The sequence below is a fragment of the Dromiciops gliroides genome, chromosome 2, assembly GCF_019393635.1.
Source record: "Dromiciops gliroides isolate mDroGli1 chromosome 2, mDroGli1.pri, whole genome shotgun sequence".
NCBI classification, from domain to species: Eukaryota; Metazoa; Chordata; class Mammalia; order Microbiotheria; family Microbiotheriidae; genus Dromiciops; species Dromiciops gliroides.
Genome location: NC_057862.1, coordinates 175,320,986 through 175,429,318, shown reverse-complemented (window position 1 = coordinate 175,429,318; position 108,333 = coordinate 175,320,986). Strand labels below are relative to the sequence as shown.

The window sequence follows — 108,333 nt, the reverse complement described above, 5'->3', positions numbered from 1 at the left end:
TTTTGCAATTCTCTGGCTTCTGTCTGGGGTGCACAGGATGAGCCAAGGCAAACCTTAATGTTCTAGCAGCCCTATCATCCTGATGGGCTGCCCCAGGATGTAGTCTGCCATGGCCAACGGCAACTTTCCCCTTCTCTGGGGACTCCAAAGTGCTAGATCTGCCCCCTGCTACCCCTTTCTCTGTTTCTCAATTACTTCCCACTCACTTTCCCTCTCCAGCTTCCAAAAGACTATGGGACTGGAAGAAGAAAACCTTTCCAGTTAGTGGATTGGTCACCAGGCAATCTGAGACTGCTCTACAAGACCCTCTTCCATATTTCTCCTGACCCCTTCTGCTCAATGGAACCCAGTCCCCATTAGGGTCAGGCGAGCAGTCTGCCTCTCTCCTTCCTGCTCCCAAGAGTCCCCTTCAGAGCCTGTCTACTCCTTCCTGGAGACTCCAGCAAGTTGAAGTCAAGTAAAGGAAAAATTAGCTAGACACTTTTCCCCCTTCGACTCCACTGTTTACTTTGTTTTCTCTGAATCTGCTGATAACACATGAACATGGGGCTCTGGTTAGTATGAGCAAGGAAGACAAAAAAAAGTTTAAATCTTAAAAGGCTGTACTTCTGATCACCAGTCCTTAAACTCTATCCCCAGCCCTTCATGACAAAATGCAGGGATAGGGGAACAAGTCCCACTTGGAAAGATGCTTTTTTTGGCCAAGAAGACAAGACTGAAAAGGATATTCTGTAGATTGGCTAACATGACATAAAAGGAAAACAACAATTGGTGGAAAAGATATGGAAAAATATGGACACTAAAGCACTGTTAATGGAGTTGTGAACTAGTCCAACCATTTTAGAAAACAATTTGGAACTCTGACCAAAGGGCTATGAACCTGTGTATACCCTCTAAGCCAACAAAGCACCACTAGGTTGATGTCCCAAAGAGATAAAAGGAAAAGGATCCATCCATACAAAAAATATTTACGACAGTTCTTTCTGTGGTGGGAAAGAATTGGAAACTGAGGGGATGCCCATTAATTGGCGAATAGCTAAGCGAGTCATGGCATTTGATTGTGATGGGATACTATTGTTCTATAAGAAATGATGAGGGAAGGGGCTGCTAGGTGGCGCAGTGGATAAAGCACCAGCCCTGGATTCAGGAGTACCTGAGTTCAAATCTGGCCTCAGATACTTGACACTTACTAGTTGTGTGACCCTGGGCAAGTCACTTTACCCCCATTGCCCTGCAAAAAAGAAGAAGGAAGAGGAAGAGGAGGAGGAGGAGGAGGAGGAGGAGGAGGAGGAGGAGGAGAAGGAGAAGGAGGAGAAGGAGAAGAAGGAGAAGAAGAAATGATGAGGGGGTGGTTTTAGAAAGACCGGGGAAGACTTAGATGAGTCAATGTAAAATGAATTCAACAGAACTAAGAGTATGTTATGAACAGTAACAGCAATATTATAAACATAATCACCTGAGAAAGCCTTAGCTACTCTAACCAATGCAATGCCAAAAGACTCATGATGAAAAAAGCTATCCACCTCCAGAGAGAGAACTGATAAAGTCTGAGTGCAGATTGAAGCATTTTTTTCACTTTCTTTTTCTTGGTTTTATTTTTTTCTCAAACATGGCTAATATAGAAATGCTTTGTATGACTTAATATGCACAATGGGTATCATATTTCTTGCCCTCTCAATGGGTGGGGGAAGGGAAAAATTTGGAACTGAAATTCGATTATGTAAATAGATTAATAAATAAAAAGGATTATTCTAAAAGAAACCCTTCACAAAATTTGTATTTTCTGAGTAAAGTTTAGTTCTGAATTTTTAAAAGTTTAATTAAGTTTTAGTTTCTTTAGTCTGTACCACCCAGCTGGCTCAAAGCAGTCCCTAAATGGAAGTGGCTATTGCCTACTATCCCCTGGAGATAGCCTAGCTTGATGAATAGAACATTACATTTGGAACAGAGAAGATCAAGTCAAATCTTGCATCAAACACTTACCTGTTGGTACCCAGGCAAATCGCAACTCAAAATGTATATGACCTCAGGTAACTTCCTTAGATTAATCCACTAAGTCACAGATGAGAATACTGCTGGTGGAAATTCCCATCAGAAACTAAGTCACAGAATTTAAATATGTATCCCTTAGTAAGCAGCTACCAGCAGCAGATAATATGGAAAAGCATTGTAAGCAAATGTTGGATAATAAGAAGGAAATTGCCTGGGATGAAAGATCATCAGAAATAATCCCCAAAAGGAATAATCCACCCAGATAATTAAGAGAAGAAACCAATTTGATTAAGGAGTAAAGGCAAAAAGGGATTCTCCCATTTCTCCCCTCCCCCATTACTCTTTTCTGCTTAAGCAGAAAAGCAGACTCCCTGGTGTTTCTCAAGAGAAATGTTGATGGGCAGCAAATATTAACCCTGCTCAGACACTGTGGGGCCATCTGATGTTGGTCAGAAATCTTTGCTGCATTTAGTATAGCTAAAGAATGGGGGAGGTATATATTATGTACTCTGACATGACCTGTGAGTTGGGTTGAATTCTGATCTTTTTGAAGTGATGAGATTATTAACCATATTTGCCATATTTGCCATATTTTCTATTTCCTTCTTTCCCCCTTGGTTAAGGAGGGGAAGAATCAAAGTATTGTGAAAGGATTACACCCAATTGACTAAAAGACAGACTAGAATTGGAATCAAAAAATCAGTCATGGGAGTGTTCTGAGAAGGAAACCAGCCTCCTCTCTCTAAGTCTATCAAGTATGTGCTTTCTGGCCTAACCCTGAGGAACTTTAATTAGGAATTATGATTAAATAAGAAAATTGAGTTGCCATTCAGTCTGGGACTAGTTAGAATTATTTTACACAGATTTCTAATAAATAACTTTACCTTGTCATATCAGTCATGAATTTGTATATTCTCTTTACACTTGTGAACAGCCTCTTAAAATGCACTCTTATGGTCTGGAGCATGTGGAGACAGAGTAGAAAGGGAAAAAAGAAACTGAGGGCTAGGACTAAGCCCTCTGATTTACTCAAGGCAACAGAGGAAATAATTGGAGATGTACAATAAAGAGCAAATGAAATGCCAGAGTGGCAGATCTGTAACCTTTCCCCTGAGAGAGGCCAAGTATGCTCTGGTGTCACAAATTGGGATTCTCTTTGGGTAGGTACAGAGAAACCATTGCCAGTTGGAGATGCCAACAGTCCAAGGTTAGGTCCTCAATCTTCTCAGTGTACTTCTTGTCTTCCTCCAGGCCTCCCGCTACCTCAACTTCAGGGAATAAGATATCTTACCTACATCTCTTGCTCCTGAGTCTGACAGTACATCTCTGAAGATGATATTGAAGTGGGGGAATTGGGGAGTATTGGGAAAAATTAAATATGACCATTATCTTTTTTCCCACTGAGCCAAGGCCCCTCCTCCCAAGCGCCCTGAGACACTTACTTCCCCCTAATCTCTCACCGACTTTCCTCTCTCACGAATAGCAGCAACACCCCCCCACACACACACCCCTTATTAGGATAGGGAGGACTGGGAGATGTTCCCAATAATACATTAACTCTGGACCTGAAGGAACAGAAGTACTGCTCCACCCAGGCCTTCGATGTGAATAATTCATGGACCTCCTCCTATAGAGTCCCAGTCTGGGAGTCAGTTTTCCTGTGACATGGAAGAAGTCACCCTTACCCTTCTGCCACATATCTTAGAAATAGGTTGGGGCAGGGGGGCAACCAGGTATCACAGTGGATAAAGCACCAGCCCTGGATTCAGAAAGACCTGAGTTCAAATCTGACCTCAGACACTTGACACTAGCTGTGTGACCTTGGGCAAGTCACTTAACCCTCATTGCCCCGTGCAAAAAAAAAGAAAGAAAGTAATAGGTTAAGGGTCCAAGGTCAAAGGAGGGGAGCAGCCATAGCTACTGAAGTGAGGAAGAGTAACATTCATTTAATACTATTTTTAAATATATAATTTGCTACACCGCCCCCCCCCCCGCCCCAGGTTCCCAACAGGTCCTCCTGAGTCTTTTTTTCAGCTAATGTTTGTTAGGAAGGATGACTACCATCAGTTAAAAACGTGAAGATGGTTTATTATTGACCAAAGACTCTTTACTAGGGTACCAAAAGCAATTGAATTCTCACAACATCCAATAAGGAAGAGAATCTCAGCCCTACTTTGTGGAAACTGAACAGATTACAGGAGGTAATTTTACAGATAAGGAAAGTGTCACGGGGAAAATAGGGTAGGGGGTTTGGGATAGGGGTAGGGGTTTGAGGTCCTTAGGAATTCCTCTTTAAAGAATTACACCCTCTTGCACACAAATCCAATAGATTAAGATAGTAGTTTATTTAGGGACTAGGGAAGAGAAACCAAGAGAGAAATCTTTGGACTTCTTTTCATGGGGAGAAAGGCATGGCACAGAGTGTGGCTCTGAGATACCAATCTCCTCAAGCAGGAGACAGGCAGATACTTTTATAGAGTGGTGGTCTGATGAGATCTGACTGTGGAAAGTTCCCCTATTGAGGGAGGACCATCCCCCACTGGTGGTGGCTGGGGGAATTGGGTGAGGGGTGGCTACAGATCTCTCAAGCCACCTCTCTCTCCTCCTCTTCCTGCCACAAAGGCAGCAGCCACACCTAATCTTATCTCCCCAGGGGTGGGGGAGACTGGAATGAAGGGTGGTGGTCCAGGAGCTAGCTCTGTCGTGATCTGGTTCCACTTCTTTAGGTGTGTCTGTCCTTTGGCTTAGTTTCTCAAGGAGAAGGTTCTTTGATATATCCCAGAGAACTTCTGGGGTGCTCTGGGCCGATAACAAAAGTATCCAAGGGTCAGTCACTGGGTGAGTCAGGATAAGAACCTTAGTCAAATGGCAACCCCCCCCCACCTCTACTTTTTGGACTCCTAAGTTCATGTCACCTTCTACATGAAAGCTTTTTCCATTCCTCCTTCCCCTACTCTATGACCCCCAGCACCTTTTAATGCTCCCTTTGCCCTTTGAATACTTCCTATATATTACCAATAGAATATAAGCTCCTTGAGAGCAAGAATTGTTCCATTTGGGGTTTTCTAACTCCAGTGCCTAGCACAATGCCTGGCCCATAGACCTAAGTTAATAAATGTTAATTGAATTGAATTTAACTGAATGGTGAATTGAAGGAATCATTAGGATTCCCACATACTGGAGTTCAACCTGGTTACTGGTTCTAGAGTCGATTTCCCTTCTATCAAAGGGGGGGTGTGGGTGGCCCGGGATGTATGCTTGGGTAAAGGCGTGGATCGTGGCTCAGGTGTGCCAGCCAGGGCAAACACTGACATTGGGTCATCCCTCACTTGGCTTTAGAAATCATTTCGTTCAGTTCTGTCATGTTACAGAAAGGAAAAGCTCCTAAGCCTTTGACCTGTCCAAGGGCACTTTTACCGATAGCAAAGTGCCAGTGCTAAAGCTCTTCCCAGGGTGTTCAGGTACACCTGGCCCCTTACTCTGTGCACATCTGTGGGTGGATTGCTGTGAGAGTACATGAGGTCCTGGCCAGAGCTTCTGAGGGCAGGTGCTAGAGAGAAATAAGGGCTTATGATTCAGTACTTTCGTTCTTATGCACTGGTTACCATGGCAACAGGGCTACATCCCCTCCAGCTGCCTGTGAGGATAAGTGGAGACATGAGCAAGGGAGCAAAAAAGTCAGGGAAACAGGGCATGCCGGGCCTCAGCACAATCTGCTACTCCAAACGCTTTTTCTCTCCTCCTCAAAAAAACAAGCCCGGGGTTCCTCCCACCCTCACTTGTGATGAATAGTCCGTAGGCACGGCGCTTTGCGGGGGCTCCCAAGCCTCACCTCAGAAGGACATCTAGGGAAATTTGCCCAGGTCCTCTCTTTTGATTTGATTAACACAGACACATGTTATTTGAAATATATCAGTGTCAAACGCCTTTACCTAACTAAAACTGTCATCTTGTCATCCCAAGCAACAAAATAAATTCCTTGTCTTCCCCCCGCCCCTTGCCAAAGTACCAGTCACTCAAATGCCCTGGGAATTCTGAATTTGACATGCTCGCAATGAGGGCATGTGGGGTTCTCCTCAGAAAGACACGAGAGTATGTGATTTAGTACACCTGCATTGGGGCAGGTAGTCCTTCATCCCTCAGAATACACTAGTTCCTAATCTTCCGTCAGGACTCAGGTTGGATGCCTCCCCCTCTGTGTAACATCCTTCCATGATCCCTCTTTCCTACATATAGTGTCCTCTCCCACCTCAAAACTTTCCTAAAGAATTTTGTTTTGATCCCTCCCTTACTCCCATCACTTATTCCACCTCCAACCCCAGTAGAATGTAAACTCCTTGAAGACAAAAATACCTTTTTTTTTTCTTTCTATCCTCAGTACCTGGTACCTAGTAGGCCCTTAATAAATGCTTTTTGAAAAAAATTAATTAGATTGGATTGGAATGGATGTAGAAGTGCCTGCTGCGGAGCAAAGCTATGAACTGAGTGAATCTGTAGACTGTGGGGGAGAGGGCAGGGCCCAGGGAAGGGCTTCCTTCCAGCCAAGAGTTACTAAGAGCCCAGCTAGGTTTGCAGTGTGTCAGCAGAGGGAGCCCATGGCCCACTCCATTCCCACACTACTTCCGGGGGAGTACCACCTCCCCTCCCCCCTCCAATACTACTCTGACACTTTAACTTTGAAGCCTAGGAAGTGGGGGAGGGGCCCAAAGCAAAGTAGTCCAGCCCAGCTAGGGCTGGGAGGCTGGTATTTTTATACCTTTGCAGGGTGAGAGTGTTATCCGGAAATGCTTAGAGCCCGTTTGCACACTAGCTTCTTTCAGAACTTGAAATCCGCCAACATGAGCTACAAGGCTGCCGCAACTTCCAAAAGCAATCAGCGGCTGTTACAGGACAAAGTAGCTCTGGTGACCGCTTCCACTGATGGGTGAGTGAGTGTCTTCCCAGGAAGTCCGGGGAAACCAAGGACCGGAAGAGCTATAGCCTCCTGCTACGGGATAGCCTGCGGATGCTGGTCTTTAAACTGGGGTTTAAAGAAGGGTGTAGTGTATTTGGGGTGTACCAGGCAGGAGGGGGAACGTTATTAAATGAATGAAGTAACAATAGTTAACTTGCCCATGGTCACAGCTAGGGGTAGGATTGGAACTCAAGTCTTCCCGAGTCTAGGTGCAATTCTGGTTCCTCTGTGCCCCTGCACAACCTGCCTTGCAGAGACGTTAGTAGTTCTGAGCTCCCCCTCAGACTCTCCTGCCCTTTTACCTAGTAACTGTCACTCACCTTCAGTGACCTAAAGATCTCCTGACAGAGAGTTCCGGTTTTCACACACTTTGCTACTAGAAGGTAAGCTCTTTGAGGGCAGGTGCTGCCTCACTTTCCTCTTGGCATGCTCAGCAACCAGCAGACTGTAGGGATTTAATAAATGTCAACTCCTTGATAATTACCCCTTTCTTGATAATTAACATACACACACACTCCTGCAAGCCCTATGAACCAAATCCTATCCCTGGACTCAATTTCTCATGCTACCTCTTTTCATTACAATCATTTGGCAGCCCAAAGGTAATAGAGTTGAGTGCTGAACTTGAAATCAGGAAAACCTGAGTTCAAAAACTTCCTGGAGTATGTGACCCTGGATAAGTCATGTAGTTTCTGTCATTCTCAGTTTCCTTATTTATAAAATGGGTTTAATACTACCTACCTTACAGGGCAGTTGTGAGGAGATATCATATAAGACTATTAACAAACCTCAAAATGCTATATAAATGCTAATTATTATTTTATTATTAGAGCCCCTCTACATCGGCTCTTTATTGCCAATGGTATAAGTAAATTATTTGTTTTCCTAAAATAGCTAAATAGTGCCAACACTGCCTTAATAAAGTGCTCCTGTGCCACTGCAACAGAGCCAAGACAAGGAATTGAAACACCCCTAGGCAAGATTTGAAAATTGTACACCCCTAGAAACAATAGGCCTTCACTGTAACAACATATTTAAAATATGTGCATATGGAAAAAGTAATATTAAAAACCATCCCACATTGCAATATGGAAAGTCACCTACCTTGCCAACTCCTAGTATCTGATACTCACTTTCCTTTGCCACTCTCCCCCTTCCAGTCCAGAAAGTTCCCCATTGTAACACCCCACTTAGTGGCCGTCTGCTCCCTTCCCTTCCACACCCCTCGTTCCCAAACTATCATATGCTACTTCTCCCCTCCTAGGGCTGTGGATAACATCAGAGTTCAGCTGAAGGCTGATTACATCTAAATTTGGGGATTTAATGGATAAAGTAAGCACAATGAAATTATTGAAGAAAGGCCAAGAAAACAGTGAAGATATACAGTCTGACTGGCCAGCCTCTGATGCTGTTTGTTGATCAATGCACGGGACTGTGAAATGACAAGTAGAGCTCCCATAAGCAGTGACTTATCTGTGATAGTCCAGACCTTCCATTTTCCTTCTGTGTCTTATTATGTGTGGCTCCTTGCTACCAACCCACTGCGAGAGGGACCCAGGGTCCCTTGTGAATGGGATGTTTCCCAGGTATCTGTGTAGGTCTTCCTTCAAGTCCTGAGCATTCCCAGAGCCTATCTAAAAAAAGAATCTAGACAGTGATGATAGGTGTCACAGATTTAACCTGAAAGCTGTATACCTGACCTTCAACTACGGAGCTCAGTCCTCCATTCCCTTTCCCGACACAGCAGGCACCCTGCAGCAAAAATAGGGAGATGACATATTAAAGCTGAATACTGTATAGAATAAGGGTTCTTACCATTTCTTTTTGTATCATGGATCCCTTTGGCAGTCTGACAAAGTCCATGAACCCCTTGTCAAAATAATGTTTTTCAAATAATTAAGAGAAATGCTTAATTTTAAATCTAGGTTAGTAGAAACAAAGGTATACTTTCTCCATTTTTTCTCTCTTTTTTTTTTCAGTAGGTTCACAGACCTCCTGAAATCTATGTATAGATGCTTTAGGAAGTCCATGGACCCTGGTGTAGAGGAAAGGGTATTCCTGAAGGGCAGGGCTTAACCCCAACAAATGAATGGTATTTCAGGCTGGCTCAGAGAATATTTGGGAGGAAAGGGAGGTCTGTGTGTCATCTCATCAAATCACACAAAATCTCATCATTAGAATATGCCCTACCCTCAGTTTACTGCCTCTCTCCTCATTCCTCACAACCTCCTATAGTTTATGGAGTCCACTCTGTGCAGGATCCAATGAAATACAATTCCAGTTCTTATCTCAAACTGAGCTTGGGATAAAACCAAGGGATTTGGCTAGGTTGGCTTGGGACTACAGCAGCATCTTCCTATCTCTACCCCCAGGATCGGCTTTGCCATTGCTCAGCGTCTGGCCAGTGATGGGGCCCACGTGATTGTGAGCAGCCGAAAGCAGCAGAATGTGGATCGAGCTGTGGCAGCACTCCAGAAGGAGGGGCTGAGTGTGACGGGCACTGTGTGCCATGTAGGAAAGGCAGAGGATCGCAAACGTCTGGTAGCCACGGTGAGCAGCAGGGACACAAGGCCAAGGGAGGGGCAAAGAATCCCCTTTCCTTTCTTAAATCCAACTGGCATCACTGTCCTATTTATTACAGAAAGAGCTAATGATTAGCCTAAACACCTTCCCCACCCTCAACCTTGTAAAAGAGTGCTCATTTGCATGTTGTTTTTCGTCAGTCAATCAAAAAGCATTCAAAGGCCCCATATTCCTAGTTCCTTTCCCATAGGTTAGTAGATAATTAGAACTTATTGGGGGCTTAGAGATCATCTCATTTAATAGTGTCAAATTCACTAAACTGTGCATAAGGATCCCTGTGAGCTGCACATTGATTTAGTTCTAAAATGTAATTTTTCTATGTTTATTGTAATTTTATTCATTTTGTTAAATATTTCCCAATTACATTTTACTCTCCTTCAGGCCACACCCAGGAGTATCACTGGCCACAGGTTTGACACTTCTGATCTAGTCCAACTCCCTTATTTTACAGATTAGGACCCAGAGAAGTTAAATGATTTGTCTAAGGGCTCATAGTGAGTGGAAGAGTTAGGGGATGGAACACAGGTGTTCTGACTCCCAAGTCTACTATATTGCCATTCAGTCTTGTCCTCATGGACCATATTGTCCATGTGGTTTTCTTAGCAAAGATACTGGAATGGTTTGCCATTTCCTGCTCTGTTAGATTAAGGCGAACAGAGGTTAACTGACTTGGCCAGGGTTACACAACTAGTAAGTGTCTGAGGCCAGATTTGAACTCAGGTCTTCTTGACTCCAAAGAATTTTCCCTTTTATAGAACAGATTAGGCATATAAACTTACTCTCGGTATAAATCTGGACACACAAATACTCTAACAATACACTTTTTGTTTTATTACATATTTAAAAGGAATAACAAGTTTTATATAATAGATTTGCCATTTCAGATACAGTCATCTTTCTTTTTATTCTACTGTTATGGAAATGCTTGTTTTATTTCAGAAATTAAAATGAAATAAACCTTTTTTAAAGAACCATAAAAAGAGACTTTCCAACTTACAAATTGGAGCCCCTGCTCATGGAGAACTGAAAAGGGAAGTTCCTCTTCCTCTCACCCCCCACAACGAAGATTTCTTTTCCAAGGTAGAGAATGCCCCTGGCACCTTGCCTACTTACATTCTGCCAGAACATATTATGTTAGGAAAGGGGTAGACCCCCGTCTTCCCCCCCCCACCCCATGTAATGCTGGTCTACTTTGGGCCAATGGAGTGAGGTGTCTAAGCCAGTGTCAAACTTGGTATTTGGCATTCAATAAGTGGTTCCCATTTAGTAGAACCCTAAGGGGTTCATGACTATGATCTATGGGGTTTGTGCTAAAATTCTTTAACAAAGCCGAAAGCAGCAAATAATTTCAGAATATTTTGAATAGTATATTAAAATGCCCTGGGGGTTCACAACATATTCTGTTGTTGTTATTATTAAAAGGGGTTTGCAGAACAAAAAACAAACAAAAAAAACCCACTGTTTCCAACCACAGTTGGATACTACTGCCTTAGCCATCTAGATATGGGACAGAATATGGTGGATGTGGCAGGAGTGCCTGCTTTTACCTCTCCTTTCAGGGAGATGCTACTGCAAAACTGGATCTGGAAATATTCCTCTATTAAGGAATTACTCACACATATTTTCTAATCAGAATTTCTTTCTTTTCTTTTTTTGTGAGGCAGTTGAGGTTAAGTGACTTGCCCAGGGTCACATAGCTAGTAAGTGTTAAGTGTTTGTATACTGCTTTACTCACTATCACAATTTAGAGAGATCTCCCAGGACCTACTCCCTTCACTCCAAAGACCTTTGCCTACAGAAAACATCTTATGGGTTCTGCCTGATAATCTTTTTGTTCTGTTTTGTTTGTTTGTTTGTTTGTTTTTATTCTGAATAGAATTTTATTTTCCAAAATATATGTAAAAACAAAATTTTAACATCAATTTTTAAAAAACTTTGTGTTCCAACTTCTCTTCCCCCCTCCATTCCCACCCCCCACCCACAAGAACTCAATCAATTCAAAATAAGTTATACATGAAGTTTTGGGTTTTCCTCTCACAACTAGCTAATATGGGAATTTTTCCATGACTATTCATGTATAACTGCCTGATAATCTTAACCTTATATGTAGTCCTTGCATAGATCAATCAACAAACATTTGTTAAGTACTTTACTGTATTCTGGGGATACAAAGAAAAAGCAAAAACAGTTTCTTCCCTCAAGGAGCTTACATTTTAATGCAGAAGACAAGAAGTCCATAAAGAGGTATATATTATGGGGAAAGGTAACTTCAGAAGAAAAGGGCTGTTAGGATAAGGATAGGATTCAAAGGCTTCCTGCTGAAGTTGGCATTTGAGCTGACTCAAAGGAAATCAGAGATTCTAAGAGGAAAAGGTGAGGAAGTATCTAAGGCTGAATCTGAACTCAAGACTTCATGACTTCAGGTCCAGTGCTCTATTCATTGTGCTACCTAGCTGTTAATAATAAGAAGAAATAAAAATATTGTATATGCACAATAACATGCTATCTAATATATAATATAATACAGTATATATTACCTATAATATATAATAATTATACATAAGCATAATACTATAAGTGGTAGTAATTGACATTTATATGATACTTTAAGGTTTACAAAATATGTACATTGCCTTATTTGAACTTTGCCATAACCCTGAGGTATATATTAATAATGGATTATTATACCCATTTTAAAGATAAGGGAACTGAGGCTCTCAGATCAGTTAAGTGATTTCCCTATAGTCATGGAGCTAAATCATAATTGTTAGAAGAGGGGTTTGAACCAAGATTTATTCCAAGTTCAGCATGCTGTCTGCTCTACCTGATTGCCCCTCTCCCTATTCTGTGCCTAGCACTATTTCAGGCACTTTTGGAGGCAGCTAGGCAGTGCAGTGGATAGAGCATTGGGCCTACAATCAGGAAGACCTGATCTTCTTATCTGGCTTCAGACATCACTAGCTGTGTGACCTGGAAGAGTCACTTAACCTCTGTTTGCCTCAGTTTCCTGAATTGTAAAATGGGTATAATAACAGCACCTACCTTGCAGGGTTGTTGTGAGAATCAAATGAGATAATATTTGTAAAGTGCTTAGCACAGTGCCTAGCACATAGTAGCGACTATATAAATATAAATATATATAAATGCTTATTTCCTTCCCTTCTCCCCCATAGCCCCTAGGCACTATTGAGCAATACCGAAGCATACATGGCCCCACTTGGATGGATGAGACTACTCTAAAATAATTGCAAAGACTACAACACATTATATAATTAATTGCTAAATTTGGGGGTATAGCCTACAAGAGCTGTAATTGTTCAAAGGAAAAGATGAAGAAAAGTGTGCCTTTTGTGACATTTGCTGTCACTTTATAATTGTGTGTTCTCAAGACTAGTCCCCTAGCAGTTTTTATTTTTCTGTGTAGTATCCTTAAGTAACTGCCAATGGGTGACTGACTAGTGGTAAACTATCCAAAAAGTTAAATTTCCCATCTGAATGGTTGACTGAGAATAAATAAGCATGCTTTGCCATAAAACATAAATCTTTAGAAAAATCAGAAAATAAAAGTAATTAATTACTATAAAATGTTACATGATTTTGACCTGATATAAGTCTAATAAGGATAATAAATTTAGATCTGGAAAGGACTTTAAAGACCATCAGGAGCAGCCTTTTATTTTTCAAATCAGGAAACTGAGGCACAAAGAGGTTAAGTGAATTGCCAGAGGTCATACAGCTAAAAAATATCTATGGTGAGATTTGAACCTAGGTCTTCCTGCTGCCAGCCCAGTGCCCTATCTTGTACTGCCTTAGTCTCTAGGGGAAATAGGGTCTAGCTCAATTTCCATTCAGCTTTGGTCCCTCCAAGATCTTGTCCAAAGGTGAGTCTTCTGTCAGCTACTACAGGGCTGAGTTCCCAAAGGCCACTCCTTGGGTAATCAATGTTCCACTGAACACCCAAACACCCTCTGGACTCTAGTATGCTGTGATGCTAAGTCACTCTCTGGATCTTTAGAAACTTGCAAGCTCACAGAGACTCCAACTTTCTTCACATAGAATGAGAAAGAACAAACAGAGCTCAAGAACTAACACCCTCTCACACAGCCATATTGTCTGAGGGGAGAGGACCCAATAGCTTCTCCCATCTCAGCAGTTTTTCACCAGAGGAATCACTAAAAAAGAGCCTCCTCTTTACCACCCAGTTAACTGACCAAAACCAATTCCAGAATGCTTACAAATGTCCCACTGTCTGTCCAAGGTATTTCACTTACACATGATCATGACTCTAAGAAGCAAGCTACAATAGGATTTAACCTATACTTCAAAAGCTAATCAGGAAAATTAGTATAGTGACTTTGTGCCTTGTGTTTGTGTACCTCAAGGTGTGTGTGTGTGTGTGTGTGTGTGTGTGTGTGCTTTCCTTCATACAATCTTTATGTGACAATACAACGCCACTTTGCACAGTGTTCTTTGAAGTTAATGTTGTGAAACCTGTTTAGAAAGACTGGCTAATATTCCCTACAACAGTGGCTGCCTTGACAAGTTGACCTTGGCATAGAGTATTGTTAATAGGCCCAAGATGCACCAGTGGGTGAATGACATGGATTGTAGAACTATTTCTCTACATACACATTCCTGGACAGGTTTTACTGCAATCACTTTTTAAAATTCTTTTTGGTGGATAGGGGAGGAAGGGAGTGTGATTGAATGGATTTCTTACATTTGAATTTGATTAATGTGTATGTGGCTTTGTATAATTGTGAATATTTTTTGGAATAAAATATTGACTTGGAAAAGTGACATCACCTGAGCAAGTTGATGGGGTCTGCATATGCATGAAATCCAGGTTACATATGAAACCTAGAAGATGTTAAAGAGGCAAAGGAGGAGCTAAAAATGTGATAATTGTGAACTCTCTATTAATATAGTTTAACAAAGTGATTTTGTGTAATTTCACAAAAACCAAGGAAAGAGTGTTAAGAGCAAGCTGCTATTGTTACAGTGGACAGAGGACTGGCCTTGGAGTTAGGAAGACCTACGTTCCAATCCTGTCTCTGACACATACTGGCTGTGTGCCAATGGAAAAGTCATGTAACCTCTGGTTATCACAGATAACTCACTAATACAATAATAATTGGATAATGAGTAGGTGATCTCCAGTGGTGAATGGAGTTTCCAATTGAACATCCCTAACTTTACCCTAATCATTGGCTCTGACCATATTCCTTTTCCCAGGCTATAGACCGCCACGGAGGTATTGACATTCTGGTCTCCAATGCTGCTGTCAACCCCTTCTTTGGTAAGCTGGTGGATGCCAGCGAAGAGATATGGGACAAGGTAAGAGAGGGTTAAAGCACCAAAGAGGTGAGCCTTGAAAATGGTCTGTTTTACTGAAGAAAAGTTTAATTCTCTTCAGAACAACATCTAAAGATCAGGAGACCAAATGTTACCCTGGAAGAGGGCACTACCCCTTTGTGTTGTTCTCATCTTTCATATTACTCCTCAGTTTCTTCCCTTTCCATTTGTCTGTCCCTGACTTCCTGTGCCTAATTCTCCCAATTTGACCTCAACATCCTTCTGTAGACAAACCATCTGGTCTACACCTATCAGAGACATACATGAGAGAAACTACAAATAAAGGAACTTCGCATTTCATCTGAATAGGAGATTCCCTATGTAGGGAACCCTTCCACAAATGCAGGGTTGACATAGCAGCTAAGTCCTAAGGAGGTACCTGAGAGACAGGCTAAGGGACTTGTCCTGGATCACATAGGCAGTAAGTATCAGAAGGTAGATGTGAAGCCCGATGCTCCAAGCTCCAAGCACAAAATTCTATGCAATACTCTAAATGCCTCATTTGGAAGATCATAATGTAATGACAATGTATAATAGACCATTCAACTAAGAGACCCACAGTTCTCCTCTTCATTTGCCAGAAATGAACATACTTTTTGATAACTTCTGAAACAACTATCATTTTTGGTAAGATGATCCAAATTGTATCACTTTAGAATATTATGCCATTTGTAAAAATAAAAAACAGACAGATGGATGGATGGATGGATGGATGGATGGATGGATGGATGGATGGATGGATGGATGGATGGATGGGTGGGTGGATGGGTGGGTGGGTGGATGAGTGGGTGGGTGGGTGGATGGGTAGGTGGATGGATGGATAGGTGGGTGGATGGATGGATAGATGAAGAAAAAAAGAAAGAAACTTCTTCTTTTGCACTCAGGAAGGTTAGTACAATTCAAGGAAAGCACAGGCATATATGTCTAACATACTGTGCCAGCAATATTTGCATATTATACTAATTAATGCATATAATTTCAATAATATTTCTGTGATAAATTCCACATGCCTACTTTTTTGCAATTAGAAGGTTCTTAATTAAAATATTTCTGTTTGTTTAATAGAATTATCATTCCCACCAGAATTGGGAATGCTAAATTGTTCATAATCTCCCTGCAGTTTTGCTTCTTGCTCTGGCTGTCAGTGATTCCCTCACACTGTAGCTGAGGTAAACTAAAAGAAAACACTGGTGTTTCATAAGTATGAAATTTTGTGTTTTCAGTGACTTAGTTCCTGAACTTGGTTATAATCTTTAAGATAAGGAGACTAATTTCATATGCAATACCTATTCAAAACTGTTTTGAAATCAGTTTGGGAGCCAATTCATTGTACTGGGTTTTCATACGGTCATAAATATAGAGCCAGGGGAAGCTAGGTGGCGTAGTGGATAGAGCACCAGCCCTGGAGTCAGGAGGACCTGAGTTCAAATCTGGCCTCAGACACTTGACACTTCCTAGCTGTGTGACCCTGGGCAAGTCACTTAACCCCAATTGCCTCACCAAAAAAAAAAAAAGAAAAGAAAAAGAAAAGAAAGAAAGAATATAGAGCCAGATAGGAACTTTGAAGGTCATCTAATCCAACCCCTTCATTTTACAGATAGACTGAGGTTTAGAGAAGTTTTAGTAACTTGCTCAAGGTTGCTCCAGTAGTAAATGGGAAAGCTGGGATTTGATCCTAGGACCTCTGACTCCAAATTCTACATTTCAACATCCATCCTGCCTGCTGCATATTTTGTTTCCAATTAAATGAATAGAGGTATTTGCCAGGACCCATCATCCCAATTACTCTCACTATGTTTCCCCCTCATAATCCCACCTTCCAGAAAATGTGGCCAGAAAAACACAAGAGTATCTCACTTCCCATTCATGAAGGCCATATAGGTGCTAGAATAACTTCAGACATATGTTCAAGGTTGGACTGAGACATCCCTGAGAAGTTCAGTTTTCCTTTATGGAATAGCCCCAGGGGGACTCAATTCAATTAATTCATTCTTGTAGCATGGTGCAATGGAAAGAATTCTGAATTTGGAGTCAGAGGTCCTGGGTTCAAGTCCCAGTTCTTTTGCTTACTACCTAGGTTACATTGGGCAAGTCACTTAAATTCTCTTCTTTGTCTCTAAAATGGAGGGTCTGGACTAAATGGCTTCTGGAATCCCCTCTAGTCAAGTCAATAAACCTATGAATAAGCATCTATTAAGTGTGTATTACGTGCAAGGCACCATGATAGACACTGGGGATAGACAACAACAAAAAGAAAGAATTCCTTCCCCCTCGAGATGCTTACATTCTAATAATTACATGACATCCCCAGTCAAAAGGCCCCCCAGAGATGCCAAGTAAATTCCAAGGTAGTCTTGGACATTCAGGTCTATTCTGGTCAAAACAAGACCATCAGAGTAGGTTCAGCCTTGACCTTGTCTCCAGAGACAGGGAGAACAGCGCTATATGCTTGTTTAGCTGGCCCTAACCCTAATCCAGTGACCTATCACTCTGTCTTTCTTCACACTGTCTTCCCAATAATTGATTTTCCTACTCTTGATTTCAGGTTCTGGATGTTAACGTAAAGGCTACAGCCCTGCTAATGAATTTGGTGGTGCCAGAGATGGAAAAACGGGGGTACGGGAGTCAAAGGGGACTTGGGTGGTAGTAGGGAGTTAGAGTAGGAAAGAGTGAAGGACACCCCTCATGCATTTGAGAGGAAAGGAAAATGAGGTTGGGGGGGAGGGGGGAGGTCTTTAATGTGAGAGTGAAACAACAGTGTCATTGTCTATTCCAGAGGTGGCTCCGTGGTGATTGTGTCCTCAGTTGCTGCCTATACACCCTTCCAAGTAAGTTACTCCTCTCTTCAGTATCTGTTCTCCCTTTCTCAATACCCAACTTTCCACAGACCCAAGAAACTCTTGTTCCTTTCTAGAATCAGATGCCTATATTCTTTCTTCCAGAAGAAATAACTTAACCTAGCTAACCTGAACCCTAACTGAAGAGAGACAAGATCCAGGAGGGGGTCTCTTTTCTTCCTAAGCATCAATATGAGTGCCTCCTCCCTGGTCTATGATTCTCATTCCTTATTATCCTATTAATTAACATATCCTTCTTAAAATGTTGTATCCAGGATTCCAGATATGATCTGACCAGGTCCCTAGTCCCTCCTTAACCCAATGGTACTTTTTTTAAAACAGGACCTGCAGTTTCATCAATATTAGAAAGCTTCCTTCTACCAAGGCAGAGCAGCATCTACTCTGAAACTAATTGTCTAAAGGGGCCACTAGGTGATGCAGTGGAATCCCTCAAGTCAGGAGGACCTGAGTTCAATTGAAATCCAACCTTGGGGCAGCTAGGTGGCAGTGGATAGATAAAGCACTGGCCCTGGATTCAGGAGGACCTGGGTTCAAAGCCAGCCTCAGACACTTGACACTTACTAGCTGTGTGACCCTGGGCAAGTCACTTAACCCCAATTGCCTCACAAAAAAAAAAAAAACAAAAACAAAAACAAAAAAACAAATCTACCTTTATGTCACATTTTTTTAGACTAGGGGTATCAAACACATGGCTTGTGGGCCCCATGCAGGCCACAACACTTCTGAGTGCAGCCTGAATCAGATTAAAATATAATTGAGAAATATTTAACAAAATAAATAATAGTACTCTAAAACATAGATAAGATTACATTTTAAAACTAAGTCGATATATTGCAGATGGAATCTTTATGTACAGATTAGTGACCTGGGTTATATTTGAGTTTGACACCACTGGTGTAGCCCCCTTCTCTATCTTGCCTATAAGAATTGTTCAAGTTATCCTGTCAAATGCTTTTTTAAAACTTTATTAACGGGGCAGCTAGGTGGCGCAGTGGATAGAGCGCCGGCCCTGGAGTCAGGAGTACCTGGGTTCAAGTCCGGCCTCAGACACTTGACACTTACTGGCTGTGTGACCCTGGGCAAGTCACTTAACCCCAATTGCCTCACTAAAAAAAAAAAAAAACAAAAAAAAAAACTTTATTAAACTATACCTACAGCATTCCCCTGATCTACCAATCTAGTAACCCTATCTGAAAAGTAGGGAAGGGGGAATATCTCAGTCTTACAGATGAGGAAACAGGCAGGCAACAGCTAAGGGACTTGCCCAGGGTCACATAGCTTGTAAGTGTCTGACACTGCATTTGACCTCAGGCCTTCTTGATGCTAGGCCCAATGCTAAATCCAGTATGTCACCTGGATGCCTAGAAAAGGAAAGTAGATTAGTCTGGCTTGACTTGTTCTTAGTGATACCATCTTCTTTGTGACCTATACTTCCTATTCTAGATGCTAACCATTCCTTTAATAATATGTTCTAGCATTTACTAGCTGTGTGACCTTGGGCAAGTCACTTACCCCTCATTGCCCCCACACACACAAAAATATGTTCTAGAAATTTCCAGTTATCAAAGTCAAGTCCACTGTCCTATATTTTGCAGACTCCTCTCTCTTCTCTTTTTGGAAAATTTGTACAATATTTGCCTTTTTGAGTCATATAATGGCTCTCCTGTTTTCCATGGCCTTTCTTTTTTGTTGTTAGCTTTTATTGACTTCTGCTTATTACATCATCATAGTTATCAAAAGTATTCTTCTCAAAAAAATTTAAATTAAAAAAAACAAACTAAAATCAATAAATTTTCTTCTCTAACCTCCTCCAAGATAGACATCCCATTAAAAAAATAGTGGTGGCCTTTTTTTGAGAAGAAAAAAGTCAGTATAATTGATCAATACATTGAAAAAGTATGAAAATCTGTGCAATGTTCAACACTTTTGGACATCCCACGAAGGGGTGAGTTGGTGGTATCTCCTAATATCTCTTCATTCAAGTCCTGCTTGATCATTATAATTTTATTACATTCACTTTTTTAGTAGGTAGTTCTTTCTATTTATTGTGTATATTGTTTTCTTGGCTCTGCTTACTTCACTCTGTATTAGTTCATAAAGATTATTGCATGCTTTCATATGTTTATCACAAACCATTTATTAGAACACAGTATTATTCCATTGCATTTATATACCATAATTTATTTAGCTGTTCCAAAATTGATGGAAATCTACTTTGTTTCTAATTCTTAGCTATCACAAGAAATGCTCCTATAAATATTTTGAACTATATAAGAATTTTCTTCTTATCAGTGCCTTCCTTGGTGTATATCCCCATAATGGAGTTTCTGGCTCAGAGGGTATAGACATTTTAGTCACTTTATTTGCATAATTCCAAATTACTTTCCAAAATGTTTGTACCATTTCATAGCTTCATCAATGATGTATTAGTGTACACATCATTCCATAACCCCTTCACTGAGTCTTGCCATTTTTGGTCATTTTTGCCAATTTGTAAGGTATGAAGTAAAACCTCAGGGTTGATTTTCATTCCATACTACTTTTTGGTGTTTTATCATAATTATATAGAAATGGTGTTGATTTTTGAGGATTTAGTTTGTAACCTACAACTTTCTGACACTATTAATTGTCTTAGTTAGTCTCTTTGCTGATTCCCTAGGATTTTCTATGTTATTATCATATCTTCAGCAAGTAAGGGTATTTGTATCTCCTCTTACCTATATTTATACCTCTGATTTTTTCCTCTTGTTATTGCTATTGCCAGCATTTCCAGAACTATATCAAATACTAGTGGGGAGAGTGAACATCCTTGCTTCACTCCTATGTTGATTGAGAAAGGTGTTAGTATATCCCTTTTACATATGATGCTTGCTTTTGGTTTTACTTCAGCTGAAGCATAATAGATTATGCTCTAACCTCTCATCTTAACTCTATGTGTATCTTTCTGTTTCAAATATGTTTTTTATATTTAGAATTTTATTTTTTCCCAAATTACATGTAAAAACAAATTTTAACATCAATTTTTAGAACTTTGTGTTCCAAACTCTTCCTCCCTCCCTCCCCACCCCCCCTTAAGAACTCAAGCAATTTAATATAAGTTATACGTGTGTAGTCATGCAAAACATTTCCACATTAGTCAGGATGTAAAAGAAAGCAAACAAAAAAAACTTTAGAAAAAGGAACTAGCAAAAAATTTATGCTTCAGTCTATATTCAGATACCATCAGTTCTTTATCTGTAGATGGATTGCATTTTTCATAAGTGCTTCAGAGTTGTCTTGGATCATTGCATTGCTGAAAATAACCAAGTCATTCACAGCAGATCATCTCACAATATTGCTGTCATTTTGTATACAGTACATTTCACTTTGCATCAGCTGATGTAAGTCTTTCCAGGTTTTCCTGATAGCATCCTGCTCATCATTTCTTATAGCACAATAGTGTTCCATCATAATATCATCCCACAATTTGTTCAGCCATTCCCCAATTAATGAGCATCTCCCCAGTCTCAAATTCAACTTTTTTAAAAATCTTTTTTTTGGATTCCAACCTGGTAGTGGTATTACTATGTCAAAGAGTATGCATGGTTCTATAGCCCTTTGGCCATAGCTCCAAATTGCTGTACAGAATGTTTGAATCAGTTTACAACTTTACCAAGAGTATATTAAATGGGGGCAGCTAGGTAGCGCAGTAGATAGAGCACCGACCCTGGAGTCAGGAGTACCTGAGTTCAAATTTGGCCTCAGACACTTAACACTTACTAGCTGTGTGACCCTGGGCAAGTCACTTAACCCCAATTACCTCACTTTTTAAAAAAGAGTACATTCATGTCTCATTTCCCCCATATCCTCTACAACATTTGTCATTTTCCTCTGCTGTCCTATTATCCAATCCGGTAGGTATGAGGTAGTACCCAGAATTGTTTTGACCTGAATCACTGCAATTAATTGTGAGTTAGAGCACATTTCAAATATGTTTCTTGTAAGTAATGTTGGATTCTAATTTCTAACCCAGTCTACTATCCTCATCCATTTTATGGGTGAGTTTATCCCATTAATATTTATAGTTATAATTGCTAACTGTGCATTTCTCTCCATTCTATTTTCTTATACTTATCCTTCTCTTTTTTAAGTTGTAAAAAAGTCTCCTCAAGAGTCTGTTTTGCTTCTGACCACTGCCTCTATTAATATACTCTCCTTTATCCCCTTCTCTTAATCCCTTTCCCTCCTATTTCCCTTTTGGCTAAGATGAACTTCTATACCTAGCTGTGTGTATATTTTTATCCTTCCCTACTTAAACCAGTTCAGATGAGAGTGAAGTTCAAGTGTTGCCCACTCCCTACCCCACCCCTATGGACCTTAACATTGTATAAACTCTCTGTTATGTACCTCATTCCTGTGAGATAATTTTCCCCATTCTTCCTCTTCCTTCCCCACTTCTCCCAGTGTATTCCTCTTCCCCAGCCTTTCATTATTCTTTTGAGATCATCCCAAAGTAATAGAATCACACCCAGGCCCTCAGTATAATTAGACTCCTTCTAAGAGCCCTAGTGATAATAAAGTTCTGAGGGGTTTGCATGGATCCTCTCCCCATATAAGAATGTAAACAGTTTAACCTTCTTTATTCCCTTATTATTTCTCCTGCATGTTTACCTTTTTATTCTTCTTTTAATGCCTCTATTTCAATGTCAAATTTTCTACTCAGGTTTGGTCTTTTTATCCAGAATGCTTTAAAATCTTCTGTTTCTTTAAATGTCTTTTTTCCCATAGGATTATACTCAGTTTTCCTGGATAAGCTATTCTCGGCAGTAATACTAGATCCTTTGCTTTCTGGAATATCATATTCTAAGCCCTCCGTTTTTTAAGTGATGGCTGATACTGATTGTGGTTCCTTGGTATTTGAATTCTTTCTTTCTGGTTTCAACTGTTCCTCTCCATCCTGCAACGGAATAATGGGCAACAGAGCTGCCACTTAGTACCTGTTCCTGTTCACAGAGGTGGTTCAGTGTTCTCCTAGAATCTCTTTCTGCTCTGGTGCTTCCAATCCTGGTGTTCAGTCTTATCCCCCTTATTATTCCTAGCCTTTAGAATGCTCTCCACCACTGCAGCCACTTCATCCATCTTTCTAAAATGGGGTGGGGTTCAAGTTATGATTTTTTTTCCCCTCAGTCTCAGAATATTTCAGCCTCCTCCTATACTAGACAATTTACAATTCACCAGCCTCGGTCTATGTTCAAAGTGAATTTTGAGTGGATAGTATTGGCCCCATTTGCTGAGTACTTTCCTTCAGGCTTAGTGGAATGCTGCACAGCATTCCCCATCACTACCTCCCCCCTACACACACACACACACACACACACACACACACAATGTCTTGTCCTCTGTTCCTCAGTTTTCATGATGTTGCTACAGAGTTGACTGACCCAGAACTTGAGCAGTTCAGAGCTGGTACTATATGGTTGTCTTCTGAAACACTAACTGTTTGGCATAGTGCAGAACAATTTTGCTCTTGAAGGCTTCCTGTGGCATTCACTGGCTGTTGTAGCACTGGTTGTCAGAATAAACTTCCATACCCTTGGAGCCGGGGTCCCCTAGGCACTGCAAAGAGGGAGGGAGAAAGGAGACCCCAGAGTGTGGAGTTGGATTTTGTTAACAGCCTGTGCATTGGGTATTGGGTCTGCTAGTATACCCTTTCTGTCACTAGTGTGGGGGATAGGTGAGGAGTGAGCATATGTTCATGGTTTGTTTGTATTAACCTTATTTTGGATTCTGGGTGTTCTAGATCATGGAGATAGCTGAAGTTGGGTTTTTTTTGTTTTTGTCGTTTTATTATTATTATTATTATTTTGAAGTTGTTTTATCTTTAAAGCATAATCTCTGTTTTTGGAGAAGTTTGAGAGGTCAAAGTTGATTAGAGAACATGTCTAGTCCACCATCTTATTTCTCACATAACCCAAACAACTCTCTTCTTGGCCTTTCAAAGCTTATTGACTTTGCTCAGCAGATACATATTCTCATTCCTTCAATTCGGCTAGGCCTGATGACTTTGCTTTTTTTTTTTCATCCCCAGCATTTAATAAGCACTGAATACATGTTTGTTGATTGATTAATTGATCCAAGACAGCAAGGTAATTTCTTCCAGTGTTCACACTTATCTTGGGCTTCATTTTATCTTGGACATCAACTCCCTATTAGCTGTTTCTGTTCTGCATTTCTTAACCCAAAGGCTATTTGATATTCTTTTTTTAAGGAGCTGTCAGGGGCTAAAATTCTAGCTAGTCTGTCTAAAATATCTAATGAGTGGTCGCCAATAAATTATAAGCTTTAGCAAGAGTTAGACTTTTAAGCATTTATTAAGGAGAATAAGAATTTGAAGAAGAGAGAGAGAAAGAGACCTAGATTCATCTATCTAAGGGAGAGCACATTTTAGTTTCACTCTCCATGGGAGTCCTCACGAAAGAGAGTGAGCCACATCTCCTTCCTCCCACATCCCATCCACTCACACACACATCTCCAAGCTAATTGGCTGGTAGCCTTGATTGACAGTACCTACAAGCAACCGTCACTTCCTGATGCCAAGGAAAGCCGCATGGCTTGCCCTCAGACGCCTTCTCCTCATGGCAGAGCTTTCCTACAGTAACTCTCCAGAAGGTGGTGTCATTCCAATTGTTACAGAGCTAAATTAAAAATTGAGCAGCTCTACCTTCTCTCCAACTGTTATCATCTCCCTTCTTTTCCCCGATGTAATTGTTAAAAAACTGTTTTCTTTGTTCTTAGTGTTTCTCATCAGCCTTAGTTCACATTGTTCTTTAGTGGTCCTAGCACTATGAATGTCCCATTCAAAGTTATAATTACTATTTGTGAATTTTCCTCCACCTTACAATTTTCTTTCTCAACCTCTTTTTACTATCCCTATTACCTTATCTTCTCCCCCCACCCTCTCACCCTGCCTCTTCACCCATCCCTCTAAAAGTCTCCTCATCTCTTCCCCCTGCCCTCCCAAACCCCAATCCACACACCCCTCTAAAAGTCCCTCCCCAACCCTGTTCCCAGTTTTGTCACCTCTCTACATGTTCAGAAGATTTCTATACCCTTCCAGATGTACATGTGGTTTCCTCTTCAACCCAAATGAGAGTAAGTTTCCAACATTACCAGCCCTCCACCCCCACCTGATTCCTCTGTATCAGTTCTTCCTTTCACACTCCATTTTATTATTATTAATTTTTTTTTTTTAGTGAGGCAATTGGGGTTAAGTGACTTGCCCAGAGTCACACAGCTAGTAAGTGTTAAGTGTCTGAGGCCAGATTTGAACTCAGGTACTCCTGACTCCAGGGCCGGTGCTCTATCCACTGTGCCACCTAGCTGCCCCTTCACACTCCATTTTAATAATGTAATTGCTTTTTACCTTTTCTTACCCAGTTTTGTTTTATAGAATCACCCATCATATATAACTCATTCCCATTCTTTCAAACTACCTTAGCAATGATGGTAGTTTTAAGAATACTAATAACATTTTCATATATATAGTAAGTAAACAGTTTGACCTTAATGAGTGCCTTATAATTAATCTTTAATTTTTTTCTTCTATTATTTTTGGATCTTTTATATAAAATTTTCCTTTGAGTTCTGGTCTTTTTGTTACAAATACCTGAAAGTCTTTCAGTTCGTCAAATGTCCTTTTCTTTTATTCAGGATCATCAACATTGCTTGGTAAGTTATTCTTGCACGCAACCCCAGCTCCTTTGCTCTTCAAAATATAATGTTCCGGGGCAGCTAGGTGGCGCAGTGGATAAAGCACAAGCCCTGGATTCAGGAGGACCTGAGTTCAAATCTGACCTCAGACACTTAACACTTCCTAGCTGTGTGACCCTGGGCAAGTCACTTAACCCCAATTGCCTCACAAAAAAAATAAAAAAAAAATATGTAATGTTCCAATACAGTCTTTTAATGTACAGGGTAGGTCAAAAGTCACAAAGGGGTCCGATGTTTTTAAAACTTTTAAAAAATTATTTTTCGGGTCAGCTAGGTGGTGCAGTGGATAGAGCACTGGCCCTGGAGTCAGGAGTACCTGAGTTCAAATCTGGCCTCAGACACATAACACTTACTAGCTGTGTGACCCTGGGCAAGTCACTTAATCCCAATTGCCTCACTAAAAAAAAAAATTATTTTTCTTTATTTTTCACCATTTACAAGATTTGATTTTTCACACATAATGTAAATTCATTACCTATGTATACTGTATATGAGGCTATGATACTGTAAATGAAAAAAGAATAAAGGTGTTATTAAATATTCATGATTTTTAACTCACCCTGTAGAAGCTGCTAGGTCTTATGAAATCATGATTGTATCTCTGCAGTATTTAATTGTTTTCTCTTGTTTCTTGAAATACTTAACCTGGGAGTTTTGAAATGCAGCTATGACATTCCTGTAAGGTTTCCTCCTTGGATCTCTTTCAGATGGCAAATGGTAGATTTTTTTTCTATTTCTACATCACCCTTTTGTTCTAGAACTTCAGGGCAATTTTCCATAATGATTTCTTGTAATATTGTATCCAGATTCCTTTTTTGATCATAACTTTCAGGTAGTCTGATGATTCTTATATTGTCTCTCTTCGATCTGTTCTCCAGATCAGTTGTTTTTCTATTGATATGTTTCAGGTTCTATTCTATTTTTTCTAGTTTTGTTATGTCTTGGTATCTTGTAACTTCATTCCATTCCCCTTACCCAATTCTAGTTTTCAAGGACTTATTGTCTTCCTTTAAGATTTTGGACCTCTTTTTCAAATCAGTTAACTTTTTATAATTTTGTTGTATTGCTTTTATTTTTTTCCTAATTTTCTTTGATCTCTCTTATTTGATTTTTCAATTCCTTTTTAAGTTCTTCTAAGAACTCTTTTTGGGCTTGTGACCATTTAACGTTACTCTTTGGGATAGGAGTGGCTTTTTTCCCCTCACTATCTTCCTGTAAATGTGAACCCAGATCTTCTTTTATACCAAAATAGCTATCTATAGTTGGGTTCTTTTTCCTTTGCTTACTTATTTTTATGTTTTAAAATTTTATTTTATTTTTAGCAATTTACTATTATAATCAAGTTTTAATCCTGAGTTGTGGGTAATGTTGCCCTGAGTGAAGTAAAAGTTGAAATGAAATTTCCTGAGGCCTAGTCAGATTTCCTTCAGAGCTGCCCTCAGGGCCTACTGTTTGTTGATTCAATGAAGTTGGCCAAACCTCAGCCCCTGGAGGTCTTGTTTTTTCTGAGGTCCTCTCAAGTTATCTTAGGACAACCACTTTACCCCTTTATTTTTTGCTGCTCTATATGTTCATTTCATGATGATTTTATGTCTATTTGTAGAGGAAATCTGAAGAGTCTAGAAATTTCTGACCTCCATCATCTTCCCAGAATAGCACCCCCATATCTTCTTAATATTCAATACTACTTCACCACTACCTTTTGCCTGTCCTGGGCCTTTTAAATAAGATAAGACCTACCAGAGCCATATTTCTGTCATAAGTCCTATCCCAGCAAGTCTCAATGATTTTATATTGTTTTAAAAGAGGGTATAAGGATCCCATCCATCCCTTCATTTAGAAGACTCAGAAATGAATAGAGATTGAAGAAAAAAACCAAAACATATCTTTCCTTTCTGCCCTTCTAGGCCCTGGGCCCCTATAATGTCAGTAAAACAGCCCTACTGGCACTCACCAAAAACTTTGCTTCTGAGGTAGAACCAATGGGCATTAGGGTGAACTGCCTGGCACCAGGCCTCATCAAGACTAACTTCAGCTCTGTGGTAAGGATGGGTAATATGGAAGGGGAAGGGAGGTTCATGTTCCAACCACTGGGAGTCCCTACTGAAGTTCTTCCTCCTTTCCAGAGATATGGCTATCTTCTTGGAGGGGCTCAGGGGAAGAGAGACAATCTGTTTCTTAACTTCCCCAATTTATTATCTAAAAGTTTGCCCATTCCAATACATCCTTGCCATATCACCCCTCCCCCACCTCTCTTTTGTGATATATGGGTTGAAAACAAGGATCAAAGCCTCCATTCCCATCTCTTTTTTGTCCCCTTCAGGGATGACATGTGTAATCCTTCTTGTCTCCAATGAAGTGACTTGCTAGAAAGTGATCAAAAGAGAGGAATATAAAATAGAGAGCAGAAGAAGCCTGCGGGAATAAGTAGAAAAGGGGAGGGAAAGGATGAGGTGATTTACACCTGGTTTATAATCCTAAATCAGTTTGGTAAAAACCAAAGCCAGAGGGGCAGCTAGATGGTGCAGTGGATAGAGCACTGACCCTGGAGTCAGTACCTGAGTTCAAATCTGGCCTCAGACATTTGACACTTACTAGCTGTGTGACCCTAAGCAAGTCACTTAACCCCAATTGCCTCAAAAAAAAAAAAAAAAAAAAACAAAGCCAGTCCCTTTCCCTCAGTGTCCCTCAGTTTCCTCCTCTTGGGCAAAAGCAATATCATGCTAGTGTCTCCCTTTTTCCCAACAGTTATGGAAAATGGAGGCTAATGAGACCAGCATTAAAAATCTACTGAAGATAAGCAGGTAAGGATCTTCATTTGGTGAGTAGACTTGTGAGGAAGAAGTACTGGGCAGCTAGGTGGCGCAGTGGATAAAGCACTGGCCTTGGATTCAGGAGGACCTGAGTTCAAATGTGACCTTAGACACTTGATACTTACTAGCTGTGTGACCCTAGGCAAGTAAATTAACCCTCATTGCCCTACAAAAAAAAAAAAAAAGTGTGAGGAAGGAGAAGTACTTCAAGGGGCTAGTCACCCAGACAATTCAGATGTATCACAGAGTATCAAGAAGGCAGTGGCACCATCCCCCATAGCAGACCACAAGTCACTGATGTTAGTATACACAAACATTTAAAGGATTTTAGGTCATTTCAAAAAGGCATGGAATAGGTGTTTTAATAAATGTTTGTTGAACGAATATTTTATGCTCCTTTTATGCCATGATCTATCCTAATTTTTATTGTATTTAACTATGTATATGTCATATTCTCTCCTTCTGACTAAATTGTAAACTCCTTAAAGGTAAGAATCATGTCTTGTGTATCTTTGACTCTTTCCCTTGCCTTCTAACACATAATACATACTTATGAAATGTTTGTTGAATGAATATTGAATGAAACCTATTCAGGAAGTAGATAAACATATAGTAATGATGGTAATTATTGGTGTATCTAACTCTAAACAATAAGTGAATTTTCCCCCCCAAAAAAAAAACAACTGCCTATAAACTAATATGAGCCAAATCAAAACACATTTTGAGAGTACTAGGGAATGTTGCTATTTAAAAGAAGCTCTCTGGGGCAGCTAGGTGGCGCAGTGGATAGAGCACCGGCCCTGGAGTCAGCAGAACCTGAGTTCAAATCCGGCCTCAGACACTTAACACTTACTAGCTGTGTGACCCTGGGCAAGTCACTTAACCCCAATTGCCTCACTAAAAAAAAAAAAAAAAAAACAAATAAAAGAAGCTCTCTGAGTGGTCTTTAATGAAGGGAAGGAGCTTTTGTACTACAAATAATTACCACCACCCCTAATTTATGGGCCAGCTAGGTGGCACAGTAGATAGAGTACTGGGCCTGAAGTTAGGAAGACTCATTTTCAATAAGTTCAAATCTGGCCTCAGACACTTACTAGCTGTGTGACTCTGAGCAAATCACTTAATCCTGTTTGACTCAGTTACCTCATCTGTAAAATGAGCTGGACAAGAGGGGGCAGCTAGGTGGTGCAGTGGATAAAGCACCAGCCCTGGAGTCAGGAGGACCTGAGTTCAAATCCAGCCTCAGACACTTGACACTTACTAGCTGTGTGACCATGGGCAAGTCACTTAACCCACATTACCCAACCAAAAAAAATTATTTTTTTAAATGAGCTGGACAAGAAAATGAAAACTCCAGTATCTTTGCCAAGAAAACCTCAAATGGGGTTTTGAAGAGTCAGAAATGACTGAAAAATTACTAAAGAACAACAAAACTTTAGGGTTTTTATATTGAGTTTTCTTAAAGCAGGGTATGCTTGTAATTTGTCATCATTTTATAGCAGCAAAGCAGTGTAATTTTAAAGTAAAATGTCAGCCTTAGAGTCAAGAAAATATGGGTTCAAATGCCACCTCTTTCCCATATTCACTCCCTTGCCTCTGAGCAAGAAATTAAACCTTTCAATTCCCCAAGCAATTCTCTAAGTGTATAAGTTGCAGAGTCTTTGCTAATCTGCATTGGTGAAGGGGATTCCCTTACTTTGGAGTTCTGTACATCAATTAACCCACAAGACTGATCTGAACAAAATCCAAATTCTTTTATTATGATATTTCTCCTATAATTCTTCAACAGCTTATGATTTCATCACTGTGGGTTTACCCTCCATTGATGCCTATTGCAATTCCTCTGTGACATAGTAGGTGGTCTTTGAGAGTTGCTGTGACCAAAATATTCTTCACTTTTAGGCCAATCTGTTGATGAGCCGGAATTTGGCTAGGCTAGATCTCAGAGGACAGATGTACCGTCTGTCACCTAGTCTGTACTTGAATTCTATTCCAGCTTGGTAAGACCTCCTGGAGTTTGTATTCCTTTTAAAGAACACAGGGTCATCAGGATGAGAAATCTACTTTAGTAGAATTATTATTACATAAACATGTGAAAGATCCATGATTTCATCAATATAGGAGAATTCCTGATTTGGGGACCTCACTCCACCAAAGAAGATAGCCACCTGTCCATATAACCTAGTATATAAGTCCCAGGGAGTTGCTAGAAGCATAGAGAGATTATGATTTGGTCAATGTCAAGGGTCAGAGGTTGGTTTTGAACCTAGTCTTCCAAACTACAAATCTACATACATCATACTGCCTTCAATAGTAGTAGTAGTAGTAGTAGTAGTAGTAGTAGTAGTAGTAGTAGTAGTAGTAGTAGTAGTAGTAGTAGTAGTAGTAGTAGTAGTAGTAGTAGTAGTAGTAGTAGTAGCAGTGTATTTCTTAAAACCATTTATTTACAAAACCCTTTCAAATACAGATTACCAGTACAGAGCAGGGTGGTACCTAGAAGTATATTTGCTACCTGTTAACAAACAACTGTTATTTGCTTTGGGCAGTTGACTAGAAATAGGTGGGTCAAGGAACCCAAGCCACTTGATATCCCCTATTTCTCCTTTTCCCTCTGAGGACGATTGTGAGTCTCCAGTGAGATTGTGTAAGGTGCTAATATGTGAACTGTAACTATTCTTAATCTCATTATGATCGTGATTGTTTCCCAGGCTGGGTGAGCCTCATGAATGTGCCGGCATCGTGTCTTTCCTGTGTTCACCGGATGCTAGCTACATTACAGGAGAAACCATAGTAGTGGCTGGAGGGGCCCATTCCCGTCTTTGATCAGCCTGGGAAGCCCACTCGGATATTCTAGCAGCTATCTATAATGAAGAAAAGGCTCAAGATTGGACCTCAACTTCTAAATTCAGAGACTCATCTCCTTCCCTAACCTTGCCCATCCCACTGACTTCCCTGGATTTAAAAAAAAAAAATGCCGCGGGTAAATATGCAGCTAGGGATCCTTCTGTTTGCCATGTATAGGAGTAAAAGCCGTCCATGAGGAAATCTGTCCTGTACAAAACTCTTTGTGAGATAGGAAGATAGAGCTAAACTACACGTTTTTCTAGACCAGATCGACCCATCTACTTTTTACAAAACTAAACGCAGCTGACGGGAAGAGGGGATGAGGAGATGAGGACTGAGACTAGGACAAGGCCAGGGAAGAGAAAAGAGACTTAGAAACACTGGAGGTAGGAGGGAACAGACCGGGAAAATACTGGGGAAAGGGGCACATCTTTTATTTTTGTGCCATTAAAAATAAATTAACTTGCAAATAACATGCAAATGATCCTGTCGATTTTTTTAGCTGGTCGATTCGTCATTTGGGGAATAAAGGAAAAGAACGGCAGCTTTTTTTTTCCTCTTGGGCAAGGCAGAGTCCAAGAATATACGGGACTCAAGGGAGCCTCCCAATGGCTGTATGTTACACCTCCTTGCTCGGGGCTCCCTCCCAGGCAAGTGGAGTTACTAAAGAGGTGGAGGTGCCAAGCTTTGAGCCAGGGAAGACGAAGGTGCCACGGGAATTTCCTGAGGCGCTACTTAGCAGGCACACACAAGTGGGGATATGTCAGATCAGACTGAGAGGGAAGAAGGGAAGATGGAAACCCCCTCCCATTGATCCCACTCTCCTGTCCCCAGTGAAGACAGAGAGCTTTGAAGGTTCAAGCTGAAACCTGAGCCTAGCCCGGCCTTAAGGCCCCCATATGGGTCACGGTGGGGTGAGATGGAAGGGTGGCCCACCCGTGGCGTCAGTCTGGGGGGGAGGGGCACAGGAAGGAAAATGACCTGAGAAGAAATTGAGACAGTCCAGGCCGGGAGAACAAAAGAAAGAAAACTGTTGAGCTTGCAGCCCTGAAGAGGGGGGTTAGGACAGAGGCTAACAGCAGACGGTAGGCGGTGCAAGTTCGAAGGTCTACAGCCGACCCCCAAGCACTGTGAGCTCTTGAGTATTGTATTAAAGAGCCCCGCGGAAGCGAGGCACGCGCCGGGACTAGGGGCTGCTAGCTCGGCGAAGACCCTGTGCGCATGCTCTATCCGGCTCCTCGTGGGGCTGGGAGGGAGACCCGGCATCGGGGGAGGGGGGAGAGGGAGGAGGACCGTTCTGCTCGCGCAGCCGCCCCTGACTGTGAGCGAGGCTCAGCGGCTTGCTGCAGCGCTAGCTGCCGGGGCCCTGCCGGAGCCGAATCTAGCATGTGCCGCGGCTCCTGGGCAGTGGCGGCGGCGGCGGCGGTGGCGGTGGCGGCGGCGGCAGCGGCAGCGGCAGCGGCGGCTCCTCTGCAGCAGCAGCAGCCGCCATGGCCAAGCCCAGCGCGGAGCTCACCCGCGAGCTGCAAGGTACGAGGGCGGGCGCTGCGGGCTCAGGAAAAGCCCCGTCCTGGAGCATCCAGGTCCCGGTGCATTTCTCTCCCCAGTACATCCCAGTCCGGGGTACATTCCCTTCCCGCGTGCATCCCTCTCTTCCATGCATCCCAGTTCTGGTGCAACCCGCTGCTTCATGCATCGCGCTCCTCCATGCATTGCAACCCCAGTGCATTGCTGTCTTTAGTGCATCCTGCCTCCTCCTCCCCCCTCATCTTCCCTCCACCCCTCCCGACCGACCGGTGTTTCACCCCAGTCTGTACCTCCTTGTCCCCGGGCCGCCCCGCCCCGCCCCTCCGTGACAGGTGCAGCTCCTTTCGTCCCCCTATTGAGCCCATCCAGAGCTCCCTTGGTCCATCCCCGGGGTTTTCTAGCTTTAAGATTCCCCCTTTTCTCGGCTGCCCCGGGCCTGGTCCGCCCAGGCAGACATAGGGAGCTGCCCCTGGTCCTGACTGCTGCGTCTGCTTATACATCCTTTACCCTGCCCCACCCCGGACTCCAGTAGAGCCCCTGGGACCCGATGGGTGGGGGCAGTGCCGGGGCAGAGCCGGGGCAGAGCGGGTCATAGAAGGGAAAGCAGAGAAGAGACGCGGTTCTGGAGTTAAATTCTACTTCCTCGGTGCCTACAGTGCCCACCTCCAATTTCCTGTTCCCCTGCCCTTCCCCCCACCTAAAGCCCTTGTTAATATGCGTTCCTAGATTGCACCCAAAGTGAAGAGTAATCTTCAGACCCATCCCTCAGCCCTCTGGATCACTAGCTCAAGGATAGAACATGTGCTAGGAGATCCAGCCAGGGTCACATATAACCATTGGCAAAACATTGAAGGATAAGTGAAACAGGAAGGCATATAGACACACTGTACACACACACTCCCACCTACACACATACGCTATATATTTTTGAAAACTGAAAGGCATGGGACTTGAATGCACACTCACATGGGCACTACTTTATTCCATATCTTCCTATGTGGAATAACTCAAACTGATTTCCTGATTTTTATGTCTCCATAATATTTCCCTAGCACATATTCATACCCACCACCCACTGTCAAGCAGTCACACTGACACCTTCAGTTAACATACACTGGCGTTAACACAAATGTGAAGCAATGGCTATATCCTCATACCAAACCAGTCCTAGGGACACACTACGCCCTCATACACACAGAGTAACATTGACTCATTGTTGTATGCAACGAATACTATTTAACACAGGTTGGGGAAAGCTTCACACCCTCAGAAATGCACAGACACACACACCCACACACAGTGACATAGTCTCACAATATCTCTCTCTCTCTCTCTCTCTCTCTCTCTCTCTCTCTCTCTCTCTCTCTCACACACACACACACACACACACACACACACACACATATCTCTGGGATATCCAGTTAACCAGTTTGCTGTGAAGTATAGACCCATCTTGATGATACCAAAGAGTTAGCCCAGGGAAGAAGTAGTGCCTTTGCCCCTCTTTGTCTCTTGGGTTTCCTGTCTCATTCCCTCTTTATATCTTTCCTTCTTACCTTCCCCTGTCTTTGTCTTTGTTTCTCTCTTTTCTGAGAGCATGGGGGGGGGGGCTTCACTAAGGGTAAGGGGTGTACTCTGAGCAGTACTCACACCCTGTCACACTACTACCACTACTACCACAGAAAGCATCCGGCGATGCCTGAGCCGAGGGGCTGTGCACCAACAGCATCGGGTGAAACTGGAGACCAAGCCCAAGAAGTATGAAGACCGAGTGTTGGTGAGGGTGCAGGGATGACAGGAGAGGGGCCAGGGTGGGTGAGAAAGGAACAGGGACAGGACCAAGGGCAGGAAGACCAAAATTTCATTTAATAACAAGAATCTACATCATCCTCTTTACTACTGGTTTGTCCTGAGGATGCTTTCTGTAAGCCTACAGAAAATGAACCTATATCCCGATACTTTTATTTAGTTACAAAAAGTAGTTATTTTATCCATTTATTCAAGATTCCACAGAACATTAAACACGAAATAATAGCAACATATCAACTTGCCCAGGAGTGTTTCTATCTTGGCCAAAAATTTAAAGAAAACAATCAAAATAATAAGAATAAGAATAATAAAGAATAATAATGATGTAAACGAGAGGAGCTATAGGGAGTGAGGGAGACCAGGACTGGGGGAGGGGGAAGACTGTAAATGTAGCTTCCTTCAACAAGCTAACCCTCTCTTCTCTCCACTCTAGGCTCTAACTGCCTGGCGACTCCATCTCTTCCCTCTGAAAGTTCCAGCTAAGGTGAGTTGGGGAGAGTAGGGTCAAACCCCAAAGCTCTCTTTCTAGACCAGTCCATTCTCTTTGGCCTGAACTGAGCTGCATCCATCCTTCCCCCTTGCCCCAGGTGGAGAGCTCTTTCAATGTCTTAGAGATACGAACCTTCAGCACTCTCAACCAGAACCAGGTAAGAGCAGGGAATCTAAGCTCCCTGGGGCTATGGGGCTGTGGAAGTATAAGGGTTTATTGGTTGCCTTCAGTATTCAGTAAGGCAATAAGCATTTACTAAGCACCTACTATCAGGCACTGTGCTAAGCCCTGGGAACACACAGAAAGGCAAAAACACAGTTTCTGTCCTTGAAGCGCCCACAGTTTAATGGAGGAGAAGACAACGTGCAAACCACCATATGTACATGCAAAATGTATGTCATCTCAGAGGGAGGGCACTGTCAGTGGGAGATACTGGGAGAGTCACCTTACAAAAGATGGAATTTGACCTGAGCCTTGAAGGAAGCCAGGGAAGAGGACAGCATCACCTGTGTGGGGGCCAGCCAGTGAAAAGGAATCAGAAGTGTTGGGTTTGTTCCGTATGTTGAAGGGAGTAAGGTATAAAAAGACTGGCCAGGAATTGGCCAGGTTGTGAAGGGCTTTAAAATCCAAACTGTGGCATTTTTGTTTGGTGTTTGAGGTTTCGAGGTGAAAGGCGGGGTGACCAAGGTTGGAATTTTATTTGAGGGCCTTACGTGTCTCTCTCCCCAGATCCTGGTAGAGACAGAACGTGGTACTGTGAGCATGAGATTGCCTTCGGCGGAGAGTGTCGAGCAGGTGACTAGGCACGTGAGCACAGCACTGGCCAAGGTCTGCCCAGGCCCTGGGTGAGTCACAGCTTCAAGAAGGCCCCTGTGCTCTCAGGACAAAGCTGAGGGATTTGGACCCCAGGGACAGGTGGGAAATGGGAGACTTTTTCCTTCCCAGGGCATTGCATCCACCTGTTGTCTGGAAGGGATTCAGGAGCTGGGGTTTGGAAGGAATGAAAGAAACCTCATTCAATCTCATTCTGGGCTGGGCACATCATTTCTCTAGGTGCCTGATCCGGCGTGGAAACCCTGAGACCCCTGAGGGGCCCCGGGACACGTCCCCCAACTCCGAGACCTCCACATCCACCACCCACAGTGTCTGTGGTGAGAATGAGACGAACTTTCCTTCCTCATCCCCACCCCTCCCCCCATTCAAGGAGACACTGACCCTAAACCCAGCTCTGTCCCTGATCTCACCCATCCCAGCCTGTCCCTGGCAGTAGTCATCCGTATGACTGCTGCTATCTGCTACATGCAGAACACTGTGCAGGGCACAAAAAGGAAGAAACCTGATCACTTACCCTTGAGGGAGTGGCAATTTATAATTATAGCTCATTATTATGGAGTATTTTACAAAATCATTTTCTTACAACAAGCAGCCTGTTATAGAACTCAATTAACAAGCATTTAAGTGCCTACACTGTGCTAAGTGCTGGGGATAAAAAGACCAAAAAAAAAAATCAAATAGTACCTGCCTTCAAGGAGCTTACATTTTATTAATGTAATGGAAAAGAATGTTGGACTTAAGGTGAGGAGAGACTTGGGTTAGATTTCTAACTCTGACATGTATTGGTGGTGAGACAATAGGCAAATCACTTAGCCTATATAAGCCTCAGTTTCTTCATCCAAAATATTAGAACCATAGTAACTGTAGTACCTACCTCATGAAAAGCATTGTGTCAAAGTGGATGGAGTCGTTCTTAATTTCAAGGAGACCTGGGTTTAACTCTAGCTTCAGAGAAAAACTGGATATATAATCATGGAAAAGTCACTCGGTCTCTCAGTTTCCCAGATGACTCTAAGACGATGTGTCATTCAGTTAACAAGCATTTTTAAGCACAAAGCACTGTACTAAGCATTGAGGTTACAAAGAAAGGCAGAAGACAACTCTTGGCCTTGAGGAGCTCACAATGTAATGGGGGAGACAACAAATAAATACATCTAAAAAGTCATATGCCGGATAAATAGAAAATAGTTAATAAGGAAGGCACTAGAATTAAGAGAAATCTGGAAAGGCCTTCTGTAGAAGGTGAGATTTTAGCTGGAAATTGAAAGAAGCCAGGGAGGTTAGGAGGCAAAATGAGGAGGGGTTCCAGATGTGAACACGACTGGTGACAATGCTTGGACTAAGGAGATAAACTTTCTTGCTTGAGGAATGTCAAGGAGGCCAATGTCACTGGATTGAAGAGTACATGGTAGGGTATAAGGTTTAAGAAGACTGGAAAGAGGCAGCTAGGTGATCCAGTGGATAGAGCACTGGCCCTGGATTCAGGAGGACCTGAGTTCAAATCCGGTCTCAGACACTTGACACTTACTAACTGTGTGACCCTAGGCAAGTCACTTAACCCCAATTGCCTCACCAAAAAAAAAAACAAAACTGAAAAAGGGGCAGGGTATGAATGTCAAACAGGATTTTGTGTCTGATCCTGGAAGTGATAAGGAGCCACTGGAATTTATTGAATTGAAGAAATGGGGAGGAGCGGGGAGGGGGGGAATTGGTGTGACATGCAGACCTGCTCTTTAGGAAAATCACTTTGACAGCTGAATGGAGGACAGACTGAAGAGAGGAGAGACTTGTGGCAGGAACACTAACCAAGGAGGCTATTGCAATATTACAGGTTTGGGATGATGGGAGCCTGTATTAGGGCAGCAGCAGTATCAGAAAAAAAGAATGGGGTGTATTTGAGAGATGTTGCAAAGGTGAAATTGGCAGGCCTTTACAACAGATCGAATATTGGGGGGGATGAGAGATAGTGAGGAGTTGAGGATGATATCCAGCTCATGAGCCTTAGGGACTGAGAAAATGGCAGCACCTTCAATAGTAACAGGGAAGTTTGGAAGAGGGGAAGGCTTAAGGATAAGGATAAAGAGTTCAGCTTTGGACATGTTGTGTTTAAGATGGACATAAAGTTTGAGATATTTAATAGGCAGTTGGAAATTTGAGACTGCAGGTCAGCAGAGAGCTTAGGGCTGGATTGGTAGATTTGAGAATCATCAGCATAGAGATAATAAATCCATTGGAGCTAATGAGATCACCAAATAAAATAGTAAGGCGGAAAAAGGCCCGGTACAGAGCCCTATGGGACACCCACATTTAGTGGGCATGACTTGGATGAGGAGCCAACAAAGGAGACTGAGAAGAAGTGGTCAGAAAGCTAGCAAGAGAACCAGGAGAGAGCAGTGTCCCAAAAACCCAGAGTGAAAAGTATTAAGGAGAAGAGGGTGGTAAATAGTGTCAAAGGCTACAGAAAGGTCAAGAAGAATGAAGATTGAGGAAAGGTCATTGTGTCCTTCATTGTCGAAGAGGACCAGTGACATCACAGGAATGATGTCTTGTCTTTTGAGTGAATTGGATTTAAGTGAGGCAGAGCTGGGCAAAGTCACCAACCTCACTCTTTCCTCCAGAGTCATCAGAGTCCAGTAGCAAGACATGGGTCAGAATGACTGGTGATGGCCCAGGATGCAATCTTTGGTGATTAGGAGATAATCAGTAACCTTGGAGAGAACTGTTTTGGTTGAATTATGAGGTCTGAAGCCACACATTAGGGAATTAAGAAGAGAGTGAGACGAGGGGGAGTGGAGGCACCTATTGTAGACAAGCGTTCCCAAGGAGTTGCAGAATAGTTATCACTACTAGGAACTGCCTACACCAATGAAACTACTGATCTATACAAAAGCAAACTAGCTGCCATGAGGATGATAATATATGTAGAGAGGGGGCAGCTAGGTGGTGCAGTGGACAGAGCACTGGCCCTGGAGCCAGGAGTACCTGAGTTCAAATCCGGCCTCAGACACTTAACACTTACTAGCTGTGTGACCCTGGGCAAGTCACTTAACCCCAATTGCCTCACTAAATAATAATAATAATAATAATAATAATAATAATAATATATGTAGAGTGCTTGACAGGTAGTACACATTTTAATATTTAATAATAATATTCAACACAATATTAAATAGTATGTTATCAATATTGTTTTATATGAATTTTCAATATTTTATATTTAAATTATTTCTAAAATATATCTATTAATATTACCATATATTATTATATATTGTAAATATTATATTAATGACAAACTAAGGCTTGTCAAGATTAAGTAAATTGCCCAAGGTCACCAGTTGGAGAGAAGCATAGACATAAAAGTCCTGACCTTTCAAAGAATTTTAGAACTGTCCTTAGAAGTTCTCTAATCTAGCCACCACATTTTAGAGGTGAGAGGACTGAGCCCTGGGCATGTAGAATAGATTAGTCAATTTCCTACCTAGATCATAGGCAGAAGATAGAGACTGAACCTACCCTTTCCCCAGGGTAGGAGCAGGATCAAAGGAGAGTTCTGGGTAAAGAGCTTCCTCTGTCTGCATTTTTCCTGGAATTTAGAGACTCTCAGAGTTACCTTGAGCTCACCCAGCCAGGATGTGTCAGAGGAAGCACTGGCACCTAGGTCTTTCTAGCTTTGAGACCAGTTAGTTGTCTGTTTTCAAATCTGGGTGTTCCAAGCTCATCACTCTTTCCATCACAACACACTGCTTCCATCCTCGACCCTCACCCCTCCCACCCACTTCTCCCCTGGAACCAACAAATCTCCCCACTCCGTGAAGGTGGCTTCTCTGAGACCTACGCTGCTCTGTGTGACTACAATGGACTGCACTGCCGGGAAGAGGTGCAATGGGTAGGTTGGGCTGCGCTGGTTTCCAAATGTAAGAAGGAGGGTTGGTGTATTTATGGAACGGAGGAGTAGAGGAGGAAAGGGGAAGGGAACCAGGGGAGAGTCTGAGATAGGGGTCAAGAGAGAGTCAGGGTTCATCTCCTTTAGGATGTGGACACAATCTACCATGCAGAGGACAACCGTGAGTTCAATCTTTTGGACTTCAGCCACTTGGAGAGCCGGTAAGCAGGTGGGGCAGCAGGGGGCGAGAATGGCCAGCCCCCATCTCTACACCCACCCCCACTTTCCTCCTTGAGCTTGGCTACTCCTCCCATTGTGTCATCTTTCTAGAAACTCAAAACCTGACTCCACCTTGACTCCCACATTTCTGCCTACCGCCTGCCATCCCATCCGGGCTTCTTGCATTTCCCTCATTCCCCGACCAACTTCCCCTGCCACTTTCCCCAGCCTGTCCATCCGTCTCCCCTCTAGGGACCTGGCTTTGATGGTGGCAGCCCTAGCTTACAACCAGTGGTTTACCAAACTCCACTGCAAGGATCTGCGCCTGGTAGGTACCAGAATGGGCTGTCGCATGCATGGGGAAAGGGGAAAGAGTGTCCTTCCCAGGCCCTTACCTCAGTGCCCCCCTCTTTCAGGGCTCAGAGGTTCTGGAACAGGTGCTACACACCCTGAGCAAGTCGGGGAGCCTAGAAGAGCTGGTGCTGGACAATGCTGGCCTCAAGACGTGAGTCCAGCTTCTTTCAAGCCAGAGCACTCTCAGAGCTCTAGCTGTAAAATCACAGTGTTAGAGCTGGAAGGGACTGAGAGTTCATCTGGCACAGCACCCCACCCATTTCACAGATAAGGAAACTAAACCCAAGGAGGTTAAGTGACTTACAACTAGCCACTGGTGGGGGGGGGCAGCTAGATAGCACAGTGGATAAAGCACCGGCCCTGGATTCAGGAGTACCTGAGTTCAAATCCGGCCTCAGACACTTGATACTTACTAGCTGTGTGACCCTGGGCAAGTCACTTAATCCCCATTGCCCCGCAAAAACAAAACAAAAACAAAAAACAACTAGCCACTGGGACTCAGATCTTTTGATTCCCAGTCCAATGCTGTTTAACTGTTCAGTTGCATGTGATTTGCGTGTATTTAAGGCCAAATTGAGTGTCCCAGCATAGCTCCATTATGCCCAACTTTTATTGTGTCTGATTGCTCTATTCCCTGCTTTAAAATTTCTGGTTGGGTTTGATACTGGTATGTGAAGTTTGAACCACAGCCCTGCAGGGGACTCTACCCAGGCGGGTCTCCCTGCTCCTTCCTGGACACCTAGATTCTCTAAGAAAGTCCCTTCCTGGGAACCCCTCATCCACATGAGGCAAGATCAGTGATTCAGACCCAGAGGCAGCAAAGTCACGGGGAAGGTTAGGAGACGGGACCAGGTTGATGACAAAGGATTAGGATGGGAGCAGAACAAGACAAAACCTTTCCTCTTGTTTTTTCCCCTGAAGGGACTTTGCCCAGAAACTAGCTGGGGTGTTCGGGGAGAATGGAAGCTGTGTGCTACATGCCCTGACTCTATCCCACAATCCCATTGAGGACAAAGGTGAGAGTTCCCAAGCTGAATCCCCTTTGAAATCACCAAATCAGCCCGCAGTCCTGGCCCAGATCCCAAGTCTAACTCCAGCAAGCCCTGATCCCAGTGCCAACAACCATATCCTTGACCCTAGCCCTAAATCCAAACCTGGCTCCACCCCACTCCCTGTTTTATCTCTCCATTACTCAAAGGGGTCCTTTTTCCCCTCTCTTAGGTCTTCTGAGTCTAAGCCAGCAGCTCCTCTGCTTCCCCACAGGCCTCACCAAACTGTGCCTGTCCAAGACTGCCATCTCCCCTCGAGGTACTGACTCTCTGGGAATTACTACAGGGCTGGGGGTGGGGAGTCCTTGTGGTACTGAGAACCCAGGACTTTTAGGAGACTAACTCACACCCAACTCACCCCTGCTTCTTGGAGTTCATTCCTTTGTCCTTCATTCTCAATGAGGACCATGACATCAGGAAGGTGATGTCATGACTTGCAAGAGCGCTAAATCCCCAGTGCCTCCTGAAAGGTTGAGAAGAAAACATGGCCACATTGCCATGCCAGGGCCAGGGAGATAGCATATGGATAGCACCCCTTTGGGGAGGATAGAGAGGAAGAGGAAAGGGGAAGGGGAGGGAAAAGGGACAAATGTGCCCGTTGTGGGTGGCAACCCAGCCTACTGCTCAATGTGCCCAGGGCTCCTAGCGCTGGGTCAGACCTTCGGTGCCAACCCAGCCTTTGCCAGTTCCCTGCGCTACCTGGACCTGAGCAAGAACCCAGGGCTGCTCGCTACTGATGAAGCCAATGTGAGTTAAGGTCCAGCCACCCTCCCCAAATCCTTCCCCATTTTAATGATAATCATTCGCATTGACATAGCACTTTTTAGGTTTGCAAAAGTGCCTTCCTTATAACAATTCTGTCAGGTGGGTAGTACAAGTAGTCATTATACCCATTTCACAGATGAAGACACTAAGGCCCAGCAAGGGTAATTGGCTTGCTCAAAATCTCGCAGCTAGGAAGTGTCAGAGCTAGAACTTGAACTTCTTCTAACTCTAAGACTATCATTCTTTCCACTATACCCAGAATCCTCTGGGAAAAGCCTAAAGTGTCTTCCCTGCCTACCTAGAGATCAACCCCTGACCAAAGCTGATCAGATTGCAAAGACCGACCCTTACTCTATGCTGTGGTCCCTGGGAAAGGGGGACCCTGTATTTCCCACACCAACACCCCTTCCTGCCACCTTCCCTCCTTTGCTGTTGCCCCAGGTCCTGTACAGTTTCCTGGCTCAGCCTAATGCCCTGGTCCACGTGGATCTGTCTGGGACTGACTGCATCATTGACTTGGTGAGAAGGACCACCAAAGAAGGGTAGGGGAAAGAGGGAGAGCCAGGACTAAAGATGGAACCAGGGAAGGGAACATAGTTGGGGGAAGGGAGATCAGGGCACCAGGGCCAGGACATGTTACCCTCAGGGAATGAGAGGGTCAGGGGAGGACGTGAGATAAGGTGTGATGAATTGCAGGGGAAGATTGGAATTGATAAGGGCCCAATTGGAGGGATGAGGTAGAGATAAAAAGTACAGTGGAAAGTATGCTATAGATGGCCCAGTCCCAGGTCTGACACCTGCTACCTGTGTGACGTTAGGCAAGTCAGTTTAACCTCACTAGCGCTCAATTTCCTTGTCTGTAAAAAGAGGGACTCGAACTAGTTGAGCTTGAAGCTCCCTTCTGTATCTAAATCTATCTTATGTTTGAAGTGGGACCTGTAGCGTGTGAGACAGTAGATTCAGCGAGGTTTGGGGATATGGGAAAGTAGTGGTTTGAAGCTAGGTTCATTTCAATGGACACATGCTCTCCCAAGCTAAAATGAGAGGTCAAGGGAACATGGTGATTTGGGGGGAAAGAGGTGAAGGTGTGTTGGGGACATTGAAAACAAAACCAGGTGCCGTTATGTATTGTACCCCTCTCCTGGTTTCTCTCTCATAGCTGCTGGGTGCCCTTCTCCATGGCTGCTGCTCTCACTTAACCTACCTCAACCTGGCGCGAAACAGCTGCTCCCACAGGTGTCATAGGGAACAAGGCAGGGTGAAGTTGTGGGGGTCTAACAGATGGAAATGGTTCTTTGGGGAGTAGGCTAGGAAGAATGTGGGTTTAGGGAAGGGAGAGTGCCCCAAGTCACACACCTACCCGTGCCTCATTGTCCCTAAGTCTGTCTTCTTGCCATCCCCTCTGCCTACAAATAGCACTTTCTTCCAGGTTATTGTGAGGGTCGAAGGAGATAATAGTTATAGAGCACTTAGGGGGCAGCTAGGTGGCGCAGTGGATAAATCACTGGCCCTGGATTCAGGAGGACCTGAGTTCAAATCCAGCCTCAGACACTTGACACTAGCTGTGTGACCCTGGGCAAGTCACTTAACCCTCATTCCCCCCCCCCAAAAAAAAGAAAGCACTTAGAGCAGTGCCCAGCATGCAGCAGGTGCTTATTAGAGGCTCGTTCCCTTCACTTCTCCAGCAGGAAGGGCCGAGAGGCTCCACCAGCCTTCAAGCAGTTTTTCAGCAGCGCTTATACCCTGAGCCACGTCAACCTGTCAGCTACACGCCTACCCCTGGAGGCCCTCAGGTTGGGGGCAATCGGGCACAGGGAGCTGGGAGAGGGAGGGGAATTTGAGCCATGAAAGAGGATGGCCAGAAGCTGGACCCATACCATCCACCTCCCTGATGGTCATTCCTTTGCACACAGGGCACTTCTCCAGGGCCTCTCTCTCAACAGCCACCTCAGTGATCTTCATCTTGACCTGAGCAGCTGTGAGGTGAGAGCCCTGAATGCCCACTCTGACCTTTTCCCTCCACCCTAGGACTCCCATCTATCCCAGGTCTACTGTGCCCCGGTTCTCAATGGCGTAGTAGAACTGATAAACCCAGACCTAGATTTGAACACTGGCTCCATTGCTTACCTCACTTCATGACATCAGACAGATCACTAGACCTCTCTGTGCCTCAGTTTCCTCATCTGTTAAAAAAAAAGGTTGGACCAGCTGAGTTATAAAGTCCCTTCCAGTTCTTAAATATCAGATCCCGTGTTGTCATCCAGGAGACTTCCCTTCCTCTCTTTCTGTCTCATCCTACATCAGTCAGTCAGCAAGTATTTATTAAGTATCTGTGATTTGGGGGCAGCTAGGTGCCGCAGTGGATAAAGCACCGGCCCTGGATTCAGGAGGACCTGAATTCAAATCTGGCCTCAGACACTTGACACTTACTAGCTGTGTGACCCTAGGCAAGTCACTTAACCCTCACTGCCCTGAAAAAAAAAATCAGAAGTATCTGTGATGAGCCACGCACCATTTCCCCAACATCGTTGTCCATCCCTAGGGCCACCTGCCTAACTCTGTATCAACCACTGCCTTCCACATGCCTAGACCCATTATTACCTGTTAGTCTGTTTCTCCTACACCATTTATTAATTCTTCCCTTATCTCTCTTCAAGTTGAAAGTCTGAAAATATCAGAGTTCCCCACCAGGGGGCAGAAGTGGTCATGGTTTGGGGTACTCAGCTATGGGATCTCAGAGCCTAGAGAAGGAAGAAGGGCCTTGGGGGAATGGGCAGGGGTGGGTATGAGTCATTTTAGGCCTTGCTTTTCCCTAGTGATGGAGGTCTATACCTCAGGCAGTTCTTGGTGGCATAGATCTTGTACAAGATGAGGCTGGTGCTTCACTGTCCAGAGCTGGCATGGGCTGGACTGGGTGGTGGGACCTCAGTTCTACAGAGGTGACCCCTGGATCCTTGCATTGACCTTCCCCTGGAAAGTCAAGGTCCCAGGACGACTGTGCCCTGTTCCCTCTCTGTCTCCATGCTTCTTCCTCTACAGCTTCGATCAGCAGGGGCCCAGGTCCTCCAAGAACAACTGGGGGCTGTCAGTGCTGTGGGGAGTTTGGACTTATCAGACAATGGTGAGAAAGGGCGAGGGCCTGCCCAGGCCAAAGACGGGGTGGGCCAGCAGGCAGGGGCACAAGTCAGGCAGAGAAATCTGAGAGGATGAGGACTGCTGTAGTTCCCTCCGCTGACTACTGATGAGCTGGAGACCCAATCATCTCCTTGTGATTCTGGCCCAGGGTTCGACTCTGATCTCCTGACATTAGTGCCCGCACTTGGCAAGAACAAGTCTCTTAAGCACCTATTCTTGGGCAAGAATTTCAATGTCAAGGCCAAGTGAGTAACTCCTCCCTTCCCCTCCTCCCTCAAGCTCTGTGTGCTCACTTCCAACCTGGGGCCCAGGTACTTCCCCAAAGATCTTCCCTGTTTCTGTAAGGCTCTCCCAGTTTTATCTTGACTCTTAACTTCTTTCCACTTTCTCACCTCCATTTTCTCTTCTCTAGCCTACATATAAGAAGAAGAATACCTTATGTTTGTATAGTATTTTATAGTTTACAAAGTGCACTCACACACACACACACACACACATATATATATATATATATATGTTTATTCCTCACAACAACCTTATGACATAAGTGGGGGGTGAGGAATTTCCCCATTTTTATAGATTTGTTGCCTGTCCTACCCCACCCCAAAGGGAGCGACATTGCCCTCTCTGTCCCCTCTACATTTTCTCACTCTACCTCTTACCTTTTGCACCCTCCTTGCTCCCCAGAACCCTGGAAGAAATCCTTCACAAGCTCGTGCAACTGATTCAGGAAGAGGATTGTGTGAGTGACAGGGGCCCAAGCTGTTGGTGCAGTGGGCAGTGGCAGGGGGGACTGGAGTGAAATGGGATGGAAGAGAGGGATAGATCTGATACCAAATCTCCCTCCCCTCCAAAAAAAAAAAAATACAGTCTCTGCAGTCGTTGTCAGTGGCTGACTCTAGGCTGAAGCTTCGAACCAGCATTCTCATCAATGCCCTGGGCAGCAACACCTGCTTGGCCAAGGTGGATCTGAGTGGCAATGGCATGGAGGACATCGGGGCCAAGATGCTGTCCAAGGCCCTGCAGATCAACTCCTCCCTCCGGTGAAGGCTTGAATTCCCTCCTCCCTGAGGCCCCTGTACCTTAGCTAACCTGCTTTTCATGCCTCTGTCTGCACATAAACCTATACCCCAAAGACCCCAAATTCTAGGAGACCTCATCCCCGGAGCAACTGACAGAACCCTTTCTTCCCCAACCCCATAGAGAACCTATTAGTCAAGAATGGTGAACTCCCAGAAGGTTGCAGTCTGTCTCCAATATCCATAACACATCTCTCACCACCCTCCCAGAAGCGGGGGGGGGGGGCCACCCAAACCAGGTCCCCAGAAGTCAAAATGACAAATCTGGTTCCCCACCTCCTCCTCCCCCTGTCCCCCACCCCAGGACTATCTTGTGGGACCGGAACAACACTTCAGCTCTGGGCTTTCTGGACATTGCAAGGGCCCTGGAGAGGTGAGCATGTCCTGATCCCAGCTGCCAGGACCTTGGCCATGCCTGAACCACCCCACAGGAATCCTTCACCTGATGCTATTCTGCGGCATTCCTAGGGCGTCTGGGGGTGGGGGTGAATGCAGGGCATGTAAATGGGGAAGAGGAAAGGTCTTCCACCCTGGGAAACAGATAGAAAAAGGGACAAGAGTGAGGAACTTGGAGCAGGATGGGAAGGGAGAGGTGGGGCCCAGCATTCTAGGACAGGAGCTACCTCCCCTTTATAGTTCCCACAGTGTTTCCCTCCTGGCTCTCCCCACAGCAACCACACACTTCGCTTCATGTCCTTCCCCGTGAGCGACATCTCCCAGGCCTACCGCAATGCCCCAGAGCGCACTGAGGATGTCTGGCAGAAGGTGAGGGGGGAGGGGAAGGGGATGCCAGGGCCAGGTAGAAGTCAGGGCAGAGTCAAGAAGGTGAGGCTGAAGCAGGGAGAGGCATGGTGAAGGGGGTGGCTAGAGGAGCCCACCGGCTCCCAGCCCTAGCCCTGTGGCCTAACCACCATGCCGGCATCTCTAGATCCAATGGTGCCTTGTCCGGAACAACCACTCGCAGACCTGTCCGCAAGAGCAGGCATTCAGACTGCAGCAGGGCCTTGTTACCAGCAGTGCTGAGCAAGTAAATGCCTCCCTCTGGTCTCCTATGTGGGAATGGGGCCCAGAGCACCAGAAAACACAAAAACACACGAGGGCACAGAGGGGGAGATGGGAATGTACACTAAGACACACAGAGACCTTCAGGTACCCACTCCCCTGAGCTTGGTGGAGTAGTGATTGAAACAAGACAACAGCCTACCCAGAGTGGGAAGGACAAAGGAGGCTTCCCAGTCCCATGATTCATCTGTCCCAGATGGTGCTCAGAGGGCTCCTGATGCCTCCGAAGTTGGGGAGGGGGGGGCTGTTCTTTGGCTCATTCACTCCCCCTTCCTACCCTGTGCCTCCCTGACATTCCCCCTGCTGGGCCCTGGCCCAGATGCTACAGCGGCTATGCGGGCGAGTCCAGGAGGAGGTTCGGGCACTGCGGTTATGCCCCCTGGAGCCAGTACAAGATGAGCTGCTCTACGCCAGAGACCTCATCAAGGATGCCAAGAACTCTCGGGCGGTGAGCAACCCCACTCTGCACTCCACCGCGGGGCCTTTGCCAACCATCACCAAGCCCCAGATGGACGATAGCACCCACCCTTTCCCCACAGCCCTGAATCCCAACCACAGCTTCTTCCACACCCCACCAGCTCCTCTCTTCCCCTCCCCAAATGACCAGAGATGGACAGTCAAAGCAAACCCCAAAGAAACATCTGGAGCCAGAAGGTCTAAGCCCTTCCCTCCACCCCAGCATTGCCTCCGGTGTTGCTCTCCTCCATATGTTCTCCTCTAAGCCTCAAGCTCTGCCGACTGGAACAGAGCCAGCTTTTGACCTCCTAACTACATTCCCCTCCCCCAGCTGTTTCCCAGTCTTTATGAGTTGGGCCACGTCCTAGCCAGTGATGGGCCTGTCCGGCAGAGACTGGAATCAGTGGCCAGCGAGGTGTCTAAGGCTGTGGACAAGGAGCTGCAGGTAAGTGCTGAGGGCCCAAAACCTCATGGGACAAAAACTGAGTCCTGAGCCTGTTTGAGGGTAGAACAGGCCTGTCATGCTTGCCCGAGGACAGGAAACCCCAACGCATACCCCAAGGGGACCGCACCATTGAACCAGAAGGTACCAGGAGAACACTACCAACAAAAATGGCAGATGGAGAACCCAGCACCAAAGGGTGTCTGAGACCCTGTTCTGGGGCCTCAGGCTTCAAAGCCTCCATTTGTGGCTTTGGCTTCACACGGTTTCCTGAACTTTGATTTGGTAGGAAGGGAGGGGAAGGAGGGAAGAATAGTAAGGTCATAGATTTAGAGCTGGGAGGGACCTTAGAAGTCCCATCCTCAGCCCCACCACCATCTTCCAGAAAAAGAGCTGAGGGGCAGCTAGGTGGTGCAGTGGATAGAGCACCAGCCCTGGAGTCAGGAGGACCTGAGTTCAAATCCAGCCTCAGACACTTGACACTTACTAGCTGTATGACCTTGGGCAAGTCACTTAACCCCTATTGCCTCACAAGAAAGAAACAAAGAAAACAAGCTGAGAACAGAGAGGTTCAATGATTTGCCCAGTCAGTTGGGTCATAAATAATAAGCCAAGATCTGAACCCAGTTGCTCTGATTCCTAATGTATCTTTCCAGTGTATTCTGCAGTTTTTTATCCCACCCCCCTCCATCTCTCTGTCTCCATTGCTCTCCCTTCCCTTCCTTCCCCTTCTTTTCTTCTCCTTTTCTCCTTTTGTCTGTCTCTTTCTCCCTCCCTCTTTGTTTCTTGGTGTCCCTCCCTCTCTTCATCTCTCTCTGTTTCTCTCTCTCACTCTTGCTCTTGCTCTCTGTCTGTCTTTCCCTCCCTCCCTCTCTGTCTTTCTCTTCCTTCCCTCTACCACCTTCTCTCTAGCACACACACATACAGAGTATCACGGTATTGTGTAGTAGAAAGAGCAAGGTACGGAGAGTGAGAACCACCTCTGATGGCTATACTAGATGAATAACCCTAGACAAGTTTCAAACTCTCTGAGCCTCACTTTTCCCTCTGTAGACCCTGGCCCTTCTGTCTCCCCACCCCAGGTGATCCTGGAGTCCATGGTTAGCCTGACGCAGGAGCTGTGCCCGGTGGCAATGCGAGTGGCTGAAGGCCACAACAAGATGCTGAGCAGCGTGGCTGAGCGGGTCACAGTGCCCAGGAACTTCATCCGAGGAGCCCTGCTAGAGCAAGCAGGGCAGGACATTCAAAATAAATTGGAGTATGCTCCTCCAGGGCTTGGGGGGATATGGGAAGGAGGGGGCTGGGGCACGGAGACAAGCATGGCTAGATTAAATGATCAAACCGGAGTACTTTGGGGAAAGGGGGCCCTGGACTGCTCTCAACAATGAATAATGAATGAGTAAAATCTCCATTAAAAATAATAAATCATTAACTGATTTTAATGTTCCTACCTAGGACTGAACATAAATTCTAATAGAGCAGGCCTAGAAATTCAAGTGCTGGGTTTTTAGAGCCAGGGGTCTGTTTCTGTCTAGGCATCTGCAGCCAACTAATTTGACCTTTTACCTCTGTATGGTATTTGGGGATAGTGAGGCCCCAAGGGTGTCAAAGTGAGGGGATAGTGGGTGGCTGTGCTGATGCCCCAAGTGTGTCCACAGTGAGGTGAAGCTCTCCGTTGTCACCTACTTGACCAACTCTATTGTGGATGAGATCCTGCAGGAGCTATACCACTCCCATAAAAGTCTGGTGAGGATCTATGCCCTGGGGGGACACCTAGGCATGCCAAACTAGGCCACAACGTACCTTCTAGCCTGGCCCTGGTCATATCCCTACCCCTACAATGTCCCATGGACTACCCATCCCCCTCTTTCCCTCCCCAGACTTGCTGCCTGGCAACATTTCCTCCCCAAGGATCTTGGGTAGTGGACTGGTTCCTTGAGATTGACATTCAGAAAAGAACAGGGCCTGAGGAGCTCCCCTGTACAAGGGGGTCAGCCCTTTGCCTCCCCATCCTTGTCCTTCTCAGGCCCGTCACCTAGCCCAGTTGAGGACCCTCTCAGAGCAACCAGGCGGAGGAGGCCCAGGACAAGAACTGTCCTCCCAGGCCCGGGGCCGGGGTCGGGGCCATGACCATGAAGAGACCACAGATGATGAGCTTGGGACCAACATCGTGAGGCTCCCACAGAACCCTGTGTATCCCTGATGTGAACTTGTCCATCCCAGCCCCCTCTGCCCCTCCAGCTTTGTCTCATTTCATCGCAGTAGCTTCCCTCTCCCTCCCTCTCTGGATTCTACTCCCCACCTCATCCCACCAGTTCTAACTTCATCCCATAGCCCTGTCTTACCCAGTCGTCTACTTATCTCTCCCCAGTTTCCCCATCCTTCTGTCCTCTGCTACTCCTCAGCTCTGAAGGGGGTGAGGGAAATGGGAGCAGCTATGAGGAAGCTGGGACAAGGACTCTGAAGGACCCTAGTGTTCTAACCCTGCCCTTCCCCTCAGGATACCATGGCTATCAAAAAACAGAAACGCTGCCGCAAGATCCGGCCTGTGTCTGCCTTCATCAGTGAGTCACTCCCACCCAAAATCTTCTTCCCTTCCCACTCCCAGCATGCCTATATCCCCTCTCCTCAATCCCACCTTTTCCCCAGCCCCCTTTTCTTTGCATCTCCATCTTCTACTTCATCCCAGTTTCTTCCTTTCTTCCTGACCACCCAATCCAACTCCCCAACCCTTAGCCTTTCTAACACAGCTATTCCCACAGGTGGGAGTCCGCAGGACATGGAGGGCCAGCTGGGGGGACTGGGGGTACCCCCAGGCTGGTTCTCAGCCCTAGGGGGCAATCAACCCGCCCCCAGTGGCTCCTGGGAGGGCCTGTCCGAGCTGCCCACCCATGGCTACAAACTGAAGCATCAGACACAAGGACGGCCCAGGCCCCCCAGGACCACCCCCCCAGGGCCTGGCAGGCCCAGCGTGAGTCCCTGGGGGCTTTTCTGGGGAACATGACAGTCTTTAGCAACTTAGTAACTCCATACTAAAGTGTTCTGGCTTTAAGGCCCCAAATTCCAGAGCCCCCAACCTCCCTATTTTTGAGGCCCATGAATAACCAGAGCAGAAAGTTCTAATTCTATCTAATAGATATGGGTATGAGGTAGAAAGATCCAAAGATGGAAAACTACTGCTTAGCAGTTAGTAGAGGAAAGCAGTTTCCCTTCCTTAAGGCAAAAGGCAACAAGCAGCCTAATACAGTAGCAAGAGCAATGGGTTTGGAGTCAGAAGATGACCTGGGTTCAAATCCTGGCTCATCTCCTTCCTGCTGTGTGATCTTGGGTATCATTCCAGCTTCCAGGATCACAATTTACTCACTGGTAAAATGAAAAGGTTGAGGTCCCTTCCAGCTTCAGTTGTAATGGTCCTCCATCCCATAAACAGGGTGGTGGGGTGGGGTGGGAGCAGTATAGACAAAACTTCCTGGTTTCTTTGGTGCCCAAGAAAGGACAAGAGCCTGGGTCTAATCAGGAGGTTCCTGTGTAGACTGGAAGGCAGGAATTCCTGTTCAATCTAATATGGTGGTCACTTTTCCAGCAGGCACCAGGACCTGGGACCCGACAAGAGAATGGGACAGCCACCCGCCTGGATGAGGGGCTGGAGGATTTCTTTAGTCGAAGGGTCATGGACGAAAGTTCCAGGTGTGACACACATGTAGTAAGGATTAAGCTGCCAAACTCATACCCAGAGACATCTCTGCTGCCTCCCTCAGAGGGCCCCCGGCCCCCCAACCTATCAGAGAGTCTTCTCAAGAGTTGTGTTTCACAACCAAACTATACTCTATGGAACCAGGATGTTTTGTTCTGATTTCCAAAAGTTCTAAAACCTCACTATGAATTCTGCCAATTATAGTCTCAGGCAGAACTAGTTATATATACCGAAATGAAGTATCAAAATTCTCTGCAGATCCTACACAGAAGCTCTCAGAAGTTCATTGGCAGGGGCTGGGGCCAAGAAGAAGGGAAACAGATGTTGGGGTGGGGGGAAGAGTCAGGAAGGATGAAGCCATTTTTGAAATGTATAGGTTATAAGAAGTAGAAGGTCTTTGGGAATAGAAGTTCTGAGAGTTGGTTTTTTAAAATTCCATGATGTGACCCTGGGCAAGTCACTTAACCCTCATTGCCCTGAATCTGGGAAAGTTATTCTAAGAAGGGGACCCATTCCATACAATTTTCTCAAAATTATTCCCTCCAGACCCCACATCTCTAGGATATTTCAGCCCTTTTCTCCTTCCTCCCTCTATTTTCATTATTTATTTCCTGGAGCCCTATTCACATTCCCTAGAAAGTTCTCACAACCTTAAAAGAAAAAGTCTCTACTCAGATGCCAGAAACAATGATTGACTGGACACAGGTAGAGTGAAGAAGAAAGTCAGACCCAGAGCACAAGTTGCATATGACAATGGAGGGTACCAACAGGTACCTAATAACAACTCTAACAACACACATTTGTGTGGCACTTACAGGTTTTCGGGGAAAGGCAGTGAAATTTGATCAAAAACCAAGTTGCTACCTGGCCATTCTTTTCAACACTGGTCAGATATCATTACCAGAGGCCTAGGGCAGCTTAACAGAAGACGAGGCCTGAAAAGCTTGGAGAGGGTTGAGAGGGGTGTCTTAGAGGAAGGAAAATGAAACCTGTGAAGAACAGTCAGCTTGAAGATAAGACGCCAAAGGTCCTCTAAAGGCTTCCCTTTCTCTAAAAGGTTCTTCTCCAGAGAGGTTCCTTATACAACCTTCAGTGAGGGACCAGAAACAAGAGGTCTAGACTACCTAAAGAGACCTTCGGGTCAGCTAGAAGGAAGAACTTCCAAGCAGTAAGGATTTTCAGGGACTCAGAAGGCCAGACTTAGGAACAGAACGAGTACTATGTAAACATTGCGTCTGTGAGGTGTGTCTCCTGTGTGTAGATGGTGGGAGTCTGTTTGGTCATTAAATCTACATACAGACCCACATGCGGTCCTCCCCTCTCTCCAGCTATCCCCGGACCTTGAGGACAGTTCGCCCAGGCCCAGGTCCTGCAGAGCCCGCGCTACCCCCGCTCCAGAAGAAGAGACGACGAGGCCTGTTTCACTTCCGTCGCCCCCGGAGCTTCAAGGGGGAGCGGGGAGCAGGATCCCCCACCCCTGGGCTCCTCCTGCCCCCACCTCCTCCCCCACCCCCAACTGAGGAGAGCCCTCCCACCCCAGATCCCCCAAGCCTTGGCGATAATTCCACCCCCTGCTGGAGTCCCGAGGAGGAAAGCGGCCCCCTCCCAGGGTTGGGGGGGAGCCGGGGACCCTCCTTCCGAAGAAAGCAGGTAAGATAGAAAATCCAACCTCTCCCTGCCCTATGCACCCATTTGAGAAGTTATTAATGGAAGAATTCCAGGGGTAAAAGCGGGTAGGGGACAAATGAATAATTGCCCTTAAGGGTAAAAGCCAGGGACTTGCTGGAAGTACCGTCTAAAAATGAGGATTGAGCAAAGGGCAAGTGGGGGGAGAGATCTTTGAGGGTGTTGGTGGACAGCTCTTCTGGGGAAAGTTGGAGTTGTTTACTCCAGAACCAGTGTTGGCAGCAGGGTCTTCCTTCCTCATCCAGAGCTGTGTGTAATGGAGCTGGGGTCTTATTCTAGGGCATGGAGGGGGCAGAGCCAGGAGAGGGAGTTCCAGTATCTGGAGTGATGCAGCCAACAAGGGTTCATGGAATTGCCCTTCCTGGGATGGGTCGAGCCAAGGGCTGGAGCTTTGATGGGAAGCAAGAGGTAAGAAAATCTGAGCATATAAGGAGCTGAGGAGGGAGAGAGGGAGTCATCTGTCTCCTTTCCTCACAGAGACTGAGGGGTCACCCTCACACTCTCCCACTTCATGTTGCTACTCCGACTTCCAGCTCTCGTTTCAGGGTACAGACGCCGACCTGGAAAACAGTGTCCAACCTTGGCAGAGACGGCGCTCTTCTGACGATGCAGGTGAAAGAAGAGTTACCGCCACCCCCTTTCTTCTCCTCTCCCACTCTACCCAGCCTTTTCTGACCCTACCACCTCCTTCCCCTTCTCCCCTGCAGGGCCTGGGGCCTGGAAGCCCCCTCCACCTGCCCAGAGCACCAAACCGAGTTTTAGCGCCATGCGGCGAGCAGAGGCAACATGGCACATAGGTATGGACAACTTCCTTACTCAGTCAGCCATATTGGCTGAGCTCGGTGCCATGTGCTAGGTTGGGGAATAGGTGGAGGAAAGAGAGACAAAAGGATTAAGAGACACGTCTTTAAAGAGTTTACACTCCAGCTGTGGGGACAAGGCATAAACCATTAGAAAGTCTGGGTCATTTACAAAACACCATTTGCACAGTTATACAAATCTCTCTGCAAAGGGGATTTTGTAGAACAAAATCATTGCTTGTTTTATAAAACAAAGCTGCTGCCCTGAACGAGGGGCAAGAAGATTTCTTTGGAAATCATATTATAATGCATTCAGTACAACAAACAATCCCCTACAACAAGTGTTTTCTTGGTCCTTATCCATGCACCAGTCACCCTATGAGGAAAAAAACAATTGGGTGCTTTTTATGTCGTAACTGGGGAGAGCCAGAGCCCAGCCTTTGATTCTCCTGTGAAGAAACACTCACACACCATCTAGTTCTCCTTGGTTTCCTCATCCCCCCTCCCACATCTCACTAGCCTCTTCTCTCAAACCTCCCACCAAAAGCACAGACCTCACAAGGTCTGAGAGTCGGTATAGTGAGGGAGGAGGCATACACCGAGGGAAGGCTAAATCAGGAGTCCACATTTGGCACTAGTCCCAGCTCTGCTACTAACGGTGTAACCTCTGGTAATTGACCACCTCTCTGGTCCTCAGGTTTCTCATCTGAGGAGATAGAAGATATCTCATGTGCTTTCCAATTCCCAAGTTTTGTGATTCTATACTATTTGGGGAAGAAAAGCAGAGGTGGGGCATTGGGTGTTAGGAAGGTCAGAGAAGAGGGATTGGAGCGTGATATCTTCCCTCCTTTCCCTACAAGGTTCAAAGTGCTTCTTTTCCTTACCTATTTAACAGTTGAACATGTTTTGTCTTCAACTCCTATCAGCTCAGGCATATGATTCCAACAGTGTATTCATTTTAAAAGAATTCCACTCAAAGAAAATGATGCACCTATCCTGGGGAGTTTGTTAAATGAGCTTTTTTCCCCTGTAAGATAAAATTGAGGATGTATGTATATATGTGTATACGTTCTTGTAAATACATACATACACACACATACGTACATGCTGAAGGGATGCAGAGTAAAAGAGGGATTAATCCAATCCAACAAACATTTAAGAACCTACTGTGTGTGAGGCAGCAAGGTCTATGAGCTTCTGATACAAAACAGCAAACATTTATTAAGTGCCTACTCTGTGTAGGGTACTGTGTTAGATGCAAGAGAGATATAAAGTTTAGAAAAATATGGTGCTTACCATCAAAGCGCTTACAATCTAGTAAGATGATAACACACAAATCCAAATAAGTACACAATAGTATATGATAGGTATATTCGAATGAGACCAAACTAAATGCTATGTGCCACTTGAGGGAAAAGGTCAGAAACAACTCAGGGAGCTCAGGGAAGGCTTTCTGAAGGTGTCAGTGGAGGCAAGCCATTGACCAGTACCAGATGCTTGATTTGTATCTGTTGTGTCAGAATACCCTTCTCTGGAGCTCCCCATTCTGTTACTGCCTCCCGTGTGTTCCACCACCGTCATTGACACATAGAGAGGTTAAAGCCTAGGAGGTGAGTGCTCAGAGAATCATGGATTTATGGAGAGATTTGGGAACTAGAAATCACCTAGACTAGATCCTGTACTTTGAACCCAAGACCTGGGCTCAAACCCTAGTTCTGACATTTAGTGATTATAAATTCTCCTGCTAGACTAGAGAGTCCTTGAAGGCAAAGACTCTCTTAGTCTAAATTGTCTGCGTTCCCCAAGAGCCCAGCACGATGGACATTGAATATAGGTTTGTTTTGTATTATATTTCTGTAAGTGAGCAAGTAATTTCATCTTATTAAACCTCAATTGCATCATCTGTAGAATGGGGGTAATAATACTTGCTTTAACTACCTACACATAGTAGTTATAAGAAAAGTGCTTTGGAAGCTTGTATAAAGCTATAAAATGTGAGTTATCATCACCATCATCATTGTTTTTATTATTATTAGCTACTCTTCCTTCTCTCCCCCAAACAAAATAACCCAAGATCAAAGCAGACAATTTCTAAGGCTCTGGTAGGGCCATATTCCCAGCACTCCACCTAGGGTAATAGTCTCCATCCCAGGGCTCAGATCATTTGAAAGTATTTCCAGCTAAGCATGTAGAATAAATCCTTACACATATTTCTTGAAAGCCCCCAAGGTTGTTTTCCTTCCCTGACCCACATCACTTGTCTCAGGACCAGGAGTCAACCAAGCATACCCTTAGCATGTCAACACCCACTGATAGAAAGTTGGCAAGTCTCTCTAGGAAAAACTTCCTCATCCCCTCAGCCCAAAGAAAGAAAGGGATGTGGACAGCAGCAGGCTGTCTGTCTTTAAACTGACATCTACTGCCACTGTTATAGCCATCCTCCCTACCCACTCCTACCATTGAGCATAAAACCAATGAGAAAAGGGAGGGGAGGGGGCAGTTGAAGCCCCTTCTCACAGGGCTGTAAATGCCACAGAAGCAAAATTAATTGAACTGATTGGCAATATATGGTTCTAGAACCAGCAGGCCAAAGTGGGTGGCCCATAGAATTAATGTGAGCTATTTACCTTCCAGTCTTGAGAGGAATTCCTAGTTGTTTCTGGGGTCTCTGGCTCTTCTTTGGTAGTTTCTGTAGTCCTTGGCTCTGCCTTGTACGTTCTAGGTTCTTGACTGAGCTCTGGTAGGTTCTAGAGTCTGCAGCTTCACTAAGAAGTTTATGCATGTGGCCAGGCCCCTTCCTTCCCTCTGCATCCAGAATCGGCATATTCTGCACAGCCCTTGAGCAGAATGAGACCCAGGATTGGGGGACTTTGGAGGCAGGGCAAGTAGCAAGATGATGCCAAGAGGAAACAGAAGGAATTGGGGGCTGGGGGCGGGGCGGGGGGGGTTGGCAAGCTGAATTCCTTAGACCATCTCTGTATGGAGCAGCGATGTCTGATAGGAAAGAACAAGTGTGGGCTTTGAGGAAGCAGCCGGAGTAAATGGATGGCTAAGGAGGAGGGAGAACTGACAGATTCTACTGGCTTCTTTTCCCCATCCTGTTGCCCCCCAGCTGAAGAAAGTGCCCCCAATAATAACAGACAGAGCCCCAGCCCAGCCTCTGCTGAGGGGGAGGGAGAAGAGGGAGTCCTGCTCCCAGAGAGGGAGATTCCAGCCCGAAGCACCAAGGTAAGAGCAGGGGGAGACAGAGATGGAGGGGAAACAAGGCCTGGGGTGAGGAACTGCCCTGCGGTGAGTGGGACTCACATGATCCGGTGTCTCTCCATGCCTCTCCAGGATCTCCTTGTAGCTCCTCGGCCCCCCAAACCCGTAGCTGTGCCCCGGGGCCGGAGGCCTCCACTGGAGACCGGGGGCAGGGAGGAAGCTGAGGCCCCAACTGCCACGAAGCCCCGTCAGAGGCTGGGTTCTCACCGAGACCAAGAGGAGCCTGAGGCCCAAGGTAAAGGATGAGGTTGGGGGGGCAATGGGACCGATTGAGAGGGTGAGGGAAGAGTTTACAAGATGGCCTGGAGATCTGACTTCAACTTGGGGCATCTAGAGGTTCCTTCCCATCGGCTTCAGACCCCCTAAAACTCCAGGAGGAGTGGGGGCCCTAGATGCCATCTGGTGAAGCAGCTGGATTGTGGCAAAGGCGCCAGACCAAACTGGCCCTGAGTGACATAGGGAATGAGCCCAATACCCCTCTGGGTTTGAACTGTTATTTCAGGACTCCCCAGTGTGGGGCGAAGAGCAGCCCCTTTAAAGCCCAAGAGGACCCGGAGAGCGCAGTCCTGTGACAAACTGGAGCCTGACCGAAGCAGACCCCCGGACCCTGCAGGTTCAGGGGGAGAGGGTGAGTGGGACAGGGAAATACCCCACCACTCCATGAGCCCTTAGCCTTCAACCCTGGTCTGGCGCCGTCTCTCTGCCTGCTGCCCCAGCTCCTTCTCCCACCTTGCCTCCCTCTTGCTACCCCTTCCATCCCAGGAAATAACCTTTCCTGTGGTTTGTCTCCTGCAGGAACCAGTGAACTTGGAACAGACTGATACTACCCTCAGTGAACCTTCTCTCTCCCCCCCCATACCTTCCCCTTAGCCATGTGCCTAACAGAGACTCAGATGCCCCCTTCCCCCAGCATCTCCAGGCTCCTCCTGCCTGACCCCTTAGGGGCAGGAGAGGGGAGGGGAGAGTTGGGAAGAGATCTCCTTAGTGGGAAGGGGGATTGTCTCTGTCTCTCCTCCTCTGGTGGTGGGGGGAGGGAGAAGCTTTTTCTCCCTCCTCATGGGTGGGGTTGGAGGGTGGATCTTTGTCCCTCTACCCCCAGGGGGATCTCTCTTAAGTTGTACAGAATAAAGAAACCAAAATGACTACCCGCCTCTGAATCTCTCTACCACCCACTGCCCCCATCAACCCTGCTGTCTCATCCCCCTACCCCACAGACACACTCACCCAAATTCCCAGCAGTTCCCCCAGCTCTGCAGCTGCCCAGTTCTAATCACCCATCTCCCTGCTGGGAATAGAAATGGCAAATCAGACTGCCCCCTCTCAAATGAGGAGGACAACTTCTGGTGGGGAGGGAGAGGATGGGAAGGAAATTGGAGGTAATAGAAAAGAATCAGCACCATTACCTGGTACCCCAGCCAATAGGGGCAGGAACCATGCAGCATCTCTGCCCTCCCCAAAATGGGGGTGGGAGAAGGAGATGGGATAGAATGGAGGGAACAGGGCTAGTCAATTTGGGACTATCGAGTGACAACCAGACCCATGAGGCGTGACATATATTCAAAGGAAGATAGATGGGCAGAAGCTGTGCCTAATGCATGGCCTTGGGTAAACAGTTGTACCATCTTTGTGAGGGAAGGATGGGGGCATCGTTATGCATGGAAAAGATGTGCTGGGTGGAAGGAAATTGTGTTTTCATAATCTCGTGTGTTTGTACATTCACCTGGATGATGTAGGTCAGTCAGGTAGGCTTCTGATGCTAAGTATATTGTCCCTTGGGTGCCATGTTGAAGGCTGACCTGTCCTGGCTCCCTCCACACCACTTAGCATCAGAGGTTCATTTATTTATTTGTTTATTTATTCATTCACTTGTTTGTTCATTTGTTCATTTATTCATTCATTTATTTATTTTTTTAGTTAGTTTTTGTGGGGTAATGAGGGTTAAGTGATTTGCCCAGTCACTAGCTATGTGACTAGTAAGTCAAGCTAGTCAGCTAGTAAGTGTCAAGTGTCTGAGGCCAGACTTGAACCCAGGTCCTCCTGAATCCAGGGCCAGTGCTTTATCCACAGTGCCACCTAGCTGCCCCAGGATCATATATTTAGAGTGAGAAAGGACCTTCCCACTATCCTGGTCCAGAGATTGGCCAGCTATGGCCCCAGATCCAGACTGCCACCTGTTTTGGTTCTGCTCCGGAGCTAAGAATGTTTTTTACGTTTCTAAATAAAGTTTTAGGAGGGAGGTAGATTTCGCCGATGTCATAATTTGCTGACCCCTGATAGTTCAACCCCCTCCTTCATTTTATAAATGAGGAAACAGGCTTAGAGAAATTAATTGACTTGCCCGATGATTTATAGGTAATAAATGAAAGGTGAAATTTGAACCTATGTCCTATAACTCCAAAGCTATGCTCTTTTCCACTGTGCCACAGAAGAGACATTAATTTGGACCATAAGTTCCGACAGAGGGTATACATCATTTTTCATTTTGGTTAAATGATAGCTTAGAGTAGATCACCTATAAGATCCCTTTGGGCTCTGAATCTATGCTCTTCTGATTCAAAATGGTGTAGAAGGACCCAGAATAGGTTATTTACCTCAGTATACTGTGCTGGGCTATGTGTTTCTGAATGAATGAAAATCATTTATTAAGTAACTATGACGTGCCAGGCACTGGGCTGTTATTGAAAGCTGTTGGGATTAGCTGGCGGAGGCTTGTCCTTTATCAATCAATCAACCCATGTGCCAAAGGTTTTCTGCATCCCTGATGGAGTGTAATGGGTGACTCCACTCACCAGGACTTTGACTGGGTTCCCCTCAGTTTCACAGTCCACAGATGTTTCCTCAGTTTCTTTGATACATGTAGGTGGTAGTGGACCCCAGGACTGCAACCTTTCCCATACCTGGAACTTAGTTCTCTGTCTTTATGGTCCATGTGGTGGGAGTCAGGGAGGGAAGGAAGGAAATATCAAATTGGTTTGTGGGTCTCCGATATTCATTTATTCCCATTGAGTGATTCTGGCCTTGGTTTTCTAGGTCTCCAGATTGCATCATTATGGGTCTTTGAGCGATTGTATCTGTTACCCTGTATAAAAGTAACCAGGGGAACATAACTCATCCATAAAATTGAACCAATGTGTCATCTGAGGGAGGGCATGTGATCAATCCAAATCACACGTTGGCCACTGGAATAAAATATGGAAAGCACTTTGTAAACTTCAGATGTTCCCAAAACACCAGTTATTATTATTGTATTCTGTGTTTGGATAGGTTCGTGAGATATGTTTTTGGAGTCTCTCTCCTTTATTATTGTGAATGGTCCCAATGCGCACATGTGATTCCATGTCTCCATGCAATATATCTGTCAGCACCTCCACCTGTGTTTGTATATAGAGCCCTGTATACATGTACTTGTCCCATAGGTTTAACTATAGCTGTCACTGTGTTACATTGTGTTTAAGTGAGGGTGACTGTGTATGGCAGGATCTGTGTGAGCTTGAATGCCACTGTTTTTATTTCACTATCATTTTATGTATGTGTCACTGTGTGTGCCCGAAAATGTCACTGTGATAAGATGTTTAGCTGTGATTCTGTGTGTGTGTGTGTGTGTGTGTGTGTGTGTGTGTGTGTGTGTGTGTTTCTGCAAGGGGGAGTGTGTATGTCAATGTACCGATGGGAGTCCTGTCTCTCATCAACCCCCAGCCCACTCTCCTCCCCATGCGCTGCAGTTCCCTGGGCGGCGGCCCTGCCCCTCCCCTCCCTGTCTGTGCGGGGGGGAGCCTGTGCTGCGGGCCCCCCCACCCCTCCCCATCCAGGCCCCATAAATAGCAGCAGAGCCAGAGCTGGAGCTTCAGCCGGCGCCAGCGGCTGGAGCGGCGAGGAGCTGGCCGAGCTGAGCAGCAAGGCAAGAGAGAAAAAGGGAGGCCCCCCATTATCCAAGACCCCCACAGGTGAGCACTGCCCCCACAGCCCCCCTTCCTGACCCAGTCTCCATGGCAACACCTCCCAACCCTCAAAGGGGGGTTATCCATCCCTGATTTCCTCTTGCTCCATTCCTCCCACCATGTCCCCTATCTGGAGGTTAGATCTGGGGACCCTCAGAAGAAATCATGGCTTGGGGAGCAGAAGACTTGAGGGAAGATGGGGAGGTACAGGTACCCTTGTTCTGTAGCCCAACAAACACACCCAGACACTCACACACATACCCAGGGAATGAAATACATCAGGACATGGGCACAGGGCTTGGAAAAAAAGGGGTATAGTGAAGAGGAGGCACACAACCAATTTCTACCTAACAGAAGATAGACACACAGGCAAAGGACAGATAGTCCTTGGAGTCACAAAGCCATGTGCACCCACAAGAAAATATGCTTGAAGACACACTCACTTTCTGATACTCTAGTAGAGACTCACAAAGGAGTGGGGGGTCGTCACAGAATCAATATCATGAGGCACATTCACAGACACAAAAAACATGCACTTCCTAGGTCCCACAATCCCACCCCCTCCTTGGGCCTAGCATACACCTACCCACCGCCACCCAAGGGCTTGTCACCAGAACTGGGGAGGTGGGAGAGAGCTGGAGTCCAAGACGGGGGATCAGTGCTGAATAGCCAAGCCTAGCGGGCAGGGAGGAGGGGAACCGTGGCTCCCCCCAAAACCCTGTCGCTAAGAGACAGTGCCAAGGCTGCCGGGAAGTGTGAGAACATCTTGGAGGGGGGAGAGAGTTTGTCATAGTAGAAGCTCTTGCCAGGGACACAGAGAGAGCTTTCCCAATGTGTGTGTGATGGGAAGGGGATGTGACCCCAACTTCCCCAACTCGCTATGTCCCTGGTCCCCTGAAATAATCCATATGAGCTGACAAAAGCTCAGGGGCACAAGAATGGGGGAAATCTCCCCAGCTCAAACCCTGACCAGGCAACACTTTCCCAACCCTAGCAGGCCTCACCCAGGGCTCAGTCTCCTTCTTTTCCCAGCCATCTGAGCCTAGCTCTTCTGATGCCCTTACCTCCTTTTTCCCCCAACTCCCAGCCCTCCAGAAGCCTCAGTGGCCCATTCACTGCCTCCAGCCCAGAACACCCCACCCCAGCTCACTCCTGCCAAGGCTGAGTGCAGCCTCTGGCTCAGAGTCGGGAAATGATCAGAAGGTGCTGAGGCAGCAAAAAGGAGAAATCGATGACCCCACTATCCACCACAGCTGCCAGCATCCCCTCCCCCAACAAGGGACACCCAGATCCAGAGAAGACAAACCAGATGGCCTCAGCTCTTGGAACAAGAGAGTCCTGTCCATCCGGCAGTTACCCTTTTCTCTCTCTCTCTCTCTCTCTCTCTCTCTCTCTAGGCTCTGAGCAGCACCTTGATTTCAAGAGAGGCTCAACTACTTGACTAATTGGGTAAGGATTTTGGGCGCAGGAGGGATGGGGAGGCAGAGGGGTTCTTCATGATGAGGAGGGGTGGGGACACAGGGTCTCAAGAATTTTGCAGAGATGACTTTTCTTCCTCCAAGGTCAGAAGAGGAGGGACAGTCCTGACTGAGAGCTGGGATCTCTATACACCTTTCCCCTGAAGATGAGCGTGCCCCTTCCCCCAGCCAGATGATGGAAATCACTGGGCTATTCCGGAGTTACATGCATGGGTGGAGGGGGGAGAGGAAAGATGCAGGGTACACTCTAGGAGTAGGAAAGGTTTTGATTGTGCCAAGCAATATGGGGAACATGTGCTACATGTCAAAACCTTTGTGAAGGGATCAGAGCTCATTTAGAGAATGCAGATAGACCCATCCAACACCTGAGATGTCTCTGTGGGCCATCTTACTTCCTGGATCATATTCCCATAGGACCATGTCGGAATCTGAGCTCGAATGGGTACCCGAGCCCCCAGCTATGACCCTAGGGGCCTCCAGAGTGGAGCTTCGAGTGTCCTGCCATGGGCTTCTGGACCGAGATACCCTCCAGCAAGCCCACCCTGTGTCTTGCTCAAACTCTACTCTGATGAACAGTGGATGGAGGTAAGGGATGACCGACCTTGCCCCAACTAGCCTCACAAGGCTAGCATTGGTGACAACCTCAGTGGGATCTGGCTGGGGTGGTCCTTCATTTCAAGAAGTGTGTCATAACCCTAGATGATTTGGCTTTTTCTAGGATTCTAGAATATGTACCATAACCCCAAGGAAACTATGATAACCATGGAGGCCTATGTGATAACCCAGAAGGGCTGGAGGGAGGGAAGTGGACCGATAGTCTCAATAAACCATCTGAATTTTTTTAGAAATCTATGGACAGGGGGGCAGCTAGGTGGCGCCAGTGGATAAAGCACCGGCCCTGGATTCAGGAGGACCTGAGTTCAAATCCAGTCTCAGACACTTGACACTTACTAGCTGTTGACCCTGGGCAAGTCACTTACCCCCCATTGCCCAGAGAAAAAAAATAACTCTATGACAAATAACCCCCAAAAGGTTGTGTTGAGAAACCCACGTGTTTTTCTTTAGAATCCTAACACCAAGGAACTTTGGGATCATTCATAAAAAATGTATAATAAGGTGAGGTCAACTGTGGGCTCCAGAGAAGCTGGGAATAGGAGCAGTTTAGGAAGGCCCAGAAAGATTTATAGTAGGCCCAACTGGCTTTTTAAAAAATCTATATTCTACAGAATGTCCCAGAAGTTGATATGATTATGATAACCTCCAGAGGTTTTGGTGGCTTTTTTTTAAAAGGATTTTAATCTAATCCCTATATTCCCCCCCCCCTGCCCCCCGCCAGAAATTGTTTATATATAATCCCAGGAGGGTCCTGTGATAACCCACAGGGTGCATGATAACTCTTAAGGAGTCTAGGAGGGCTATTGAGGAGATATGGGAAGTAGGGAAGGTGTGTGATCGACGATCAGAAGATAATACTAGATATAAATTGATCCTTCTAGAGCCGGGGAGGAAGGCAGTGAGATCTATGTGGTCCTTTGAGCTTTGATATCCAGCCTAGAAGCAGAGGGAGAAAACCTGAAAAAAAGAAAGCCTTTTAGGAATGGGGGAAAGCACAAGAAGTGGGGCAGGGTCTCTGGTGCTGGGATAGGTTCCTCTGAGGCAGCCCCAGTGTGGGGGGTTCATTGCCAGAGGGGTATGTGATTTTCCTCAGTGTGTCCTTTCACCCCTGCTTGCCCCCAGATGGAGCACACTAGAGGTAATTCGATCTTGCTCCAGCCCAGTCTTCTCCCGAGTGCTGGCCCTAGAATATTTCTTTGAGGAGAAGCAGCCACTGCAGTTCCATGTGTTTGATGCTGAAGATGGGGCCACCAGCCCTACAAATGACACCTTCCTCGGCTCTGCTGAGTGTACCCTGGGCCAGGTCAGATCTATCACCACCTTGACAATTAACAGCCCTTACCATGCCCCAGAGCCACCTACTATGAGCTCCAGGTTCTCTGACCCTAGCCCTAGTCCCAACACACACCCTGAGCCCCAGATACTCTGAGCCCTACTATGTTCCCAAGCCACCTTCTTACTCATATTTTCCTCTCCCCACACCTGTGTCCTCCTTCCCATCTTACTCTCTTCCATTCTCCCTGGGATCCTTCTCTTCCCCATCCCCTTACTGCCTTGACCCTGAGTGGGTGAGAGCGAAGGGGAGCAGGTCACAGGTGAGGTCTTTGCTCCTGTCCCTAGATTGTATCTCAGACGAAGGTCACCAAACCTCTACTGTTGAAGAATGGGAAAAATGCTGGCAAATCCACCATCACGGTAGGCATCAGCCCCCACCCCATAAAGTGCCCCCCAAAACCAACAAGGGCCCCAGAGCAGAGGAGGGCCATCTTGTCCAACCATCTCTAATGGGGCAAGAATATGTCCCCAAAAATGATGGGGAGAGGAGAGCATAGTGGGGAGTGGGGAAGTCAAGGGGCCCCGTCATAGGAATTGAAATGTCCTGGACACTTTTAATCTCTTCACACATCCCAGAATGTGGCAGAAGAGGTATCTGGAACCAATGATTAAGTGCAGACTCACGTTCCGAGCCCAGAAACTGGACAACAAGGTCAGAACTCCTGGTCACCCCCCAGCCCCACCAGACACTTTTCTGCACAAACAGACCCTGGTATCCTGACTCCCAATCTTTATTCCTCCTTGCACAGACACGGGCAAGATTCCCATTCTGCTTCCTAGCTCTGTGTTTTGTTTTTGTCCCTAATCTCCTGCCTACCCCCATACTGGTTCCTCCTGGGGCTCCGGAGATCAGCTTGTTTTCCCTACACCACTCTCCCCACCCCCCCCACCCCCTTGCAGGATCTGTTTAGCAAGTCGGATCCCTTCATGGAGATCTACAAAAACCAACGGAGATCAGAGTGATCAGCTCGTCTGGAGGACTGAGGTTGTGAGGAGAACTGGGAAGGGTGGGAGGTGAAAGGGGTGCAGACAGAGACTGACCCTGACTTCCCCTGGCGGGAACTCCACAGGTGGTGAAGAATAACCTGAGTCCAAGCTGGGGAACCCTTTCGCCTGTCCCTCCACTCTTTGTGCAGCTGTGATATTCACCGGCCTCTCAAGGTAAGGCCAGGTAGTCTTTGTTAGTGTGAGCAAGCGCGTGCATGTGCATGTGCACGTGCACGCACACAAGCACACGCACACACACACAGCTGATGAGAGAAGGGCTTTTCACAGGCAAAATTATGAATTAGTGTTAAAGTATTGCCTTTGGATAGCCTCTCTTCCCTAATCTGAACCTTTTCTTACACCTCAGAGTAGCATGGGGGCAGCTAGGTGATGCAGTGGATAGAGCACCGGCTCTGGATTCAGGAGGATCTGCGTTCAAATTTGGACTCATATACTTAATACTTACTAGCTGTGTGACCCTGGGCAAGTCACTTAACCCTCATTGCCCCACCAAAAAACAAACAAACCGCCCAACAACAACAACAACAAAAAAAAACCCACCTCAGAGTAGCAGACCTCCAGTGTCCTTATGGTCTCTCCTCCTAATCAAAGTTCTCCATAAAAAGTTTATTGACTAACAGGTTCATGATAAAATATGGATGACTGCTCTCATAATCGAATACAGTTGTATTTTGATGGAGAGAAGGAGGGATGGGGGGAGGAGAGGGGGCGGGCAGGGCTGGGCAGTGGTGTTTGCATTGATTCAAAGGTGTGAAGTTCTTTTTGTAGCATTTCAGGCAGCCTGGGGAGCTGGAGAGCTGGCCTCTGAGCCAGGCTCCTCCAGGTTTCAAATCCTGCTTCTGACACATACTGGTTCTGTGGTCCCTGAGCAAGGTGTTTAACCTTTTCTGTGTGCTAATCAGCTCTCTAAGACAATAATTGGCAGAGAAGATGCTTGTCCTGAATCAGTAGAGGAATTTCCTCACCTGGGAGTTGCCTCTATCAATGAAATCACAGATCCAGTCCCATAAAAGAGTTACTGAGCTGGGAGGTGGCTGTTGATATTTTTCATTCAGGGAGGTTTTTCTGGGTGCCTGATATCTTACCACACAAACACTGAGATAAGGTCAGCCCTAACTGACCCCTAACCCTAATGTGCTCCTCTTCCACCAGTTCATGATCTACGACTATGATTCAAATGGGAAGCATGACTTCATTGGAGAGTTCACTAGCACCTTCCACGAGATGCAAGAGGGCACAGCTGGGTCAGGACAGGAGGTGATGTGAAAAACTCCATCCCCTAACAACCCTTCCTGGAGACCCCCTCACAGCCCTCCTAAGGTCCTCACATTTACCCTCCTTGAGAACATACACTATGACTGATCCAGGGTGCTAAAAGGGACCACTAGGTGTGGAATAAGGGAGGGTTTGGAAGGACAGAGGTGGGGCATCACATAGGGTTTCACCCTAGGGTCTGGGCTGAGGGTGGAGACATCTTACCATGGGACTTTGCCCTGGAGGAGGGAGGTGACTTTATCGGGGCTGTGACACTGCCTTTGGAATATTTGGGGGGCCCAGATGCAGTGGGAGTGCATCAACCCCAAGTATCGGGACAAGAAGAAGAATTACAAGAACTCCGGGACAGTGACGCTGGTTCAGTGCACGGTAAGCCCTGAGCCCCAGCCCCAACTGCCCTCAGATTCTGCCACTTCTCCTGAGCCCAGTGCCTCTCGGCTGCCATGAACCAGAACCCTTTCCCCTCAACTTTAGTTTCAACCTCAGGCTCTTCTCCCCCACACCCTAGATGAGCCCGTCAAGCCCCTCAACCCTCCCTGACAGGGTTCCTCTCCAACTCTGCTCCTATTAGGTGGAGAAGGTACACACTTTCCTGGACTACATTATGGGTGGCTGCCAGATCAGTTTCACGGTAAGGGCACCCAGGTGGGGAAATTGTGGGACTACATGGGTTTGGGAATCTTAGGAGAAGCAAAGTAAGGGGACACCAAATAGAATCAACTCTTCCAGGATTCTGGGGAAGGGTAGTGATGGTTGAGCATAGCCAGAGTCCAACCCTGGCCAACATTGCAGGAGTCAGGGACACTGAAGAAAGAGGGAGTTAGAGTTGGTGTAAAGTGAAAAGTGTAATAAACCACATACAGAGAGATGGAAAGCCCCGGCATAAATGAGTCCAACTTACCTGTAGGAGTCCCAGGTAGAAAAGCTCCAGGGAGGGGGGCTCCTATCCTCTGAACTCCTGGAGAATTTGTGCTTGGGTAGGGATGAGACTACCTAACCTCTGGAGTCCCTGCCACCTCTGGAAGCTTATAAGTCTAAGAAGACTGTCCTCTGAGATATAACAAAAAAAAGTTGGATCAGACAAAAATTGCAAAGAAGAAGATTCGGATTGGATAGAAGGGAAAACGTGGGTTTTTTTTGTCTGTTTAGAATTTTATTTTCCAAAATATGTGTAAAAACAAATTTTGACATCAAATTTTTAAAACTTTGTGTTCCAACTTCTCTTCCTCCCTCCCTTCCCACCCCCCAACCCCAATAACTCAAGTAATTCAATATAAGTTATACATGAGTAGAAGGGAAAACTTTCTAACAGTTAAAGCTGTCCAAAAGTGAAGTGGGCTACTTCAAGAAATCTTGAATTCCCTTTTACTGGATAGGCTAGATGACCTCAGGGATGTCATACAGGAAGTGTTGTAGATTGGACTAAATGACCTCTGAAATCTCATGATTGGCTTACTAGACAGTAAGCCTCCTGAGGTCAAGAATGTTTTATACTTCCATACCCCTGTACAGGACCTAGACACATAGCAGGTATACAATAAATATTTGTTTATTGGGTAAATCTAAAGGGAACCACATCCCTCCCTTGATTCCCCCAGGTGGCTATTGATTTCACAGCCTCTAATGGAGACCCCAAGGAGCAGCCAGTCTCTACATTGCCTTAGCCCAGGCAGCCCAACCACTACCTTCAGGCCCTCCGTGCTGTTGGGGGCATCTGCCAGGACTATGACAGGTATGAACAGGGATAGGGGATGGGCAAGGAAAGGGGGGAGATCAGTCCTTGATGACTGACCCTCCTCCCACCTGTTATTCCTTCTCATCCTCAGTGACAAGCGGTTCCCAGCATTGTTTTGGGGCTAGGATCCCTCCAAACTTTGAGGTCAGTATCTAGCAAAGAGGAAAGTGCTGTAGGGAGCATGGCACAGTGGGAATAGCACTGTGCTTGAAGGTAAGAGATCTGGATTTAAATTCCAGCTCCAGGTGTGTCCCAGGGCAAATGACTTAACCTTTCTGAGCCCCAGCATCTGAATCTGTAAAACAGGGATTAATGAGACTTTTCCCTCCTGATTCTCCCCAGGGTTATTGGGGGGGGGGGGTGGCAGAACGGCCTTAAATTTTAAACTTCTAATACTTCAAAGTCAAATTGCCATGTAAACTCGAGCTACTATTAGTATTCATGACTACGGTGACCATCATCATCCTGTTGCCTACCATCTCAACAGGTGTCCCATGACTTTGCCATCAACTTCGATCCTGAAAATGCCGAGTGTGAAGGTAAGAATGGAGTTTGTCCTTGAGCGCTCCCCAACAACTCATGCCTGCGCACACACATTCACACATACCACACTCCACTCAGGCTTCCGTATCTCGATGGCCCCAAATTTCCCAACTTCCAACCTATCTTACCAGATGGAAGAATATCAGTCCCATATGTCAGAGCTCCAGCCTGAGACAAGGGAAACCTAGTCTCTGGCTATCTGGAGCAACGCTCCCTACCACCATCGCCTAATGAATTCTGGCTCCAGCACCACCTCTCAAACCATTTCTCTCTGACATCTCTCATTCCTTTCTCTACTCCATCTCTCCTCTTTCTCTCTAACCCTACCATGTGCCCCACAGAGATCTCTGGGGTCATTGATTCCTACCGCCGATGTCTACCCCAGATCCAGCTGTATGGCCCCACCAACGTGGCTCCCATCATTAACCGTGTAGCCGGTCCAGCCCCAAAAGGAGCAAAAGCAGCGGAAAGGCCACTGTGAGGAGGAGGGGGATGGGTACCTGGGGAGAGGGGAATAGTTACGGTCAGATAGTCCCCTCTTGCCCTGAGGGAAGGTCAGGGATATATATGGCATAGATCCCTGCAGATTGTGGAACTGGGGAGGCTTGGGGGAGGGAACAGTAAGGGGCTAAAGTCGAAGAGGAAGATATTTCTGAATATAATCATCACTCCTTCACCCAGAAATATTCAGTGCTGCTAGTACTGACAGATGGAGTAGTCACTGACATGGCAGAGACCAGGACAGCCATCGTCCGGGCTTCCCGTCTACCCATGTCCATTATCATTGTGGGTGTGGGCAATGCCGAGTTTTTCTGACATGGCGGATGCTGGATGGTGACGATGGGGACTCTCCGCTGCCCTCGTGTGGGTTCCGGCTGCCCGGGACATTCGTTTCAGTTTGTGCCCTTCCGTGACTTCAAGATGTAAGAACATCATCTTCTCCCTACCCTCACCTGAATCCTACCTCCTCCACAATAGCCCCTTCCTGGAAAAAAAAAATCCTTAGTCTTAGTCCTTATTCTATCATCCCACCCCAAAATGCCTCTTTTTGGTGGTGGAGGGCAGGGCAATGAAGGTTAAGTGACTTGCCCAGGGTCACACAGCTAGTCCAAGTGTCTGAGATCAATTTGAACTCAGGCCTTTCCTGAATCCAGGGCCCATGCTTTACCCACTACACCACTTAGCTGCCCCCAAATGCCTCTTAAATTCTCCAGGACCAATTCCACTCTGACCTGTCTCCCTTTTCCCACCATTCCGGTCTAATCCCCCAGACCACACAGTCTTTCATTTCCAATGCACATGAATTCTCTGGGTTAAGGATGGGATTCTAATGCCACTGGAATTCTGCATGCAATCGGACTAAGCCCCCAGTGCCATCTCAGATCCCCCTTCCATCTTTAGATTCAACATTTACCCGTTAGCTATTAGGTGCAGATTATAGAACCTCTTCAGTTTCTCACCCTACCTTCATTGATTACCTTTGCACACTTTGCTCCTCTCTTCCTTCTCCTTGACCTCACCTACTCAGGCACCACCATCAGCTCTAGCTAAATGTGTCCTGGCTGAGGTACCCAAGCAGGTGGTTGAATACTATGCCAGCCAAGGCATTTCTCCTGGAGCTCCAAGGTCCTGCACCCCAGCCACCACCCCAAGTCCATGACCCTGAGGCCAGAGAATCTGGATACCCCCTTCAACCTCTCAGTGAGTCACAAAAAAGGTGTTCGAAGGAGGGACAAGGTGATCAGACCTTGGGTGGAAGGCCAGGGCCAAGAATGGACTTTGTGGGCTAGAAAGGGGGGGAGATTTGTGATTGTCCCTGTCTCCTGCCAGGTGCCTGTTCTGTCCCCTGTGACTAGAGTGACCAGTGCCTCTGCCTTTTGGATCAGCTGTGCCCCAGGGAGACCTGCAAGTGGATGTGGGCCCCTGCATCCCACTCTCATTCAGGCCCTCTTGGCTTCTATTCCATTGCTTCTCAGTCCTTTTCTGAGTGTCCCCCAGGTCCCCAAGTCTCTGTTAATAAAGTGACCCATTACTAATCATTCTGCCTCTCCTCACTATCTTGTCTTCTGGAAACTGGGGAAGAGGATGGTAGGGTAGGAAGGGGGCAGGCCGGGATAAAAGGGAAGTAATTTGTAGGATAAAAGAGATCCCGACCCCTCATGGTCAGAAAGGAACCCAGATAGCCTTATTCCTAGCCCCTGTGGGCTCCATTCAGGGCTTCCCTCTACCTCCAGTCCCCTAAATTCATTCTTATCCAATTCTTATTCCAACCCTGCACCTGTGGCATACAGAGAAATTCTTATCCCTCACTCTGGCCTTGCCTCTAGTCCCGGGAGGTCTTAGGGGATTGGAGAAGGAGGAGTGTTAACTATGGAGGTTAACTTCAGGAGAGAAAGGGTAATGAGTGGCTGTCAACGGGGTTGGCTGATCCCCTCACTGAGCTGTCTCCAAGGGGGAAATCCAGCTGAGCTTCCCCAGGGTCTAAACTCCCAGCCCCCACACAGCTGTGGAGCAGGGTAGGGGGGGGGGAGAAAGGGGGAGGGGACTTAGGGAAAGCTTATAGAGAAGTGAGATCTAGGGTGCCTTAGAATGAAGGGCAGTGAGATGACACCCAAGGCCTCAGAGACAGCCTACTTTCTATATCATGTCCAAGTTTACATTTATGTATCTCCATATCAGTATGTTTTGAGTCATTAAGTAGGGGTATGTGCCCAGATAAACTTGCCTTTGTATATGTGAGTTGTAAAAGGAAGTCTTTCTGGATCTTTCCTTCCCAGAGGTGCATCAGAAACGAGTTGTGTCTATACATGTAGATCTTCATGGGAAAAGGTTATATATGTCATTGTCCAGGTATAGGTGTTTATCCAGTATGATGCTTCAGGCAGTGTTAAGAGGAGTAGCTCTGAATCCTGTTCTCAGCTCCAGAGCCTATGTGCCCCCGGAGATAGAGTGACAGAACAAAAAAGCAGGAAGAAAGAAGAGAGGAGCATTGGTGGGGGAATTGATGCCCCTCAGTGACAATCTACAGTCTCCATATTATGTCTGAAGACAGAAGCAGACACAGGAGGTAATTTGCCCCCCTCTGAATATCCATTAGCTAGAAAGGATGGAGAGCAACAGATGTGGCCGGGAAAGTAGGGGGAAAGCAATAAAGATGAACTCGAAAGAGAAAAACACAGGGAGACAAAGATGGAGAAAGCCACAGGGACAGAGATATACAAGGGGAGAGAAACAAAGAGAGGAAGCAGTATGAGGGAGGAAAGCACAGGGATAGAGAAAGGGACAGATGGAGAGGGGGAGAGAGGAAAAGAGACATATGTGAGCCTCTCCTTGCCTCTCTCTGTTCTGTCCCCAAGGCAAACGCTGGTGAGGTAACTAGCTCTCTGGGGTATGCACTGATCCATTCTGTCCTCTCATATTCCTCATATTTCCCGGATGCTACAGTAGTGATCCAGGCTCCTAGGGGCACTTAAAAAAACCACCCAAAGTAAAGACAAATATAAGCCACGATCCCTACCCCCCCCCAGTGCCCAAAACCATGCCCCAGGCCAGGATGCTCAGACTCAGATGTAATTCAGATCACGTCACACCTGGTGGTCAGTTTGGACCATGTGCCTCTCCTGGCCCCATATAGACAATGGTTGTCCCTGAAGCTTAGATCTACCACATGGACCTGGGAGTGGGATCACCCTAGCAATCTCTCTAACTCCTCAACGCAAATAACACACACACCACATGTCCCATTCCCCAACATAGACAGACAGAAGGCAGACTCCATGCAGGTGCAAAGAATAGAAATGTCTTTCATTGCAATGGCTTTTGATCAACAGCATTCAAATCCTGACCCGACTTTCATTTTAAATTTATTTCCCACTCCCTCCCACCCCCAGAGGACTCTCATCTAAAAAAAAAAAATGCTGGAGAAGGATAAGAGCAGGAGTACCTGAGATAGTCACGTGACAGGTGATAGGTAGGGATCTAAAAGGGACACCCTCAGAACTAACTGCTCAGGCCCTGGAAAGGACACCCTCAACATTTTCAGGGTCCCTCACTAATGTAAGCCCTCCTTTACTCATCTAAGTATGTTTAAGGGTCAGACCTGCCCAATTTACTTCCTGGGTTCTGAGTCAGGATGCTAGAAGTAGGGAGCTCCCTTCTGTGAATTTCTTTTGGCCATCTTTTGAGCTAAGGAAATTGTCTGTCCCCACCCCCTTGATCTCCTGGGTCTCTTGAAGTTTCCAGTTTCAAGAGGTGGAGAGGGAAGGGGCAGCTAGGTGTCGCAGTGGATAGAGCACCGGCCCTGGAGTCAGGAGTACCTGAGTTCAAATCTGACCTCAGACACTTAACACTTACTAGCTGTGTGACCCTGGACAAGTCACTTAACCCCAATTGCCTCACTAAAAAAAGAGGTGGAGAGGGGAGCATCTCCCATATGTATTCCAGTAGAACTTTGCACTGGGAGGGGGGGATTCCCAGAAGAGAAACCACTCAATCTACTTTTCTAGTTGGGAAATTTTCTTAAAGTGGCAGCTAGGTCCTCAGATTTGGCCTGCAGTTTATTCATGACCTCAGAAATGCCTGAAACCAGAAGCAAAATGGAACCCCAGATAAATGAGGTGGAGGAAATAGGCCTCCAAATCTCCTTTCCCCCCCCCCACCCAAATATGACCTCTAGGTCACATGCTAGATACAGTGTGGGTGCTTAGAAATACTATGCTTCCCCTCCAAGAAGTCCATCGATTTTGCCCCTGGTCTCTGTAGACCCAAGGATTTTGTGCTCTGGCGGTGTCTATAGACATGGTCTGGAAACTGGAGATGAGGGAGGTAAGTAGGAAGAAGCTGGGGGGACACTGACTCCCAGAGAATGGGGTGAAGGAGGCTTAGCCTTGCAGTTCTCCCACTTCTTTTGGAAGAGATCAGGAATCCTAAAAGGGAGACCTTTAAAGAAATATTTCTGAGTCAAACAAAAGCGAACAAGGCCGCCTCGTATGTGATGCATCTGGGGGGTTCACGTCGGGCCAGGGCTAGAAATTGTTAGGGTAAGAGAACTAACTGCTCAGGCCCTGCTGCCTCGTGCGCCTCTCCAGTGTGTGATCCCAGAAGGAATGGCTTTCAGAGGAAGAAGTGACCATGGTCCCCCGGGCGCGGGGATCGGCCGGGGTCAGGGCCAAGGCCAAGGCTAGGGCCGGAGCCAGGGGCGCCGGCCGACATCTTGTCACAGCGGGCTTTGTAGAGGTCACGCTCCCGGGCCAGGCGCGCCAGCTCGGCCCTCAAGGCGTCCAGCTGGGCGGCCAGACGGGCCCGCTCTGCCTCCAGCCCGCGCCGCTGCTGCAGCCGCTTGGAGCGACAGGCCTGGGCGTAGCCGCGGTTCTTCAGGGTGCGGCGCCTCTGCTTGAGCCGCAGAGCCTCATCCCGCCCGCAGCCCCGCAGCTGCCGGTTCAGCTCACGCACGGACATGGACACCAACGCAGCATCCGAAAACCGCTCCGCCAGCCCCGGGAGCTGGAGAGGGGAAGGGACAGATTCAGGCTCCCAGGTCCTGCCGCCTCTCCAAGGACAAATCCTTGTGGGCCCCACTCCACCTCACGTTTCGTACCATCATAAACCACTGCCGAACCCGTTCCGCAGAAGCCCCCAGTCCAGCCCAGACCGTCAGTACTGGACAGGTCTTTGATTCCTCCCCACTCACAGCAGCGGGACCCCAATGCCCCCGCCCCCGCAACCCTTCTTGCAGCGCACAATCCCAAATTCCATTCACCTACTTTACCTTGAAGGACCTATCTTTTCTTCCCTCCCCTAGTCCCTCTTTCCCTCCACAGTCCCACCTAGGTAGTCTTCCGGAGAACTAAGGGTCCCTCTCCATATCTCTTACCCTTAGCAACCCAGAAAACGCCCTCCTACACCCCTCACACCCTCCCCATTCCTCATCCTCGCTTAAGGTCATAATCCTATGGAAATGTGGGAGAAAGACCAGGTCAATTTATATCCTTCGCACAGTCCACGCACGGGAAGAGGCTACCTTCCTGTGACCCTTGAGGGATTTAGATTACATCTTAATCCCCTTGACACCCCCATTTGTGTCTATAATTAATAGGATGAGCCCCAATCCTTCCAGAGAGGGGAGGGAAGGAAAGTCTTAGGTCAACCTCATGCCACGTCCACCAGCCACTACCTTCGAGCCTCTACGCACGAATCCTTGTCTTTTCCCCACCCGCCTCCTGGATATTTTTTCTTTCCGGATACTTATTATTTTTCCCTTATGTCTGCGCTCACCCTCGAGTCCCTTCTCATTTCTGCTTTCAGTCTCCTCTCTATCTTTTCTTTTTCCCTCCCAACCTAGAATATTCATTCTCCGAAGGCTCCTTTTTTAAAAAAATTCTAGTTCCCTTTTTCTCCCCTATCTCCCGTGCACACCACTCTTTATCTTTCCTTCATCTTTCTCACCCTCTCCTTTCAACTTCCATTCTTTCTCCTCTCTCTCTCTGTCTCTCTCTGTCTCTGTCTCTCTCTGTCTCTGTCTCTGTCTGTCTCTCTGTCTGTTTGTCTGTCTGTCTCTCTGTCTGTCTCTCTGTCTGTCTCTCTGTCTGTCTCTCTCTGTCTCTGTCTCTGTCTCTCTCTCTCTCTCTCTCTCTCTCTCTCTCTCTCTCTCTCTCTCTCTCTCTCTCTCTCTCTCTCTCCTGTGCTAGCTTCCTTTTCCTTACCTCAGCACTGACCCTCCCACCCTGTCGCCGACATACCATCCCCTCTCACCTGGGGGTTCAGGCCACCCATCTCTTCTGAAGTTCCTGGGTAGTGGGAGAGAGGTCCCTCAGCTGGGGCTGCTCCCTGTCCCTGCAGGAACTCCACAGCCTCGTCAGGACTCAGCCCCAGCCCCTCCCCAGTGCCCAGCTGCTGCTGCAGGGCAGCCAGCCAGTATAGCTCTTCCAGACCCTGCCGGACTCCCTCAGTGGCCCCCACTACACCCGGATCACTGAAGGTGGGCGAGGGGGGCACTGAACTGTAGGGGGTGGAGCCCAGTGAGGCTGTGGGAGGCCCAGACCGGCCCTCAGAGGGCTCCCTTTTTACCTCAAACTTCATCAGATCAAAATCATTGACATACTCCATAGCCAGGGGGCTGGGGGGCAGTGCCATGGCTGGGGGTGGGTGAGAAGGATCCACCTGTAAGAGAAAAGGAGGTGAGGTGAGGCAGGTTGGGGAGGAGGCCTGAAGATTGTCAGCCTGGGGCTTATTGCCATAATAGAAAGAGAAATGAGAAGCTGGATCTAGTCCTAGCACTCTCACCAACTAGCTTCATGACAAATTGGGCCAGTGGCTCAACTTTTCCAAGCCTTAGTTTCCTGAGGGTATTGGCCTAAGGTTCCTTCTAGCTTTAAAAATCTGATTCTTGGGCAGCTAGGTGGCCAAGTGGATAAAGCACTGGCTCTGGATTCAGGAGGACCTGAATTCAAATCCCACCTCAGATACTTGACACTTACTAACTGTGTGACCTTGGGCAAGTCACTTAACCCTCATTGCCCCACAAAAACAAACAAATAAAACAAAAATCTATGATTCTACAACAATATAAATGGAAACACCACACTCCAGAAAATCAAAAATAAATATAACAAAATTAGAAAGATCAAGCAGTACTAGAATTAAGACATGAGAGGAAACTCCTAACCCACCCCTTTGTGGAGGGGGGAGGTCCACAGGTGTTACACATTGCATATGTCTTCAGACTTTTTACAATGCATCCATCAGTTGTGCCGATTTTTCTTCCCCTCTAAAAATACTATTTGTTATAGGGAATGGCTTTCTGGGAGAGGGAGAGGGAAAGGGAGAGGATACGGGGGATAACTATGATGATGCAAGAAACAGAAGACATAAACAAAAAACTTTTTTAAAAATGTCTATGATTCTCAGTCCAGTCTTAGGAGCATGTGAGTGTGTGAGCAGAGTCCAAAAAAAAAAAAAAAAAGAGGACAAGGCCGGAGCCCAGCCAGCTCAGTCCTCCTGTCTCCTAGAGGGCCATTTCTAGGGAGAAACAAATTTTTCTATGACAGTAATTCCCAATCCTGAGTTTGTAACATATGCTAGAGTCTCCAGTTATCCCAAGAGGTATTCTGAAATTCATAATCAGCTCTCAAAATCAAATAAAGCTTAATTCACTGTCATTTAAAAATATGTACACACATATATGTGTGCTGTACACAACGAATATAAGGATGGGGATGGTGGCTATATGTATTGTATTCTATTATCAAGAAGTCCATAACAAGATGTCTCAACTCTATTAAGTGAGTTAAGAATCCCTACTAAATGAAGAAGAAAACAAGGGCTTTACGAACAGTTCTAGAGAGGATCAGGCAGGGCTCAGGACTTCATTTCATCGGTGGCCTTTTAGAGGGGGCTCCACAGTTTGTCCCCGATTTCCTCATTTGCAAAATGAAGGCCAAAAGACATTCTAAAGATCTTTCCAGCCCTAAAGTGCTATGATCTTAGGATGTTTGGGCTGAATTTGCTTTAGCTGACCCATTTCTAGGATGTCCACTGCTCTCCCACATGCCCAGGAAAGGGAAGGTGGAGCAGGGCCTCATATCTAGGGAATGCTTAGATTCTAGTGCTTGGAATCTGACTCCATCTTACTGCTCCAGGCTTGAGCAGCCTCTTTCCACAACCCAATCATACCCAATACTAAAACCCTGCCTTACTCGGGAAGGGGGTTAGGAAGAAGAAGCTGAAATGCAGGGTCCCTCACTCTCCTTTCCCATAGGTGGGTCACTGACCATTTTCTTGAGCCCTTAAGACAATCGTTTCTGGGAGAAACTGAGAGAGATATAAAATAGACCTAAGGAATTAGCCTCCAGGAATGAGATGGAGAGGAAGAGAGGGTGATTTGGAGGAAAGAAGGGAGAGGAATGAAAGAAAAGAATAAAAGTCCAGAAAAGATTCAGATCAGGGAAAGGGAGAGAGTCAACTAGGAAACACTTACTTTGGGAATGGACGGAGAATGTGCAGTCAAGGTTATAGAGAGGCAGGTACCACTTTCCTAGAGACCAATGGCCCCATTGAACAGAAATTGGGGACACTGGTCCTCAGCATAGATGGAGCTACGGACACAGAACTTGCTTGAGTAGGTGCTCTTAAAGAGTCAGCCTTGTGAGGTCATCCCCTCCGCTCTTGCTTCCAACCAATGATGTACCAGGGTCATTTGCATATCCCCTGGCCTGAGAGGATGAAGAGTGAACTGTCATCTAGAGAAGGACATCACCCCCACACACACACACCATAACATCCCTCACAACTGCCCAGCAAGTCATTAGTTCACCCACACTAGAATCTTTCCCTTCCCTTTACTATCACCCTATTAGCTCCCCAGGCCCTGGGAGCTACCAGAATAGGAAAGCTTTGATCAACATGCTCCCTTTCTCTTCTCTCTGTCTCTCTACCTCTCTCTGTCTCTGCCCCTCTCTCTCTCTCTCATAAATTTCTCCAGCTTTCTGGATTCTGCTGCCCTCCCTCACCAGTCAAACTCCACACACTCTCTCTAGCCTCAGTTATCTTAGTTTAGGACAAGTTCTGTCCATCCAACACCCACCAGGCTTACTGGTTTTGCTTCCTGTTTTCAGGAATTCTCATCCTTCTTTCTTCCAATTGGTTGATCCACCTACAGCTGGACAGTGAAGACAGCCTTCACAGCAGATGTCTTTAAAGCACATCAAAAAAAATGTAGGGAGGAGAAGAGTTTGCTACCCCTATTCTCAGTGTTCCATCATGATCTGGCTCCAGGTTAAAAAGCCTGTTCACGTTGAGGTGGTAAATAAAGTAAAAAGGTCCCTTTGGTAATCTAAGGGACCTAGAGATCTACCATCAATCAAGATGGAAAAATTGGAACTTCTATTTCCCTGTCACCCTCTCTCTTCTTTATCTATCCACCTATCTATTCTCCTTTCCTCATTCCCAGACGGACATCCCTCCTTTCCTACCCAGGAGCCAGAGAGGATTGGAGGAAGGGGGAGATGACCTACATTTTCTGACTAATCCTATAACACCTCTTAGGGCTATCATCCCAAAGTAAAAGCTGGGCAAGGGGGCACCAGGAATTAGCCAGGGAATTGTTTAAACCTGTCAGGCATTGTTTAAATGAAACTGTATAAATGTGAAACACCAAGGGTTAATGTTTCCTTCCAGCAATCAGGTGACCCCAGGATACCTCTCCCCACCACACCCCATGCTGTTTACTACTTTTATTTCTAGTCCCAGAGAGATGTCCCAGTTCCACTTAGTGCCTGGGGTTCATCAGTCTACAACCTAAGGCATGTTGGCAGTGGGGAGCCTGCAAGGTAAAGTACTTTGGAGTCCTCCAACACGTTGTCTTTGATGAGGGGGGAGAGGAGAGAAAGGAGCGTTATGCCCCTTCATGGGCTCTCTAGGTTCTAGGCTAAGGACACCTGTACTGGGTGACCCTCAATTTTGGTTTCTGCTGAATAGGGCCCAGTTTCTCTTTGTATATGCCTATAACTAGCTTTGCTTTTTCCTAATTCCTGTTTCTTGGAGCTTGTCTCCCTCACTCTCTTCAATTGCTTCTCTCTATCTCTGACTCTAATGACATCATTCAGAATATACAGTTGAATTCAAATTCAAATTCAACAAATATTTAAGTCCTTCAGGACACCATGCTAGGCACAGAGGATCAATGAAGTTGTTAGAATCAAGACCATATATGACCCAGCTAACTACAAATCATGGAGCCCAAGGACATACCTCTCTCTATACACAATAGGGATCATCAGGTCATCTATTTAGAACTGGAAGGAATTTCAGAGGTCACCTAGCTCACTCAATCCGTCGTTTTACAGATAAGGTAACGAAGGCCCAGAGAGGTGAAATGACTTATACAATACCACAGGTTGTTGTTGTTCAGTTGTTTCAGCTATATTTGACTCCTCATGACCCCATTTGGGCTGTCTTGGCAAAGATACTGGAGTGGTTTTTCATTTACTTCTCCAACACATTTTAGAATGAAGAAACTGAGGCAAACAAGTTAAGTGACTTGCCCAGGGTCCCACAGCTAGTAAGCATCTGAGGCCAAGGGCAGGTAGGTGGCACAGTGGGTAGAGCACCGGCCCCTGGAGTCTGGAGGACCTGAGTTCAAATACCGGCCTCAGACACTTAACACTTACTAGCTGTGTGACCCTGGGCAAGTCACTTAACCCCAATTGCCTCACTAAATAAAAAAAAGAAAGAAGAAAGGAATGAAAAAAAGAGTCTGAGGCCAGATTTGAACTCAGGAAGATGTGTCTTCCAACTCTAGTCCCTGCACTCTATCCAATCACTGTACCACCTAGCTGCTCAAAGCCCACAGGTAGTAAGTGGCAAAGTCAAGATTTGAATCCAGGTCTTCTGATTCCAAATCCAGTTCTCTTTCTATTATGCTATGGAGACTTTGAATGACTATTCTACATGAGACATGGAGCCATGGAAACAGAAAAATTTTTATGTATGCCTCTTTATTGGGGATACCCAGTTACCACGATACCATGAACACAATTCAGGTTAGGAGGAAGCTCTCCGGTCAAGCCTTTTTTTTTCTGGCCTAGCCAGACACTGCTCTAACACCTGGCATCTGTCAGGGTCGACCCTGATCCTGTTGTTACTATGGGTATGGAAAGGGTGTAGAGGGTTGATGGGGGGGAAAGTGATAAGCTGCTAATGGACTGAAGGAGCCACCATACTAAACAAGCTCAGAAGGATTGAGCAGCTCAGGGTCTCATACCAGTCGCCTTTAACAAGGGAAAGGAGTATATGGGGCAAGTGTGAGGTGAACCAGGACTGGGGAAAGGAAATGGGGACAAAAACCAGGATTGGAGCCAAGGATGCAAAAAGGAGGCCTAGTGATGAAGGGAGCAGGAACATGAGATAGGAGCTAGAAAAGAGATGTTCCAACTGCTGAATGTACAGTTGTCACTTAGTGACTCACCAATTTATTGATTGAACCATACTACTCTAAGAACAGAAAAGAGAAGTGGAGAAAAGGATATTAAGGTCAAGTCTGGGGATAATGAGACAAAGGAAAAAAGAGAAAGATGTACAATGCCTAAAGAAGCTAATTAGTGCCAAATAGGAATGGAGATGAGCCTAGGAATAATTAGGTAAGAATACAAAGGAATTTGCATTAAAGGAAACAGAGAAAGGGCAATTGGGATTAAGAGAATCTGTGGTAACAAGAGAAGAAAGGAGAGTGAGAGAGAGAGAGATAGGGGCAGAGGAAAAAAGAGGAGAATGAGGTGGAGATACAGGCTGGAAGGAAAAACACAGGAACTAGAATTCAAGGTTGGAAAATAGAGAGAACAGAAGGTGATAGTGAATAGGAGACCTGAGGTGGATAGGGACCTGAGGCTCTGCCATGGGGTCTTGAGCAAGTCACTTAAGCCCAGAATCACAGAATTTTAGAACTGGAATTTCAGCAGCTGTTAAGCCCATTCAATGCCACAAAGGCAGCTCCACTATCACATACAAGGGGCCATCCAGCCCCTGCTTGAAGACCACCATTCCAAAGATCAGCAAGCGTCTCCCATTCCGTTTGGGGACAACTCCAATTGGGAGGAAGTTTGGCAACGAAGCCTAAAGTGACTTCTTACGTTAGGACCTCTAGTTCTTCTTATTCATTACCTAAACTTTGAGCATTTATGTATAAACATCTAAGGCCATGCATTTTATTTCAGGCTCTTTTCTTGAATTTCACCCCCTGTTAACTTCTGGGTGTCTCCATGGCTATTTTCCTTCTTTCACTGTAACTACTTTCAGTACGAGATGTTAAGGGAGCACTGGCAGTCTGGTGTGTGCGTTGGGGGAGGGAGGGCGGGTGGATGGTGAGCTCTTTTTCAGAGCTGCTCTTCACCTTTGCTGTCCACCTGTCACCCAGCTCTCACCTGTGGCTCCACGAAGCCGTACAATGTACAGCAACACATCCTGGTAAAACCTTTTCAGGCAGACAAGTTAAACCAGGGTGAGGCTACAGACAAGCCTCAAACCCATCTGCAAGTTAGGGGGAGGTCTAACCTATGCATGTGAAGAATTCTCCCTGTAGAATGGGCAGATGAGAACAATTTGTTCTAACGGCCATGAAGCTGGCTTGAAGCAGGCACTGTGGCTGGCTTAGAGACTGGTCAAACATCAAAGACACCAAGGTCATCCACTACTTCCCAGACCATCACCAGTCATCCTGACTTTTGTCTGCCACTGGACTTCAATAACTCTGGGAGGGGAGGAGAGGTGAGCTGACAACTTGGGACAACTCTGCCTCACTTAAATCCAATTCACCCACAAGTCAAGACATCACCCCATGATATCACTGGACCTCTTTGAAAACTGAGGACAAACGACATGCACATAGGTAGTTTTCTCTTTCCTCTATACATTTAAAGCCTTTTTTATTCAATTTGCAAGACACAAATAAAATTCATTCTTTCCATCCCTGGCCAGGAAACTATCACCCTTATATTTTAAGCCATGATCCCTTTGTCAGACATCATCTTCTCAGCCAGCTATTCACTGCCCAATCAATTTTTCTCTTCTGCATTTCTTTCTTTAAATGGGCAACAGTGACACACTTTGTGTCTCCTGTGTCCTTGGTTTCTTGCCCAAGACTTCATAATCTCTGGCAATAATTTTAATTCCTTCTTGTAGTATAATTTGTGTTCATGTGAATCAGTGGAAGTGGGGAGTAGTCCTTTGTTTTGGTAAGTCTTGGGAGGTTCTATGTTATGGCTTGGATACATACTCTACAGAAAATAACACCTTCTTATGGTTGTTGTTATTAAGTCAACAAATAGTTGACTCTATACCACTGAACAAGGAGTCACCAACCACCATACACTTCCTCTCATCTTCCTCTTCCTCTATCCCACAGGTAGCTCCTGTGACTACTTTTTAATTCTTTGTAGGACAAATAGTTGCTTCCTCCCCAAAATGCCTAGCACCTTCCTCTTCATAAAGAGTCCCCATTTTTTTTAGTTCCAAATATATGATTGTTATTTTTTTTCCTTTCCATTCTTCCTCTTCATGACATTCTTCCACTCTACTCTCCATTTCCCACCAGCTTGCACTCCTTGAACTGGACTCTACCATGCCCCCAGAGAATATCTGGAAACTCATCATTCTACTAGAATACCCTAACTTTGCTACTCATACCCCATCAGTATTCTCAGTCCCCTCTGACTGGAGGGCTGGAGGGCAGAACAAAGAACTCCTTCCAAAGCCTCCATTTAAAGAGGGCTTCCAGGCCAGCCATCTCTTCATTTCCTTATATTAGACTCCACCATACCCCTGTACCAGGAACCTTGTTCCCCAGCCCCATCCTTTGTCCTTCACTTTTCATCTTCCTTTTGCATGTTGTCCTCCCCATTACATTGTAAACTTCTTGAGTACAGGGACATTCTTTCTTTTTCACATTTGTGTCCCCAGTACTTAACCTAATGCCTAGTGCATGGTAGGCACTTAATAAATGTTTATTGACTGACTGACTTTCTAATTTCATGACAAAGAACAAGCATCACTACCACCAATCCAGATGCTTTTTTTCCAATTGAAGACCCACTTCATTTTTAGGAACATGTTTCCCCTCTGACAACCCCACATTCCATTCCCAGTTATCCTCTCTAGTAGTAATTATATCTTCTCTTATACAAACCCTACAACTACACTGCTCCTGAAGGGGAACTTCCATCATCATTTCCAGACTTTCCCTTTTATCTTCTTCACCCGGAAATTTTTCTTCCTTGGAAATCCAACAATCAAAATCTATCCAATCAAAATTATGATATGACCTCCAGGTCATTCTCCCTTTATCTTCAAAGAGTTCATCACTTGGCTCACCATTTTCCTCTCTCTATATGCTACCTTTATATTAGGGAACTTTAATATCCATACAGGTGCTCCCTCAAGCTATTGAATCTCTCATTCCTTCAACTTCCTTAATTATCATAACCTACTCCCTTAGTCCAGGCAGCTAGGTGGTGAAGTAGATAGAGTGAGTGCCAGGTCTAGAGTCAAAAAGATTTCTTTGTGAGTTCAAATCTGCCCTTGGACACTGACTATCTATGTGACCCTGGGCAAGTCACTTAACCCTGTTTTCCTCAGTTTCCTCATCTGGCAAACCACTCCTGATGATAATCTCTTATTCCATTTCTCCCAACGCCTTATCCTCAATCTGTTCTTGGCCTTCAAAGAGACCTACATTCTCTCCATCCCTCAGTACTTTCTCTGGCCCTTGCCTTTGCTCTGAATTCTCTTTCCTCCTCTCCAGGTTCAACCCAATGGTTAGCCATTTGAACTCTACACTGGCCTCTGCTCTTGAATACCTTGCCCCTTCTCTTATTGCTTTTACTTTCTTGCCGAACCTCCACTTGGATTACTCCCATTCACCTCCTCAATTCATACTCAGGGGCTGCTGAACAAACCTGGAAGAAGTCTCACAACTGTGTTGCTTGTATACATGACAAATCTGTGTTATAAAACTTCAACTGAGCCCTCACCGCAGCAAAGCAATGCTTTTATTCCTAACTGATTCCCTTTTCTAGTCCCCATTGAAGCTATTCCCACCAACTCTTAAGCAGTTTGTTAAGATAGCTTTTTATTACCTCCTAATAACTTGACAACCATACAACTTCATTTCCTTTGTCTTGTGGACAACTTTATAGTTATGGTCTATCTCCTTTCCCATTTCAAATTAACTTTTTCAGAGGAAGAAATCAAAGCTATCAATAGCCATATGAAAAACTTCTCTAAGTCACTTATAATTAGAAGAATGCAAAATAAATAATTAAGAACTATTTTGCCGAACTGTATGCCAATAAATTTGACAATCTAAATGAAATGGATAAATATTTACAAAAATACAGATTGTCCAGGTTAACTAAAGAGGAAATAAAATCCTTACATAAGCCTATATTAGAAAAAGAAATTGAACAAGCCATTAATGAACTCCTTAAGAACAAACTTCCAGGGTCAGATGGGTTTACAAGTGAATTCTACCAAACATTTAAAGAACAATTAATTCCAATATTATACAAATTATTTGGAAAAATATGTGAAGGAGTTCTACCGAATTCCTTTTATGACAAAAAAATAGTGCTGATATCAAAACCAGGCAGAGCCAAAAGAGAGAAAGAAAATTATAGACCAATTTCCCTAATGAATATTCATGCAAAAATTTTAAATAAGATGTTAGCAAGGAGATTACAGTAAGTGATCAACAGGATAATACACTATGACCAGGTGGGATTTATACCAGGAATGCAGGACTGGTTCAACATTAGGAAAACTATCAACATAATCAACCACATCAATAAGAAAACTAACCAAAATCATATGATTATCTCAATAGATGCAGAGAAAGTTTTTGACAAAATACAGCACCCATTCCTAATAAAAACACTAGAGAGCATAGGAATAGGTGGAGCTTTCTTTAAAATAATAAACAGTATCTACCTAAAACTATCAGTAAGCATTATATGTAATGGAGATAAATTAGAGGCCTTCCCATTAAGATCAGGGATGAAACAGGGATGTCCATTATCACCTCTATTATTTAATATTGTACTAGAATGTTAGCTTTAGCAATGAGAAGAAAAAAGGAATTAAAGGAATTAGAATAGGCAAGGAGGAAACAAAACTATCACTCTTTGCAGATGATATGATGGTATACTTAGAGAATCCTAGAGAATCAACTCAAAAATTACCTGAAACAATGAACAATTTTAGCAAAGTTGCAGGATATAAAATAAATCCACATAAATCATCAGCATTCCTATACATGACCAACAAAGTCCAGCAGCAAGAGATAGAAAGAGAAATTCCATTTAAAGTAACAGTAGACAATATAAAATATTTGGGAGTCTATTTACCAAGACAAACCCAGGAACTCTATGAACACAATTACAAAATACTTTTCACACAAATAAAACCAGATCTACATAATTGGAAAAATATCAATTGCTCATAGACAGACCGAACTAATATAATAAAAATGACAATTCTACCTAAATTAATTTACTTATTCAGTGCCATACCAATCAGACTACCTAAAAATTATTTTATAAAGTTAGAAAAATGATAACAAAATTCATCTGGAAAAACAAAAGGTCAAAAACATCAAGGGAACTAATGAAAAAATGCACAGGAAGATGGGCTAGCTGTACCACATCTGAAACTTTACTATAAAGTGGCAGTCATCAAAACTATTTGGTACTGGCTAAGAAATAGTGGTGGATCAATGGAATAGGTTAGGCAAAGGAGACACAGCAGTAAATTACTTTAGTAATGTACTGTTTGATAAACCCAAAGACTCCAGCTTTTGGGATAGGAACTCAGTATTTGACAAAAACTGCTGGGAAAACTGGAGGATAGTAAGGCAGAAACTAGCCATACACCAACATCTTACACCTTATACTAAAATAAGGTCAAAATGGGTACATGATTTAGACCTAAAAGGTGATACCATAAGTAAATTAGGAGAGGAAGGAATGGTTTACTGCTCAGATTTATGGAAAAGGGAACAGTTTATGACCAAACAAGGGATAGAGAATATTACAAAATGCAAAATGGATGGTTTTGATTACATTAAATTAAAAAGTTTTTGTACTAACAGAAGCAATGCATCCAAAATTAGAAGGGAGGCAGAAAGCTGGGAAACAATTTTTATAGCCAGTATTTCTGACAAAGGTCTCATTTCTAAAATATATTGGGAACTAAATCAAATTTATAAGAATCCAAGTCATTCCCCAATTGAGAAATGGTCAAAGGATATGAACAGGCAGTTTTCTGATGAAGAAATCAAAGCTATCTATTGCCATATGAAAAAAAATGCTCTAAATCACTATTGATTAGAGAAATGCAAATTAAAACAACCCTGAGGTACCACATGACACCTATCAGATTGGCTAATATGACAAAAAAGGAAAATAATAAATGTTGGAGAAGCTGTGGAAAAATTGCTGATCCAACCATTCTGGAGAGCAATATGGAACTATGCCCAAAGGGCTATAAAGCTGTGCATACCCTTTGATCCAGCAATACCACTATTAGGTCTTTTTCCCAAAGAGATCATAAAAAAGAAGAAAAGGACCCACATGTACAAAAATATTTATAGTTGCTCTTTTTGTGGTGGCAAGGAATTGGAAATTGAGGGGATGCCCATCAATTGGGGAATGACTGAACAAGTTGTGGTATATGAATGTGATGGAATACTATTGTACTGTAAGAAATGATGAGCAGGCAGATTCCAGAGAAACCTGGAAGGACTTACATGACCTAATGCTGTGTGAGATGAGCAGAACCAGGAGGACATTGTACACAGTATCAACAACATTGTGTGTTGATCAACTGTGATAGACTTGACTCTTCTCAGCAATACAATGGTCCAAGATAGTTCCAAAGGACTCATGATGGAAAATGCTCTCCAAATCCAGAAAAAAAAAGAACTATGGAATCTAGATGCAGATTGAACCATACTATTTCTATTTTTTTTCTTTTTTGAGGTGTTTCCTTTTTGCTCTGATTCTTCTTGCATAGCATGACTAATGCAGAAATATGTTTAATGTGATTGTACATATATAACCTATATCAGATTGCTTGCTGTCTTGGGGAAGAGAGAGGGAGGGGAGGGAGGGAGAAAAAATTGAAACTAGAAATCTTATAAAAACAAATGTTGAAAACTATCTCTACATATAACTGGAAAATAATAAAAATACTTTTATGGGAAAAAATTTTAAAAGAGAAAAAAAGAAGAATACAAAATAAAACAACTCTGAGGTGCTAACTCATACACATCAGGTTGGCTAAGAAGATACAAAAGGAAAATGACAAATGCTTGAGGGGATATGGGAAAACAGATACACTAATGCATTGTTGGTAGAACTGTGAACCAGTCCAATCATTCAGGAAAGCAATTTGGAACTATGCCCCAAAAGCTATTAAACAGTACTTACCCTTTGACCCAGAAATATTACTACTAGATCTACATCCCAAAAAGATCAAAGAAATAGAAAAAGGACCCATATGTCCAAAAATATTTATAGTGGCTTTGTGGTAGCAAAGAATAGGAAATTGAGGGGATGCACATCAACTGTGGAATGGTCGAACAAGTTGGTATACAAATGTGACAGAATACTATTGTGCTATAAGAAATGATAAAGGATCTGGTTTTAGAAAACCCTTTATGAAATGATACAAAGTGAAGTGAGCAGAATTAGAAGAACAGTCTATACGGTAACAGCAGCATTATACAAACAATCTTTCAAAGACTTAGTAACTCTGATGAACACAATGATCCACCATATTTCCAAAGGACTCATAATGAAATGGGGTCAACTAGGTGGCCCAGAGTCAGGAAGACTCATCTTCCTGAGTTCAAATGTAACCTCAAACATTTACTAGCAGGGGGATCCTGGGCAAGTCACTTCACCCTATTTGCTTCAGTTTACTCATCTGTAAAATGAGTTGGAGAAGGAAATGGCAAACCACTCTTTGCCAAGTTCTTTGCTAAGAAAACACCAAATGGGGTCATGAAAAGTTAGACACACCTGAAAAGCAACTATACAATAATAACAACAACATAATGAAACATGCTATCCACCTCCAGATAGAGAACAGGTGGACTTGGTGTGCAGATTGAAGCACACTTCTTGCTTTAAAAAATAGACGTGTCTAATGTGGAAAGTTGTTTTTCATGACTATCCATATTTTCAGTGAATTTTGTTTTTCTTGCTTTCTTGATAAGTGGGGGAAGGAATTATGAAAGAGAGAGAATTTGGAACTGAAATAAAAAGAATAAAAAAGTCTCTGTGTCTAAAAAAAATAACAAACCAACCTTTTCATTTATTCACCAATTTATTTTATTTATAAATTTGCTTTTCTTATCCTTTCTTTTGTGTTTTGTGAGGCAATGAGGGTTAAGTGACCTGCCCAGGGTCACACAGCTAGTAAGTGCCAAGTGTCTGAGGCCACATTTGAACTCAGGTCCTCCTGAATCCAGGTCCAGTGCTTTATCCACTACGCCACCTAGCTGCCCCCTTACCCTTTCTTTTTTCTTTTTTTTTTTTTTTTTTAGTGAGACAGTTGGGGTTAAGTGACCTGCCCAGGGTCACACAGCCAGCAACTGTCAAGTGTCTGAGGCCAGACTCGAACTCAGGTACTCCTGAGTCCAGGGCCGGCGCTCTATCCACTGCGCCATCTAGCTGCCCCTCCCCTTACCCTTTCTTACTTACTTTGCCTTGCCAACTACCTTCTCCTTCTTTTGTCCTTCTGTTCAGACCCTTACTCTCCTTCATTCTGTTCTTTCTCTTACAACCTTCTCTCACCAAATCTACAACTAGAGTTTTTTAAGGAGAGCCTCAGGGACAGCTAGGTGGTGAAGTGGCTTGTATCAAGAGGACTTGAGTTCAAATCCAGCCTCAGACACTTACTAGCCATGTGACCTTAGGGAAGTCACTTAACCTCAATTGCCTCCCCCCCTCCCCACAAAAAGAAGAGTGCCTCATATTTTCAATCTGAAAAAGGAGGGAGTTAAACTCTAAACATCCAAGGTCCATTCCAACCCTAAAATTCTATGATCCTTGGGAAATAGGCTAGAGTTGTGGGCCAGAGGAATAAACAACAGTGAGGCAATTCAACTCAAAACAATTCAAAAAATTAAAAATTAGTGATCTTTTGCAATATTCAAAATACTAGCGATACAAAGATTGCTTTTTCCCTGCCCTCAAGGCACTTACATTTTACTGTAGGCATAGAACATATTCACAGAAAAATGACATACAAAGGAATGTGAGGAGGAAGAACTCAAGAACAACTAGGGATATCAAGGAAAAACTAATAAGAAGTAGCACCTGAGAGGAGGCAAGTGATGTTAAGGATTCTTAGAGTCAGAAGAGAGGAGGCAGTATACTCCAAGTCTGAGATCTTAGCCTGTGGGAGGGCATGAAGGCAAGAGATTGAATGTTTAGGAACTAAAAAGTAGACATGTTTGGCTAGGACATATAGTACATGCAGATTGGTAACATAAAAAAAAATCTGGAAAGGTAATTTTGAGGCATGATCATGGAAGGCCTTATATGTCAGACTGAGTTTGTATTTTATCCTGGAGCCAATAGGGAACTACCGAAGATTGGGTGGGGGTCAAGGGAGTACTGGGACCCATGTTTTAGAAAGGTTATTTTAGCAGTCATGTGGAGGATGGGGTAGAGAAGGAAGAGACTGGAAGGAAGGAGATGAATTAGAAGGCTATTACAATAATCTCTCTAATAGGTGATAAGGACTGAAGTACTGTCTGTGTGAGTGGACAGAAGAGGATAGAAATAAATGATGTAAAAGTAGAATCTACAAGACTTGTCAACAGGTTGGATATAAGCAGTGACAGAAAGCAGAGTCAAGGCTGCCCACCTGAGTAACAGGAAGAATAGTGGCACCCTCGACAGATGATGGAAATTTAGAGAAGGGACATGTTTTGGGGAAGAGAATAATAGTGAGTTATATATTGGGCGTGTTAAGTTTGAGACACCAGTGAACAGTGGCTGGCATGTAGAGGCAATGAGAGGAGGTAATGTCATCATTATCATAGAACATAAATATGAGGATAATAATTGTCGTTCAGTTGTTTTTCAGTCGTGTCCAACTCTCTGTGACCCCATTTTGGGGCTTTCTTGGCAAAGATACTGGAGTGGTTTGACATTTCCTTCTCCAGCTCATTTTATAGATGAGGAAACTGAGGCAAACAAGGTTAAGTGACTTCCCCAGGGTTACACAGCTAATAAGTGCCTAAGGCCAGATTTGACCTCAAGAAGATCAGTCTTCCTGACTCTAAGCCCAGAGCTTTATCCTAACCTCCCTGATAAAAATACTTTGACTTATAAATAATAATTTATAATCCTGATTTCCATAACTCATTAAAATGCTTTGCATTGGAGCAGCTAGGTGGTGCAGTGGATAGAGCACCAGCACTGGAGTCAGGAGGACCTGAGTTCAAATTCGACCTCAGACACTTGACAACTTACTAGCTGTGTCATCCTGGGCAAGTCACTTAACCTCAATTGCCTCACCAAAAAAAAAAAAAATGCTTTGCATTTCATTTAACATGAAACAAAGCTACAAAGATAGGGAGACTCCAGGTTGTAGAGGGCCTTAAAATGCCAAATGATTACAGCTCTGTCTATGAAATTTGAAGGAATAACAGAGCCAGGCTTTCAACATAGGGGTTCCCATTCTTGGCTCTTCAGAACCAGGTCCAAGCTTTTGGCCACTCATCCTAGGTCAACAGTGAGGCGGAGGCTCCAAAATTCCAAACTTTTTGCTAACTGCCCTGCCTTCATCCCTCCCCACAGCGGCCAGAGCTCTAATTCTGAGATAGAAGATGAGGACCCGTTAGTCCGGTAGCATCCTGCCCTCTAGCGGCCATTCTCCTTCAGACTTATTTAATGGACCTTGCATCCTGGGCAACAGCTGGTGAGCAGGGCCGGGGAAGAGGTGGAGTCTAAAAAATGAGGGCGTCAGTGTTTTGATTCTTTTTTTCTTTACTATACATATTTGTTATAAGAGAGGATTCTATTTCATGATAGGAATGGGTCAAGGGGAGAGGAAGAGATCGTGATGGAAAAAATATATTAAAAATAAATGTGGTGTTTTTTTTAAAGGGGAGATAGAGGGAGGCAAAGACTAGAGAAACCAAGAGATGGAAGGTAACTTCCCAGCTCTGCCTGAACCTCAGCTAGTCTACGCAGGGGACGTGACTAACGTTTATGTACAGTCAGGAAGTGAGTTTCCTAGAAGTTAAGCCACATGAACCAAGTCTGAAGTTAATACTTCAACGAATCTGTGAATTCGCTGACAGAAATACCGTTAATGTTAATTATTACCTGCTGCTCTTCTTAAAAATCCTGTGCTGTAAGAATTCTAGTGATGTCCTTGCATTCCTACTCTCCCTAAGACCCGGCCCTGGGATCTTACCTTGGAAAGGAACAAAGCTTGAATTTGACCTCAGCTCCTAAAGTCTTTGTCCTGTTCATTGAGATTTGTGGTGTTTAGATCACAAAGGGTAAATTAACTGGAATAGATTGCTGATGCCAGCCTGCATCTCTTGACCAAGCCTCAACTATCTAGTGTGACCCCCTCCACTTTTTCTCCTAAAAGTATAATGACATTTTCCCTGTGAGTTTGCTGGTGGGACATCTCCCAGGGTGGCTGGTTTGGTACCATTACCTTGATTAAAGATGATTTATTCCTCCACTAATGAGTTTATTTCAGGACTTGACATCAGTAACATGAATACTTCTTTCACTGATGCAAATCTCAGCTCATCCCTACCTTCTCATCCTGTGTGACTCTTATCCATATTGACATGGGCTTGGAATAAATCAGAAGTTTCTCCTATGAGAAGCAAAATTAAAGATGACCAGATAACAGGACAGACATATTGAGGAATTAAGGGACTATTAAAGTTTAGCTTGACCAACTAGATATCATGGCATACATACCTAAGAATTAAGGGGAGGGGCAGCTAGGTGGTGCAGTGGATAGAGCACCGGCCCTGGATTCAGGAGGACCTGAATTCAAATCCAGCCTCAGACACTTAACACTTACTAGCTGTGTGACCCTAGGCAAGTCACTTAACCCCAATGGTCTCACCAAAAAAAAAGAAGAAGTAAGGGGAGATAAAATTCTGTAGCAGGAAAGTCAATTAGGTGTGGCTGCTACCTGACTGGAGCTAAGAGAAAGAGATAACCCCAAAGGTTAGGACCATCATTTAAAAAAAATCCCCCTCAATTCTCAGGAACATGGCAAGCACCCAAGTTTTCCCCGTCCCACCCTAAAAGGGAACTTTCCAGTTTTCAAGTGGACACTGCATTTATCCTATATAAAAGCTTTTGCCTTCCCTCTGTTGGAAGAGGAGAATGTTTCTAAATCCTCCTTCCTGAGGGGTGAAGTCTGACTTCCCCCTTGGTCACTTTCCCTAGTGCCAAATAAAGATGACTTTAAGAATAATTGGACTGTGTGCAAGAGTGTAATTCTTTATTAAGGTATACCTACGGACCACCAACTTTCACCTATGACACATATCCTTCTACAAATCCTTCCCAGAATCTACTCAATATATTAAAAGTATTTCCCTATTGACACTCCATGTTTACTTCCCCTGTTGCTAAAAGGTCAAAGGGAGTTTTCAAAGCAAGGAATCCAGACTATCAGTAACCTTATGAAAAATATTCTAAATCATCAATAATTAGAAAAATGCAAATTAAAATGCCTCTGAGGTTCTACCTCAAATCCACCAGATTGGCAAAGCTGACAAAAAAGGAAAATGACAAATGTTAAAGGGGCTTTGGGAAAACAGTTTTATTGGTGTCCTGTTGGTAGAGCTCTCAATTGATCTAGCCATTCTGGAAAGCAAGTTGGAAGTAGGCCTCCAAAGTTACCAATATATGCATACTGTGACACAGAAACACCACGATTAGGTCCATACCCCTAAGGAGATGAAAAAAGAAAAAGATCCATATATACAAAAATGTTTTGTGGTGGCAAAGAACTGAAAATAAGGAAGTGGCCATCAACTGGAGAATGGCTGAATAAGTTATGGTATATGAATGTAATTGAAAACTATTGTCCCAAAAAAAATTACAAAAGGGACAGTTTCAAAGAAACCTGGAAAGACCTGTATGAAGTGATGCCAAAGCAAGTAGAATTAGAAGAACGAGGTATACAATAACAAAAATATTATAAAGAAAAACAACTCTAAAAGACTTGAGAACTTATAGTTTAATGACAAACCAAGATTCCAGAGAACTAACAATAAAGCATGCTAGGTAGCTAGGTGGTGCAGTGGATAAAGCACTGGCCCTGGATTCAGGAGGACCTGAGTTCAAATCCGACCTCAGACACTTGACTCTTACTAGCTGTGTGACCCTGGGCAAGTCACTTAACCCCAATTGCCTCACCAAAAAAAACACAATAAAGCATGCTACCCACCTTCTGATAGAGAGGTGCTGGAAATAAGATGCAGAATTAGACAGGCATTTTTTGACAAGGCTAATTCACAATTTTTAAAAATTTTGCATAATTGTTACAAGGGCTTTTGTTTTCCTTTTTTCTTTTCAATGCTGGGCTAGATGGGAAAGACAGAAAATAAAAGCATAATTGGAAATAAAAATAATTGTTTAAAAAACATTCCTTTGTTACCAGCACAGCACTCACACCATCGGTTTCTTAATCCATACTTTCCCTACAAGACCAACTCTCCTTTGTTTCTTGTTTGTTTTTGCAGGGCAATGAGGGTTAAGTGATTTGCACAGGGTCACACAGCTAGTAAGTGTCAAGTGTCTAAGGTGGGATTTGAACTCAGGTCCTCCTGAATCCAGGGCCAGTGCTTTATCCACTGCACCACCTAGCTGCCCCCTTTTGTTTGTTTGGTTTTTTGTTGTTGTTGTTGTTGTTTGTTTTGTTTTGTTTTCTCTCCTTTGTTTCTGATCAAACATCTATCTAAAAGAAATTGTGCAGGATTCATCTTGTTGGCATGTAGTGTATATTATACACTCCTTATTCTCAGCATGCACCTCCTCACTGCAGTTTGGATCATATATAAATCTGATTCTTTGGACTCTGATTCTATTTTGGAGATTATAGACAATGCCGTTATAATAATGGAATAATCTGAAAATTATAGGAGGGTCCTGGATATTAGTGTGATAATAATAATAATAAATGACTTTTTAAGGCCTACAAAGTATTTTACATACATGACTTGATCCTCAGAACAACTTTTGTGAGTTAAGGGCTACAATTATTACTACCCTAAATCTACAAAAAATGAAACTGAAGTTCAAAAAGTTTAAGTGTCAGGGCAGCTAGGTGGCGCAGTGGATAAAGCATCGGCCCTGGGTTCAGGAGTACCTGAGTTCAAATCCGGCCTCAGACGCTTAACACTTACTAGCTGTGTGACCCTGGGCAAGTCACTTAACCCCAATTGCCTCACTAAAATAAAAAAGTTTAAATGTCTTACCCTTGGTCTTATAGCTAGTAAGGAGTAGTGTGTAATGAGTCTGAAAAGGTGGATTGGGGTCCAGTAGGAGAAATGTCAAAGAGAAGTTTGTTTTTAATTCAAGAGGTAATAGGGACCCACTTGAGTTTATGGAGCCAGAAAGTGATGTTTAGGAAAATCCGTTTGGCAGCTGTGTAAATTGGGATGGAGAGAGATTTGAAGCAGGCGTTAGGCAACTAGGTGGTGAAGTAGATAGAGCACAGGCCCCTGGGGCAAGAAGACTCATCTTCATGAGTTCAAATCTGGCCTCAGACACTTACTAGCTCTGTGATCCTGGGCAAGTTGCTTAACCCTGTTTGCTTCCGTTTCCTCATCTGTAAAATGAGCTAGAGAAGGAAATTGCAAAGCATCTTTGCCTAGAAAACCCGAAATGGGATCACAGAGTCAGACGCTACTGAAAAACAGCTGAATAACAATTATTATTATCTATTCCATTATCTCTGCCAAGAAAACCCCAGGTGGGGTCACAAAGAGTCAGATACACTGAAGCAACTCAACAACAACAATCCAGGCAATAGGTAATAAGGTGATAAGGTGAACTAGGGTAGGAGCTGTGTGAAAAAGTAGTAGAGAAAAGAGAACAAATGTGAGAAATTTTGTGGAGGAAGAAATGACAAGTTTTGTTAACTGATTATGTCTAATTGGTGAATACCTGTGGGGAATAGTGAAAGACACTAAAGATGTAAATGTAGGCAACTACAAGGATGTTGGTACCCTTGAAGGAAATAGGGAAATTTGGAAGAGGAATGAGCTTTGGGAGAAAGATAATGAGCTCTCTCTTAAACGTGTTGAATTTGAAAAGTCCATAGGACATCCATTTTGAAATGCCCAACAGGCAATTGATGCGGAGCTAGAACTCAGGAGAAAGACAAAGGCTAAATGTACAGATGTGGGGTTCACCTGCATAAAGATGATAATTAAATCTGAGAGCTGATCGGGTCACTAAGTGAGAGCTTGTAAAGAGAAAAAAGAGGGGACCTGGGACAGAGCGCTCGGGTATCCCCACAGTATGGGGTCATGATATGGGTGATGATACAGTAAAGGAGGCTGAAAGGAGCAAGTCAGGTAGATATGAGGAGAACCAAGAAGTATAAGATCCCAGGAGAGAGTATTTACAAAGTATGTTCTAAGTAATTCCTTGGGAGGAGGGAATTTGCCACTGAGGAGACCCAGACAGTTTCTCAATTGGACTTGGCACTTGAGCAGACTTTTGAAAGGAAGCTGGGGTTTCCAAAAGGCCAGGAAAGGAGAGCTTTGTCCAAGCCTGTCCAAAGACACAGACAGGAGATGGAAGGGGGACTAGCAAATAAGTCATTTTTGCCTGGCATATAGAGCTGTGTGAAGGCGTGTAACGTGCAATAATCATGTAAAGACAGGTAGGTAGGAGTCAATTTCTGAAGGGCTTTGAAAGTCAAATGGAAGGAAGCACTAGAGCCCTGAAAACCTTAGCAGTCTGAGGCTCAGGGGGTCGGGTTTTCTAAGGGAAAGAATGGTGTATAGCAGAGAGCACTAGGTCTGAAGACAGAGCGCCTGAAGTCCGAGCACCAGATAAACTGTGTGATCTTGGGTCAGTTACTGAACCTCTCTGTGCATCGGTTTGCTCAACTGTAACAGAAAGGCGGGGTTGGGAGCAGCTAGGTGGCGCAGTGGATAGAGCACCGGCCCTGGAGTCAGGAGGACCTGAGTTCAAATCCGGCCTCAGACACTTAACACTTACTAGCTGTGTGACCCTGGGCAAGTCACTTAACCCCAATTGCCTCACCAAAAAAAAGAAAGAAAGGGAGGGGTTGGACAAAATAATCTTTAAGGTTGCTTCCAGCTCTAAATCTTCGAAGGGGCGATTTCCCGGAGCACTGAAAGCCTCCTTGGGGCCAGGATGTGCACTTTTGTAGACTTCTCGAGCCCAACTCATCTACCCGGAGCAAGAGGTTCCCCGAGTTACATCATGTGGAGAGGGGCGTGGCCTGCAATCAGGGGGTGGGTCCAGGCAGAGGAACCCGAGCTGGGGCCGGCATCCAATGGGAAGGATGCGAGGCTAGGAGCTATAAGGACGCCCGGGCCAGAAGGGCGCTGCTTCGGGCTGGGGGTGGGGTGGACCTAGGGGGATGAAGCCGGGTGGCGGGGTCTGGGTGCCGGCCAGGTAACGGGGTAGAAGAGTCCCCGCGGTCCCTCCCAGGTTCCGTGCCCAGCCCCGCCTTCCCCGTCTCCTTCTTAAGCAGCTCCCGCCCTCGCCCCGGCTCCCGCCACTACTGGCAGCAGTCGGTCGCCTCCCCCGGTGCCCCCCACCCCCTCCATCTCTGCTCCCCGGCTCGGGCACCCCGCCCCCCAGCAGCCCCGGCTTCGTGTTCTGCGTGCGCTCCGGTCAGGTCTCATGGCCTCTCTGTATCGCCCCTGTCTACGGTGAGTGAAGCGTGGCCCGGAGCCGCCACCCCAACTACCCGCCCCCACCCCGCCCGTGGCCTCTTTCCCTCCTAGGGTTCGAGCCTCTGCTCTGCACCCCCGGCCCTTGTCTGCCGGGCACCACATTCCATCCTGGGTGTCCCCCCATTCTTCACCCCCAGTTGTTTGTGCATCAGTGTCCCGAGGCCTCTGTGCCGACTTGATCCTCTTCTCCCTACCCTCTAGTCAGTCTGTCTGCCTCTTGCTGGCCACCACGTCCCATTCAATGAACTTCCTTTCCCCTCCTTCTCCTGCCTGACATGCTGGCTTTTCCCCCCTTCGTCGGGGAGCTTTGCTGGCTAACTTCCTTCCCTTCCTCCCCATGCTCTTCACGTGTTTGTCACCGCTCTTCTCGCCCCGCTCAAGTTTAACTCTTTAAGTAGCTTGGAAGGAAGGGCCCCTGAGCAAGTTGTGAAGGACAGCAGGGGAGATGGACGAGGAGGGGGAGGCCTGGGGGGTGGAGGGGAAAGATAGTGAGAAAGAACCCATGTGGAGGTGGGGAGCAGAGTTTCTCTGAAGGAGGTAAGAGGTAAACATCCATTCCCTTGGATTCCCTAGGAACAGATCCTGGCAAGGAGCCCAGCACAACCGTAGGGACCTCTGGGAGCAAGGCAGGAAAGCAGGGTGAAGTGGGGGTGGGGAGGAAGGACCATTGCATTTCTCTGCAAGCATTTCTATTCTGCTTCCTCCCCTTCCTAGTTCTGGGCCCTTAGTCCAAGTGGATCTCTTCTGGCACATCTCTCTCTGGCCCCTGTCTAGCCCCAGCTGCCCAAACCCTTTTCTCTATGAGTCTGTCCCTGGTTCCCCTGTCTCTCTAGACACTGCCCCAGCCAGACCCTGGAAAAAGAGAAAAATCTTCTTAAGAAAGTTTAGGGGTGGGGCAGCTAGGTGGCGCAGTGGATAGAGCACCGGCCCTGGATTCAGGAGGACCTGAGTTCAAATTCGACCTCAGACACTTAATACTTACCAGCTGTGTGACCCTGGGCAAGTCACTTAACCCCAATTGCCTCAACAACAACAAAAAATAAATTAATTAAGAATGTTTAGGGGGCAGGTAGGTGGCACAGTGGATAGAGCACCAGCCCTGAAGTCAGGAGGACCTGAGTTCAAACGTGGCCTCAGACACTTGACACTTACTAGCTGTGTGACCCTGGGCAAGTCACTTAACCCCAATTGCCTCACCAAAAAAAAAAAAAAGAGAGAGAGAGAGAGAGAGAAAGTTTAGAGGAGCTTCATCATAAACTTTCTAATATAAGGCCACTACCCACAAGATAATTTCCTATTCAGTTTATTTCAATTGATGTGTATTTAGGATGACTTCTACCCAGACAGAATTATATCTTCCAAAGATGATAGCAGAGGTCTGGATGCTACTGAATCCCTTCCTGCCTTTACCCTGGGCTTCTCTGGGTTTCATCTAGTTTTGGCAGCACTGGCCAAACTACCTCCTCACCCCAGACTGGTCTTACCTCTGAAACCTATTTCAGAGAGGAGGGGGAGGGGGACCAGGAGGACTGGTCTTTTCCTGGAATCTAGTTGTCAGCTGTCTCCAAAGTCACTATAACCTCCAGCTATCATTTCCAGAAGCCTCCTAAAGGGGTGCCTCTCCCAGACAGCTAAAGGGGGAGGAAGCCTATTTGCATGAGCCACTTATGTGTTTTGGGAGTTTCTGTAGGTGACTCCCTTCTAGGTATGGGGGAGGAGGGCAGCTCCATTCTTTTGGCCTTTGTTCGCTCGGGGTTGCCCCACCCTGGGTTCAGGCCAATCAGAGCAACCCCCTCTTCCTTCCCCCCCACCCCACCCCTAGCCCATCCCCCAGAATCTGGAAGGGCAGGGACAAGGCAAGTGGTATGTGTGGAAAACTGGGCTGAGGCACCAGCCCTCCTTGTTCTTTCAAGTCTGCCAGATGGCAGAACTTCTTTCCCCCTTGTTGAAGCTGCTAACGGTGACCAGAATGGCTGGTGTGGTCCTCCTGTTGGAGGGACAGCTTTCAGAAGCAGTGCAGAGTGACGGCAACCAGCTTGTCAGCAGTATTTTATTAAGGTTCTGAGAATCATTCTAGAAACACTATTCCAGAGGAACCATGGTGCCTAAGAGAATTGTGCCTCTACTGGCTGAGGTTACATACAATTTCCTTCTGAAGGCAGGATATAGGTACATGAAGAAATATAACATTTAAAAAGAAACAAATACATTAATTTTAGATAAATGACCAACATAAAGGGAACATCTTAAGCACATTCTGGCTAGTGACATATTAGTGGCAGCTAGGTGAGTTAGTGGATAGAGGGCTGCACCTGGAGTCAGGAAGTTTTGTTGTTGAGATGTTTCAGTTGTGTCCAACTCATCATGACCTCATTTGGGGTTTTCTTGGCAAAGATACTGGAGTGGGAGCAGCTAGGTGGCGCAGTGGATAGAGCACCGGCCCTGGAGTCAGGAGGACCTGAGTTCAAATTCGACCTCAGACACTTAACACTTACTAGCTGTGTGACCCTGGGCAAGTCACTTAACCCCAATTGCCTCGCAAAAAAAAAAAAAAAGCTACTGGAGTGGTTTGCCATGTTCTTCTCCAGTTCATTTTACAGACGAGGAACTGAGGAAAACAGAGTTAAGTGACTTGCCCAGGATCACACAGCTAATGTCTGAGGCTGGATTTGAACTCAGGTCTTCCTAACTTCAGGCTTAGACACTTTATCCACTGCACAACCTAAGTAATCATTTAACTGCTCTCTACTTTGTTTTCCTCATCTATAAAATGGGGGTAATAGTATCTACCTCCCAGAGCTGTGAAGAAAAAATGATATTTGTAAAGTACTCTGAATCTGGCACTAAATAGCTATGTGAACTCCAGCAATTTCTGGCCTCAGTGGCCTCATGTTTAAAGTAAAGAAGTTAGATTAAGTGATTCCTAAAGTTCCTTACAGCTTCTGATATTCTATGATTATGTTTAATAATAATAGTAATAGGGGGCAGCTAGGTGGTGCAGTGGATAGAGCACTGGCCCTGGATTCAGGAGGACCTGAGTTCAAATACGGCCTCAGACACTTAACAATTACTAGCTGTGTGATCCTGAGCAAGTCACTTAACCCCAATTGCCTGACAAAAAAAAATTAATAATAATAATAATAGTGACTGACATTCATATATCACTGACCAGACATTATTCATTCTTTCAACAAATATGTATTAAACGCATACTATTACATGCAAAGCACTGTAATATGCACCAGGGAATACTCAGATAAAAGTTACAGTCTCCTCCCTCAGTATGCTGCAGTGATAGGGTGCATTCACAGATAAGTATAAGGTAGGGTGTGATGGTGAAAAGAGATCCAGAAAAAGTGATGCAGGAGAAGGTGAGGAGGGAGAGACCCCTTTCAGCCAGGGACTTTGAGGTAAGTAGAGACAAGTAAGCAGTTCATTCCCAGAGTGTGTGACCACCCGAGCAAATCCAGGGGGAATCTTGGAAATGTCATCTGGAGACAGTGGGGCAGTTGTAAATAACAGCTAGTGGTCCATTGTGGCTTCAACATGGAGAGCATGATGGAAAATGGCATGAAATAAGGATGGAAATTTTGGTTGGCTTCTTATGGAAGGATGAGGTGGAGAGAGCTGAATGCCAGTTTAAGGAGTTTGTTTTTTCTAGTGTAGGCAATGGTGCCAGCTTAGGTGTCAGGAAGACAAGTGTCATAAACTGGCCGTGTGGCTCTGGACCAGTCACTTAACCCTCTCAGTGTCTCACCTCTGGGACTAAATATAAATTGCAGAGAAGGTGCAATGAGTAAAGAAAGTTAGCTCTTCACAAGTAATTCCCTGTCCCCCAAAAAATTACAAGTCCAGGCCCAGGCAAGAGGGAAGTTCTGGAGGTTTCTGAGTCGGGAGGGGAATGACATGGTCAGACCTCTATATTAGGAAGGTAGTTTTGGCAGCTGGGTGTAGTATGGACTGGAGATAGAGGGGAGAGAAAGTGGAGTTAGGGAGACCAGTGAGAAGGCTCTTAGGGTAGTAAAGAAGAGGGAATGAGGGTCTTTTTAGGGTAATGATTAGAGAGAAGACAGGCTCTTCAATACTCTCATTATGTACAAAGCTGCCCCATCAGCAGATATGCTCAGACACTCAGGTGACTATTCTCATATGACACTCGAATATGATTCCCTTATTGCCTAGACAGAGCCTCCCTGTATGTTCCCAATTCCACTAAAAATGCATTTATTAAAAAAATTTTAGTGCATTTATTACATGTTGGAGATATGAAGATGAAACAATACACCGGCCCCTGATCTCAGGGAGCTTACAATATAGTGGTAAGAAGAGATTTACATAGCATTTCAGATGTTATGCAACACTTTCATATGTCATCTCATTTACTTTTTTTTTTTTTGGACATGTATTTTCACTGGCTTAAGGAACTTTTCTCTCTGCCAATGTGGATGGGATGTGGGATGCTGCTCTCTAGTTTACAGCCTGAGAGAGTTACCTGGGCAGGGAGAGGTTAAGGGACTTGCCCAGTGATGTGACCCTTATGTTTAAAAGGTCCTCTTGACCCCAGTGACTATCCACTGAGCCACACTGCCTCTCATCTCATTTGATTCCTACAACAATCCTACTGGATAGGTAGTTCAAGTAACATCTCTATTTTATAGCTAAAGAAACAGAGGGTCAGGAAGATTTAGTGACTTGTTCAACATCGAAAAGCTAGTAAAGGAAGACTCCATTCTGCTGAAGGTGAAAATCCAGTGCTGCTTTCATGATAGCACATAACTCCTACACAGCCAAAACTCATGCCAAACCACCCTCTGGGTATCACAGATACACGCCCTAAAGTCCAGTGTATTCAGATATGCTCCAGTATACTCTCGTGCTTATTCCCCGCCCCCAACACATCTCCCACAACAGTGTCCACTGTGGCCATCACTATCCTTCCCCTCTCTCCTAGGCTGGGTTGGCATGGTTTGTGCCCTTGGGGTTATACCCCAAGTCGAGGCAACCATGCATTACGGATAGTCAGTGGAGATTTGGGTCAGCTTCCAGCTAAGGTGAGGGACTTTGTGGAACGAAGTGCCCGCCTGTGCCAGCCAGAAGGCATCCACATCTGTGATGGCAGTGAGGCGGAGAACGATGCCATACTGGCCCTGCTGGAACGTGAAGGCCTTGTCCGAAAGCTATCAAAGTATGACAACTGGTGAGTCTGATCATAAAGGACAGACCGGAGGCTAGACATCTGAGGTGGAGAGACAAGTCAATTTGGGTACATAAAGGCAAAGACTAACCACGGGTCTTTCTTAACTGAACCATCCCAATGAGCGCTAATAATAGATGGGAATCCTGGGAGGAAATAATCATGGGCTGGAGGAATATTTGCATTTTTATATTTAAATGAAGAACATGCAGATCAACACCTTTGAGTTGTATATGACCAACTAGGACAGAGGCCCCCACAATACTGGGGACATGGAAAACTAAACCAAAGATTGGAGATGGTCTAAACTAGAGCAGGGATTCTTAACCTGGGGTCTATGAACTTGGATGGAGAAGATTGACATCACCATTTCAATATAATTGGTTTCCTTTGTAACCCTATGTGTTTTATTTTATGCATTTGAAAAGATTATACCAAGAAAGGGTCCAAAGGCTTCACTAGATTGCCAGAGGGGGTCTACAGTACCGAAAAAGGTTAAGGACCCCTGGTCTATGGAAAGAGGAAAAACGGAGTCCAGGGACAGAACTGGCATATGCTGTGGACCCTGAATAAATGGGAAGAGGAAATGGATGCTTTGGGATTGCCTGACCCCCAGACCCTGAGTGACCAACTCTTCTTGGTGCCCTCTTCCTAGCTGGCTGGCTCGAACTGATCCCAAGGATGTGGCTCGAGTAGAAAGCAAGACAGTGATTGTGACAGAGTCTCAGAGAGACACAGTGCCCATCCCAGCTGATGGAGCCCATGGACAACTGGGCAACTGGATGTCACCAGCCCAGTTTCAGAAAGCTCTGGATGAGAGGTTTCCTGGCTGCATGAAGGGTAACTGTGGACCAGGGGCACGTGCAAGGGACACAGAATGGGGACATGGGGAAGGTTGGAGCCAGGATCTCTGACCCAGCTTTCCTTTCCCAGGCCGCACCATGTATGTCCTTCCATTCAGCATGGGCCCCGTGGGGTCCCCCCTATCTCGTGTGGGGATTCAACTCACTGATTCCCCCTATGTGGTAGCCAGCATGCGAATCATGACTCGACTGGGGAAGCCTGTGCTTCAGGCCCTAGGAGATAGTGACTTCGTTAAGTGTCTACACTCTGTGGGCCGACCTTTGCCCCTGGAAGGTGAGAATCAAGACCTAGAAAGTCTCCCCACCACCACCACCTCAACCATCCTGAAAGAAAGACCTTAAGCCACTACCTATTGAAAGAGGAAACTGAAATTTTGTCCCAAAGCTGAGATTCTCCCTACCCCAACCTTTCTGAACACCTTCCCCTTAGGTGCCCTTCTGCCCCTCGAGGAAACCACCTATCCCCAAACCCCTGGAGGCTTTACGTCCTTGCTAGACGCCCCCATAAACCATTGTCCTCAGGGGAGCTGGTGAACCAGTGGCCGTGCAACCCTGAGAAAACCCTGATTGGTCACGTGCCCGACCAGCGGGAGATCATCTCTTTTGGCAGCGGCTATGGTGGCAATTCCCTGCTGGGCAAGAAGTGCTTCGCCCTCCGCATCGCTTCCCGGCTCGCCAGAGATGAGGGCTGGCTAGCTGAGCACATGCTGGTGAGGAGGGCTGGCTGCTGAGGGTGGGGCAGAAAAAAGACCTGGCCTGTCCCAACCAAAGCCACCCCTCAACCCCCTTCTCATTGCTTGTACCGCCTTGTTGGTGGGCTCCTTGGGCTCCTGGCTGCGCCCAGACAGACCAGGTTCCCCTGCCTACCCAGAATCTAGGTGGCAGGGAGGGGCAGATGTTTAATGAACAAATTCTCTTCTTCCTTGTTAACTCCTAAGTGACCATTGCCTCTCCTACAAACTACCAGGCAAAGCCCCCCTTCTTGCTTCTGCAGAACTTCTGTAACATAGGTACTGTGCTGATGAATATTCCCCGTTCCCCTTCAGATCCTGGGCATCACAAACCCTGCTGGGAAGAAACGATATGTGTCAGCTGCCTTCCCCAGTGCCTGTGGCAAGACTAATCTTGCCATGATGCAGCCCACACTGCCTGGCTGGAAAGTGGAATGTGTAGGTGATGACATTGCTTGGATGAAGTTTGGCAGTGATGGTGAGAAACTATACATGGCAAGAGCATGCACACGCACACACATACGTACACACACACACACAAACACACCACACCACACCACACTCTTACACTTTCTTCTCCATTCATCAAGTTAGCCATCTCTTACCTGTTTCTGGAAAAAAGACAGCCTTTGCTTCTGCCACCGTTAGGGATCACCCCTGCCCTACATACAGCACAGTGTCCAACATTGCCCAGGAGATTCAAGAGCCCTCTCTCCTGCAGTTATTATGTTTGGCTTTGGGTCAAGGAGGGAGGCAGGGTGTAGCACTCTGAACTTCCTTCCCTGGTCTCATCTCCCAACTTTTCTCTCTCCACTCTTCTTTCTTTCTACCTACTCTTCTCACTGCTTTCTCCCCCAGGCCGCCTTCGAGCTATCAACCCTGAAAATGGTTTTTTTGGTGTTGCACCTGGAACTTCTGCAACCACAAATCCCAATGCTATGGCCACAATCCAAAGCAATACACTCTTCACCAATGTGGCTGAGACTAGTGATGGTGGTGTATACTGGGAAGGCATTGACCAGACCCTTCCACCTGGTGTCACCGTCACTTCTTGGCTGGGCAAGGCCTGGAAACCTGGTAAGTGAAGAGGACCAAGTCAAAGAGCAGAGGGTCAGGATAAGGTCTCAGTGAATGGAGAGAAATGTTTCTTCTACTTCAACCCCTACTTTGTCGTTGTTCAGTCATTTCAGTCATGTTCCACTATTCTTTTTTTTATATTTTTTATTTTTTTGGTGAGGCAATTGGGGTTAAGTGACTTGCCTAGGGTCACACAGCTAGTAAGTGTTACGTGTCTAAGGCTGGATTTGAACTCAGGTACTCCTGAATCCAGGGCCAGTGCTCTATCCACTGCACCACCTAGCTGCCCCCATGTTCCACTATTATTGACCCTATTTGGGGTTTTCTTGGCAAAGATACTGGAGTGGTTTGCCATTTCCTTCCCTAACTCATTTTAAGGCAAACATTATAAAGTGACTTACCCAGGGTCACACACCTAGTGTCTGAGACTGGATTTGAACTCAGGAAAATGAGTCTTCCTGACTCCAAGCCTGGCATTTTATACACTGTACCACCTAGGTTCCCTCAGCCCCCACTAGATAACTAGAATTCCAGCCTCCTCCAATACCACTGTATTACAAAAATCTTTTCCTCCAGAACTCCTAGGTTCTGTCCCTCCCCAATAGTCCCTGAAACCCAGCAAGAACTTTTTCTTATCCCTTGAGGTCTGCTTGTGAGAGGAAGGAACATCCCTCAGTCCCAGGCCCCCCCCCCCAACTTTCTGCAGCCTAACTCTGGCATCATACTTCACTGTATAAATACTGTGATTAAGCTCACTTCTCTTCACCTCCCTCAGGCTAAGCAATCTTATGTCCCTCAGTATTTCCCCATAAACCAGTTTTTCAACCCTTTCATCATCTTTGGGTCCTCTTCTGACCCCTCCCTTAGTTTTCTCTGTCCCTCGGAAGTTAAGAAGTACAGAGCTCTTGTGTAGGTCAGAGGAGAGAAGACCATAAGAGAGGGATGGCCTCCTTGTGGTTCCTATAGCCTGTATTCCTATGTTCAGGGCCCATTATCACAGTCACCCTCCTCTATGTAATCACCCTTCATCTTCTCAAAGACCATTATTATGCTCCAACCCTTCCCCATCCAGTGGAAGAAACCCAGAAAATTAAATCTTTCCCCATAGATCAGTTTCTCAAACCTTTCATCATATTTGGATCCAGCAGTATAACTAAGGAGGCTTGTGACTAAAATTAGTTCCCAAATATATACTCTGTAGTAGCAGGGTACCAAGGGAGGAGTGGATGGGAGAGGGAGGTGACGCTGCTCCCTGGGTGAGCGGTCAGAATCAGAGATAATGTTGGCCAGGTGTCTCCCAACCCAGAAATCTGACCTGTAACTCCCAGGTTAGGAGCAGCAGACTCATTAAAGATTTAGGCAGTTTCTCGTTGGAGCATCTGCTCACCTTTCGTCCCCACGTTTTCTGAGGTGTGCCTCAGTGCTACTGTACTGTGCATGTTGCCAGTTCAATTCAACAAGCTAAGCTAAGAACTGACCTTCATACTCTAGTCAGGGTCTGAGCAGAAAAAGGAAAAAAAGGAAAAAAAAAACTTATATTATCACACCAGAGATAAACTCCTATTTACTCTAAGCCCAAGTGATTTACAAGGGAGACTATCACAGTACAAGCCCCACACCCTTGATGGATTCCAGGTTCCTCTCACATCCCTGTATGATTCCCCTAGCATCAGGGGATAATGAACATTCTCTTCTTGGGGAGTGAGAATGAGTCCAGAGTTGGGGAAGGATCCCATTCTCCTTTGGGAGTTGAAAGAAGAGTTGCATCCCAAGAGTGGTGGACAAAAACAGGGTACCAAAAGGGTTGGGTTCAAGGTAAAAGTGCCTGTCTCCATCTCAGGTGACAAGGAGCCCTGTGCACATCCCAACTCACGATTCTGTGCCCCGGCCCGCCAGTGCCCCATCATGGACCCTGCATGGGAGGATTCTGAGGGCGTGCCCATCGATGCCATCATCTTTGGAGGACGACGACCCAAAGGTAGAGTCTCTGCAGGTTCAGTGATCTGTTTCTAGATTGGGAACCTTTCTCCTCTCTCCCTATGTGTAGGAGTTGATCTCCTTCAGTCCAGACTCTTAATTGAAGGAGTCCTTCAGAATTCCCCTATCCCCTACCTCAGGGATCTCAGAGTAGAGACTGAGAGGAAGACAGTGGGTCCAAGTTGATCCATAGGGCACTAGAAGGAACAGGATAGGCAGAGGGGATCAGTTGAGGGCTGGGGAAAGGGCTGTCTGTAATCCCGTTTAATTGACTTCCCAGGAGTACCTCTAGTATATGAAGCCTTCAATTGGCGCCACGGTGTCTTTGTGGGCAGTGCCATGCGCTCTGAGTCCACCGCTGCAGCTGAACACAAAGGTG

At 45.4% G+C, this 108,333-nt stretch overlaps 5 protein-coding genes across 14 annotated transcripts in view; 4 read left to right on the top strand and 1 right to left on the bottom strand.

Annotated features, from left to right (window-relative positions):
• Nucleotides 1–6,663: 6,663 nt before the first annotated feature.
• Nucleotides 6,664–31,621, top strand: LOC122740279 (dehydrogenase/reductase SDR family member 4-like). Its single transcript, XM_043982268.1, has 8 exons — nt 6,664–6,916; nt 9,319–9,496; nt 14,765–14,866; nt 17,430–17,500; nt 17,661–17,712; nt 27,399–27,533; nt 28,240–28,295; nt 31,013–31,621. The coding sequence occupies exons 1-8, from the start codon at nt 6,777–6,779 to the stop codon at nt 31,125–31,127; spliced, it is 849 nt and encodes a 282-aa protein (XP_043838203.1). The 5' UTR covers nt 6,664–6,776; the 3' UTR covers nt 31,128–31,621.
• An 835-nt stretch (nt 31,622–32,456) lies between these two features.
• CARMIL3 (capping protein regulator and myosin 1 linker 3) lies at nt 32,457–58,839 on the top strand. 10 transcript variants are annotated; one of them, XM_043982262.1, is made up of 40 exons: nt 32,458–32,678; nt 34,358–34,452; nt 34,918–34,968; nt 35,072–35,131; nt 35,704–35,819; nt 36,028–36,125; nt 39,624–39,694; nt 39,839–39,912; nt 40,163–40,238; nt 40,327–40,415; nt 41,186–41,280; nt 41,486–41,572; nt 41,951–42,060; nt 42,520–42,597; nt 43,238–43,314; nt 43,767–43,871; nt 43,992–44,061; nt 45,118–45,199; nt 45,362–45,458; nt 45,901–45,955; nt 46,084–46,256; nt 46,597–46,665; nt 46,964–47,057; nt 47,221–47,319; nt 47,674–47,802; nt 48,142–48,255; nt 49,335–49,510; nt 49,911–49,998; nt 50,279–50,422; nt 50,753–50,816; nt 51,015–51,223; nt 51,839–51,939; nt 53,275–53,596; nt 53,912–54,040; nt 54,178–54,244; nt 54,340–54,429; nt 57,545–57,660; nt 57,769–57,931; nt 58,199–58,324; nt 58,492–58,839. In XM_043982262.1, the coding sequence occupies exons 1-40, from the start codon at nt 32,639–32,641 to the stop codon at nt 58,515–58,517; spliced, it is 4,125 nt and encodes a 1,374-aa protein (XP_043838197.1). In that variant the 5' UTR covers nt 32,458–32,638; the 3' UTR covers nt 58,518–58,839. The 10 variants fall into 10 exon arrangements, with proteins under 10 accessions (XP_043838201.1, XP_043838197.1, XP_043838196.1 ...); XM_043982261.1 differs by having other exon boundaries at nt 32,459–32,678; nt 51,836–51,939; XM_043982259.1 differs by having other exon boundaries at nt 32,460–32,678; nt 43,764–43,871; nt 54,166–54,244.
• Nucleotides 58,840–61,503: 2,664 nt separating this feature from the next.
• Nucleotides 61,504–71,662, top strand: CPNE6 (copine 6). Its single transcript, XM_043980482.1, is given in 27 exon segments — nt 61,504–61,640; nt 63,032–63,083; nt 63,527–63,651; nt 63,654–63,697; nt 64,850–64,861; nt 64,863–65,030; nt 65,348–65,422; nt 65,639–65,680; nt 65,682–65,714; nt 65,963–66,001; nt 66,003–66,047; nt 66,133–66,162; nt 66,164–66,223; nt 67,223–67,327; nt 67,628–67,714; nt 67,917–67,976; nt 68,944–69,077; nt 69,172–69,192; nt 69,194–69,224; nt 69,568–69,619; nt 69,965–70,068; nt 70,071–70,100; nt 70,305–70,430; nt 70,433–70,465; nt 70,467–70,546; nt 71,124–71,324; nt 71,454–71,662. Coding segments are annotated over 24 exon segments (1,692 nt in total). The 5' UTR covers nt 61,504–61,640; nt 63,032–63,083; nt 63,527–63,530; the 3' UTR covers nt 71,284–71,324; nt 71,454–71,662.
• A 3,073-nt stretch (nt 71,663–74,735) lies between these two features.
• NRL (neural retina leucine zipper) lies at nt 74,736–76,754 on the bottom strand. Its single transcript, XM_043980914.1, has 2 exons — nt 76,374–76,754; nt 74,736–75,125 (listed from the first exon to the last, which is right to left on the bottom strand). The coding sequence occupies exons 1-2, from the start codon at nt 76,752–76,754 to the stop codon at nt 74,736–74,738; spliced, it is 771 nt and encodes a 256-aa protein (XP_043836849.1).
• Nucleotides 76,755–97,779: 21,025 nt separating this feature from the next.
• PCK2 (phosphoenolpyruvate carboxykinase 2, mitochondrial) overlaps nt 97,780–108,333 on the top strand; it is an 11,527-nt gene continuing 973 nt past the window's right edge. The window contains exons 1-9 of the mRNA XM_043984628.1: nt 97,780–98,088; nt 103,064–103,309; nt 103,962–104,146; nt 104,240–104,443; nt 104,692–104,879; nt 105,216–105,378; nt 105,759–105,977; nt 107,818–107,955; nt 108,235–108,330. Coding sequence (XP_043840563.1) covers nt 98,060–98,088; nt 103,064–103,309; nt 103,962–104,146; nt 104,240–104,443; nt 104,692–104,879; nt 105,216–105,378; nt 105,759–105,977; nt 107,818–107,955; nt 108,235–108,330 — 1,468 coding nt within the window. The 5' untranslated portion in view covers nt 97,780–98,059. The remainder of the gene's footprint in view (nt 98,089–103,063; nt 103,310–103,961; nt 104,147–104,239; nt 104,444–104,691; nt 104,880–105,215; nt 105,379–105,758; nt 105,978–107,817; nt 107,956–108,234; nt 108,331–108,333) is intronic.

Bases quoted from the DNA above. Each gene is read 5' to 3' on its own strand.
- LOC122740279 (XM_043982268.1), top strand. From the start codon at position 6,777: ATGCTTAGAGCCCGTTTGCACACTAGCTTCTTTCAGAACTTGAAATCC. The intron at 9,497-14,764 runs GTGAGCAGCAGG...TCCTTTTCCCAG, and splicing joins GCAAACGTCTGGTAGCCACG to GCTATAGACCGCCACGGAGG. The intron at 14,867-17,429 runs GTAAGAGAGGGT...TCTTGATTTCAG, and splicing joins GCGAAGAGATATGGGACAAG to GTTCTGGATGTTAACGTAAA.
- NRL (XM_043980914.1), bottom strand. From the start codon at position 76,754: ATGGCACTGCCCCCCAGCCCCCTGGCTATGGAGTATGTCAATGATTTT. The intron at 75,126-76,373 runs GTGAGAGGGGAT...TCCCCTCTCCAG, and splicing joins TGGGTGGCCTGAACCCCCAG to CTCCCGGGGCTGGCGGAGCG.
- CARMIL3 (XM_043982256.1), top strand. From the start codon at position 32,639: ATGGCCAAGCCCAGCGCGGAGCTCACCCGCGAGCTGCAAG. The intron at 54,041-54,165 runs GTAAGAAAATCT...TCCGACTTCCAG, and splicing joins GCTTTGATGGGAAGCAAGAG to CTCTCGTTTCAGGGTACAGA. The intron at 58,325-58,491 runs GTGAGTGGGACA...TGTCTCCTGCAG, and splicing joins TGCAGGTTCAGGGGGAGAGG to GAACCAGTGAACTTGGAACA.